Below are 101436 nucleotides of genomic sequence, written 5' to 3' on the forward strand. Positions count from 1 at the left end.
TTAGCACTGGAGAAGCTGGTAGGTTCCCAGACTGAGAGACAAGATTCTCATCTTGAGCAGCTAAAGCTTTGGCCTTGTAGCTACAAACAGTAAGAGGGAGTAGTTTCCTGGGTTTCACTGAACAACAATAAGTGGATGACTCTTCCCCTGCACCATTAAATGGGCTAAAAAATTGAACACTTCTGCTATTTTTAATGTAGACTAATCAGACAAAACCAACTGTGAGATGAAGGAAGCTCTTTGCAAGGCTGTATTGAAAAACAATTGTTCCAGATTTAGTTAGGTTAAACTCCCCACTAAAAATAAATCTAATTACAACAGTCAATGATATAATTAAAACAAAAGTTGCTATTAGATTCTAGAGCCCTAACCTTTATACAACACAATTTTACTTTATGGAAACAAAAAGTGCTCTAAGAATTATAATGATAAATGTTTTGTTTTTAATGCTTGTCCACTGGCAGTTGGAAAACTCTGCATTTGGGCCAGATCCTGACTGCTTGCTGTTTATCAAGTCACTCAGTTCAATTGCTCAGTTGTGTCCAACTCTTTGCAACGCCAAGGAGTGCAGCACACCAGGCTTCCCTGTCCATCACCAACTCCTAGAGCTTGCTCAAACTCATGTCCATCAAGTCAGTGATGCCATTCAACCATCTCATCCTCTGTCATCTCTTCTCCTGCCCTCAATCTTTCCCAGCATCAGGGTCTTTTCCAGTGAGTCAGTTCTTCGCATCATATGGCCAAAGTATTGCAGCTTCAGCTTCAACATCAGTCCTTCCAATGAATATTCAGGACTGATTTCTTTTAGGATTGACTGGTTTGATTTCCTTGCAGTCCAAGGGACTCTCTCAAGAGTCTTCTCCAACACCACAGTGCAAAAGTATAAATTCTTTGGCACTCTCCCTTCTTTATGGTCCAACTCTCACATCCATACATATGATGTATGTATACATGTGATGTATGATGTATGTATGGAAAAACCATAGCTTCAACTAGACAGACCTTTGTCAGCAAAGTAATATCTCTTGCTTTTTAATATGCTATCTAGGTTTATCATAGCTTTTCTTCCAAGGAGCAAGTGTCTTTTAATTTCAGGCCTGCAGTCACCATCTGCAGTGATTTTGGCGCCCAAGAAAGTAAAATCTGTCACTGTTTCCATTGTTTCCCCATCTATTTGCCATGAAATGATGGGACCGGATGCCAAGGTCTTTGTTTTTTGAGTGTTAAGTTTTAAGCCAGCTTTTTCACTTTCCCTTTCATCAAGGGGCTCTTTAGTCCTGTTCGCTTTCTGCCTTAAGAGTGGTGTCATTCTTTTCCATTAGCATATCTGAGGTTATTGATATTGCTACCCTCAATAGCTTACTGTTTATGAAATAACACAAATGAGACCATTTTTAAGAATTATTGTTCATGCTCCAATGGCATGAAAAATGGCACAGCTGAGGACAGTCCAGGCAGTTGTAGCAGGGACCTTATGGCCTTGTATGGTTTGATCTATCTACTTCTTGGCCCTTTACAGAAAATGTTGGAAGGGTGAGAATTCTGGTGAGAATCACTGAATGTCACAGACCAGTGACGTGTCCAGGCATATATTCGGCTCTACGTGAGTACTTAATCCAGTTGTCAGTCCGGTGAATCCTAGGGACTTGCTAAGGTCACAAAGAGCTGGACTCAAGCAACTTAGCACACACTGGGCAAAAAGAGTGGACTCCTTTAAAAGCTGCTTGAAAAGTGAAAGTATTAGTTGCTCAGTCATGTCCGACTCTTTGGGATCCCATTGGCTGTAGCTCCTCTGTCCATGGAATTTTCCAGGCAAGAATACTGGAGTGGGTTGCCATTCCCTTCTCCAGGGGATCTTCCTCACCCAGGGACTGAACTGAGATCTCCAGCACTGCAGGCAGATTCTTTACCATCTGAGTCACCAGGTCTGTTGTCCAAAAGCAGCTTAACCATGTTCAAAGTTGTCAATGGTAGTAAGAGATCTAGATTTGCCTAGAACTGGGAACGCCCTAGCCATATTGTTTTTTCAATGATTTGAATAATCAAAATAAGTTCTAGATGATTATGTTATTAACACAATCTAATTGCTCTCCTATTACACGGATCATTGGAATTTTCACTTTGTAACACTAGCTGGAGATCTTCCTGATCCATCAGTTGAGAATCCAGATGATCAGACCCATTTTTTCATTTCATTTCTCCTGTGTTTTCTATGTATCAAGTGTGGCACAGGGTGCCAGGAACCACAGGGAGCTCAAGCTGTTTCATCTCATTTTACTGGTTAGACAATCGCTCCTCCCCTCCATATCCCTGACTTTGCCATAAGAAGGACTGGCAAAGCACTGGCCATAACAGCAAGGGACTTGGCTGAATGCAGAATTTCACTGCTTGGTTTTTAGAGACAGATGTGAAGTCACCATCACACAGTGACAGGTATCAACAGGGTTATGTGCATCGGCTCCAGTGGCAAGTTCTGATGTCAAGGTCACTGATCCCCTTCAAAGGAGTCTCAGGGGAAGGAAATGGCAACAACCAGCTCTGGGGGTGAAATAAGACACTTGGGTTTGTGTTTGACTCTCAAAATGATGTTTAATGAAGAAGTCAAGGACACATACCAGGTGAGTGAGCTCTGGTAGTAGGTATTTTTCTTCATGTTGCTTGTGGTTCTCAGAAATGAAAGTAAACACAGAGTGAAATCCTTGGGTATGAGACCCATTCTGCCACCGTTCTGTGACTAGATCAGTGATAAACGAGCAGCAGAATAAAGATTAGACAAGAGGAAAAGGAGGATTCTGGCAGGAATGAGACCAGAGGCTCCTTCTGTGTCTGTCAGAGTATTTTTCTGAACCCTCCAAATCACACTCTCACAGAGGGTGCATGTAGCTGATATTTTCATACTCTGTGGATTCATTTCACAACCAGAATGATACATTTTAGTAACTTTTGCTAGAAGTTAGGATATTTAACATTTCACAAGCCCCAGAATATTACAAAGTATTTTGATTCCTTTACCTCTGTCAAGACACAAGAAGCCAGATTTGTATTTTAGGTGCTGACAGAACTATTTGTATAAAAATTTCAAGTGATTTAGCAGTCATACAGATTATAATGCAATACCAGTTTCATATCCTCATGTACCTCTTTGCAAATGTAAGACAAAGCTGTTTTATAATCGTTTAATAACTTGTGCAACAACTGTGGTTTTGGTGTATCGCCAAGGTAGGAGTCTTTTAAATTATAAAGGATTTTGTGTGCTTGAAATCCTAGGAAAAGAAAGAAAGAATCAAGTTTAAATATGATGTATTAACTCATATATTAAGAAATACAGAAATCTTACGAGTATAAAGATATACCCATTATGAGAATCTTGCAGGTACAAACCAAATATATTTAATCCAATCTATTTTATGGGCAGTTAAATAAATATTAGGAGACAAATCTCTGAAACTCTACCTAAAGAGTAAAGAAATAGGGATGGGAATCTGAGCAGGAGAAATCTTGTTTGCTAGGAGGATGCTACTGGCACACTCCTACACATTCTACAATGCACAGGACAGCCCCCCACAACAAAGAATTATGTGAAATTACAAAAATTAATTAGACAAGCCTTAGAAGAAACTGTTGTTTTTTATATAAATTCTTGTCTAGGAATTAGAAGAACATGTCGGTAGTGCCAAGTTTGAGAAACCCTGCTCTAGGGCAGAACTCAAACTGGAGACTAGTCCTCAGCTAACGAAGGCAACAGAGACGAAGACCAAGAAAAAGAGTGAGGCCTCTGTTCTTCCAACTCAGCCACCAAGTATCTCTTCCTGTTTCGTGGGATGAGATTATTTTATTCCACACTCGAGGAGTATTTTTCTACAAATTATAGGAGCAAATATGGAGTTCCATGTTGGTTGTCTTCTATGGAACAACAGGCCTCGGTATTGTAAACCACAAAATAAAGTGACTTCCACGATAGATTCTGGAGTAGACAATTTTTAAAATCTCTGGTAGAAAAAACTCTGTGGGTTAGTATGTAGGTCTCAAAGGTTAGTGTCTATCCGAGTCACTGAAGTGTTTAAAAAACTGATGTCCATGCCTCACCCCAAGCTCTACTGAAAGGAAACCTAAGCGAATTCCTGCAGAATGTACTAAGGAATTTAGGGAAGCAGCGCTCCACTTGTCAAGGAATTCAACTTCAAAAACATGGGAAACCTTTCTCCTCCCACTGTATTCCTGAAAGCTAGTCCAGAAGGCTGAACAGCCATCCAAAGAGCTATAAAATCTGAGCAATGATCATATTGACTCCTTCTCTGGAGTGCTTACTAATCAAAAGTACTGTTGCTACTGCTAAGTCACTTCAGTCATGTCCGACTCTGTGCGACCCCATAGACGGCAGCCCACCAGGCTCCCCCGTCCCTGGGATTCTCCAGGCAAGAACACTGGAGTGGGTTGCCATTTCCTTCTCCAATGCATGAAACTGAAAAGTGAAAGTGAAGTCACTCAGTCGTGTCTGACCCTCAGTGACCCCATGGACTGCAGCCCTCCAGGCTCCTCCGTCCATGGGATTTTCCAGGCAAGAGTACTGGAGTGGGTTGCCATTACACAAGAGTCCAAACGTCCAAATTACGTTCCCTTAACCATCTGAGTTCGATAATTCTTGCATCTTTTCAAGGATTTCTGAAATGTTCCTTTCTGCAAAAGCAGAGGATGTTCCATACCCCTTAAATTTCCAAGAGCTTTGAGTAACTACAGCAGAGTACGGACCCACAGGTCTTCTGGGAAGCCATATGCTTGGTCAAGCTGACAAGGATAAAGGTACATGGGTCCCAGCTTGGCCATTGTCATCCTGTGACAAGCGTGTCCTAATTTCCTCATCTTTAAAATGGAGCTGACAATGCCAGATCTAATAATGCTAAGAAGGCTGACTAACAATAGAAAACACCAGGACAGAAAATAATGGGATGGGAGAGCCCCACTGCTCTACAAATGCAGCCATCCCGGGCCGGGGATGTGAGCTAACATTTATTTAGTTCCTTCTAAAGACCAACGGTAGACATGGATACAAGGTATATTAAATGCAGAAATCCATCAATTCCATACAATTAATTCATTTCCCTGCTGGACTCCCTAAATACATTTGTTCTATAAATATGCCTTAAAAATACTCACATTTTCACTCATGGTAGTGGCTTTGGATGCAGAACTACTCTTCCTGTTTGTGGAATATAAAAAAGAACATTTACTACATTATTGCTTCCAATTCTAAAATACATATCCTCTTTCAGTTAATATTACCTCCATATATTTTTCTCAACAGGAAGAATATGTATCTTAGCCAGGTATAAAAAGCCCAGAACTCCTAACTGAATTTCTTATATTTATAGATGATATTCACAGAGAAAAGCATGCAACAATATATCAGTATGTGTGAAGCCCTGTGAATCTACTTGTAGCCTCAGGCTAGATACTAACAAAGTTTTCAGAATATGCAAACCAGAGACTTACTAACTTTTAACTCACCAACTCATCAAGATATAACATTTTGAAAGCTTGATCATTACAACCTCAAATTTCATTTTTTCCATGGGAAAAAAGTTTTACACAGTGACTATTATTTCAGTTATCTGTTACGGGATGCATTATATTCCCACCAAATACTCATAGGTTCAAGTCCCAATTCCCCCCAGTACCTCAGAATGTGACTGTACTTGGAGACACAGTCTTTAATAATGTAATTACATTAACTAAACTAATTAGAGTGGGCTCTAATCCAATATGTCTGATATCTCTATAAGAAGAGGAAATTTAGACATAAACACGGATGGAGGGAAGACCATGTGAAGACAGGGAGAGCACCATCTTTAAGTCAAGGAAAGAGGTCTGGGCTTCTAGATCCCAGAACTATGAGAAAATAAATTTCTATTGTTTAAGCCACCAGTCTATGGCACTTTTAAGGCAGCTCTAGCAAGCTAATGAAACATCCAATTCATTATCCAATACATTTTGAGGGAGATGGGTTTGACAAATAGACATGTCTAGGAATAAAGATATCTTCTCCCAAATTACTGTCTGGGTTAATAGACACACACTGTGATTGGATGAAAGATAATAACCTCCCTCACCACAGTGTGGTCAGCCTTTCTCCATATATAAGACGATGCCTCTCCTCCGTTCATAACCCTCCCTACAATTACTTTCCATCTTAATAAAAGCAGGAATCTTCACAATTGCCTGGGGTTTGTGACTATATCATCCGGCTACTCTGCTTTCTCAAGGTCACCCCTGAACTAACTATTGCTAACTCAGACCTCACCCTGGACTTGTCCTGGGATGTTATGGGGCTCAGAGACTAGCATTGAGGAGTAAGTCTAGGAACAGAAAATCAGTGGCATTTGAAGCCATGGTGGCTGAGGAGAGAAGAAGGCCCATACGCTCCAGGTTGGGTCTGCCATTTCCATGCATACAAGGAGGACAGTGACAAACCAACCGGTTGCATGTAAACTGGAGACTGTGGTGACCTCATACAGATCTCACACACCAGTGGCTCTTAAATTTCTAACTCTAGTTAAGAAGAGTGAAAGTCCTAATCGCTCAGTTGTGTCTGATTCTTTGCCACCCCATGGACTCCAGGCTCCTCTGTCCATGGAATTCTCCACATAATACTGGAGTGGGTTTCTGCTCTCTTCTTGAGGGGATCTGACTCAGGGATCAAACCTGGGTGTTCTGTATTGCAGGCAGATTCTTTATCATCTGAGCCACCAGGGAAGCCCGGTTAACTCCAGTTAAGAAGCTTCCTTAACCCCAGATTCATGTGCTCAGTTACTCACTAATTATCTCTACTTGGAAGTGTAATAAACATCTCAAATATTAAAATTGCAAAGCACTCCTGAGGTGTCCACCTACCCTCAACCCCACTCTCCAACATGCTCCTCCCAAAACCTTTCACACTTTAGTAAACCTTTCACACTTCATCCTTTCCAGAGGCTTGAAGCCATGTCTGATTTCTTTCTTCTTCTCACAGCCCACATCCAATCAGCAAATTGTTCAAAACAGATTCAGAATACCAACACCGACTGACTACAGCCTTGTCTAACTAATGAACCTATGAGCCATGCCATGTAGGGCCACCCAAGACGGACAGGTCATGGTGGAGAGTTCTGACAAAACGTGGTCCACTGGAGAAGGGAATGGGAAACCACTTCAGTATTCTTGCCTTAAAAACCCCATGAACAGTATGAAAAGGCAAAATGATAGGAAACTGAAAGATGAACTCTTCAGGTCAGTAGGTGCCCAATATGCTACAGGAGAACAGGGGAGAAATAACTCCAGAAAGAATGAAGAGACGGAGCCAAAGCAAAAACAATACCCAGTTGTAGATGTGAATGGTGATAGAAGTAAAGTTTGATGCTATAACAAACAATATTGCATAGGAACCTGGAATGTTAGGTCCGTGAATCAAGGTTCATTGGAAGTGGTCAAACAGATGACAAGAGTGAACATTGACATTTTAGGAATCAGCGAACTAAAATGGACTGGAATGGGTGGATTTAACTCAGATGACCATTATATCTACTACTGTGGGCAGGAATCCCTTAGAAAAAATGGAGTAGCCATCATAGTCAACAAAAGAGTAGGAAATGCAGTACTTGAATGTAATCCCAAAAACGACAGAATGATCACTGCTCGTTTCCAAGGCAAACCATTCAATATCACAGTAATCCAAGTCTACGCCCCAACCAGTAAAGCTGAATAAGCTGAAGTTGAATGGTTCTATGAAGACCTATAAGACCTTCTAGAACTAACACCCAAAAAAGATGTCCTTTTCATTATAGGGGACTGGAATGCAAAAGTAGGAGGTCAAGAGATGCATGGAGTAACAGGCAAATTTGGCCTTGGAATACAAAATGAAGCAGGGCAAAGGCTAACAGTATTTTGCCAAGAGGATGCACTGGTCATAGCAAACACCCTCTTCCAACAACACAAGAGAAGACTCTACACATGGACATCACCAGATGATCAATACCGAAATCAGATTGATTATATTCTTTGCAGCCAAAGATGGAGAAGCTCTATACAGTCAGCAAAAACAAGACCGGGAGCTGACTGTGGCTCAGATTATGAACTCCTTACTGCTAAATTCAGACTTAAATTGAAGAAAGTAGAGAAAACCACTAGACCATTCAGGTATGATCTAAATCAAATCCCTTATGATTATACAGTGGAAATGAGAAATATATTTAAGGCACTAGAGCTAATAGACAGAGTGCCTGCAGAAATATGGACGTAGGTTTGTGACATTGTACAGGAAGCAGTGATCAAGACCATCCCCAAGAAAAAGAAATGCAAAAAAGGCAAAATGATTGTCTGAGAAGGCCTTACAAATAGCTGAGAAAAGAAGAGAAGCGAAAAGCAAAGGAGAAAAGGAAAGATATACTCATTTGAATGCAGAGTTCCAAAGAATAGCAAGGAGAGATAAGAAAGCCTTCCTCAGTGATCAATGCAAAGAAGGAGAGGAAAACAACAGAATGGGAAAGACTAGAGATCTCTTCAAGAAAAATAGAGATACCAAGGGAAAATTTCATGCAAAGATGGGCACAATAAAGGACAGAAATGGTATGAACCTAACAGAAGCAGGAGATATTAAGAAGCGGTGGCAACAATACACAGAAGAACTATACAAAAAAGGTTTTCATGACCCAGATAACCACGATGGTGTGATCACCCACCTAGGGCCTGGAATGAGACATCCTGGAATGAGAAGTCAAGTGGGCCTTAGGAAGCTTCACTGCAAACAAAGCCAGTGGAGGTGATGGAATTCCAGTTGAGCTATTTCAAATCCTAAGAGATGATGCTGTGAAAGTGCTGCATTCAATATGTCAGCAAATTAGGAAAACTCAGCAGTGGCCACAGGACTGGAAAAGGTCAGTTTTCATTCCAGTCCCAAAGAAAGGCAATGCCAAAGAATGTTCAAACTATCGCACAATTGAACTCATCTCACATGCTGGTAAAGTAATGCTCAAAATTCTCCAAGCCAGGCTTCAACAGTACGTGAACTGTGAACTTCCTGTTGTTCAAGCTGGATTTAGAAAAGGCAGAGGAACCAGAGATCAAATTGCCGAATCCGCTGGATCATGGAAAAAGCAATAGAGTTCCAGAAAAACATCTATTTTTGCTTTATTGACTATGCCAAAGCCTTTGACTGTGGATCACAACAAACTGTGGAAAATTCTGAAAGAGATGGGAATACCAGACCACCTGACCTGCCCCCTGAGAAATCTGTATACAAGACAAGAAGCAACAGTTAGAACTGGACATGGAACAACAGCCTGGTTCCAAATTGGGAAAGGAGTATGTCAAAACTGTATATTGTCATCCTGTTTATTTAACTTATATTCAGAGTGAAGTGAAAGTGAAGTCGCTCAGTTGTGTCCAACTCTTTGCGACCCCATGGACTATAGCCCACCAGGCTCCTCCGTCCATGGGATTCTCCAGGCAAGAATACCGGAGAGGGTTGCCATTTCCTTCTCCAGAATGTATATTCAGAGTACATCATGTGAAATGCTGGTCTGGATGAAGCACAAGCTATAATCAAGACTGCCGGGAGAATTATCACTAACCTCAGATGTGCAGATGACACCACTCTTATGACAGAAAGTAAAGAAGAACTAAACAGCCTCTTGATGAAAGTGAAAGAGGAGAGTGAAAAAGCTGGCTTAAGACTCAACATTCAGAAAATGAAGACCATGACATCTGGTCCCATCACTTCATGGCAAATAGATGGGGAAACAGTGGAAACAGTGGCTGACTTTATTTTGGGGGGTCCCCAAATCACTGCAGATGGTAACTGCAGCCATGAAATTAAAAGATGCTTGCTGCTTGGAAGAAAAGCCAGGACCAACCTCATAGCATATTAAAAAGCAGAGACATTACTTTGCCAACAAAGGTCTGTACAGTCAAAGCTATGGTTTTTCCAGAAGTCATGTATGGATGTGAGAGCTGTACCATAAAGCTGAGCACCAAAGAATTGATGATTTTGAACTATGGTATTGGAGAAGACTCTTGAGAGTCCCTTGGACTGCAAGGAGATACAAACAGTCCATCCTAAAGGAAATCAGTCTTGAATATTCATTGGAAGAACTAATGCTGAAGCTGAAACTCCAATACTTTGGCCACCTGATGGGAAGAACTGACTCATTGGGAAAGACCCTGATGCTGGGAAAGATTGAAGGCAGGAGAAGGGGATGACAGAGGATGAGATGGTTGGATGGCATCACCAACTTGATGGACATGAGTTTGAGTAAGCTCTTGGAGTTGGTGATGGACAGGGAAGCCTGGCGCACTGCAATCCATGGCGTCGCAAAGAGTCAGACATTACTGAGTTACCGAACTGACTGACCATCACTTCTTGACCTTGTCGATGCCATCATTTTGGGAGTGTCCTTAATCTGCTCTTGTCTAGATTATTTAGTAATTAACTAACTGGCCTCTCTGCTTCCTCCACGCTTTGTCACCTTTACAGTTTATTCTCAACAGAGCAGCTAGTGTGAGTTTTAAGAATTAAGTATGAAGATGCTACCTCTCTGCTCAAGGTTCTCCAGTGATGTCCCATCTTACTCAGAGCCAAAGCCAAACTTCTGCCGGGAAGAGCTGGCGTGTAATCTGTAATCTGCCCCCACTACACTAATGTGCTCACGCATGCTTCCTCGAGTTGTTCTCACTCTGTTCCAACCACACTGATCCCCTTATTGTTCCTCAGGTACGCCAGGCATGCCCAGCCTTTCCCCTTGATCTCTCCTTTCTGCTTGAACACGCGTCTGTCTCATGGTTATCTGCCTGGCTCCCTCCCTCCTTCAGACCTTTCTCAGATGTCCCCTCATCAGCGAGGCCCTCCCTAACCACCTATTTACAAGGACAATCTCCACTCCTCCCCTCCGCATTCTCTGTTCTCTTGCCTGCTTTATTTTTCTCCATTATACTTATCACAGTCTGACATACTGCTGAGCTCATATACTTATTTACTTTCCGCCTTCCTCTACTAGAATGTAAGCTCCATGGGACAGAGGGGTTTTTTGGTCTAGTTTTTTCACTGCTGTGTTACCAGTCCCTAGGACAAGACTGGACACATAATTGGTATCCAATTAAATGTAAAATTGACTACTAGAGAAAATTTTACTTGAACATTTTAAATTTAGAGAAACATAGAGAAAAAAGGTTTTTCACGTAGTACTGTGCAAATGCCTAAGAAGTCAAATTAGTGACTCTATTTCTTCTCTGGTGGCTCAGACAGTAAAGAATCCGCCTGCAGCGTGGGAGGCCTGGGTTTGATTCCTGGGTTGGGAAGATCACCTGAAGAAGGGAATGGCAACCCACTCCAGTATTATTGCCTGGAGAATCCCAGGGACAGAGAAACCTGGCAGGCTACAGTCCATGCAGTTGCAGAGAGTCAGACACGACTGAGTGACTAAGCACAGTGCATTTCTCTTCTAGATAATTAAACATCATTGACAAGTAGGCATGAGGTGGGATGTGTTTCTTGATGAATCCAAGTCACTGCCCAAAGAATTAAACCCTCACAAATAACCCAACTTCCCACTTTTGACTTTAAACAGATGATTAACAAAAAAGCAGTTGATATGGGGGAAAGTATGCATTAAGAAAGTATACTTACTGGAAAGATGTTTCTTCTACAAAAGAATAAGTAAATATCATTAATATAAGAATTAATAGGGTATGATACAGATTCATATAAAAATGAGTTTGGAATTAATTACTTGTTTTCAATTTTGACTCTCACTTGCTGACATTTATACCTTCTAAATGGAGGGTTGGCAAACTTTCTGTAAAGGCCACAAGGTAAATATTTTAGGCTCTGTGGGTAAAGAGGTAAAACCAAGGATATTAAGTAGGTACTAATATAACAAAAGAGAAACAAATTTCCAAAAATTTGTATCAATGAACTAAGAAATCATAATAAAACGGAATCACTTTGCTGTACACCTGAAACTAATGTAATATTGTCAATCGACTGTACTCCAATATAAGATGAAAAGTAAAAAAAAAAAAGCACATGCATTTTTTTTTGCCAAGCACTTACAGATTTTTTTCAAGTAACTTTCAATAAACCCACTGAAATAAAAAAATAATAATCAAAATCTAGTAATACAGGTCTGCTAATTAGAAGCATGGAATTCTTTTGGGGGGATATTTTTCTTAATTGGTGTTCAACAGTAGTGCCCTGTTATCAGATAGATTGCAAACTTTATTTGCAAAAAGTATTCTTAGCTTGTGGTCCATAGAAAAATCAAGTGGCAGACCAGATCTGGTCCATGAGTCACAGTTTGCCAACCCCTTCTGATATGCAAGTTCAAGAAAACAACTCTCCTAGAGAGGTTTTCTGCTAGATGAACATGAGAGTAACATTCCTAGCTATTGAATTAATAATATTCATATAAAATCTTCAAGTAATTCATTATTTTAAGAAAAACTGTTTACTAAATTTTTAATAAAAACACTCGGACAGACATTTTTTGCAGGTAGAGATAAGAGATGACAAGAATTTTAAAGAGCAATCTAATCTGTCTGTACTTCCATGGACGACCAGCAGGGGGACTCAGCCGGATTACATTACACTGGACTGGATTGAAACACAGTACAAAAGAACAGCTATTTATTAACTCACAGAGCAGTTATTTTTAATAACAGGCAATATCCTTGAAACCACACTCATGAAAACATTTTACAATACATATTTATAGTATCATTAGAAACTCCCTTTAAATTTATTTTGGTATAAAAAAAAGTTTAAACTTAATTTCCAAAAGTAGTGTTCACCACAAAATGGCTAGGAGTAAAGAAATGCATTAAGAGAATAAAGCACTTAAAAATCTCATCCATTTACCTCAAACTTACTGTATGACCAAATAGGAGCTCCAAGAGACCTAAATCCGAAGAAATCAAAACCTCAGAAGCAACTATAATACTATAGCTTTCTAGTTTTTACTGAACAATTCTCTTCTAAATACATTTGTACTAACTGTGACATTTAACATTCCATTGTTCTACACTGATAAAACATTTCACAGATTTATTCCAGTGAAATGTTTATCATAAAACTAGAAATTAATTTACATCTTAAGAAGCACAATTCCTAACTTAAAAGGATCTTAAATACATGTACATGTGCTATAAATACCCACCCACGTTGCATCTCTGGGTATTGCTGCACTATGCCACTCCAGGGTGCCTCACGTATTCTGTGGTGTTTCCTGAAATGTTGCGGTGAGACAGCTCTGTCTTTTCCTCCCTATGTTTGCCACAATGCTTCATGACTCACCTGAGTGTCATCTTGAACATTTCCTACTGCAGGAAAGTTAACCAAAAATATTCTCCAGAGTTTGTTAGAGCCTCTTAGGAGAAACAGTGTCTTGGAAGAAAACTCAATATCCGCAGAAGTTTTCTAGCAAAGTGAAATTTACTTACTTGAAAAGTAGCCTTTCCTCTGAGCATAGCACACGCCAAGCCCACAGACAGAAATCACCAAGGCCACAATGACTACAGCTGCTATGATGCCACTTATGTTGAGATCATCTGGAATGCAAAAGAATCCATTCATGAACTCGTGTCACAAAGATGGACAGATGTAGTCATTCAGTTGCAAAAGCTCAAAAAGCTCCCCTTTGTAGACACACCATAAACAACAGATGGTTTCATGCTCTTTAAGTCTGGTCAACTAACTCACTTACAGGACACGGTTCAAAATTGGCTGGAAATATTAACAGAGCTAAGTTTTATAAGAATCTGTTATATTTGAAAAAGTTCTATGATCCAGAAATAAAATACAAATATATGGCATTCTCTGGCATGCATTTGGAGACACAATAATCCATATGATTAAATATCAGGTTACAAGTGAACTTTAAAGTTCAGTGAGTTCAAGTATTCTCAATACTACCCACCTTATGCCTCACTACATAGAAAATGTAGTAACACGTATGAAAATAGTGTGTTCTTTCTTTTCAAAAAAAAAGCTGCGATAAAAGGAAGGTATCATTATTCGGGCCGAAAGGAAAGCAGCCACGTGCTCAGTGTGAAGTAGGATCTTGTGGAGCTGTACAGTGAAGCAGCCTGGGAGTAACCAGCAAACCTACGATTCACTTTCTTCTACACTTTACAAAGCACTGATTCAGAATAGTCAACAGATCTGGTTTTGGTGACAAGTTCTTGGTGAGAATTCAAGAAGAAAATTGGAAATGAGACTTCATGAATTATGAATTTCCATAGGTGTGAATTCCAAACCAAGACTGTGAAACATCTAGGATCAAGGGATGAACCTTAAACAAAGTAATTCTAACTTTTGAGTCAGCTTATACCAGAAAGTGTAGGTAATGTGGAAATCATGTTCAAATTAAAGTGATGCTTCTAGGACTGCAAGGAGAGCCAACCAGTCCATCCTAAAGGAAATCAGTCCTGAATATTCATCAGAAAGATGATGCTGAAGCTGAAACTCCAAATTGTGGCTACCTGATGCGAAGAAGTGACTCACTGGAAAAGATCCTGATGCTGGGAAAGATTGAAGGCAGGAGGAGAAGGGGATGACAGAGGATGAGATGGTTGGACCAACTCGATGGACATGAGTTTGAGTAAGTTCTGGGAGTTGGTGATGGACAGGGAAGCCTGGCATGCTGCAGTCCATGGGGTCGCAAAGAGAACCGAACTGAACTGAACTGGGAAAACATAAAATTCTAAATTTTATGTATTTATTTACTGCATGCTAGGAAAAAACCAACTAGTATGTCAAAACTATGACTTCATAGATAGTATTTCTTAAGATGAGGCTAAATTGATATTAAATATGAGCATTAAAAGAAAAAGGATGAATTTTTCTAATAACTCTAAAGCAGCATTGAGAGGGATATTTTCTGATAATTTAAGCAAATGCTCACGTCTAACTATAAACATTTAGCTTGTGAGTCAGTTAGGTGGATAGTATGTATACCTGAATTTCAAAAAGAGCTGGAATTCAAACTTGTGGAAATTAGAGTATAGTACTGAATAGCTTTACTTTAGGATATCCTGAAGTCTAATAAGAATGTTTTCTTTAAAAAAAAAATGATGCTAAGAGTTAACCGTACACAAACAGTATGACTTACTGCCTACACATCTGCATACCTCAAAAAGCACTGAATAAATGAACTTCTGACCCCACAAAGCTGAAGACAACTTCCTGAATCAGGGGGAGCCCTCAGTACTCTGCTTTAGGGTGCAGCCCTCCGGAGTGACCTTTAACCCTCTGGGTGCTATCTCCAGTTCATCCCTATTACACAACCATTTTCAAACAAATGACTTTCATACAAGAAAGAATTAAAATATTTTATTACAAGTAAGACTGATAAAAACTATCAGGGTCATTCTGAAATTCATGCAATCTGAAAAGATTCTTGAATCCGAATTTTATTGGACTCTAAGAAACTTATTTTATGTAATTTATATGAATTATGTTTTACAGCAAACTAGATCCATAACTATATTCAACATGTCTTGGGAGTTCCCGGCTGGCCTAGTGGTTAGGATTTGCGCTTTCATTGCTGTGTCCCAGGTTCAGTCTCTGGTTGGGGAACTGAGATCCTGTAAGCCACAAAACACAGTCAAAAGACCCCAAAAAATAACAAAAAAGAGTCTTTTTAGCCTGCAATAAGTATAAACATAGTATTTAGGGGGACTGAAAAAATTAACAATTAAAATAGCCAATACTTAACAGAGCTCATAATTCACCAATGCCATCCTAACACTTTTGAATATTATTTTAATCTTCATACCAACCTTATGAGGACAGTATTTCACTATTTCCATTTTGGGGAGACTGAGGCACAGAGGTTAATTAACTTATTCAAGAGCATGCAGTTCATAAGTGGCAAAGCTGGAATTCAGATCCCTACTCCCAGTCCTTGACCCTGAGCACTTAACAACACTCTTGAGCTTTTGTTTGAAAGCGGATTGCTCAGCTGAGCATATTATTTCAATAATTATTCCAAAATCTGTAAAATACAATGATAAATATCCTTGGCTTGTTTGGAAGGTGGATTAAAACAGCATCTTTGCTTTTTTGTAACATTATGTCAAGCTGATTTTAAACATTCCCTCTGGTTTATCCTTCACATGACATAGCCTTTACCTATCTCTCGCTCCCTCCACTCTTAAATAACTGTGCATTCTAACTGCAAACTCTTTGTTCGTCCCAATATTTCATGCTTACCTACTTGCATTCGTTTCCCAGGACACCTGCGATGTCCAACAGAATTACGGGCTTCGCAGGAATATTCTCCACTGTCCATTTTTGAAACAGTATTAAATTGCTATTCGTGGAAGAAAAAAATATATCTTTAAGCAATAACTCTATCAGTAGACTCCTAAAAGAACCTCATGTAATATATGTGCCTAGAAACAGTGAGAGTTTTGACCTCTTTGAGGCCTTTTCCTCTCTCTTCTCTACCCACTGTCCACATCCCTCTTCTTTCTGCATCTTTCAGCATGGTGGGATAGAAAGCTTTCTCTTGTGCATTCTCACTTTATGGAATCGTCAGTCCCAAGGACCAGGCTCCTTTAAAGATAGTCACCATGAACTCAAAGCCAAGGTTTATGTGTAAATAATAAGTTAGACTGAAACCAAAAATGATCTTCCAGCACATGATAACTGGGGATTCAAAGGAAGCCGCTGTCATCCATATGCTGGAGGCTGTTTTGCTCATTTCTCAGAAAATAACACATCTTGGCTCTACCCTGGTGCACCCCTTTGACATCACAGATATTTCAAGGGTTGGGGCTGAGGAAAGCGAATCTATATCATTTCAGACTCGCCTTGGGGCTTTTCATCACCTGCTTTGAGAAGAAATAAATTTGCCAAGTAAATATAGCCAAGTGTGAAAGCAGATTTTCTGCCCAGTTTCTCAGTGTAAAATCACTCGGACCTGCTGACTTAAGGCTGCTGACTCAGAAAGGGCCAGGGCGTCCTTCCTTATTGAGCAATCACACCCACTGACATGCTGATCCTTCAGTCACTTTACCGATATGCTTTATTAGTCACCAGAAGATCTAGGTTTTAAATGTTACTGTACACTTGCAGATTGAAGGGAGGAAAAGAAACATTATACTCTCTTAAAATTCATTAAAATTTTTATTACCATGCCTTCAAAACTTTCTCACAATGATTGTGGCAGTGATCCTGCACTGCTAAAAATGCAGCATTTTTAAACTGACACATTACTTTGAATGAAAAAAAAAGTTTCAGATTTAATGATCTTCTTTTACTCCCACCTCGACCCTAAAAAGTCAGAGATGAGACAGTAAAATACCTTTATTTGTAAATGTCATTAACTTGAAAGAGCTTTTTTTAAAAATAGGTTTCCATCAATATTCCTTAGAAAAGCTTTTTGATCCATCAATCTGGACTAAAGCTAAAGTATTAGATATTCAAGTCACAGAGTTTTTGATGAGCTAGTCATGGCAGAGTTTAACGACAGACATCCTAGCACATGCTGGCAACAGACACTGTTCTCACATGGCTGGCACCGAGGTCAGGACATCCCCAAGTTTGATTTTTTTAAAAAGTTTTTATTATAGTACAGGTGATTTACAATGTTGTGCTAGTCTCTAGTGTTCAATTATACATACATATAAATCTCTACCCTTTTTCAGAATCTTTTCCCTTATAGTTGATTACAAGATGTTGAATCCAGTTCCCTGTGCTATACATTAGGACCTTGTTGTTTATCTATTTGATGTATAGTAGCTTTGTATCTGCTGATCCCAAACTCCTAATTTATCCTTCCCTTTCCCCTTAGGTAACCATAAGGTCCCTTTCTATCTCTGTGAGTCTGTTTCTGTTATAAGTTCATTTGTATCGTGTTTTAGATTCCACATATAAATGATGTCATACAATATTTGTCTTTATTTCACTTAGTATGATAATCTCTAGGTCCATCCATGTTGTTGCAAATGGCATTATTTCACACACACGTATATGTACACACATCACATGTACTTTATCCATTCATCTGTTGATGGACATTTTGGTTGCTTCTACATTTTGATTACTGTAAACAGTGCTTTATAAACACTGAGGTGCATGTATCTTTTCAAATTAGCTTTCTCGGGAAAACTATATGCCCCATGACACTGCTGGGTCATATGGTAGCTCTATTTTTAGTTTGTTAAGGAATCTCCATACTGTTTTCCATAGTGAATGAACCAGTTTACATTTCCGCCAATGGTGTAGGAGAATTCCCTTTCCCAAGAGAGTTTTCATGCATTTAGTGTAAATGCATATAGTATAAATATGAGACTGCACGTGGTACCTTTCCAGGCCTGATCCATCATCATGACCATCTCAGTCATGCCTCAGGCCCTTGGTGCCAAGCTCCGTGTGCCCAGCTCCCCAGTCCTCTGTTTTGTCTTCTAGTCCCCTATGGCGGTGTTTCCCATCACTTCTCTGTGTGAGTGGCTCCATCCTTCCTGCTCCCCTTGCCTCTCTCTACTTAACAAGCAATGGTATCAGCCCTCTACTCACATTATTTTAGTTCTAATAATTTCTTTTTCCCAAATGCAAGACAGTCATTAGGCCAATGTTTAAAATGACCTTACCAGAGTTCCAGATTTTGGATTCATTGTGTATGAGCTGTTGGTGATTTGGGAGCCAAGTTTTGGATTCTCTGACAAAGGAACACCGTTCTTAAACCATGTATATTCAGGAGCTGGGTTGCCTTCTTTGTCCTGACATCGCAGCTCTACCACAGTTCCACGCAGAGCAGAATTGGGCACTTCACATGATGGAACTGCCGGAGCCACTGAAGGTTGGACATCAAATGGCATTGGTTATTTACAAGCTGAAGAAGTATATTAACAGCCCAGTAAAGATGGACTTATTGGACATCTGTGATAGAGACTGGCTATTATTCAAGAGACCCACTTCCTTTCTTCACTAGCACACAGCCAGGCCACACTTGCCAGACCCCTTGCAGCCAGATGGGGTCACATGCATGAGTTCTAGCCAATGGAATACATGCTATTCCCAGCCTTGACCTAGAAAAACTTCCTGTATGATTCTCCATTCCTTCCTTCTAAAATGGAGCAGGACCCTATGGTCCTTGCCCCTGCCCCCATCCCCGCCCCCCATGTCCTTTGCCTGCCTTTTTTTTTGTAATTGAAGGAGAATTGCTCTACAATATTGGTTTGATTTTTGCCATGCATCAACACTGGGGCTTCCCTGGTGGCGCTAGTGGTGAAGAACTTGTCTGCCAATGCAGCAGAAGTTAGAGACACTGGTTCGATCCCTGAGTTGGGAAGATCCCCTGGAGGAGGACAAGGCAATCCACTCCAGTATTCTTGCCTGGGGAATCCCCTGGACAGAGGAGCTTGGTGGGCTACAGTCCATAGGGTTACAAAGAATTGGACATGACTGAAGTGACTTAGCACGCATGCATACATCAACATGAAATAGCCATAGGTATATATATGTCCCCTCCCTCTAGGTTGTTACAGAGCCCCAGTTTGAGTTACCTGAATCATACACTCTGCCTGCCTTTTGTCTGTGGAAAAAATTTAGTCAAAGAGTAAGTTTAACCAGAGAAGTGAGAAAATGGAGAAACAAAGGAAAACAGTCAAAAGAGACCAAATAACAACAATTTAGTCATTAAGCATAGTCGAGGACCTTCATTCCTTCTGAAGGGCTATAGATAATATTCTGAGCCATAGCCTGTCTTATTGATACTGAAATCCCAGATGGAGAAGCTAACTCATGATGCCCAGACTGTAGCTGCCACAATTCTGAGAATTGGCCTCAAAGAAATGGAAACAAACTACCCTGGAACTGAAGATTGTACCTAAAACTATCAAGATGGTGTGGATCAGACTACCAATGACCAATCTCAAGATGACTGTCAGAGCTGACTGTGCTGTTTCTGCATGTAACACCCTCCTCTGTATATAAAAGCTCTTACCCCTTGATTGCTGGGGGGTGAGGGCAGTTGGGGTCTGGACAGGGCTGCCCCCTGCCCCTGTCCCCAGCATTGCCAATACCCAAAATAAAGCACACTTTTCTTTCCACCAGGGCTTCCCTTGTGACTCAGCTGGTAAAGAATCCACCTGCAATGTGGGAGACCTGGGTTCAATCCCTGGGTTGGGAAGATGCCCTGGAGAAGGGAAAGGCTACCCATTCCAGTATTCTGGCCTGGAGAAATCCATAGACTGTATAGTCCATGGGGTCACAAAGAGTCAGACAAGACTGAACGACTTTCACTTCACGTCACTTCCTTTCCAGCAACCTGGCCTCTTGAATGGCTTTTGAGGGGCAAGCAGTGGGACCTGGGTTTGGTAATACTCCTACCCCTCCCACTACCAGCTAGGTGTCATGACCCATGGTGACCTCAGAAAGCTATGTATTGAAGATGTTAGTCTTGCATTAGCTTGGATCTCTATTGATTTGGAATCTCCCTGCAATGTGGGAGACCTGGGTTCCATCCCTGACTTTGGGAAGATCCCCTGGAGAAGGGAATGGCAACCCACACCAACCCAACCCACATTCTTGCTTGAAGAATTCCATGGACAGAGGAGCTTGACAGGATATAGTCCATGGAGACGCAAAGACTATTATTATCTATTATTTATCTATTATCTATCTATCTATATTACCTATTATCTGTCTATTATCTATTACAACTATTATCTCTGTCCCCAACCGTTTAGACTTGACTTACATGAGGGAAGAAACTTCTATCATGTAAGCCACTCACTGAGAGTTCAAGGTTTACCTGTTACAATAGGAAGCACAACATTAGCTACTACAACAATTATTCTTTTTTAGATAAACAATCTCTACTTTCCCTCTCACCAATGGTTTTAATGTATTATTATCAACTATATTCAAAGTCAAAGCTGAGAATATTTTCAGGACCAGTATTCAAACAAAAATCCTTTTCAGGCCAAGAAAGAAAATACCTGTGTTAGTGTTATTCTAGGGTTCTATCCTATTCCTGGATTTACGGAAAGTCTGGTTTAAAGTCAAGTCAAATTTGTAAAGTAAACCAGACGTTTCTTAAATCCAGGAAAACCCAGAGCTGTCTGTGTAGGCAGAATTCAACACGGTCCCCCAAGTTCCCAGGCCCTGGTGTTTATACACTTTCTCTCAGTTATTCAACCAAACACAAATGTAGGTCCTACTCTGAAGGGGTCTTAGAGTTGTAATTAAGGTTTCAAATCTGTCTTTAAGGGAAGGGAGATTGCATAGATGGTTCTGCCCTAAGCACATGACCTCTTGATTTTTTAAATTAGTTTTTATTGGGGCACAGTTGCTTTATAATGTTGTGTCAGTTTCTACTGTTCAGCAAAGTGAGTCAGCTATCAGTTCAGTTCAGTCGCTCAGTCATGCCCGACTCTTTGCGACCCCATGGACTGCAGCACCCCATGCTTCCCTGCCCTTCACTACCTCAGAGAGTTGCTCAAACTCATGTCCATTGAGTGACTGATGCCATCCAACCATCTCATCCTCTGTAGCCTCCTTCTCCTCCTGCCCTCAATTTGCCAAACATCAGGCTCTTTTCCAATGGGTCAGTTCTTAAATCAGCTATGTATATATACATATATCCCCTATTTTTCAGATTTCCTTCCCTTTAGGTCATCACAGAGCACTGAGCAGAGTTCCCTGAGCTACGCAGTAGGTTCTCATTCATTATTTTCAATTTCTTTCTTTTTCACTTGTGCTTTGCAGCATGTGGGATCTTAGTTCCCCAATCAGGGATGGAACCGTTGCTCCCTGTGGTGAAGTGCAGCGTCTTAACCACTAGACCACCAGGGACCAGTCCCACATGATCTCTTTGAAAAAGCAGTTTTCTCTGGTTAGTCCCAGAAGGGAAATCAGACATTCAAACACAAGAAGGAGTCCATGCTTTTGTTAGGTTGTAGATGGACAGGCCAAGGAACATGGCGGCTGTAGAACTGAGTGTGGCCCCAGCTGACAGCCGGCATGGAATGGGGACTTCAGTTCTACAACTATGTGTTCACCAACCAGGTGGTTTAGTGACTCTGCAGTGTCCGACTCTTTGTGACCCCACACTGTAGCCTGTCAGGCTCCTCTGTCCATGGGATTTTCCATACAAGAATACTGGAGTGGGTTGCCATTTCCTTCACCAGGGGATCTTCCCCACCCAGGGATTGAACCTGGGTCTCCTGCATTGCGGCGGATTCTTTACCAACTGAACTACCAGGGAAGCCCAATCATAAGGAAGTGAAATCTGCCAATGAGCATGAACGAGGTTGGCAGCAGAGTTTTATTCAGAACCTCCAGTCAAGAATTGAGCCCAGCTGACTCCTTGATTTCAGCCTTGTGATAGATACCCTGGGTAGACAACCCAGCCATGGTGCTAGGCTTCTGATCTACAGAACCTTGAGCTAATAAACAGGTGGGTTTTAAAAAATGTTTGTATTTACTTATTTGGCTGAGCTGAGTCTTAGTTGTAGCATGTGGGATCTTTAATCTTCATTACGGCATACAAACTCTTAATTGCGGCATGTGGCACCTAGTACCCTGACTAGGGCCCCCTGCATTGGGAGCGTGGAGTCTTAGTGACTGGAATACCAGGGAAGTCCCAGGTGGGTGGTATTTTAAACTGCTAAGTTTGTAATCATTTATTATGTAGCAACAGAAGACTAATACACCAGCTGAATCTCCTGCAAGATTTTCTGAATTAAATTTCTTCTGTAACAGTACATCATTAGTATTTTAGAAACAGCCTACATATAATAGAAAAAGGAAGAGAAGTTACTTTATTCTCTTTGCTTGACAGTTTATAGTGACATCTAAGAGAAGAATGGATCAGTTCCTCCACCGGTGATCATCATGGGCAGTTACTGTCTATCAGTGCATCTTAGAGTAACTAATTGTACTGGCTTTGCATTTAACCTTATCAGGATCCAAATATTGGTCCAGACACTAGTTGTGCAGCCCTGGAAAATCACTTAACATCTATATATTCATCCATAAAAAACAGGTTGTCCGTGGTAAAATTACACACTTGAAAGAGCCTAACACATACTAGCTGCACAATAAATGCTAATTTCTTTTCTTACCAGAATAACTTCTATACTTCCCCAGCCTATAGTTTCTAAAAAGTCTATTTTATTGAAGTATACTTGATTTACAATGTTGTGTTAATTTCTGCTGTGCAGCAAAGTGATTCAGATACATATACATATAATCACTGTTTTTCATATTCTTTTCCAATATGGTTTATCACAGAAGACTGAATATAGCTCCCTGAGCTATAGAGTAGGACCTTGTTCATTAGATATATGATAGTTTGCATTTGCTAACTCCAATACATTTTTGTTTTATTGGTTTTCTATCATCTCACTTGAGACTATTTATAAGAGAATCACTACATATGCTGAAAGTGACTGAAAAATAAACTCTTGAGGAAAATGCTTCTATGTACAGTGTAGGATCCCCTGGAGAGGGAAATGGCAAACTGCTCCAGTGTTCTTGCCTGAAAAATCCCATGGACAGAGGAGCCGGGTGGGCTACAGTCCATGGGGTGGCAAAGAGTCAGACACGACTGATCACGCATGCACACAGTGTAGGATCATTAAGATTTACCCCAGTCTTAACTGGAAAGAGACTTTGTCACAATGAAGTAGTAATAGTAAAATGTCAGCAGCCAGTGAGGTGAAGAGGCTGCTACCGGGAAGGTGGTGCTGGAAGCCCACCTTTATAACTTTACTCCCTGGAGCCCTGAGTTGCCTCACTGCTCTGGAGCTGGGTGAGGGGATGAGAGCGGGAACAGTAACCACACACACACAAGCACATCACCTAATACTTCTAGAGTGACCGTATCCTCTTCCAGGTTTTGACCTTGTTCCGATGGGGCACTAACTTCACAACGATATTTCCCGGCATCATTTCTTGTAACATTTTTGATCCGTATGCTGAAATCTATCATCTCAGCTCGATCCTTAAAATCACCTTTTAGAAAAAGAAGACAATGATGTTAATAATGAGGCAATAACTTTCTATACACTACCTTCTTCTAATCACTTTGTTCAGTAATCACTGCATTTATTTTCCTATTAATAAACTCAATTTAAAACCTTAAAAATTGTTTATGAGTGCTGCTATTTCTAATTTCTTTTCTTTTTTTTTTTTTTAGAATCTTATACTGTTACAAAAGAACACTCAGTTCTAACCACTGGATTATTTTGAACTAAATCCCAGCATCATTGCATTGTATCTATCATTATCAACACTTTAAAAGCTCACTACATATAAAACAAGAAGATCAGGGAGTATAAAGAAATGTGCAACAAAAAGTTTTATACAGAAAACACTGGATAAAGGTGGTCATATTTACCTTCCCCTAAGTGCCAACCAGGAGTTGGTGACGGACAGGGAGGCCTGGCATGCTGCAATTCATGGGGTCGCAAAGAGTCGGACATGACTGAGCGACTGATCTGATCTGAAGTGCCAACCCCCTAAGCTTCTCAGTGATGACCTAGCTTTCTGGATCACCCGGAAATAGGGTAAAGTTATTACTAAAATTGAGCAGCGACCCTCCATCCTAACCCCACACCATCTTTTCTTCCATTCTGTCAAGAATTTAATCTACCAGACTAGCAAAAACAACTGTTATCTTACATCCTCTAGGAGTGAGATGAAAAATGAGCAGTCCAGAGCCTCCATGGAGTTCACCCACTTCTATTCTGTCCTCTGTTTTTGCTGTTCTGTTTTGGGTCTTGGTTTCTCCTGGTTTCACATCACACTTGGAGAAAGCAATGGCAGCCCACTCCAGTACTCTTGCCTGGAAAATCCCATGGACAGAGGAGCCTGGTAGGCTACAGTCCATGGGGTCCCAAAGAGTCAGACACGACTGAGTGACTTCACTTTCACTCTGCTGGTTTCACATCACACTTACAGAAACACATTCTCAGTCACTAGCCACGTCCTGTTCTCGTTGGTGAATCAAAGGGTCTGGGGTATGTGGCGCTCTCTTTCTCTCACCTCATTGAGTCTCCAACTTCTTACCTTGAAGAGCCTGTTGATAGTAGACAAAGGAAACACCGCGCCCCAATTTCTTCCACTCCAATCTGGAGGAAACGGTCTTCTTTGGGTATTTACAGGCTAAAATAGCCTCTAGAAACAACAACAAAAAATATTTGTTTTCTAACTGTTCCTCTGAGATTATATTTTACTTAATAGATTTTAAACAGCCTTATTATTTTATCCACTCATTAATTCATTTATTCATAAATTTCCTCATCAGGTACCAAGCTGGCTTAATTTAAAGATGAAGGGAAAGCTCTGAAATTCTTTAGCAAAATAATTTTGTGTCACTACGCTACTTTTGCTAGTTCTTGAGCCTCAGTTCCCATCTGTAAAATAAGACAGTACCTCATAGAGTTGTTGAGTCTTCATATACAAATGGGCTTCCCTGGTGGCTCACACAGTAAAGAATCCTCCTGCAATGCAGGAGGCCTGGGTTAGATCCCTGAGTTTCAGAAGATTCCCCAGAGAAGGGAAAGGCTACCCACTCCAGTATTCCTGCCTAGACAATTCCATGGACAGAGGAGTCTCACGGGCTACAGTTCACCGGGTCGCAAAGAGTCAGACAACTGAGCAACATGTTTTCACTAATACAATAACAGATGCAAAGCACACAGGCCTGGACGTAGTAAGTCCTTTACAGAAAGGGCTATGATTAATTAACTCTTTCTCTCCCATCTTGGTCTTCAAAGAGTTTAGAGCCCAGGAGAAGAGGCAAATAAGATGATGGAGTTCCGGTGATGAGTGCCAGGATAGAGGTCAGTAGTAGATGCTTCACACCTACTGCCTGAGAAAGGCACATATGGCCCAGCCCAGGTCACGGTATGGAGCTTCAGATGGCCCCTCAGCACGCTACCTTCTCACCCAGCACCCTTTGATAGTCTTCTCTGTGAGTACACGAATACCAACCCAACATGGTCTCCAAATAAATCGTTGACTCCTACCCTTCACCTCAATCCAGAAAAAATATAAAAAGACTTAATCCAGGCCTCAGGTCTAACCGCCTCAATGTAGCTCCCCAGGGTCACATTACCACAGGGAATTTGCTGCACTTACGTCATAAAGGAATTCCAGGAACTACCCAAGGCGCCCTCTCTTTTAACTGTCCGAACAAGACGACAGGGAGGAAAAAACCAGTGCCCGCCTACCAACTGCTTCAAGTTGCCAAATGGAAACCTCTAGTCCTGTGCATTTTTAAAGGATGTTTCAACCAGGCTCTCCAGAGTGTCAACTTCATAATTCTTTTTGTTTTTTTTTAATTTTTATTTTACATTGGGATATAGCTTACCATATTGTGTTAGTTTCAGGCACACACAAAGCGATTCAGTTACACATGTATATGTATCTATTCTTTTTCAGATTCTTTTCCCATATAGGTTATTACAAAGTATTAAGCAGCATTCTCCTCAATTTCTTATTTCTGAAACTTTTTTCCTTCACAGTATATTATAGTTTGACCTAAAAAACACTATATTTAACTAGAAGAGAAACTATACTAAAAAATCCTTTCTATATCTCTGATACCATTAAAAATTATTTCAAGATGTTAAATGATATGATAGATTAAAAAAGCATACTTGTATTTACATGACATATTCTATTAAAAATATACAAATAGATATGAACAAAAAACCTACATGAATATGTATGAAAATATTAACCCAGCAATGATTTTTATGTGACAGAAGTATGATTTTTCTGTTACATGTAGTTTCTACATTTTTTCTTGTTCCACACACATTGCTAGAAATATAGAAATAGAATAACAGGTCATGGCAAATAAAAAGTAGGACAGAGAAAAGAAAGAGGAGGAAACAATCTGAAAGATGTTTTTAAGGATGTCTAAAGTTTTAAAAGCAGGTTTTATATCACAAACAGACATCATTTTAGAGACATGTTTACAACCACGCTACACAGACGAATGTGTGCCGAGGGACTTGTCTGAGGAAACACAGCTCTGTTCTGTTGATTAAGGAGAATGGGCGGTGGCCTTCCGGAGTCTTGAGTTTTAGATAGGTTTCCTTCCCGTATTTTGTTGAGTTTCCAACAATTAAACACACACCCACATTCATTTTTAGCACACACTCCTAGGTCTTAGGAATACGTTTATACTCAAATAATCACATTGTTTCACGTATCTAACTGGACACACACACACCCCTTTTGGTGAATTCTTCCTGATTTCTATATTCATTACTCTATGAAAAACCTCTATAGAAATTATGTTAAATAGTGTAACCAAGTTTTCTTAAGTGCAGTGACTCTATTCCAGCTTCAATCACATTGACCATATAAAATATGGAGAAATGGAATTTGTCCAAAGTATACTGAGTACTTGCTTCCCAGGTGGCTCAGTGATAAAGAATCCGCCTGCCAATGCAGGAGATGCAGGTTTGATGCCTGGTTTGGGAAGATCCTCTGGAGAAGGAAAAGGCAACCCATTCCAGTATTCTTGCTGGGAAATTCCATGGACAAAAGGTGGGCTACAGTCCACGGGGTCGCAAAAGAGTCAGACAGGACTTAGCAACTAAGGAACAACAATATTGAGTACTTACTGTGTGTCTGCCATTGTTCTTGAGCTATAGCAGTGAAATCAAAGATCCCTGCCCTTTGGGATCTTACAATTTGCAGGGGGTCAGACACACAACAAACATCACAAAGTGAGTTATACAGTACATGAAGAGGTCATTAGTGCTACGTAAATAGGGTAGATCAAAGTCCGGGGAGTTTGGGAATGCTGGGGGAAGGGAATGTAATTTTTAAATAAATACAGTAGTAAGAGCTTGCCTCATTTAGAAGGTGATATTTGACCAAAGACTTAAAAGAGGGAATTTGGATTTTTCAACTCCCTAGAATTTGAATTTCACCTTGTGGTTCTTCGGGAGTGTTACAAGCATGGAAACACTTTGACCTCCAAAGCTGTGAGAAACAGTACATCTGCTAGAAGCATGGGGCCAACATCTGAGGATAAAGAACTCAATGGACTTAGAAGCTATAGTTTTTCCTGAAGTCATGTATGGATGTGAGACTGGACCATAAAGAAAGCTGAGCGTCGAAGAATTGATGCTTTTGAACTGTGGTGCTGGAGATGACTCTTGAAAGTTCCTTGGACTGCAAGGAGATCAAACCAGTCAATCCTAAAGGAAATCAGTCCTGAATATTCATTGGAAGGACTGATGCTGAAGCTCCAATACTTTGACCACCTGATGTGAAGAGCTGACTCACTAAAAAAGACTCTGATGTTGGGAAAGATTGAAGGCAGGAGGAGAAAGGGACGACAGAGGATGAGATGGTTGGATGGCATCACCGACTTGATGGACAGGAGTCTGAGCAAGTTCCAGGAGCTGGTGTGGACAGGGAGGCCTGGTGTGCTGCAGTCCATGGGGTCTCAAAGAATCGGACACGACTGAGTGACTGAACTGACCTGAGCTAGACTTAGAAGCTAACTACTACAAACTTTCTTCTCTCTTTTCAGCCAAAATTCAACTCACGACCAGCATGCTCTTCTTTCTGTATATAGCCCTTGGGCTCATTATGCCATATTATGTGCTCAGTTGCTTGGTCGTGTCCAGCTCTTTGCAACTCCATGGACTGTAGCCCACCAGGCAACTCTGTCCATAGCATTTTCCAGGCAAGAATGCTGGAGTGCCTTGCCATCTCCTACTCTAGGGGATCTTCCCCACCCAGAGATCAAACCCACATCTCTTATGTCTTCTGCATTGGCAGATGGAGGCTTTACAACTAGCGCCACATGGGAAACCCAAGATGTCATAATATAGTAGTTTAAGGCATAGGCTTTGGAATCAGACCTTTGCCATAAACTAGATGTGTTGCTACTGGGCAAATTATTTAACTTTTTATAAAAAGATATAGTTGTGTTCATATCTGTAAAATGAGAAGAGCAATATTATTCATCTTGCAAAGCTGTCATAGAGATTAAATGAGATAATATATTTACACATTTGGGTGCATATGGTCCATGCTCCATAAATGGTCATTATTCCTTTCATTCATGAGGTACTTCTCTTACTTACAGTTGTAAGCTTGCCCTGGCATGACAAAAATCCATACTTAACACCATCATATATTTGCTACCAAATTACTCAGATTTGAACTGAAGTGTTACCTGTGTTTGAGACAGCAAAGAAAATAATGTAGATATAAATCATACTTTTCCCAAACAAGGCATATTGAAATATAAAAATGCACCAAGTTTTTCTATTAAGATGATTATTACATTGCCAAAAATACCTGTGTTGGTTTGGATTGAGAAAAGGTAATTCTTTGTTTGGAAAAGGCATTCTTTTCAACATGTAGCAAAATAATCATTTTTAGGAATCACACAGAATCATTGTGAATATTCATTTTTCTAGTTGCTGTATTGTCGACTATTGTTTGATTTTCACTTCTATGCTCAAGTTAGAAATCATCAAAATCTTACATAATGCAAGAATAGAATTGGTACTACCAAAGTAATTCTGACAAATTGCCATAAATTACTTCTGTGGAGAAAAGCACGCTATTAAATTCTGACTTACAGTTGAACACTCTCTGCATAAGGCTGCTCATATATGAGCATTACATATATGTCTTTTAAGACATGCCTCAAAAGAGAGATCAGACATTTGAAACCAGTTTCTTAAATGTTTATCATGTAAAGAAGTATCACACTTAAGAAATAGTAATTTTTCAGGTTGCCCAGCATTATTAATGTGTTCTAGGTAAAAAGATCCTTCAGAAAAGTAGTAGAGGCTCAAAACTAAAGTAAATTTATAAAAACTCCTATAATTCTTTTTGGACAAGAAAGCTTGGCGTGCTACAGTCCATGGGGTCGCAAAGAGTCAAACACAACTGAGCGACTGAACAGCAATAATTGTTTTTGTTGTTGTTATTGGATCCTTAGGGGCTTCCCTGGTGACTCAGTGGCAAAGAATCCACCTGCCAATGCAAGAGATGTGGTGGATCCGATCTCTGGGTCAGGAAGATCCCCTGGAGAAGGAAACAGCAAACCCCTCCAGTATTCTTGCCTGGGGAATCCCACAGACAAAGGAGCTTGGCGAACTAATCCATGGGTCAAAAAGAGTCAGACATGACTGAAGTGACTGAGCATGTACACATTAGATCCTTAAAGTTTAAAAAAAAATTGTTATAAAATACACATAACTTAAAATTTACCTTCTTAATGATTTTTACTGTACAGTTCAATAGTGTTCAATATATTCACATTGATGTGTAAGCAATCTCCAGAACTCTTTTATCTTGTAAAATTGAAACTTTATATCTGTTAAATACCAACTCCTCCCTTATAAATATTTTAAGAAGCTAAAATAAATTTAAAAAATGATATCCTTAATAGGTTATATTAATGTTATCTTTTCATACTGTTCATGGCAAATAGATGGGGAAACAGTGGAAACAGTGGCTGACTATTTTTCTGGGCTCCAAAATCACTGCAGATGGTGACTGCAGCCATGAAATTAAAAGACGATTACTCCTTGGAAGGAAAGTTATGACCAACCTAGACAGCATATTGAAAAGCAGAGACGTTACTTTGTCAACAAAGCTCTGTCTAATCAAGGCTATGGTTTTTCCAGTGGTCATGTATGGATGTGAGAGTTGGACTGTGAAGAAAGCTGAGCACCAAAGAATTGATGCTTTTGAAATGTGGTGTTGGAGAAGACTCTTGAGAGTCCCTTGGACTGCAAGGAGATTCAACCAGTGCATCCTAAAGGAGATCAGTCCTGGGTGTTCATTGATAGGACTGATGAAGCTGAAACTCCAATACTTTGGCCACCTGATTCGAAGAACTACTCATTTGAAAAGACCCTGATGCTGGGAGGGATTGAGGGCAGGAGGAGAAGGGGCCGACAGAGGATGAGATGGTTGGATGGCATCACCAACTCAATGGACATGGGTTTGGGTGAACTCCGGGAGTTGGTGATGGACAGGGAGGCCTGGCGTGCTGCGGTTCATGGGGTTGCAAAGAGTCAGACACGACTGAGAGACTCAACTGAACTGAAGTTTAATTGCAGTGTTAATTTCCATTGACTAAATCTAGCTAACCTTGCAACTTTCCAAGATTTCCATCTCTTTTTTTGCAAATTAGATTTTTTTTGCTGCAAATACTTTATGTAATAAGAGACCTTCTTTGTACATCAAGCCTTTCATGGAATGTCCAAAATTTCCACCGAGGAGGTGGAGAAAGACTTCTCAAGGTAGAAAGAGCAGGGAGCAGCATTTCAGCAGAGGAGCTAGTGTGAAGTGAGTTTCTGACAAAGAAGACACGCATGTCATCCCCGTGAGTTCTTCAAACAATACAGCTCGTGAAAAGGAGCAAGGCACTCTACCTTGATACTCTATTGCTGTGACCACTTGATGATCTTTTGAGGCAGAGAATCCATAGGCCTTATGATCTGAAAGATGAAAACAAATAGGATAATTAAAATAGTGCAAAGTCCATCAAATGTCTGAATGGGATGCAGTATGAAGGAAAACTGGCCTAAAGTTTGGTGACGGTTTCCCACAATTCATAATACTTCAGTTTTAAAGTATCAAAATCTGAAAAACCTAGCACAGGGAGCTCAGCTTGGTGCTCTGTGATCACCTTGTGGAGTGGGAGGGAGGCTTAGGAGGGAGGGGATGTATAGTATACATATAGCTGATTCACATGTGGAACAGCAGAAACTAACACAACATTGTAAAGCAATTATCCTCCAATTAAAAATAAATTTAAAAAAAAAACAGGAAAAGCCAAGGCAAACTATGTATGTGTTTTCCATTTTCTACAATTCGGTTTAGCCCTGTAAACATTTCCCAAAGCAAAACTCATGAATCTTTTTGCATTCCTCCCCTGACCCCTGCTGTCCCCACAGACAACACACTCTTGCAAGTTCAATTCTTAAAAAAGTGTTTGTGTCCTTAATTCAACCTAATATGTGATCTAGCACTGTCAAAGATATCATTGTTCCCTGTGAATAAAAGCTAACTATTTTTACTGCCCTATGTAAGGCTATAGTTTTCTGAGCTTAACCCCGACTATACCTAAATATAAAGTCCTTTAACATATTTTTGCCTATGAAATGTATAAATAATATAAAATGCTTGTAAACTTTGTATATAAAATTCTGATGAAAAATGCAAACAGAATATATTCGATTTCCTCCTAAACACTGCAATGACTTTTCCAGGACTGGTCCGTAAGTTGAAATGACTGATGGATTATGAAGTCTGATAAGTGATGTGACGATGATGATAATGGTGATGACATCATCATCATCATCATCCCTGTAAACTTACAGAGAAGTTTTCATTTTAAAAGGTGTTTTCATAAATTCTTTTACTTGATAAAATTCAATAGTGGAAGTGATTTAGCGTGGTACGCATGATCCAGGCTTAAATAACAAAGTAGCTGAGCCAGGAGCTAAAAACTTTCTAATTCAATCTCTGATATGCTCATTTTGTATTATTTCACTTCACAGATGTCATTCTATGGCCCAGTTTCATGACCACGTTGAAAAATAATTTCAATCACTTTCTATTAGTATGCAATTCTGAAATTTAAATGCTACAAGGACAAGATTATTTATCTGTTGTATTCTCTGATGTAGTCCAAATACCTAGAACAATGCCTGGAATAAAGCAAAGCACAGTAAATATTTATTGAACAAATGAATGAGACAACTTCTTATTGTTTACTAATGAGAAGAATCAAGTAAATGAAGTTAGAGCAAAATTAATACTAATGAAGGGTTCCAGAAAACAAGTTACTCTTTTGCGAAGGTGTCAAAAATATTCTATAGACTGATGTTAATTATTTTAATGCAAAGCATTCTTGCTGGTCATCATGGGTAAACAATTGAGGCAAAGCAGGCCAACTGCTGTCTACCCAAAAATTGTACATGAAATAATCTAGGATGAAATTAAATTTATCATCAAGTCTAAGGAAGGTTATTTCTTGACGACTTATTTCTATAATATCCTAGAAATGCTAGTTCTCTGCTCATTCTACCATCTGTTTTCTGTCTTCATATAATTTACTTACACTATTTTTGCCAAGTAAAAAATGACTCCTCTGTTGCCATATTCAATGGACACTTAATGGTTTTTACCTTACTTGATCTCTCCAGGCCATCTGATTCTTTTGACTTCCTTGAATTCTGTAATTCACTCCTAGTCTTCCTTCTGTCTCCCCATGGGGTCTTCTTTCTCTTTGTTCTGCCCATCCATCCATGCATTTATCCATTCATCAATTTATCCATCCATTCATCCAGAAACTGCTTTCCTGACTCAGCTAACTCCTTTCTACACAATCTTTCATACTCTTGATTTTAAAATTTATTTTTTATACTCTTATTGACTGAACTACCATTTATTTGCTGAAAAATCTGTACCTCTGGCTATAATCTCTCTACTGAGATTAAATTCAAAAAGTCCTCTTTCTCTTGGGTATCTATGTCTCCCATTTCCTACAGGCACCAAAAACTCATGGCAAAACAGAACTTTGCCTGCCCTCAAAAACTTTGCTTTATTCCTATGAAATCTCAATGCAGTGAAAGGTACCACACTCCACATGGTTACTGTGCCAGAAAATTGAGCACTGCCCATGAGGTATCCACCCTCTCATTCAATTACTCACCAGTTTTCAACTGCAGACTGAGAACTGCATGGCATTCAGGACAATATTTTGATATATTTGCCCTTTCCCTTCTTAGTCCTTCCCCACCTTCATGCTGTCAAGTGTTATTTGCCTCAGGGAGGGGATGTGGGTAGCCAAAACCAGAGACAGAAAACCAGGGTATTCCTGCCTTTCCATATTTAGAAACGCTGACCATGAGGAAAATGGAAACGACTCACAGCTTAGGCAAACATTTGAGAGAAACCATCATGAATAAAATATATCTTCTCCCTGGACTTGGGGTACAGAGGAGGAAGTGAGTTGGAGGACACAGGCCTTAGTGAGCTCTTGAGAAAGAACAATAACTAACATTTATGAAGCACTTGGGCTTCCCAGGTGGCGAAGTGGTAAAGAATCTGCCTGCCAATGCAGGAGACAAAGGAGACTCAGGTTTGATCCCTAGGTCGTAGGAAATGGGGAGTAGGATATGGCAACCCGCTCCAGTATTCTTGCCTGGAGAATTCCATCAGCAGAGGAGCCTGGTGGGCTGCCATCCAGGGGTCACAAAGGGGCGGACATGACTGAGCACACGCATAGTAGTGTGGGGCACTTGGATGTTAGGCACCGTTCCCAGGGCTTTACGAGTATTAACTTACTTAACTCACACAACAATTATTTATGGTAGGGTGCCATCTTTATACACATTTTTCAGGTGAGAAACTGAGGCACCGAGTAGGTGAGAGACTTGGGCACAGTTATATAAGTAGTAAGTGGTAGAGCTGGGATTTGAACCTATCTCAATGATACCCAAAGTCCACATTACTTATTACTCTTCCACACTGGGCCCCAAAGCACATTTCCCCCCAAGCTGAACTATGAGGAAGGGTTGCAGATTAATAAAGATGCCTGTTGGACAATTCCACCAATCTAATGAAGATGGGATAGGTTAAAAATTGGTGCTTAATTTCAAAGCAAGGATTGGCTCAGAAGAATAACACGAAGGTGGAAGCTAAGGGGCTATGACTAGAGGGGGAGGATATCATGGTAATTTCAGAGGGACGACTCTAGACAAGAGCTGCTCAAAGCTCAAGTACTGACATTTGAGATTGGATCATTCTTTGTTGTGGAAAAGTATCCTCTGCAGTATCAGTGGCTTCTACCTACCAGATTTCAGGAGTATCCCTACTCTCCCACCTCAAGTTCTGACAACCAAAAATGTTTCTAGACATTGCCAAATGTCCCCTGCAGATGGAATGGGCAAGTCATACTGGGTTGAGAACCACAGCTCTAGACTTACAGCTAAGGCTGGTTTGATGACCCAGGAATAGACTTAAGGGGGGGCAAGAAACCATGAGTTCAAGGGTTTTGAAAGTTCCTGTGAGATCAGAATTTCTTAACTATGAAATAATTTATTACACTTCTAGGAAGGAGAGAATAATTTTTCACATGGCATGGCATCTTTGAATCATTCATCTATTGTAGATTGACATGTAAATGAATCTTCTGCTGTGCTAGCTTTTATCCTTCCTGAAGAATACGTGCTATACTGGATAATTTATTTTTTTCCTTTTTGTCTCTTCTCTTGGAAGCCTGAACAGCAAATCTAATTGTGAAATTAAAAATCTCAAAAATCTACAAATCTCAAATGTCTAGTTCTACTTAACTGTTCAACATTGTTAAACTATTCAGGTTCTACATATCCCTGAAATGTAAACATTTTCACTAAGGAAACTGGCAAATTTATGTGAAGAATGCAGGCCTGAACTGCTCCTTTTTATTGATACTTGAGAAAATTTATCCGCATAAACCAGTTAACCCATCTGGCTCAGTCTTAGGGAGGGATTGAGACCACCAAAGAATAATTTCAAAATTACTCCTTTTCTTGTGTATTTCAAAAACCATAAATGGGTCTAAGAACTCTTTTAAAACACTCTATTTCCCCTTTTCCACATACTTCTGTCACATACCAGTATATGTCCTGCAGTCCTCCGACCCTCTCCCCACCCCTCACATCTTTCTTTTCCAGCTTCTCCTCTCCTTCCTCAATTTTATTTTGCAGAGTCCAAAGGGAGGGTTTGGAAAATTTCAGGGCGCAGAGGAAGGGGAGAGTAAGCTGGCCAAGCCAGTATCCTCTTAAATGAGCTGGAGGAAAGACAGGGCCTCATGGGTCCTTGTGAATTACACCTACGCTTAAATGACATGATGGCTGAATGTTTTTGGCAGTTGATTCTGATTCTAAACCATCTTCTGTGAAACTTTTGAAATATACTTTGAAAAAGTTTCTTTTCCCCTTTAGTAATGTGTAAATTAGCACCTTCAGAGAAGGTCCAGTTATGACTGGCATTTCTCATGATTTTTGAACTGTTTTAGTACACCTCTTAGACAAAACAATGAAGATTCATATTCCCTAGAAACCAGTTGAAAGGGCAATGTTGGCAAAATAGGAAAAGGTAATCTTTGTTCCCTTCACATCATGTCTCTGAGCTTTTCAACCACCACACTGCCTACTGAGAATGTTTATTTTCTTTAGGAGTCTTGGATCTTCTTTCATTTGAGGCAAATATTAGCCTAATCTGAGACTGGGAGATCTAGGACTGGGCTCAATTATCTTACCGCTTTCTCCCAGTTTTCTACTTGCTAAAACCTCCTTTGAGAATTATTTCTTCAATTTTCAAAACTTGCTTTTAAAGTTCTATGAAAAAGAACAGCTGTTAACGTCAATAATTTTAATTCTCTCATAACTTTTCTATGTATATATCTGAATAGGAGAAAAAAATGTCCCAAGAAAGAAAAATGAAGGAGTGGTTGCACTGGAAAAGCTATGAATGCAAAAAAATTATAAAGAGGTTTAGGTCTATGATATTAATGAAGATAGTATTTCTTGGTAGCTGAATATTTCTTTCTATAATTTGAAGGATCTTCTTCTTGCTCCAATTCTATTTACTTCAAGGTTTGCCTTTCATTAAGCAAAAATATTTTTTAAAGTATGGTCACTTATGTTGAGCTTACACAGAAAGTTCTAAATTTTGAAAAGATAATTTCCAGTCTAAGTCCTCAAATTCAGTTTTATTTCCCTAACTTACACACAATAACTCTATGGATGAAAACAAAATGTTCTGTATAAACATTTCACTGGAAGATTTTAGGAATAGGCTCTGTTGGCTGCTTTCTTGAACTGATTTTTTTTTTCCTTCACTTATCGTGAGTAAGTTAAGTATAAAAATAAACAAAAAACTGTCATGTAGGTCCACTGGTTGAGGTCAACAATTGTTTTAAACTTAGCTACAAAACATCTCTCACAGTTATGGATGTGTTCCAGAGCTGCTGGCCGAAGTTCATAAAGTAAAGTTAAGCGATGATTGTTTCCATAACTGCTAAACTCCAAGTCAAGTAATTCCTTTCAGTCAAATAAAATATTTTTGTTTCTTTTCTCCACCCCTGACTGTAAGAATGAAAGTTCTTATACTGTCTATCACCCACCTAGAATAGTTTAGCTTGACTAAGAATAAATATGTATTTACACCACCACAATTTAAAAGTTTACTATAAAAATGTTATTTCAATTAACACTTTTCAGTGGAGGGACTCAGCCCATACATACACATGTTTCTATTACTGCTCAACTGAAACTATCACAGCATTGTCAATCTGCTATACCCCAATAGAAAATGTTTTTGGTACTAAAAATAAATAAATAAAAAAATTTAAAGAGACACAGACGTAAATAATAGGCTTTTGGACTCTGTGGGAGAAGGCAAGGGTGGGATGATTTGAAGAACAGCATTGAAACATGTATATTATCATATATGAAATAGATCGCCAATCCAGGTTCAATGCATGAGACAGGGTGCTCAGGGCTGGTGCACTGGGATGACCCTGAGGGATGGGATGGGGAGGGAGGTGGGAGGGAGGGTCATGATGGGGAACACATGTACACCTGTGGCTGATTCATGTCAATGTATGGCAAAAACCATCATGGTATTATAAAGTAATTAGCCTCCAATTAAAATTTTTTTTAAAGTGACATAGGAAAAAAAAATTAAAAATTTTTTAAATTACTACTTTTCATTAAAAACATGATTGGGAAAAACTGACATATTACAGAGGCTTTGTTTCTTTTAAAAGTACATTACAGAGAATACCATGCATAGAACCAAGTAATAAATATTGTGGGTGTAAGTTATTTTCAAAAATAAAAATTAATAGTCATATGGCTTTGAAAATCACTTATATACAATTATTAGAGTGAAAAAAAATTTTTTTTTCATTTTGTGACCATGCCATGAGGCACACAGGATCTTGGTTCCCTGACCAGGGATCAGACCCACATCCCACTGCAGGGGAAGCTTAGAGTCTTCACCACTGGACTGCCAGGGAAGTCCCTAGAGCAACAAATGTGAGATCCACAGGGCTAGCAGCAATAATAATACCATCCAATATTTATTACAGATAAATATTTATATGGACAGAAAGTAACCTGAGGTAGAAATAAGGATATATTAGACAATATACTCATCTCTCTCACCGTCTGTCATTCAACCATAACAGGTCACAGAAGGGGAGGGAGAGAAGAGAGCGGGAGGAGGGAGAAGGAAAAGGGAAACAGACACACACACGAACATGTCCTTCTAGTCTCCAACCGTTCCGGCCCTTCCTCTTAATGAGACATTGGCATCCTATTTTCCAAGAAAGAGAAACTACACCAAAATGCAAGGAGAAATAAAGTGATGTTTCTGACTTGGGAGTTACTGGGTGGCTGAAGTCCTGGTGAGTTAATGATGATCTAAAGAATTCCAGGGTGATTTTGACAATGAATAAATTTTCCCCTTAAGAACCTAGCATCTAACAAAGATGTGACTCCATTATGTGAATATCTTTCTTTGACAGATGTGACAACTGAGAGAGGTTAAGGACCTTGCTCAAGGTCATGACACTAGAAAGCAGGGAAGCTGAGATGTGCGCCTATTTACAGCCAGTTTTGTCTGAGTCCACAGGCCTCCTCCCACCCCACCCTTCACCCCCCATCCTCACATCAGTGCAAGGCACTGGGAGAGATCAGTATCAAACATGATATAGTCAGACACGCTGCAGACAATTTCACACGCATTATCAATATTTAGGGTTGTAAAAACATTATTCAGAGAATATATAACAAATTTCCATTTTAACAGAGAAAGTATTAATTGGCAAATGTTTATGATGAGTGAATGAATTTTAACAAACTCTGCTTATCTGTTATATACTGCACAAAAGTTTTATGCCTCCTCCCCTTTTCCAATTTTTTAATCATTTGAGTAAAAGAACGAGATGACACCACCCTTATGGCAGAAAGTGAAGAAGAACTAAACAGCTTCTTGATGAAAGTGAAGGAAGAGAGTGAAAAAGTTCGCTTAAAGCTCAACATTCAGAAAACTAAGATCATGGCATCCGGTCCCATCACTTCATGGCAAATAGATGAGAAAACAGTAGAAAGAGTGGCTGACTTTATTTTTCTGGGCTCTAAAATCACTGCAGATGGTGATTGCAGCCATGAAATTAAAAGATACTTACTCCTTAGAAGGAAAGTTATGACCAACCTAGATAGCAAATTAAAAAGCAGAGACATTACTTTGCCAACAAAGGTCTGTCTAGTCAAGGCTATGGTTTTTCCAGTGGTCATGTATGGATGTGAGAGTTGGACTATAAAGAAAGCTGAGCACTGAAGAATTAATGCTTTTGAACTGTGGTGTTGGAAAAGACTCTTGAGAGTTGCTTGGACTGCAAGAAGATTCAACCAGTCCATCCTAAAGATCAGTCCTGGGTGTTCACTAGAAGGACTGATGATGAAGCTGAAACTCCAGTACTTTGGCCACCTGATGCGGAGAGCTGACTCATTTGAAAAGACCCTGATGCTGTGAAAGACTGAGGGCAGGAGGAGAAGGGGCTGACAGAGGATGAGATGGTTGGATGGCATCACTGACTTGATGGACATGGGTTTGGGTGAACTCCGGGAGTTAGTGATGGACACGGAGGCCTGGCATGCTTTGGTTCATGGAGTTGCAAAGAGTCGGACACGATTGAGTGACTGAACTGAAAAGAAGGAGAATTGGTGTCTTGGAACTGAGTATCAGTTGTTTTCATAATATTATACACATTAGTAAATTTAGGGAAACTTTCACAGCATTCAGTGACCCAAACAACCGGACAATTAAATTTTTTCATGTGATATCCACAATGAAGCAAATAAATTAACTTCTTACAATAAAATAAGTTCTTGGAAATTTCAAAGTCTTCAAATGCTTAATAGTGATCAACAGCATTGGAAAGCCATCAGTGGGTGAATTTCTCACCAGATACTCCACACTAGGACATGAAAGAAGTCCTTCAACCATTCTGAGATTTTTCTTTGATATTCCTAAAGTGACGACCTCAGCCAAACACAATTCATTAACCAGTGGCACTGATTATACATTTTAGATAGATAACAGCAGTCCACTCAAATCCAGTAGACCCTCAAGATAAGATGAAGAACTGCTGTCTTCCAATATTGATGTTAATAAGAATCACATACTCAAAGCAAGGCATAAATATCAACCATTCAATGTTTTAATTGGTTCTCCCTAAGATTAAGGTGCCAGGAAGTAATGGTCCTAACACTATGTGAGTGCAAAATAAGAAATCATTACTAAAGATGTCACAGGCACAAGGAATAAAGGTCAGGATAATAAAATGGGAGATAGTTCAGTTCAGTTGCTCAGTCGTGTCCAACTCTTTGTGACCCCATGGACTGAAGCACGCCAGGCTTCTTTATCACCAATTCTTGGAGCTTAACTCAAACTCATGGCCATAGAGTCAGTGATGCCATCCAACCATCTCATCCTCTGTCATCCCTTCTCCTCCTGCCTTCAATCCTTCCCAGCACCAGGTTCTTTTCCAATGAGTCAGTTCTTCACATCAGGTGGCCAAAGTATTGGAGTTTCAGCATCAGTCCTTCCAATGAATATTCAAGACTGATTTCCTCTAGGATTGATTGGTTGGATCTCCTTGCAGTCCAAGGGACTCTCAAGAGTCTTCTCCAACACTACAGTTCAAAAGCATCAATTCTTTGGTGCTTAGCTTTGTTTATAGTCCAACTCTCACATCCACACATGACTCTTGGAAAAACCATAGCTTTGACTAGACGGACCTTTGTTGGCAAAATAATGTCTCTGCTTTTAAATATGCCTGAAATTAAAAGATACTTGCTCCTTGGAAGAAAAACTATGACAATTCTAGACAGTGTATTAAAAAGCAGAGACATCATTAAGCTTCAATATAGTTTTTTAAGATTAAAAGTTCAATACTGCCACCAGCATTTGATAGTTACATTTTTCAGAAGCAATGAACACACTAATTCTCAAATAAATAACTTTTGAGAAGAGGCAATATAAATCATTTCCCCAGAATTTTGATCAGCTCTGTTCAAAGAGCTAAAACCAAGTTTCTGGATCTGGATTTTGAACTCTGGTTCTGAATCTCTACAGTGTGCGAACCTGTATAGAAAGTTCCAACAGCTGACAATACAGATTACTCAGTGACTGTCTGGGTCAGGGGACAATGAAATGGTCATTCTAGAGTCATGTGATGTTTATCGGTCCACTTAAGTGATGCATGTGAGAAGATAGCTCTCTACCATCTACTAAGCTCTCTATCCCCTATTCTATACAGATGTTTGTTTTAAACTTTCTTTATACTTTAAGAGTTTTATCTCTCTACCTTACTGAGTGAATTTCAAAAATCACTAACAATAGTGTAAAACAAAAAGTTCATTTTTTGAAAGCATGAACATACAGCTATGAGTATAAATTGTTTTACAAAATATGTTCAGTTATGTCCAACTATTTGTAACCCCATGGACCATAGCCCACCAGGCCCCTCCGTCCATGGAATTCTCCAGGCAAGAATACTGGAATGGGTTGCCATTTCTTTCTCCAGGGGATTTTCCCAACCCAGGGATCAAACCCAGGTCTCCCACCTTGTAGGCAGGCTCTTTAGAATCTGAGCCACCAGGGAAGCCGTGTTTTACAGAGACTAGCATTGAAAGTATCAAAAAGATCTCTAACATCACCCATTTGTTAAAAGTATAATCAGCAAATGAAGTTATCTTTGCATTTCTCAAAAGAAGCTAGAGCACCGCTGATGTTTTTTATCTTTTTCTGAATTAGAAGACTTATAAAAATATAATGAAGAGATACACAACAGGAGACAGGCCGACCATGAGTTTAATACCGTTTAAGCTTTGGAATCCTCCCTTGCCTGGACACCTCCTAAGGCCCTGGACGTGGACAGGACCCAGGAATTTGTGTGCATTTTGTAAAATTTCCAAGGAAAATGCTGTTTTTTGGTAAAATTTTTCTTCATGAGAACTCTAAATAATTCATTCTTGAACACAATTATGGACGGCTCCTTATTAATGAATTTATTTATTTTTCTTTCTAATTTGACCACCCATGGTAGAGAAGGTGGGGCTTTCCGGGTGGTGCTAGTGGTAAAGAACCCACCTACAAGGGCAGGAGAAGTGAGAGATGTGGGTTCGATCCCTGGGTCAGAAAGATCCCCTGGAGGAGGGCATGGCAACCCACTCCAGTATTCTTGCCTAGAGAATCCCATGGACAGAGGAACCTGGTGGGCAACAGTCCATAGGGTGGCAAAGAGTCGGACACTACTGAAGCAACTTAGCACACACACAATACAGACAATGGTCTCCAGAGTCCACTTTCTGATAGCTCAACCTTTAAAATACTAAGATTCTATGTGACCAATTAAATTGTAATTTCTTTCTCAAATTTTAATTCTTAAAATATGAGAGTGGTATCGATTTTATTTTTCAACTCTCCTGATGGATGATTCATAAAAGTTTTAGCCCTTACACTTCACACATGTGTTATTAATTAAATTCTATTACCATAAATGCTTCCAGGAGAGATTTGAAAACTAAGGGAAAACTTCCCAGTTTATTGTTGCTTCATGTTTCCTTTGATTAATCTTCAGGAAGCCAAAGGAACAAGAACCACTTATTTTGAAGTGCAGAACTGGGAAACAATGGCTTGGCATTGCTTAACTGTCATATCTTACTACTGTCAGGCAAGACTGCTTTGGGTTAGCTACTGTGATTTCTAGGGTACTCAAGTCCAAGATAAAGTCAGTTCTCTGACTCATTCTTTTATTTCAAAACCGATCCTACACATCTGTGAGCTAACAGCAAAACATACTTTTTAGGGCCCGTCAAACAGGCCAAGTGAAAGAAGTGATTTAAAGAACATCTGTGTTATGGGCTGAATGTTTGTTTCTCCCCACAATTAAATGTTGAAATCCTAACCCCTAATGTGATGGTATTAAGAGGTAGGGTGTGGGGGAGGTGATTAGGTCATGAGGATGGAACTCTCATGAATAGGATTAGTGTCCTCATAAAAAGGGACCCCAGAGAGCACCCTCACGCTCTCCACTATGTGCATATACAAGGAGTTTGCAGTCTCCACTATTCAAAACACCACCAAAGTGAAAACAAACCAAATGTCCATCAACTGATGAATGGATAAACAAAATGAGGTTTCTCAATACAATGGCATATTATTTGACAATGTAAAAGAATGCCATACCGATAACATGCTAAAATATGGATAAACTTTGAAAATATTATGATAAGTGAAAGAAGTCAGTCACAAAGATCACATATTATATGATTCCATTTTTATGAAATAGGCAAATCCAGTGACAGAAAACAGCATGTAGTGGCCAGGGGCTGGGGAAGGTGGAAATGGAGAGTGACTGTTTAGCTATGAGGTTCTTTTGGAGATAATGGAGCTATTTTGGAATTGGATAGTGGTGACAGTTGCACATATCTGTGACTATGCTAAAAAAAAAACCCATTGAATTATCTACTTTAAAAGGGTGAATTGTATGATATGTGCATTATATCTCAATAAAGCTGTTTAAAAAAAAACAAAACAAAAGAAGAATTTGGCAGTCTGCAACCAGGGAACAGGCTCTCACAGATGCCACGTCTTCCAGCACATTGATCTTGGACTTCTAGCCAAGAACTGTGAGACATGAATGTTTGTGGCTATCCAGTCTGTGGTATTTTAGGGACAGCAGCTCAACATAACCAAGACAATCTGCATACATTTGAGTCAGCGGGGCCTACACAGCTGCACCCTGGAATGGTCAGAAAATGAGTATGTCCTATTAGAAATCCAATTTTTGATATTTATTCAGATCAAGTATTAAAAAGGTAAACAAAGGTATTTGTGTCCAAATATGGTATGTAAAAGTCTATCTGCCATAACATATTTCAGATGAAATGACTTTGACATCCTATGCAGCATGAGGAAGACTGAGTCTGTGGCAGAATCAGCCAAATATATATTTTTAACTATATAAAGTCAGCCTTGGGGGCTTCTCAGGTGGCACAGTAGGAAAGAATCTGTCTGCCAGGGCTGGAGACGCAGGAGACATGGGCTCGATTCCTGGGTTGGGAAGAGTCCCTGAAGAAGGAAATGGCAACCTGCTCCAGTATTCTTGACTGGGAAGACAGAGGCACCTGCCAGGCTGCAGGCCATGGGGTTTCAAAGAGTTGGACATGATTGAGCAACTGAGCAGGCACGCACGCAGAGTCAGTCTTAGCATTTCAAGTTTTTGATGAGGAAGTATTAGAACTGACTTCGCACCTCTGAGTATAAACAGCTGAAGAGTATTGTACTGCCAACAATGCCACCTTCCACAGATTGGCTTTTTGACTGAATATTATCTACAATCAAACAGAAAGCAATATTAAAGTCCAGATGGATGAGCAAAGGGTAGTCTGAGCGACTGAACTGAACTGAACTGAAGTCTTTGTGCCAGATGCAAACAGAATCATTTTTTGTCTTCAGGAAGTCAGAACTGGCAGAAAGGAAATGAGGTTTAGCTAGGCTTAAAACCACCAGGCTATGAATGACTAGTCACATGGCCTTGGGAAAGCTACAGCCTTGACCTTATAAACCTTAGTTCCCATTTAGGTAAAATGAAAATAATAATGCCTTCCTTATTGGTTGCAAAGATTAAATTAAACCAAGTATCTGACCGCTTAGCCTTGAACATGGCCCAGGGTCCATTCTCTACAAACATTTGTTTTTCCTCTCCCTCTCCTCACTCCACATTGTTTTTTATCCCAAGTGGTGATGCAAATTCAGTGTTTCACAAATGATTCCATAGTAATCATATATTAGGATGGACTGTAAGAATAGAAAATGAATCCTTATGGTTATTAGTTTTTCTTCCTTTTCATTTACTTATTTATTTTGGACGTGCTGTGCAGCTTGTGGGATCTCAGTCCCCCAACTGGGGATTGAACCCAGGCCACAGCAGTCAAAGTGCCGAATCCTAACCACTAGACCACCAGGAAACGCCCACTTTTCTTCCTTTTAAAATGACCAGCTTGACTTCATTACAGTGGCTGCTTAGAGAAGGAAGCCCGAAGATTCAGTTCTTGCTTTGACACTTTTGGGACAGGTACAGCCTCTGTGAACAGTGTTTTGTCATTTGTAAAACATGATTTTTGATGACGCCTTCCCTACCTACCTTCATCTGACACAGTTCACCATACCCTTCTCCCTTGTATCATTTCCAGTCCAAGACAACACACCTGTCTGGTTTTCCTTCTCATGGGTCTTACCCTGGGACATTTTCTCTTCTCTGTCTATACTTCCTTCCTTAATGATGTGATCCAAACTCATGGCATTAAATGCTCCCAGATGTTAACTCCCAAACACGTATCTCTGGTTTAGGTGTCTCTGATGAACTCTGGACTCAAATCTAAACGCCTATTCAATCTTGAAGCTCTAACAGACATTTCAAACACTATGTACAAGTCTCATCTTTTTTTCTAAATCGGCTCCACCTTCCCTACCTCAAATGATATTCTGGTTATTGTGGCCAAAAATCTCGCAGCTCTACTTAATGGTCCCACTGCCCAAAGTCCATACCATATCCAATTTGTCAGCTAACCTACAAGCTCTAGCTTCAAAATGCATCCAGAAACTGGCCCTTCTCACTACTTCCATTGTACCATGTGGTATGAGCACCACTGTCTCTTGCCTGGATCACTGCAGTAGACTCCTGACCAACCTTCTACTCTGTCCGACCCCCTGTAGAATTTAATCTCAACACGTCCATTAAGATGATGCTTTAAAATGCTAAATCAGATTGGGGCACCCTAGATTAGTTCATTTCACCAGATAAAGGTAAAAGTCCTATACAATTTGGCCTCATTGCCTTTCAGACTTTCCTTAACACTTTCCTAAACATTTGCTCTAGGGACAAAGGCCTCCTTCTTCATCCTAAAACAGGCCAGGCTCTGACTATTTTCTCTGCCTGAAAGCCTCTTCCTTCAGATGCCTACTAAGTGTCTCACTTCTTCAAGTTTATTCTCAAGATACCTCCCTGATGAGGTCTACTCTGATGACCCTAATAATATCACAACCTCACCTTCACCTGACCTGTTCCTTTCCAAACTCCCAATTCCTTTATCTTGTTTTGATTTCTTTTTTTTTCCATTTCAGCTGTCATTCTAACATGGCATATAATGTGTTTATGTATTGAGGGGAAGGGGCTTCCCAGATGACACCAGTGGTAAAGAACCTGCTGGCCAATGCAGGGACACATGACAGATGTGAGTTCGATCCCTGGGTCGGGAAGATCACTTGGAGGAGGACATGGAAACCCACTCCAGTATTCTTGCCTGGAAAATCCCATGGACAGAGGGAGCCTGGTGGGCTGCAGTCTGTAAGGTCATAAAACGTCGGACACAACTGAAGTGACTTAGCACAGCACACACATTGAGGACAGGGGCCTTTATGTCTTTATCAATATGCTAAGAGACAACAATAATGCTTGGTGTATAGTAGATACTCAATAAATATTTGCCAAATGAAGAAAGGAAGTTAACTTTGGGGGAAATGAAAATGGAATATAAAGAGCTATGCTTAATTTCTTAAATTAAGGAAGAGATGCACAAGACTAAACAATGAAAAAATTTGAAGCTACCAATTTGAAAATAAAACTCTTAGTTTATTACAACATCACTGTGGGGAGTCAATTTTAATATAATATAGCAACAAAAAGGGGCTTCCCTAGTGTCTCAGATGGTAAAGAATCCACCAGCAATGCAGGAGACCTGGGTTCAATCCCTGGGTTGGGAAGATCCCCTGGAGAAGGGCATGGCAACCAACTCCAGTATTCTTGCCTGGAGAATCCCCATGGACAGAGGAGCCTGGCGGGCTACAGTTCATGGGGTCACACAGAGTCAGACATGACTGAGCAACTAAGCACAGCACAGCAGCAACAAAAAATTAAACATATGAATATATTTGATGCTAAAGATGATAGAAATCAACTCCTAAAATATCTGAGTAGTTACTTTAAATGTGATTTTAAATTCCATAAATCACCATTCTTGTAAACATATCTCTGTCACTTAAAAGTAAAAATAAATTTAATAAAAAATTCTAATGTTAATAATTACATAGATAAATTTTATTTTTAAAACAAAATTGTTTGCTTTTTAAAAGTTTTTATGCACAATTTAAAACAGCACTGTGATGGTTAATTTTGTGTCAACTTGGCTAGGCCACAATGCACAGATATGTGGTCAAACATTATTCTGGATGTTTTCATGACAGTGTTTTGGATGAGATTAACATTCAAGTAGGTAGAATTTGAGTAAAGCAGATTCCCCTCCATAGTGTGGGTGGGCCTCAACTAATCAGTAGAAGTTCAGAATAGAACAAAAGACTGCCCTTCCCCAAGCAAGAGGGAATTCTTCCTACAGACAGCCTTGGAACTTAAACTGCAGCACTGGCTCTTCCTGGGTCTCCAGCTTGCTGGACCACTGTGCAGATTTTGGATTTGCTTGCCTTCTTCATCACATGAGCCAGTTCCTTAAAATAAATCAATCTACCTATTTATCTGGGCTTTCCTAGGTGGTACTAGTGGTAAAGAAGCTACCTGCCAATGCAGGAAACATAAGAGGTGTGGATTTGATCCCTGGGTTGGGAAGATCCCCTAGAGGAGAACATGGCAACCCACTCCAGTACTCTTGCCTGGATAATCCCATGGACAGAGGAGCCTGGCGGGCTATGGTACATAGGATTGCAAAGAGTCAGACACAACTGAAGTGACTTAGCACAGCACAGCACACCTATCTACACACACACACACACACACACACACACACACACACATATCCCATTGACTCTGCTTCTCTGGAGAATTCTGACTAATACAAGCATCATAATGAGTTATAGTAATAAGTTAATTTTGAAGTGTTTAATACAACTCTTCTTTGTTCCTTTTGGAGATTCGGCAACACACTGTAATTTTTAAAAATGTTCTGTAATCAACTATTTTCTGAGAAAGCTGATCTAGAACAACCTTACAAAATCAATCACTGTCTTTTAAGTCTTAACAAATACGCTTCAAGAACATGTTTTTTAATCTTCCTTATCATTTTCACATAGTCTTCACTTGGAAGGGAAGTGTGGGCTCTAAAATTCTCCATTAAGATTCTTTGCAATATTCAAGGTCCCTCTTAAATCTTATCACCTCCAGGAAGTTCTTCAGTGGAAGCTCTGAATAACATCTTGACTACCCATGGAGCTTTCCTTTTGAATCTACTTTGATAAAATTAAATAGCATTTAAAGATTTGCCACATTTGGTGGGTTTTGTGACACCATTTCCTCTTGATTCTTTTTTCTGATTTCCTTTTCTGTCATCTATCCCTCAGATTGGCCACTGACATTTAGCATTTCAAAGAAGGATGAAATTTCCACAATCATAAAGATTTGACAAACACTGGGTAAGCACGTTAAACACAGTTATCTACTGTAGAATTTTTTCAGAGCTTGTAGTACGCTAAGGAATCAAAGGAGGAAGCTCTAAAGAAAGCTAAGAATGATCAGACTGTGTTTTCAGAATCTAACTCTTGTAGGAGTCAGGCAGATGAATCATGAACTTGTTCACATCTGTATTCATTCTTAGCTATTTTCCAAGAACTATGACTTAGAGGAGAACAAGACAAAAAGTCCAAGAAAAAAATATGTAGACGATTGAGAGTGAAGTGAAGTGAAGTCGCTCAGTTGTGTCCAGCTCTTTGTGACCCCCTGGACTGTAGCCTACCACACTCCTCCATCCATGGGATTTTCCAGGCAAGAGTAATGGAGTGGGTTGCCATTTCCTTCTCCAGGGGATCTTCCTGACCCAAGGATCGAACCCAGGTCTCCCGCATTGTACACAGATGCTTTACCATCTGAGCCACCAGGGAAGTCTTTTAGAAGATTGAGAAGAGGTAATCAAAGAAGAGAAACCAGGAAAGAATGTCGTCATGGAAATCAAGGATGGGCAGACTCGCAAGCAGGGAGTATCAACAGTGTCTTGATGTCCTGCTGCTAAGTTGCTTCAGTCGTGTCCGACTCTGTGCGACCCCATAGACGGCAGCCCACCGGGCTCCCCCATCCCTGGGATTCTCCAGGCAAGAACACTGGAGTGGGTTGCCATTTCCTTCTCCAATGCATGAAAGTGAAAAGTGAAAGTGAAGTCACTCAGTCGTGTCAGACTCTTTGCAACCCCATGGACTGCAGCCTACCAGGCTCCTCCGTCCATGGGATTTTCCAGGCAAGAGTACTGGAGTGGGGTGCCGTGTGGTCACGCAGAGTCAGACACGACTGAAGCGACTTAGCAGCAGCAGCAGTAGCAGCAAGACTGAGTGACTGAACTGAACTGAACTGAACTGAACTGAAGTCATGAATTTAGGAACTAATAAGTTTCAGGTGATATAATGCTAGTGATTGCAATGGCGTGGAAAGGGGCAGTTTGATGTGGGTTGAATGGTCAGTAAAAAATGGAGAAAATAAATATAGAGCACCAATTCACAGCGTTTGGCTACAGAATCATGGCATATTTTTTTCCCTCTCCAAACTGTGGAGCCTTAACTGTACAAGCCTGTGATAAAAGAGCTAACAATGACCTTAAGTTGAAGATACATGAGATAGGGAATAATTGCTTAAGAAAAAGACTCAGGGAGCCTAGAAGAGCATAATGACCACAGGTAAGGAACTGGCTTTTAACAAGAGACTCTTCTTCCTTTGATTCAGGAGGGAAACAGCTAAGAATGAATACAGATACAGTTGTGGACAAGTTCACAACTCATCTGCCTGACTCCTACAAGAGTTATAGATTCTGAAAACAAATCTGATCAATACTTAGCTTCCTTCAGAGCTTCCCCTTTGCCTTCAGGAGGAATTCCTAGTTCCTTCAAGTGGCCTTCCAACGCTAGTTCCTGTCTTTCAGTCTCCCCCTCAACCACTACTACCATACCCTATATTCAAGTCACCCACCATAGGGATCCCATTCACACAGGTTCTTTCCACTCCAAATGCCTTTGCAGTCTCCATTCTCTTTGCTGAAAATGCCAGCTCTTCAACACTCCCCTGAGAAATGGTGAATGTCTCTGTTTAAGTCAACTCCCCGCTGAAATATCAGGAAAGGAAAAGCCTTCTCCACCCCTTCTGTCCTTCTATACATACTCATCCATCCACCCGACAGAGCATTTTTCACAAGCCCATATTTGCTTATTTTTACAAACCATCTTTTACATATCTGATTCTTTCATTGGGTAGTGTTGGTACATGGTGATATTAGGAACTGTCCAACACATTTGTACCTATAGTGTGGTTAACACACAAAAAGTGAAAGTGAAGTCGCTCAGTCGTGTCCGACTCTTTTCGACCCCATGGGCTGTAGCCTACCAGGCTCCTCTGTCCAAGGAATTTTCCAGGCAATAGTCCTGGAGTGGATTGCCATTTCTTTCTCCAACACAAAAGGAGGTAATTAAATGTCTGTTTAAACAAGACTGAACATGTTTTGTCTTCAAATCAGATGTACAAATTCTTTTACTGTATTTTATATGTACTATAAATATATATCTAATGTAAAATATATTTTAAATATACTATAAACTATATATATTTTTAAGTAGCACAATACCTGACATACTAGACCAATGAATGTGAAAGTCTCTCTGTCATGTCCGACTCTGTGTGACCCCATGGACTGTATAGTCCATAGAATTCTCCAGGCCAGAATATTGGAGTGGGCAGCCTTTCCTTTCTCCAGGGGATCTTCCCAACCCAGGGATTGAACCCAGGTCTCCTGCATTGCAGGTGGATTCTTTACCAGCTGAGCCACAAGGGAAGCCCAAGAGTACTGGAGTAGGTAGCCTATCCCTTCTCCCATGGATCTTCCCGACCTAGGAATCGAACCGGGGTCTCCAGCATTGCAGGCAACTGAGCGATCAGGGAAGCCTTCCAATAGGGAAGACTAGTCAAATTAAAGTATTAAGCTTTAGTTATATTTTAATATTTCTTTGATAATATTAAAAATCTATAGCCTCTTTGTACAAAAAGCTAAAAGTAATACTGATACTTGTTATTCAGTCGCTAAGTCGTGTCTGACTCTTTGAGACCCCACGGACTGTAGTGCACCACGCACGCTTCCCTGTCCTTCACCATCTCTCGGAGTTTGCTCAAACTCATGTCCATTGAGTCAGTGATGCCATCCAACCATCTTATCCTCTGTCGCCCCCTTCTCCTCCATAACTCTAAACTAGCAATACCTTCACTACATATAAAAGAAAAAAAAAACTAGCATATGGTAGTGAAATATGCATACATGCATATGTGGTTTTTCTGTAGTACAGTCTGTAAAGTCATTATTTTTAACATTTTTCTCCTATTTAACTTTTTTTTCATATCAGCTAAAAATGGACCTCAGAAAGGGAAAAGTTGGTTCTCTAGAAATAGAATATGTTATAAATTTCCTATCTTCAACTGCCACACACTGAAGAATTTAGGGCAAATATGAAATTCATGTAATTTAAATTTATATATTTTAATTAATTGATCCTCAGCACTATCAGAATCTCTTTGCATAATAAATCTTTGATGCCTTTTTTTATTATCCTGCATTGGCAGATGGATTCTTTACCACTGCACCACCTGGAAAGCCCTTTTTTTTAATGATCCTGAAACAAAATTTATAGATAATATAACACTATATATATTCATGTGTATGAATATATATACAGAATTTGGAAAATTAAATGTAGTATTTCTTTAATATTGCTACTGCTGTTAAGTTGCTTCAGTCGTGTCCGACTCTGTTCGACCCCATAGATGCAGCCCACCAGGCTCCCCCATCCCTGGGATTCTCCAGGCAAGAACACTGGAGTAGGTTGCCATTTCCTTCTCCAATGCAGGAAAGTGAAAAGTGAAAGTGAAGTTGCTCAGTCGTGTCCAACTCTTAGCGACCCCATGGACTGCAGCCTACCAGGCTCCTCCATCCATGGGATTTTCCAGGCAGGAGTACTAGAGTGGGTTGCCATTGCCTTCTCCATCTTTAATATTAAGAAGAAATAAAAGGGAAACAACTTATAGTAACATAATATAGGTTTCTATTTATAAATGCTTATCAGTTCAGTTCAGTTCAGTCACTCAGTCGTGTCCGACTCTTTGCGATCCCATGAACTGCAGCATGCCAGGCCTCCCTGTCCATCACCAACTCCCAGAGTTCATCCAAACTCATGTCCATCGAGTCGGTGATGCCATCCAACCATCTCACCCTCTGTCGCTCCCTTCTCCTCCTGCCCCAAATCCCTCCCAGCATCAGAGTCTTTTCCAATGAGTCAACTCTTCGCATGAGGTGGCCAAAGTATTGGAGTTTCAGCTTTAGCATCAGTCCTTTCGATGAACACCCAGGACTGATCTCCTTTGAAATGGACTGGTTGGATCTCCTTGCAGTCCAAGGGACTCTCAAGAGTCTTCTCCAACACCACAGTTCAAAAGCATCAATTCTTCAGCACTCAGCTTTCTTCACAGTCCAACTTTCATATCCATACGTGACCACTGGAAAAACCATAGCCTTGACTAGACGGACCTTTGTTGGCAAAGTAATGTCTCTGCTTTTGAATATGCTATCTAGGTTGGTCATAACTTTCCTTCCAAGGAGTAACCGTCTTTTAATTTCATGGCTGCAATCACCATCTGCAGTGATTTTGGAGCCCCCCAAAATAAAGTCTGACACTGTTTCCACTGTTTCCCCATCTATTTCCCCATCTATTTCCCATGAAGTGATGGGACCAAATGCCATGATCTTAGTTTTCTTAATGTTGAGTTTTAAGCCAACTTTTTCACTCTCCTCTTTCACTTTCATCAAGAGGCTTTTTTGTTCCTCTTCACTTTCTGCCATAAGGGTGGTGTCATCTGCAAATCTGAGGTTATTGATATTTCTCCCAGCAATCTTGATTCCAGCTTGTGCTTCTTCCAGCCCAGCATTTCTCATGATGTACTCTGCGTATAAGTTAAATAAGCAGGGTGACAATATACAGCCTTGACGAACTCCTTTTCCTATTTGGAACCAGTCTGTTGTTCCATGTCCAGTTCTAACTGTTGCTTCCTGACCTGCATATAGGTTTCTCAAGAGGCAGGTCAGGTGATCTGGTATTCTCATCTCTTTCAGAATTGTCCACAGTTTATTGTGATCCACACAGTCAAAGGCTTTGGCATAGTCAATAAAGCAGAAACAGATGTTTTTCTGGAACTCTCTTGCTTTTTCCATGATCCAGCGGATGTTGGCCAATTTTTCTCTGGTTCCTTTGCCTTTTCTAAAACAATCTTGAACATCTGGAAGTTCATGGTTCACATATTGCTGAAGCCTGGCTTGGAGAATTTTGAGCATTACTTTACTAGTGTGTGAGATGAGTGCAACTGTGTGGTAGTTTGAGCATTCTTTGGCATTGCCTTTCTTTGGGATAGGAATGAAAACTGACCTTTTCCAGTCCTGTGGCCACTGCTGAGTTTCCCAAATTTGTTGGCATATTGAGTGCAGCACTTTCACAGCATCGTCTTCCAGGATTTGAAAGAGCTCAACTGGAATTCCATCACACTAGCTTTGTTCGTAGTGAGGCTTCCTAAGACCCACTTGACTTCACATTCCAGGATGTCTGACTCTAGGTCAGTGATCACACCATCATGATTATCTTGGTCATGAAGATCTTTTTTGTACAGTTCTTCTGTGTGTTCTTGCCACCTGTTCTTAATATCTTCTGCTTCTGTTAGGTCCATACCCTTTCTGTCCTTCATCGCGCCCATCTTTGCATGAAATGTTCTCTTGGTATCTCTAATTTTCTTGAAGAGATCTCTAGTCTTTCCCATTCTGTTGTTTTCCTCTATTTCTTTGCATTGATCACTGAGAAGGCTTTCTTATCTCTTCTTGCTATTCTTTGGAACTTTGCATTCAGATGCTTATATCTTTCCTTTTCTCCTTTGCTTTTCACTTCTCTTCTTTTCACAGCTATTTGTAAGGCCTCCCCAGACAGCCATTTTGCTTTTTTGCATTTCTTTTCCATGGGGATGGTCTTGATCCCTGTCTCCTGTACAGTGTCACGAACCTCCGTCCATAGTTCATCAGGCACTCTATCTATCAGATCTAGTCCCTTAAATCTATTTCTCACTTCCACTGTATAATAATAAGGCATTTGATTTACGTCATACCTGAATGGTCTAGTGGTTTTCCCTACTTTCTTCCATTTAAGTTTGAATTTGGTAATCAGGAGTGCATGATCTGAGCCACAGTCAGCTCCCGGTCTTTTTTGCTGACTGTATAGAGCTTCTCCATCTTTGGCTGCAAAGAATATAGTCAATCGGATTTCAGTGTTGACCATCTGGTGATGTCCATGTGTAGAGTCTTCTCTTGTGTTGTTGGAAGAGGGTGTTTGCTATGACCAGTGCGTTCTCTTGGCAAAACTCTATTAGCCTTTGCCCTGCTTCATTCTGTATTCCAAGCCCAAATTTGCCTGTTACTCCAGGTGTTTCTTGACTTCCTACTTTTGCATTCCATTCCAGTAAATGCTTATACATGGTACAACAGAAGACACACGGAAGAAGTCAGATATTAATCTACATTTATAATGTTAATAAGATTATTGACAATAGTCAACATATAGACAAATGGTAAAGAAACTGTGGTTTCTTTATATATATAAAATATGTGTAGAATATAATTCTATGTATATTATAGAATATTGTTGTTTTGTCACTAAGTCATGTCCGACTCTTAAGCAATGTCTGACTCTTTTGCAACCCCATGGACTGTAGCCCACCAGGCTCCTCTGTCCATGGATTTTACAGGCAAGAATACTGGAGTGATTCCTTGTACCGGAGATCTTCTCAATCCAGGAACTGAACCCAAGTTTCCAAGAATGGCAGGCAGATTCTTCACTACTGAATCACCTGGAAGCCCACTACAGAATATTATCCAGTCATTAAAAAGAGTGAAATTTTGCCATCTGCAACAACATGAATGGATATTATGCTATGTGAAATAAATCAGACAGAGAAAGACAAATACCATACAATCTCTCTTGTATGTAGAATATTTTAAAAATTCTTAAAAAAAATTTTAAAGCTCATAAATGGGACCTCTGTATGGTTCAGTGGTTAAGACTCTGTGCTAAGTTTGATCCCTGGTCAGGGAACTAAGATCTCACATGCTATTTGGTCTGGAAAAAAAAAAAAAAAAAAACTCATAAAAAAGAATAATAAGGTTAAATTGGATTTAAGAGAAGTAAGAAAACCAGAAATCATTCCAAATGGTACAGAAGAGTAAAGAACAGGGTTACTGTAGACTTTACAATAAAAACTTGTATATTTAGATATACAATAAGGTTGCACAATAACAAAAAAACTGTGTTCGTAGGGTAAACAAATTTTACACATATATGAACGTGCAACAAGATCTGAGAAAGTCATGGAGAATGAAAGGTGAGAGACACAGGGAAGTTCTTTATTTTGCAATGTGGTCTGGACTTCCTGGTGGTTCAGATGCCTGCAACGAGGGAGACCCGGGTTGGATCCCTGGGTTGGGAAGATTTCCTGGAGAAGAAAATGGCAACCCACTCCAGTATTCTTGCCTGGAAAATCCCATGGGTGCAAGAGCCTGTGGCAGGCTACAGTCCTTGGGGTCACAAAGAGTCGAGACTGAGAGACTTCACTTTCTTTCTCTTTCTGGCACACCGATGTTCATCAGCCTGGCTTCTGCCCTACAAACCTGCAGCACTCACCCATCACCAGGGCAGTCAAATAGCTCCCACAGGACTCCATGACGCCCCCGAGGCAGGAACCCTCCTTCTGATCGTAGTTCCCAACTGAATTCCTTGAACACACTCTGAGCTAACAAATCCGGAAGCTTTGTTTAATAAACTGAGGGTGTTCCCCACTTATAAAGCTGATGTAACAAAACTACAAAGTTAATTTTTCAAGAGTGAAACTTATGATCAATATTATAATCCACTGGTGGCACCTGTTCTCGTAACAAAATTGCAAATTGGGTACTGCAGAGGATAGAGGATTATTCAAGACCTATTTTATACAGTTTGGAGGCTTTTCAATTATGTTACTTTCTATCTTACCTCTTTCAACTTTGAATTACTCACTGCTCCTAATCAAAGCCCAATATAATTCTTCCTACTCACACTATGCTGTATTTCAAAGGATAACGTTTTCAGCTAAGAAATTTTAACTAACTTTGATGAACTTAACTGGAATAATTAATGTCTCTTAAGTCTCCTTATCTCTCAATAATGGTACCTAGAACTATTTTTATTCTTTGTCAGGCATGTACTATCACACTCTTAGATGATCTTAAAGATCTCTGATCTAAATATTCATTGAAAATCTTCAAAAAGGTAAACACAGTATAAAATCATTACCCAGTTTTCCCCACCTTCAAAGATATAATGCAGAGACTCATATTAATTAAACTATAAGCGCCTGAATCCTAATTAGGAACCCTGGACTCAACATTCTAAAAAAGTCCCAAATACTTTCTGACTGATCCTGTTCCCATGGAAACTAAAGTTGGGAAGCAGCTTTTAAAAGACAAAAGAAATTGCAAAAACGGTACCAAAGAAATGAGCTAAAAGACTTATTCTGTATTTCAAAATAAAGGAAGAAACACCCTTGCTATCAGATAGCACTTAGCAATTTTAAAAAAGAATACATATAAAAATTTAAGAAATGCATAATATATAAGAAAATTTATTTTTGTTTAAAACAACATTAATGCTTTTCTTTTAATATTAACTTTCAGAAAAAGGGCTAGAAAATTAGGACTTTTTCCATTTTCCTTTTAATGATCTGTGATGTTGTTAGGTTGACTAAATTCGATAATAAATCCCTGATGATATTGAATGTGCTCATTTTTGGATATTTTTCCCATTTACTTAAATAGGATTTTCAAATCATGAAATGCTTATTGCAGGCTTATGGGTTACCCTTCAGGTTAATACTGCTCTGAATTCAATTTGAGTTGTGAACGTGAAAGGCATTTATATATGTTGAGACAGCCACACTGCAAATATTACTAAATGTCAAGAAGTATTTTAATAACACATTAAGATATTTAAATCATGAACCAGTCTAAATAGAATATTCAAATTATTTTCTTATTATGATAGGAGTTAGTCATCTTTGCACTGTGCCTGCGTGCTGATTCTAAATCTGTGAGTAACAAGACTGAAGCTCCCTGTCTCCTATCCTCCTGCATCCAATCTCCTCAGCCTTCTCCTTGTCTCGATACTTTGTCTCCCACCAAAAGAAAAAAAAAAAGAGAGAGATTTGGAGTCAGCAGTTTTAACTTCTTGTCTTACCTCTGCGTATATCCCTAAAGACATCCTAAGCTTCTGCTTCTCATGTATGAAACTGTGATAAAAATAGTTTCTAGCTACCACACAGGGATGTTAACATGAGAATTAAATACTATAATTCCTCTGAAAGCATTCTTTTTTTTTTTTCAATCCTAGAGTTCCATTCAAATGCTAATTTTTTTTTTTTTTCCCACTCTTTAATCCCCCAGATTACCCATTACTTCATTCTGATCTTTCCCCTTCATCCTTGGCCTCCAGATAACAGCTCACTTGGCAAAATTCCCTCCGGCGTCCAGGACACTGTTCTGTTGGTTGTCTGTTATTTCCTCGGGGATTTTTTCTTCATTGTCTCTGCTCCTTTATATTCTTTAACTGAGCGCATTCTCCAGAGGTCACTCCTATGACCCCTACTAACTGACCTCCATGTTTCCTCCCAGAATGAATTTACGTTTCTATTTTTATTTACCACTTGAATAAAGGGGATAGGTACAGAGGAGTGACATGTCTCACCCTCTTTCCATTAGCCTAACAGACGTTTTTAGTTGACTATTTTGTTGCCTCCTGAAGTATAAAAAGAAATCATTTCTATTCCATTTAAATATTACAGTTTCTCCGGTTCTTCACATTTACAAGTATTGTTTTGGTGTCTTTGATGTCCCCTATATTTGATCTACCACTAAGACTTACCAATTTCTATTTTATTGTTTTTCATTATAGTTTTTTGCAGATTCTTTTGATGTCTTTATTGAATTGTTACAATATGATTTATGATTTTATGTTTTTGGTTTTTTGGCCACAAGGCCTATGGGATCTTGGCTCCCAGACCAGGGATTGAACCTGCAGTCACTGCACTGGAAGGCGAAGTCTTAACCACTGGAGCACAAGTCTCTGAATTTCAAGTCTCTGAATTTCTGTTTTAAATGTCTTCTGGATTTAACTCTCTTTAAACAATGTTTTGACAGCTGCCACTTTAATCTTGGCTTCTATTACCTAATACCTGGGCTAAAGTTACCTCTTTCCTCCTCTTTATTCCATAGGTAAAGGGTTAAAATGATTGTTTACTTCAAATATCATTTTTTGGTGTATTGCTTCACTCATCAAAACTGGCATCAGCTCCCTGTTTCCTACTGAATCAAATAGAGACTTTAAACAGAGTACACAGGAAGATATGAGCTCCATGAACACCAAGCCACTTTGGGCACCCCGTCTTACTCCTTTTAAAACAAATGTGACTGTGTGGATCACAATAAACTGTGGAAAATTCTGAAAGAGATGGGAATACCAGACCACCTGACCTGCCTCTTGAGAAACCTGTATGCAGGTCAGGAAGCAACAGTTAGAACTGGACATGGAACGACAGACTGGTTCCAAATAGGAAAAGGAGTACGTCAAGGCTGTACATTGTCACCCTGCTTATTTAACTTCTATGCAGAGTACATCATGAGAAACGCTGGGCTGGAGGAAGCACAAGCTGGAATCAAGATTGCCAGGAGAAATCTATCAATAACCTCAGATATGCAGATGACACCACCCTTATGGCAGAAAGTGAAGAAAAACTAAAGAGCCTCTTGATGAAAGTGAAAGAAGAGAGTGAAAAAGTTGGCTTAAAGCACAACATTAAGAAAACTAAGATCATGGCATCTGGTTCCATCACTTCATGGCAAATAGATGGGGAAACAGTGGAAACAGTAGCTGACTTTATTTTTCTGGGCTCCAAAGTCACTGCAGATGGTGATTGCAGCCATGAAATTAAAAGATGCTCACTCCTTGGAAGCAAAGTTATGACCAACCTAGACAGAAAATTAAAAAGCAGAGACATCACTTTGTCAACAAAGGTCCATCTAGTCAAGGCTATGGTTTTTCCAATAGTCATGTCTGGATGTGAGAGTTGGATTACAAAGAAAGCTGAATGCTGCAGAATTAATGCTTTTGAACTGTGGTGTTGGAGAAGACTCTTGAGAGTCCCTTGGACTGCAAGGAGATCCAACTAGTCCATCCTAAAGGAGATCAGTCCTGGGTGTTCATTGGAAGGACTGATGCTGAAGCTGAAACTCCAATACTTTGGCCACCTGATGTGAAGAAATGACTCATCGGAAAAGACCCTGATGCTGGGAGGGTTGGGGGCAGAAGGAGAAGGGGACGACAGAGGATGAGATGGCTGGATGGTATCACGGACTCGATGGACATGAGTTTGGGTGAACTCCAGGAGTTGGTGATGGACAGGGAGGCCTGGTGTGCTGTGATTCATGGGGTTGCAAAGAGTTGGACACGACTGAGTGACTGAACTGAACTGTGTTCTAACCAATAAAAACTCTGATAGAGGCAGTTTAGAATAAAAACATGTTCACAACTCCACACAAAATAACTTTATCATCACAGGCTATATATGGTACATTTCCCCTTATTTAAAAATATAAAATGTTAAATTATAAGGAACATTGCGCTTAGACTCTTAGTCATGTCCGACTCTTTGTGACCCCATGGACTATAGCCCGCGAGGCTCCTCTGTCCATGGGATTTCCCAGGCAAGAATATTGGAGTGGGTTGCCATTTCCTCCTCCAGGAGATCTTCCTGACCCAGGGATCATAAAGAACCTTATCATCATTAAATCAAACTGTCTTCCTCTTTTTAGAAATAAGGAAAATAGCCATATCATTACTCAGCACAGAACAGCACAATCTTAGTTCCTTGGATCCCAAGCTCCATTTTATTCACATCATACTTTTTGCTTCTTGTGAATAAATTTGAAATTTATGGTTCAAAACATAAGGAAGTTCTTTGAACCATTCAGTGGAGATATTTCATATGGATATTTAATCTATAGATTCAACAATGTGTCACTGTCAGATAGATATTAGAAATATGCTTTATAAAGTTAATTTAAAAATGAAGGTGATTCTGTCCGTCATACCAGTCAGTATGAAAGAACATGCTCTGGAGTAACCCCAGCAGGGAAAAAGTAACCAATACTCTTTCAGGTAAAAGGTGGGAATCCATTGTCCTCTGAAAAGAAACATTTCTATTCAGCACACTCCCTGGTGAGGTAACTTAGCTTTATTTTTTTAAAAAGTACCTCCGTATCCCATTTCTAAAATTATTGTCCTTTTATTTTCTAATAATTTTAAAATTCATTTCCTCCACCATTCTAACCCATGTAAAGCAAAAGGCTAGTTGGGACTGGTCTCATCCTTCCTCAGCAGATTTTGGTGTCTCACTGTTAAAGATAAATAGTTTAATGTGTAAAATGGGACTGGTAGCTCAGCCAGTAAAGAATCTGCCTGCAATTCAGGAGACCACGGGTTTGATCCCTGGGTCAGGAAGATCCCCTGGAGAAGGTAACAGCAGCCCACTCCAGTATTCTTGCTTGGAGAATTCCATGGACAGAGGAGCCTGGCTGGTTACAGTCCGTAGGGTCGCAAGAGTGGAGAGAGACTTAGCAACTAAACCAAAGAGATACAACGTGCTTGTTCAAATAATGAGGACTCTAAATATAAACTTTATTGGAAGGTTGAGATGCAATCTTGCTCCAAAACTAAGAAATAATGAAATGGAAGTTGAAGTGAAACTCTATCCTCTATTAACTTCTATAGTCTCTTGCTCATGAATTCACAGCGTTTGGGAGCAAGTATTAAAAATAGCTTCTGACATAAATGACTGCATTGCTAGTATGCATAAGCTGCTGACAGAGGTTCTAGGTGGCTTCCAACTGCCTCTATTTCTTCTGTTTTTCCCCCCAACAACCAGTCTTCTCTAGAGAATCATCAGAGCTTTGGAGTCTTCAGGGTTCAAGGAATACGGGAAATTAAATCATGCAAAACTCATTTGGAATTTGACATGAAGTTATTAGGGCTTCCCAGGTGGTGCTAGTGGTGCAGAATCTGCCTGCCAGTGCAGGAGACATAAGAGATGTAGGTTCAGTCCCTCAATCAGGAAGATCCCCTGAAGGAGGGCACGGCAACCCACTCCAATATTCTCATTTTGGAGAATCCCATGAACAGAGGAGCCTGGTGGGCTACAGTCTACAGGTTCGCCAAAGTCAGACACAATTGAAGCGATGTAGCTTCAATTAATGACGTGGGTTTGAACATTAGTCAAATATATTAGACAGTTTGAGCAGTTTTGAAATGTGTTTGAGTTGATGTCAATTGCTGGATATGCCCTTACCCTGTAAGAAGGCTGCACGTATTCTCTTCTGTTGTTTGTAAGAGCCAGATGCTTGATGAGAAAGACCTAACTGAATCAGCCTCCATGAAATATATGCAAGAGAAAAAAAATCTAAATATTTAGGAATTTAATCAACTCTCACCTTTTCTTGCCATTGGTCTATGGATGTGACATGCACTCACCTAATGGGTACTTTTACATTTTAGGGAATAAAATATTAAAGTCCCTTTCAAAAGAAATGAACTGGAAGGTCTGGGCTACATCATGAAGAAAAACATGGCTGTTATGCAATGAATTTACTCACAGACTTTATTGTGTAACCAGGAGTTCCAGTCAGTGACATGGTATTTGCTTGTTTGTTTGTAAGCATTTCACACTAGTAGTGTGAAAAAGATAAATTATATTTAAAAGGGGGCTATTTAAAGAGAATGTTGGTTTCTTATACTGACTACCCTGGCCAAAAGGTACAGTGTAAGAGAACAGATGTTTCAGATATCTAAGTATACTCACTTTGGTCTTTTTATTTTCTCTTTAAAGCTGGAGGCTTTAAGGAAGATTGTACAAGAAAGCCCAGAGGGGTAAAGGAAAATATTAGAATTTCCATGTATTTTTCACATTCCTTTTTTTTGTTTTTATGGGTTTAAGTAGTTTTTTATTGTCAAAAATTTCCAAATAGACACAAAAGTGGAGAGAACAGAACAATAAGCCCCATATCTCATTATTTGGTTTTAAAAAACTGTTATAAAGACTTTGCCACATTGACATGTATTGCTTTTTTGTTGGTGAGAAATTTTCAAGCAAATCACACACATTAAATTATTTTCTTTATTATTTAAGTAAGTTCAGTTCAGTCACTCAGTCGTGTCCGACTCCTTGCGACCCCATGAATCACAGCACGCCAGGCCTCCCAGTCCATCACCAACTCCCGGAGTTCACTCAAACTCATGTCCATCGAGTTGGTGATGCCATCCAGCCATCTCATCCTCTGTCGTCCCCTTCTCCTCCTGCTCCCAACCCTCCCAGCATCAGGGTCTTTTCCAATGAGTCAACTCTTCGCATGAGGTGGCCAAAGTATTGGAGTTTCAGTTTCAGCATCAGCTCTTCCAATGAATACTCAGGACTGATCTCCTTTAGGATGGACTGGTTGGATCTCCTTGCAGTCCAAGGGACTCTCAAGAGTCTTCTCCAACACCACAGTTCAAAAGCATCAATTCTTCAGCACTCAGCTTTCTTCACAGTCCAACTCTCGCATCCCTACATGACCACTGGAAAAACCATACCCTTGACTAGACGGACCTTTGTTGGCAAAGTAATATCTCTGCTTTTTAATATGCTATCTAGGTTGGTCATAACTTTCCTTCCAAGGAGTAAGCGTCTTTAAGTAAGTATCAACTCAAATTGAAGACATATGTCTACAACATCATTAGAACAGCCGACAAAATTTAAAATAATTCCTTTTATTGTTGTTCACTCACTCAGTCACATCCTGCTGTTTGCAACCCCGTGATATCCAATCCTAACCAATTTCCTCGATGTCTCATTTGAATCAGAATCCAAACCATGTCTCAGCATTATATTGGCTTTGTAGGCTTTTTGTCTTGTTTCATTTTTATGTTGTTTTAATCTTGTTTGTTTTAAAGACCTAACCTACTCTGTCTTCCATTTAATTTTTTTTTTTTTCCTTTCATGCCATTGACTTGTTGCAGAAACCTGGTCAGTTATTCTGTAGAAAAACCCAGTTTCTGGGTTGACTGCAGCCATGAAATTAAAAGACGCTTACTCCTTGGAAGGAAAGTTATGACCAACCTAGACAGAATATTCAAAAGCAGAGACATTACTTTGCCAACAAAGTTTCGTCTAGTCAAGGCTATGGTTTTTCCTGTGGTCATGTATGGATGTGAGAGTTGGACTGTGAAGAAGGCTGAGCGCTGAAGAATTGATGCTTTTGAACTGTGGTGTTGGAGAAGACTCTTGAGAGTCCCTTGGAGTGCAAGGAGATCCAACCAGTCCATTCTGAAGGAGATCAGTCCTGGGATTTCTTTGGAAGGAATGATGCTAAAGCTGAAACTCCAGTACTTTGGCCACCTCATGCGAAGAGTTGACTCATTGGAAAAGATTCTGATGCTGGGAGGGATTGGAGGCAGAAGGAGAAGGCGATGACAGAGGATGAGATGGCTGGATGGCATCTCCGACTCGATGGATGTGAGTCTCAGTGAACTCCGGGAGTTGATGATGGACAGGGAGGCCTGGCGTGCTGCGATTCATGGGGTCGCAAAGAGTCGGACACGACTGAGCGACTGATCTGATCTCTGGGGTCATTTATACTATGCATCTACTCACCTTCAAGAAGTCAGTTTGCCTAGAGGGTTGATTGAAGGGAAGGTCATTTTTGTTTTGTTTTTGAAGGATGGTCAAAAATATTACGGGCTTAGCAGTAAAGAATCTCTATGCAGTGCAGGAAACACAGGTTGGGAAGATCCCCTGGAGGAGTACATGGCAAGTCACTCCAGTATTCTTGTCTGGAGAATCCCATGGACAGAGAAACCTGGTGGGCTACAGTCCATGGGGTCGCAGAGTTGGACATGGTTGAAGTAATTTAGCACAAATGCCCGCCAGAATACTACATTGCTTCCTAACACTATATCCTTCCTATGGTATCACTGAACCTTTGGTTATCCCACTTTTAATGAGGGTAAGATTAACTAGTGATTTCAGGTGATGAACAGACTGTTCCTTCTATTGTAAACTTTCCCATCAACCATTTTTCTAATGTTTTTACTCATTAATAATCATATCCTAAACCAATTACAAGTTGTAAGATAATGATAATTAGATTCTATTTTTTCTCTTATCTTTGCACATTTATTAGCTTGAATTCTATAAAGAAGACCCTTTCCTTGTTCAGGCTATGTGGTTAGATAGGTAAACATAAAGGAAATCAGCACAGCGCCTTACTACTGACTGCCAACTATCAGAGTAAGAAGCAACTGACAGTTAAGATGGTGATCAGAGTGGTAACTGTGTGTTTTTTTAATTTATTATTTTACTTTCTCTTTTTGGTATCTGTTTAATTAATATATTTAAAAAATATGTCCAACATCTTTAAGTCAACTGCATTCAATATTTTAAAAAATATTTTGACTCTCAAATTGCTTCTAATTTGGCCAAAGGGAGCCTTTTTATGTTGATTCCTGTGTCTTATAGACACATCTTCAGTAGCTTTGGGAGTTCTAACTTGGTTTTTGGTGCAACAAAATGTCCCATCTTATATATGCGCAACTCTAAACACAGTCAGATGTTCCTCCAAAAATCCCTACTCACTGCCAGTGTGTAATGGCATTTAGCAATCAGTCTTTCTGTGATCATTTTTATAGAGTTGTAGGATAGATTTTCTAATGTTTTTACCCATTAATAATCATACCCTAAACCAATTACAAGTTGTAAGATAATGATAATTAGATTCTATTTTTTCTCTTATCTTTGCACATTTATTAAGATAGATTATATTATTATTCCCAACTACTCATTCCCTTCCCACTTATTATCACATGATTTCTAGGGCATTCTGGCAGGCAGAATATACTCCCCTACCCCAGTCCACAGTCTGGCCATGTGATGTGCTTTAACTAATGCACATCCACCACGTTAAGTAGAAGCTTTCAGAGATTTTACGTGATTTAGCTCTGCCTCCTGACTTTGCAGAGACATTACTTTGCCAACAATTTCCGTATAGTTAAACCTATAGTTTTTCCAGTAGCCATGTATGTATGTGAGAGTTAGACCATGAAGAAGGCTGAGCGCTGAAGAACTGATGCTTTTGAACTGTGGTGTTGGAGAAGACTCTTGAGAGTCCCTTGGACAGCTAGGTGATCAAACCAGTCAACCCTAAAAGAAATCAGTCATGAATATTCATTAGAAGGATTGAAGCTGAAGCTCCAATACTCTGGCCTCCTGATGTGAACAGCCAATTCATTAGAAAAGACCCTGATGCTGGGAAAGATTGAAGGCGGGAGAAGGGGATGACAGAGGATGAGATGGTTGGATGGCATCACCGACTCAATGGACGTTGAGTCTGAACAAATTCCGGGAGATAGTGAAGGACAGGGAAGCCTGGTGTGCTGCAGTCTATGGAGTCACAGAGAGTCAGACACAACTGAGCAACTGAAACACCACCACCTGCTTTGCCCTTGGCCACAAGGACTGTCTCTCCCAAACGGGGCCAGCTCCTTCAGCCCGAGGCCTGGAATGAGGAGACGTACAGAGCAGAGATCCAGCAGCTGACCTGGAGCCACCAAAATCGAATGCCAGCAAAAATGATGCATACGGTTGCAAACTACTGAGATTTGGAGATTACTTATTACTTCATAAGAGCTGACTGATAACAGCTGTGATTTCATTTAGGCCTTTTTAGTGGACAGACACAAGAAATGTGTTGCTCTATTTTTGTATTTTTATTTTTTTTAATTCAAGTATAGTTGATTTATAATGTTGTTAGTTTAATGTGTACAGCAATGTGATTTACTTATATACATACATATCTATATTCTTTTTCAAATTCTTGCTCCTGAAAAGAGCATGATGAGTTCATAGTGCTATTTTCAGTTCAAATATAACATTATAGGGCTTTTCTCAGCATTAAAAATATTATATACCCGATAGTATATTTTCCCACACTGAAAATCTTGATCTCTCTGTATTCATAAACCACTGATTTGAATTGGTTTGTAATACAAAGTAGTTTCAAAAGAGCAAAACCACTATCTGAAATTACTTTAGGTTACAAAAGTATTTGTAGTTTTATTCATCCTTAAAGTACATCCTACTATTCGGTGTAATATTAAGTGCTAAGCTCAAACTGGAGTAATTCTTTCCTCTGTGTGGTTACCTCTCTGATTTGACACACGGTAGGTTCATCTCTTTCCATCCTTTTTCAATTTTCAGAGACGGATGCTTTAATGAATTTTGTCTTTTAAATATAATCTTAAAGTTTTCAAAATCAAATCTGTGTAATAATTTATTAAGGGAAATCCATCCTATTCCTGTCCCTTCCACCCACTTTGAAAAGTTTTCATTTAACTTCCCAGTATTTCTTTCTTACGAAAAAGGTAGCCTGTGCAACCATACAGTTCTGCACCTTGCTTTTTTCACTCACTATGTCCATATATGAAGCTCACCCTCATTCCTATTTGTGACTGCATTGCAAACCATTTTGTTATTTATTCAGCTAATCCCCTATTAATGGGGATTTGATTATTTTCTATCTTTTTAATAATAAATAATTTCTGATATTTATTTGGCCACCTCTTTTTGATGGGTATCTGATTTTCAATTTTTTATAATAAATAGTTTTGAAATAAATAATACCATGCATGAATCATGTCCTGTTACGTACAGCTCTGGAACTGGTTCCCCGTAGGGGGGCTGATGAGTCAAAGGGTAGATATGTAATTCTTCTGTATGTTGCTGAACTCCAGTTCAGAGCAGACACATCACTGCACAGCCCATCGGGACTGTGTGAAATGCCTGTTTCCACTCAGCCTGAATAACAGAGTATGCAGATGAGTTACATGTTTTAATTCTTGCTAATCCGAGGCAGGAGATGCTGTCTTTTTGGTGGTTTATTTACATTTCAAGTTATGTTGAACAGAGCTTCACACTTCGCAGTTTTTTGTTTGTTTCGCTGAGAAGCTTGGAGAATCTGAGGTCCTCAACCAGGGACTGAACCCAGACCCTCGGCATCGAAAGCTCAGAGTCCCACCCGCTAGACCACCAGGGAATTCCCCAGAACTTCTCGCTTGAAGAACCATTTGAATTGTTCTTCTGGGAACTCTCTGGGGCTTGCCGGTGCACGCTAGCGCGTGCATGTGTAAATGTGTGTGTGCACCCACAGCCATTTTTCTATTCTGTTCTTTTTATTTTTATTTCCATTTTTAGGGCCTCTTTGTTATATCAGTGACAATACTCTTTGGTTGAGGCTTAAATTGCAAACATCTTTTGCCAATTAAATATTTAACCTTTGATTTGTGTATAGTATTTTTTCATGCAAACACTCTTTGGATATACAGTCCAGTCCATAGAAGAATGTACCATGTTTCGTTTTGTTTTGTTGGGGGGTAATGGTATTATTTCGGAGAAGGCAATGGCACCCAACTCCGTACTCTTGCCTGGAAAATCCCATGGACTGAGGAGCCTGGTGGGCTGCAGTCCATGGGGTCGCTAAGAGTCGGACCCGACTGAGCGACTTCACTTTACTTTTCACTTTTATGCATTGGAGAAGGAAATGGCAACCCACTCCAGTGTTCTTGCCTAGAGAATCCCAGGGACGGGGGAGCCTGGTGGGCTGCCGTCTATGGGGTCGCACAGAGTCAGACACGACTGAAGTGACTTAGCAGCAATGGTCTTATTTACTTATCTACGTACATTTAAATCTCTGAATCATTTGGACTTTACCTCCATGTACACTATCAGGATCAGATCCAATTTCCCTTAAATCGCTGCACAACTGTTATTACAATATTTATTAAGAATTCTCGATAGTTTGAGATGCTACCATTTTATATGTAGATAAACAGATGGATGGATGGATGCAGACATAGAAAAATGTCAGTATAGATAGATAGAGCTCTTTTTATCCCTGCTACTGTTACTGCTGCTCAATTGCGTCCGATTCTGTTGGGACCCCATGGATTGCAGTCTGCCAAGCTTCCCATGGGGTTTTTCCCAGCAAGAACACTGGCATGGGTTGCCATTTCCTCCTCCAGGGGATATTCCCAACCCAGAGACTGAACTGGCATCTCTTGCGTCTCCTGCATTGGCAGGCAGATTCTTTACCACCATGCCACCTGGGAAGCCCATCTTCATCCCTAACTTTTCTAAATCTATAAATGAACTTAGGCCACTTTCTAGACTTCATATTCTGTTCCATCCGTTTGTCAGCCTCTTCATGTACCGGTTCCACAGTGTTTTAATATAGAGGTGTCATCAAATTCTATAATATAAGGCTACCACCACCTCATTTCCACCCAAAGGCATGAGCATTTATTTATTTTTCATCATCTCATCTAATATTTATTTTATGTACATTTTATAATTAATGTAAAATATTGATACAAAAACACACATATATAATTTACAAACAAAAACTTAACGTTGGGACATATTCTCTTAAAAAAAAAAAAAGTAGAATACAGAATCAAAAAAAAAGATTGAGGATCACTGATCCAAACAGTGATTTTTGAACATCGCAGCATCCTCAGACAGCTTTTGGTGGAGGGCGGGGGAGCAGCACAACAGAGCTGAGATTCTTGGGATATATCTAATCCTGGCCTTTGCCTGATGCTGAACTATGTGATAATACCCCTGGACTAAGATGATGAGTCACCTGGATTCTGAGGAAGTTTTTTCAGTGCTACTGAGCAGACCCCACAAGAAGATGTTATGGTTACTGAACAAGAATGCCCAGGGAAACCATCTTTGGTTTAGAGATAAAGATCACTTTATCAGGCCCTGTCCTCTCATCTCTCTTCAGAAACATTTGGGACCTCTCTGGTGGTCCAGTGGCTAAGACTCTGAGCTCTCAATGCAGGGGGCCCAGGTTCGATCCCTGGTTGAGGAACTAGATCCCACAGGCCACAGTAAGAGTTCTTGTGCTGCAACGAGAAGACCCTACATGCCCCAACTATCTGGCACAAATAAATAAATAAAAACACTAACAAATAAAATAACATTAAGTGCTTGTCTCTTTGGGGACACGAACTGCTATGATACCAACTGAGTGGCAAAGGGATAGGACCATGAGGGGAAAGTCTGGAATCCCTTGCTCCAGAGAATTCTTTTAAAACTCTCTAACATCCTATGTTGTGTTTTATCTAAGGAGGTACTGTTTGATTCATGAGTTTATAATCAATGCTTATCAATTCAAGAGAAGCTTATGTGTTATTATGATACAAGGAGGCATCAGGTAATCAGCACCTGTTTAAGGCAGACCTATCCCTATACTTCCCAGTAACTCTAGGTAGGTCACAGTTAATAAGGAAGGAGAGAGTTTGAGGAGCAATAAAATTACGCATTCATTTGCCAAGTGTTGTTCAGTTGCCAAGTCCTGTCTGACTCTGCGACCCCATGGACTGCAGCACTCCAGGCTTCCCTATCCTTCACCATCTCCTGGAGTTTGCACAAGTTCATGTCCATTGAGTCAGTGATGCCATCCAACCGTTTCATCTCTGGTTCCTCTGCCTTTTCTGAATGCACTCATTAAGGACTATGAATTTTACATGTCTCCTGGGATTTTCATTACTAAAAAAATTTGTAGTTTTATGAAGCTGAGGCAAATACACAAACTCCAGGTTACTTAATTTCTTTTAACCAGTTATTACTGTGTGCTAGCCACTATGCTGGGTTCCAGGGACACAAAGATGTGTTGTCTCTGCCCTCAGCAAACTCACAGTCCAGAGATGCAGGTGTAAAATGGTAAGAGTACAGCCCAACAAGTGCTGTAGAGAAGCAGCTACATGGCAAGAGCACCAGGATTATAATGAGCAGGAGACTCTGGCTCTGAAGAATGGATGGGCTGGAAAGGCTTAAAAGAAGAGGTCAGGGATTTTGGAGTTAGACCTTTAGAAGGCAATTGCGTTTGGCAACATGGAGAACATTTGGACAAGGACAACAATGGTAGCAAAGATGTGCCTTGGAAAGGAGGAACATTCAGTTCAGTTCAGTTCAGTAGCTCAGACATGTCCGACTCTTCATGACCCCATGAATTGCAGCACGCCAGGCCTCCCTGTCACCCAAACTCATGTCCATCGAGTCAGTGATGCCTTCCAGCCATCTCATCCTCTGTCGTCCCCTTCTCCTCCTGCCCCCAATCCCTCCCAGCATCAGAGTCTTTTCCAATGAGTCAACTCTTCGCATGAGGTGGCCAAAGTATTGGAGTTTCAGCTTTAGCATCAGTCCTTCCAGAGAACATCCAGGATTGATCTCCTTTAGAATAGACTGGTTGGATCTCCTTGCAGTCCAAGGGACTCTCAAGAGTCTTCTCCAACACCACAGTTCAAAAGCGTCAATTCTTTGGCACTCAGACTTCTTCACAGTCCAACTCTCACATCCATACATGACCAATGGAAAAACCATAGCCTTGACTAGACGGACCTTTGTTGGCAAAGTAATATCTCTGCTTTTGAATATGCTATCTAGGTTGATCATAACTTTCCTTCCAAGGAGTAAGCGTCTTTTAATTTCATGGCTGCAATCACCATCTGCAGTGATTTTGGAGCCCCCCAAAATAAAGTCTGACACTGTTTCCACTGTTTCTCCATCTAAGTCTCACAACATTGTATCTAGGTAAAATGGCACAGAGGTTCACTCCCTTACACACACTTACAGGTACAGCTGGGACACAAACACAAAAGAACCTGACTTCTTCTGGCACCAAAAGCATTATATGGGGTCAAAGTACAAAGATCCCACAACCCCAATCAGTTTACATAAAACTTTTATCATATTTTTATGGAATAGCTCACTGTGCTTAGATTATTGGATTAAATAATAGAATAATTCAGTTCAGTTCAGTTCATTTGCTCAGTCATGTCGGACTCTTTGCAACCCCATGGACTACAGCATGCCAGGCCTCCCTGTCCATCACCAACTCCCAGAGTTTATCCAAACTCAGGTCCATTGAGTCGGTAATGCCATCCAACCATCTCATCCTCTGTCGTCCCCTTCTCCTCCCACCTTCAATCTTTCCCAGCATCAGGGTCTTTACCAGTGACCAGTAATTATTGGATTAAACAGATCAGTGTTTATTTACACCTGAGTCACCGTTTATTTCATGGTGTGCATTCTACTTCTGATTAAAATCCATCTCTATTTTAAAATGCCTCTAGAGCGTTTTTTTTAAAACATAAACACAATTCTCTCTTTTCAAATTTAGCACTTTTCCAGTAGTTCAACATGTTCCAATTTTATTTGTGGTCATTACTTCTTTGGTCTCTTTTAAAAATAGCAGCGGCTCACACTTGTCTGTAAATCTTAGCTGGAGCTGGTGTCTCCGCCCTGTCTGGGTGTCAGCCCTTACTCTCTTCTTCTATGGATTTTTTCATTGGGTCTCCTTGGAATTCCTCTCTTTCTAGTTTTGATCACTTGTTTGGGAGTTTATTTCCCTCTGTTGTGTTATATCACTTGGTTTCACTACTTATATTTTAGTGATTTTAACTAGAAGATCGTCCCTACTGCATCTTGGCATAAGGTGTTTTTTTTTTTGTTTTTTTTTTTTGTTACAAAAAAGTATTTTTCTGTATGTTTTTTAAAAATTAATTTATATTGGAGTATAGTTGCTTTACAATGGTGCTATGTTAGTTTCTGCTATACAGCAAAATTAATCAGCCACACATATACATATTCCCCCTCCCTTTTGGACTTCCTACCCGTTCAGGTCACCACCGACCATTGAAGAGAGTTCCCTGTGGTATACAGTAGATTCTCATCAGTTCTACTATTGAACTATTTCACAGTACAGTTTCGATAGTGTATATGTGTCAATACTAATCTTCCAATTCCTCCCACATGCTCACCAACCGGCCCTCTCTTCTCTGGCCAGCAATTGAGTGAAAGTTGCTCAGTAGTGTCTGACTCTTTCATCCCCATGGACTGCATAGTCCATGGAATTCTCCAGGCCAGAATACTGGAGTGGGTAGCCTTTCCCTTCTCCAGGGGATCTTCCCAACCCAGGCATCAAACTCAGGTCTCCCAATTTGCAGACGGATTGTTTACCAGCTGGATCACAAGGGAAGCCCAAGAATACTGGAGTGGGTAGCCTATCCCTTCTCCAGCAGATCTTCCCAAGCCAGGAATCAAACTGAGGTCTCCTGCATTGCAGGCGGATTCTTAACCAACTGAGCTATCGGGTTTTTAAAAGGTCTCTTCAATATGTTATCACGATTCCCATTTGGCGACCTAGCTTTGGGTTGTGGTTTCGTGCTATGTCACTTCAGTCATGTCCAACTCTTCGTGACCGCATGGACTGTAGCCTGTCAGACTCCTCTATTCATGGGACTCTCCAGACAAGAATACTGGAGTGAGTTGCCGTGTCCTCCTCCAGGGGATTGTCTCAACCCAGGGATTGAACCTGGGTCTCCTGCACTGCAGCAGGAGAGTTCTTTACCACTGGTGCCACCTTGGAAGCCTGGGTTGTGGCTTTAGTTACTAGTAAAAATAGAATTTTGTAGGAAAGCACAGAATACTATACATAATATGATATGGTTTGTTGGAACATGCAGAACATTAAGCATAGTAAAATTTGATTTTTATTTTTAAAGAAATGCTACAAGTACGCTCATATATGCTGGAACTATATTTCCCCTCATAGTCTTTCTGGAATCACTTGCAACAAACTTATGAGTGGGCTACATAGCTGATGAGGAAGTAGAGAAAAGAGAACTCTTGCACACTATTGTTAAGAATGGACATTGGTACAGTCACTGTGAAAAACAGCATGGAGGTTCCCTAAAAAATTAAATACAAGCTATCCTGTAACCCAACAATTCCACTTCAGGGTATGTATCTGAAGAAACAAAAACACGAATTCGAAAAGATACATGTACACCAATGTTCACAGCAGCACTATTTACAACAGCCAAGATACAGAAGCAACCCACATGCCTATTAACAGATGAATGGATAAAGACGTGGAATGTGTACACACATGATGGAATACTACTAAGCCACAAAAAGAGAAGGAAATGTCATCATTTGCAACCACGGGGTGGACTTGGAGGGTATTATGATTAGTGAAATAAACAGAGAAAGACAATTACTGTAGGATATCACATATATGCTATCTAAAAAAATAAAGCAAACTCGTGAGTATAACAAAAAACAGACAATCTCACAGGTATAGACTACAAACACCAGAGGAGAGAGGTGGTTACTAAAGGAGGGAGTGACAGAAAGGGACAGATGGAGTAGGAGATTAAGAGGTACAAACTCCTGAGTGTAAAATAAACAAGCCACAAGGGTATATTGCACAGCACAGGGAATACAGCCAATACGGTATAATAACTATAAATGGTGTGTAACTGCTAAAAACTGTGACTGTTGTACACCTGAAACTTATATAATATTGTACATCAACTACACCTCAACTAAAATATCAAATAAAGAAAGTGGGAATGGAATAGAAGTCAGAAGGACTGGAAAATACACTTATTTGTCATTTGACAACTTTTCTGTGATATCTGAATTCATCACATACATAAATTTTGTCAAACATGTAAGTAAGTGCATTTAACAGTGCTCTGCTTTCGGCTCTGGTTATGTACATCATAAAGCAGAGAGCGAGTTTTTACAGTGTGAGGAAAGCTAAAACTGAAGACAGCCAAAGACTATTTTAACAAGATGTAAGCCAGCAAGCTGGAAACACTTTGCATAAAGGAGAGAGACCAGCTAGGCTTCTTCACTCTGTATAAATACAAAGACAAATCGGTCCCAAACCGTCCTTGTGAGATATTTTAAAAACTAAAACAAAACAGATTTTCCAGAGAAACAAAATCCTGATGCCAAAGACATATGAGAGTCAGAGAAAGAAGACTGTTCAGTTAAGGACTAAAACTCATGTCTATTATACTCGCGAGGATTCTTGCTCAGGACGTTTTGAGTCCAGACAGTGGACAGCTAAGAGAGTAGCTATTTCTTTAATCATGGAATCGTTCAAGAGCACTTTATTTACTCCCGTATAGTCCACTCTTGCATGTTTCCCCACTTCCAGTTTCTTGAAGGAAATATTTGACATTTTTCTCCACAAAGTTTCTTTCCCATTGGGCTATTAATAATGTTAACAAAAGCAGAAGGAGAACCTCTGAAGATTTAGAGAAAGCAGCTGGACAGGCATAAATGACCCCTGTTTACTTAAAGTGAAGTGTTTACCTCTATTCAGCAGTTTTAGGGAATTTCCAGGAGTTAAAGTATGCTTTAAATCAGGACTCTTCAAATTCTATCCCTTAGAACATTATAGAGTCTGCAGGAGCTGTTCAATACTGTTTCCTAAAAATGTTATTTAAATCATTATTTTTTAATTGACACATGGTTGACTTATAATGTTGTGTTAGTTTCGGTTATATAACAAAGTGAACGTATCTACATCTATTCTTTTTCAGATTCTTTTCCATTATAGGTTATTACAAGATACTGAATATAGTTCCCTGTGTTATATGGTGGGTCCTTGTTTATTTTATATATAGTAGTGTGTATCTATTAATTCCAAACTCCTAATTTATCCCTCCCCATCCTTCCCTTTTAGTAACAGTAAGTTTGTTTTCTATGTCTGTGAGTCTATTTCTGTTTTGTAAATTTAGGATTCCACATACAACTGATATTATATGATATTTATCTTTCTCTATCTGACTTCATTTAGTATAATAATCCCTAGATCCATTCATGTTGCTGCAAATGTCATAATTTCATTCTTTTTACGGCTCAGTAATATTTCATTGTATGTATGTACCATCTCATCTTTGTCCGTTTGTCTGTCAATGGACGTTTTGGTTGCTTCCATGTCTTGGCCCTTGTAAACAATGCTGCAGTGAACAAACGGGGCACATGTTTCTTTTCAAATTAGAGTTTGTCTTTTCCTGATCTATGCCCAATAGTGGGATTGCTGGTAGTTCTATATTTTTTTAAGGAACCTCCGTCCTGTTCTCCACAGTGACTCCACCAAATTATATTCCCACCAGCAATGGAGGAGGGTTCCACTTCAGGGAGTAGCTCTTGACCTACTTCATAGGTTCAGGATACTGTTTTGCTTCTCTGCTCATAAAACATAGGAAAATTCAAACTGCAGAACATTTCCGATCTACTTACCGGTTTGAAGATTCTGAGTAGGGTTTTGTGGTTCGGTCAGCAGTCATTCATTTGAACACACACATCCTCCCTCTCTCTCTCTCCGTCTCTCTCTCTCTCTCTGTCTCCCTCTCTGTCTCTCATGCACATACTCACACTCTTAGTAATACAGAAAGCCACTCTTCTTCCCATCACATCTAATCAAATCACCCTTCTAAGGGTGGTAACTTGGGGAAACTCTAAAAATACTTTAAAAAAATCCTATTGGGAGACAAACTCAGGCAGTGGAAAAGAGAACAACATTGAAAGAAGAGACATATTACTGGTAACCCAAGGAGCTATGTTTTATGTTTATACATTAGAAACTGAACATAAAGTTGGAAACACCTGCAATATACATGATTTTTTTTAAATCCCTTAAAAACCAAAGAGCAGTTTTCTTCAAATCCCTGATTCAATTGAATAAACTACATTTCAAATAATCAAACCATTTTCTGTGGGTACCTGTACATAGTTGATGATATATGATTGTGTTTGTATATATTTCAGTAAATGATGTAAAAGACATACTTAGGGCCTTTGTTGATGGCTCAGTGATGAATTCACCTGCCAAGGCAGGAGACATGGGTTCGATCCCTCATCAGAGATGATGCCGTATGTGGCAGGGCAACTAAGCCTCTGCACCACAAGTACTGATGCTGTGCTCTAGAGCCGGGAGGCACAACTACAGCAGTCCAGTCACCCTAGAGCCCGTGCTCCGCAACAAGAAAACTCTCATAGCCATGGCAATGAGAAGTTTTACGCACCGCAACTCGAGAAAAGTCCAAGCAGCAACAAAGACTCAGCACAACCAATTATATAAATAAATACTTTTTTTAAAAAGACATACTTAGCAAGTAATTGTCGACCACTCCAACTGCATCCAACTGTCTCCCCACTTCAACTCCCCACCTACCCTATTCTGCCCGTTCTTCACCCTCCACCCACTGTGTTCTCTTTCTGAAATGCAAATCAGACTGACATTCAGTGTTCAAAAGCCTTCGCTGGCTTCTCCTTGCTATAAATTCAAATCCTAAATATGTGCATCCACCTCCACCTGCTGCCTCGCACCTCGCTGCTGTGCACACTCTGTCCCTACAGAACTTCTTTTATTCTTTCACCCTCTTTCTTCTCACTCTGCCCCAAGGACAGCTGTGCATTCCGTTGGCTCTATTGGTCTCTTCCATCTTCTTTACCCAGTATGCCCCTTCATAGATATAGAGATGAATGTATGTTTTGTAATAAAACTTTAAAAAGTATTCCATTTTTTTTACATTTTAAAGTTTTTATCTAGCTATTTTATTCTATTTTTCAGCCATGATGTGCAGCTTGGGGCATCTTAATTCCCTGACCAAGGATCAAAGCTTTGCCCCCTGCAATGACAGCACAGAGTCTTAACCACTGAACCACCAGGGAAGTCCTTAAAATAAATTCTTAAAATAATGAAAGTTAATGAAACTTACTGGTTCATTCAAAGCTGTTTAAACTAGTACAATGCTTATGAAACAGCGTAGTTTTTGTCTATGACTCTCAAAAATGTCAGAAATCCATTATGAGGGATAATACGAATGCTTAACTTTAGTTCAGTTCAGTTGCTCAGTCATGTCCGACTCTTTGCAACCCCGTGAACCACAGCATGCCAAGCCTCTCTGTCCAACACCAACTCCCAAAGTTCACCCAAACCCATGTCCATCAAGTCAGTGATGCCATCCAACCATCTCATCCTCTGTTGTCCCCTTCTCCTCCTGCCCTCAATCCCTCCCAGCATCAGGGGCTTTTCAAATGAGTCAGCTCTTCACATCAGGTGGCCAAAGGATTGGAGTTCAGCTTCAACATCAGTTCTTCCAATGAACATCCAGGACTGATCTCCTTTAGGATGGACTGGTTGGATCTCCTTGCACTCCAAGGGACTCTTAAGAGTCCTCTCCAACACCACAGTTCAAAAGCATCAATTCTTCTGCACTCAGTTTTCTTCACAGTCCAACTCTCACATCCATACATGACCAATGGAAAAACCATAGCCTTGACTAGACAGATCTTTGTGGACAAAGTAATGTCTCTGCTTTTTAATTTGCTGTCTAGGTTGGTCATAAATTTCCTTGCAGATTCATGGCTGCAATCACCATCTGCAGTGATTTTGGAGCCCAGAAAAATAAAGTCAGCCACTGTTTCCACTGTTTCCCCATCTATTTGCCACGAAGTGATGGGACTGGATGCCATGATCTTCGTTTTCTAAATGTTGAGCTTTAAGCCAACTTTTTCACTCTCCTCTTTCACTTTCATCAAGAGGCTCTTTCTGCCATAAGGGTGGTGTCATCTGCATATCTGAGGTTATTGATAGATTTCTCCCAGCAATCTTGATTCCAGCTTGTGCTTCCTCCAGCCCAGCATTTCTCATGATGTACTCTGCATATAAGTTAAATAAGCAGGGTGACAATATACAACCTTGATGTACTCCTTTTCCTCTTTGGAACCAGTCTGTTGCTCCATGTCCAGTTCTAACTGTTGCTTCCTGACCTGCATACAGGTTTCTCAAGAGGCAGGTCAGGTGGTCTGCTTAACTTAATGGCTCCCCAAATTTAACAATAATAACGGTACCTGTTTTTTAAATGCATTACACGGGTGGACACGTTTCTTTCTCCCTCATCCTCTATGAGGTTATTGGTACTGTTATTGGAATTATCACTATTACAGCTGACGCATAAAAGTCAAATCAACTTGTACAAGGTCAAAGAGCTAGTAAATGAACAGAGTTCAGCATTAGAGTACACACTGTTTACCAGTACACTATGCCGTTTGAAATACAACCCCCAAAATGCAAATATATAAGCAGCAATATAATTTAAAGGGGATTTCCTGATAGCTCAGTTGGTAAAGAATCTGCCTGCAATGCAGGAGACCCCAGTTCAATTTCTAGGTTGGGAAGATTCCCTGGAGAAGGGATAGACTACCCATTCCAGTATTCTTGGAGTTCCCTTGTGGCTAAGCTGGTAAAGAATCTGTCTGCAATGTAGGATGCCTGGGTTAGATCCCTGGGTTGGGAAGATCCCCTGGAGAGGGGAAAGGGTACCCACTCCAGTATTCTGCCCTGGAGAATTCCATGAACTGTATAGTCCATGGGGTTGCAAAGAGTCGCAAAGAGTACATGCTCTTTACCAGTACACTATGCCATCTGAAATACAACCCCCAAAATGGAAATATATAAGCAGCAATATAATTGAAAAGGAAGAGTTATGGTTGCTCCATAGGTTCTAGAATGTTCTTGGCCACAGCACTGATTTCACAATCCTGATTTTGGTTGGTGTGGTAGACAGAATAATGGTCCCCCAAAAGGCGTCCACAGCCTAACTCCAGGAACCTATAAATATGTTACTTTACATGGTAAATAGGAAATAAGGTTGTAGATGGAATTAAAGTCACTAACTAGCTGCCCTTGAGATGAGTAGATTATTCTAGATTTCCCAGGAGGGCCTGATGCAATTTTAAGGGTCCTTTTAAGTGGAAGGGGCTTCCCAGGTGGCACAGTGGTAACGAAACTGCCTGCCAATGCGGGAGATGCAAGAGACTTGGGTTCGATCCCTGGGTTGGGAAGATCCTCTGGAGTAGGAAATGGCAACCTGTTTCAGCATTCTTGCCTGGAAAAGTCCATGGACAGAGGAGCCTGGTGGGCTACAGTCCAGGAGGCCACAAACTTAGTGACTGAGAATGCACACACATAAATGGAAGAAGGAGGAAGAAGACAGAGAACCAGAGATATGGCAGCCTGGCATTGCTGGTTTGCATCTGGAGGAATGGGGCCATGGCTTGCCTCTAGAAGCTAGAAAAGACACAGAAACAGGTTCTCTCTAGAAACTCTCGAAGGAACACTGCCTCTCCGTACCTTGATTTTAGCCCAGGGAGACTTATTTCATACTTCTGACCTCTAGAACTTTAAGATAAAAGGTTTATGTTGTATTAAATGTATGATAATTTATTACTGTGGCAATAAGAGAGTTCTGACCTCAGTAACAACTTCCAAGAAAGTAGTGCCCAGTTTTAAGTTTTCTCTTTTTGCCAGAGAAAGCACTTCACCCAAATTCTGATTCCTCTTTTCCACCCACCCCCTCATCTTCTTCAAAACATCAGTCTGGCAATACAGGTACTCTGGAGTATTGGCTCAGCGGTGCTGTCACTACATTGCTACGAGATGTAAAGAAATGTTATTTTAAACAATGGCTTTTACAGATTTCTACTGGTGTGACTTAAACACAGCATCTCTTGCCTCTGTGGTCTAATACATCTTTTCTACCAAAGAGACCCACTGGAGGAAGCTGGTGTGATAGAAACCATGGGCAGAGCAAATGTATGTACATTCATATGGGCTTCTCCCCTTGAGCTGTTCCTGAAAGGGAAAGTGAAGGTCACTCAGTTGTGGCAACTCTTTGCCACCCCGTGGACCTCTCCAGGCTATAATACTGGAGTGGGTACCCTTCCCCTTCTCCAGGGGATCTTCCCGACCCAGGGATCGAACCCAGGTCTCCCGTACTGCAGGCGGATTCTTTACCAGCTGAGCCACAAGGGAACCCCAAGAATCCTGGAGTGGGTAGCTTATCCCTTCTCCAGTGGATCTTCTGGACCGAGGAACTGAACTGGGGTCTCCTGCATTGCAGGCGGATTCTTTACCAACTGAGCTATGAGGGAAGCCCTGGGGAGGGATAAATGAGTGTCCTCCGCCATAGGGAACTCAATGTTCTCTTTATGCTGACATTTTTGCTTTTGACTTCTCCCTTTCTAATGTCATGTTTGTTACAGTACTGAAATGGTTATCAGGTCTACCAGCAAGCCCAATATGGCCTTTGCATTCATCTTGACTATGCCAAGATGGAACAAGTTCTCCTCGGCAAACTGATTATGATATTTTGTTCTTAGCAATGTTGACAGAGGGCAGAATTTTCCTGGCACTGGTTTCCTGGAGTGCTGTTTTGGGTCAGTTCCATCATAAAAACAGAATCTTATAATTTTGCAGAAGATACAAACCTCTCTCTCCCTCCACTGTCCTTATCAGTTGGTAAGAGATTAGAGACTCAGACCAAGTTGCCTGGCTTGGGTTCCAGTCTAGATCTGGGGACCAGCTGCTACTAGCTGTGTAGAGTCAAGAACAGCACACTGCTCTCATTCAAATTCAACTCCTTGTCTTAAATGTCACCTCAGAGAACTCTGACATCTCACCTCCTTGGAATAAATTAGAGCTTAATGATTTATAATGCAATCATTAATTCTATCCATATATTTCTTCCACTTACTCCACATCCCTTCCCATTTAATTGATGTATATTTATACATACCATTAACCAAGCACTTTGCTCAGCACTGGACATATAGTGGTGATCAAACATCAAGACATGTCTTCCCTCATGGAGCTTTCATTTTAGTGGGAAAGAAAAATATAATTCAACTAAACGTGCAAATAAATGTCCATTTATCAACAGGTATGCTGAAATCAGAATTTAAATAACAGCAATGACAACAAAAAGCAATTCTCCTGACTACCAAAAAAGAAACAAAGAATATTGACAGATAGATGTAAAATGAAAGAATGGGAATGAGCATGATATTATACAGAATAGGATTGAGATAAAAGAGTGGCACAGTCATATATGGGATGAATATTAAGAAATTGAATATATAAATACAGCATAAGGAATCTACTATCTTTTCTTGAATGAAGGGGCAAAAAAGGGCCAAGTACTTGAAAAAATGAAAGGAGTGATGGCCAGTTATCTATGGAACAAATTCTCTGATATTCTCAGAACAAATCTCAGTTCCACCTCTTTCCAGCCTAAGTAAGTGAGCTTAGACAAGTAACTTAGCTTTTCTGAGCCTTAGGGACCCTTTCTATAAGTTGAAGATATGTTCTATCTCACGCATTTGTTGAGAACTTAAAAAGAGAATATACAAGGAAATCCTAGGAACAGTGTGATACTGTTCCTTCAGTACAGATTTAGCCTTCCGTACAGTTTTGGGGGCCTTCCCTGGTGGCTCAGGGGTAAAGAAGCCGCCTGCCAATTCAGGAGTCATGGGTTCTATCCCTGGGTCAAGAAGATCCCCTGGAGAAGGAAATGGCAATCAGCTCCAGTATCCTTGCCTGGGAAATCCCATGGACAGAGGAGCCTGGTGGACCACAGTCCATGGGGTGGAAAAGAGTTGGACAAAACTTATCAACTGAACAGCAACAATATTTTTTGACTCTGGACATGAAACCTGAGTGGATAAATCACAAATAGAATAGTGGAGTGAAACAGTCTCAAAGAACAAAAAAGTAGTGACTGAACAACAACAATAGCTTTTGAATCTGGATGTGACACCTGAGTCAATAAATCACAAATAGGATAGTGGAGTGAAACTTAGTCTCAACGAGCATTCTTATTTTTTTCAACACCCTAAAAGCAATGAATGTACACAGTGCCAGACCTCGGTGTCTAATGTTTTCTCCAATCCAGGAACCAGGGATCCCTGGAGCAATGGCTAATTCTGGAACTGAAGCAGAAAATATACAGGATCACCTGGAGCATTCCGTGGTACTAGAAAGTAAGAAAGTGCTAAAAACAAACAAAAACACATACATACACAGTGATGAGGGGATGTCAAAGGGATATAGGAACCAATTTAAAGAACTCTCAATGGCCAAAGTTGGACAGTTTAGATTGTAAAAAAATAAATAAATAAAATACTACTGGACTATACCAGGTTCGATGCATGAGACAGGGTGTTCAGGGCTGGTGCACTGGGATGACTCAGAGGGATGGGATGGGGAGACAGGTGGGAGGGGGGTTCAGGATGGGGAATACATGTATATCCATGGCTGATTCATGACCATGTATGGCAAAACCACTATAATATTGTAAAGTAATTAGCCTCCAATTAAAATAAATTAATTAAAAAAAATTACTGGACTATAATCCAAAGTGCAAAATAAATATTGATAAGCCTATACTGATGTAAAAATGAATGGATGAATGAATGGAGGAAGGGGGAGAGACACATCTCTCAAGCAGAATTCCAAATAATTTATGGAGCTACTCTACTCTCAAGGAGGTAGAATATAACTCTTCTTCCTTAGGTGTGGGGTGCACATAATGACTTCCTTACAAAAAATACAGTAAGGAAGTGGGGGGAGGGGAAGTTAACCGATATGTATTACATCAGCCAGGTGATAAAGGGTAACTCCAACAGTGATAAGTCATGTTCACAGGATGTACTCTTGATATGATGTGATGCAAATCATACTTTATCTTGGATATCTTCCTCCCACAACCCATAAACCCAGTTTAGTCATAAGAAAAGTATCAGAGAAACACCAGTTGAGGGACATCCTACAGAATATTTCGCCAATACTCCTAAACGTGTTAAGGTAACAAAAAAACACAAGGGAAGTCTGAGAAACTGCCACAGCTAAGAGGAGCCTAAGAACAGGACCACTAACTGTACTGTGGTGTCCTCAATGGGCTCCTGTGACAGAAAGGGACACTAGGGAAGAATGAAGAAAGTCTGAATAAAGTGTGGACTTCGGTTCGTAATAACGTATCAATACTAATTCTGTAACTGTGTGACTGATTCTGTAACACTAATCTAAAATATTAATAACAGGGGGAAGTGGGTGCCATATCTAGGGGAATTCCCTATACCACCTTTGCAATTTTTCTTTAAGTCTAAACTATTGTAAAATTTTAAAACAAAAGAAAACATTCTTGCAATACCAGGCCTTTGACATCCCAGGAACAATACAAAAAAGATCCCTGCACACTTTCAGATTAATCCCCATAGGAGTCAGGATTAGACAGGCCAATGTGTTAGCTTTACTCAAAGCTTGTAAAAGAGCTTATTTTGCTTATTCATCTAAGCCTGTGTTTGCCTCTGGGTTATTTCTTGACTCCAATTTCAAATTTAGGGTGTACTGTTTCTATTTTGATTACTGTATAGGAATACCAGAGTAAAACCATTTTCTCTGTTTTTAATTACTGATCATTCTAGAGTCAATCCTTTGACTTGAAATTTAAGATTGTCAGTGAAATATATAATTATCCTAGTGGTTTTGTTACAATTCCTCCAGCCTGTCTCTTTGTTGCTTTTTGGCATTAGTGATTTTTCTCTCTGTGTGCTCAACATGACACCAATTGATATTTCAAAATCGCATAATGGTTTTATTGTGAAGCCTTGACTTTCTGATTTGATTTTCTATATATAAGTCAGGCACGTCCCTTCACTGAGACAACTTGCACCTTCTTCCCCAATAAGGGACAAAAACTCACATCAGGTTGAGCTGAGCAACTTAGGCAATGAGGGTGTGAGATTAAAGTCATTATATTATGTTATTAAACACTCATCCTGCAGGTTATTTTAAGTATTCTATTACCAGAACTTGAATAGCAACAATAATAATCCATCCCATTAAAAATAAATAAAAGGACACGAAAAAGAAAAGCCAAAAAAGGAAAAACCAAAGAAAACGGAAAACTTCGTTGCCTAAGTGCTTAAGATCTATTGCAATTTCCTCCATTTTTCTAAAAAGTTAACGGGAGGAAAACAAAATAATAGGAGATATTAACAGGATTTTAAATCTTATGAGCCCAGGATCCATAACAATCCTGTTTAGAACCATCCTGTGAAATTGGCTTTGGGACGTCCCCCAGCCACTCGATCATCCAGCTTCTCTAACTTTCTAACAACCATCCCGTTGGAAGTCCCCTGAGGACACAACAGCTGACCGGGGCGCTCAGACCAGACTTCTCTAACCGAATGTAGATGTGCAGGTGGAGAGGATAAAAGTAATTCTAGTTCAGCAGCCAGGAATTTCCCCCCACCCCGCGCCCCCAAAGTGCACTGCATATTACCGCCAAAAATGGGACCTTCAGACGCCAAGAAAACTCTAACACTGCCCCCAGCTCTGGTACTTAGAGTGTGGCCGGCCCCTGCCTCCGAGTGATGATGCCATCTTGGGATCTTAGCATCTCCTAAGGAGTTAGTGAGTTCTGCATTCTGGTCACGTCCCTGTGTCTAAAAACTTAACCCAACTTTTCCAGAATATGAGAACCTGCTGGTGTGGACCCTTAATTTTTTCTAACTAGTTCAAATCAGATATTATTTAGAATAAACCGAAAACCTCCGAACTCCCCCCTACCCCCGCCCCAACAGGCATCCAAAATTGTGGGCTCCCTGGGTATGAAATCAGATGCCCGGGGGAGGACCTTTCCGTTCCAGGTCCCGGGGACAGTCCTCCGCCAGGACCAGGTCTAGGGGCTGAAGACTGGGGGAAGCTGGTCTCAGCAGGACTGGGTGGGAGGGTAGAGGTACCCCAGCAACTTACAGTCCAGGGCGACCACCAGGTAGCGCAGCAGGAGAAGCAGGAGGTGGTGGCGGCTCCTCCTTGCCATCTTCGTGGGGGTCGGGAGCTGGCGCCTCCTCGGAAGCTGAGGGTCCCGGCGGCGGGAGCGCGGGAGGCCGGCCGCGGGGTGGTGGTGGCGGTCACCGGACTCCTCAGGGCGGGAGGGGAGAGCGGCGCGCAGCGGAGCGGAGGGGCGGACTCTGATGGGATGTCAGTTTCCCCCTTCCAGGGGCGCCCGCTCCGCGCGCAGCCCACAGGCGGGTCTGGTGTAGCCCGGGGCCTGCGGGGGTCTGGGCAGTTCTATTTTGGAGGGGGCGTGGGGGGAGGCAGGGAGGCGGAGGCAGCCGGACGAGATGCCGGCTGGCTCCTAATGAGGGGGCCGGAGGAGGCAGGCGAGGAGCGGAAGGGAAGCCCTGGCGGGGCGTCCCCCGCCCCCGTGCCACCGGGATTGATCGGCTTTGTGTCGGGTCCCGGCGCGGGGCTGCCAGCTGTCCCCGGGGCGCGGAGCCCGGGCGCGGGAGGCGCTGGCCGCGGGCGCGGGGGTGGGGCGCGGCGGAGGTTGCGAGGGGAGGTGCTCCGCCCGCCGCGCTCAGACTCCTCGCTCACCCTCCTTGGCACCAAACTTCTTTGGAGGGGGTGCGGTTTCAGCCTAGGGGTGGGGATTTGGGGGAAATTTCTGGCCAACCCTCGAAGCTGAGCGGGGAGGTGCTCCGGCTATATGGGGTTCGCCGGCTCCGCCTTGGAGGCGAAGGCGGGGGCGATGCGGGGAGGGGAGGGGAGGGGAGGGGAGGGGAGGGGAGGGGAGGGGAGGGGAGGGGAGGGGAGGGGCGGGGCGGGGCGGGGGGGGGGCGGGGGGGGGGGCGAAAAAAAAATCAATCAAGAAGAGCTGGCAGGCAGGACTGAGATTTTAGTAATCGTCTTGGCCGCGTCTCAGTGGAAGCTTTGTGCTTCTTGGAGGCTGAGGGTGTGTTTTGTGTTCTTTGCCTTTGCCGTGTCAGAGTTAGAAGTTCATCTAACGGTGTGAAATATTTATCATGTTTCTTTGCAGTTATATAACTGCCGCCTGTGGAGTTTTCCACATGTTAAAACTCTACAGCTGCCCTTTGTCAGGTTTATTTTTGGTCTACAGTGCTTTTTAAAAGGGAAACCCATTATGCATGCTCCGTTGCGTGTTTTTAAATTGACCTGCACTTGTAGTGTTCAGGGTACAAGGGCTAAACAGGCAAATTTTCTATTTCCTCTCAGGGACCAGAAATGTCCGATGCGTTCAACAATATTGACAGGTCAGTATTCCCAAGAGAAGAAATTGTTACACGTGTGGGTTTTTGTTTTTGTTTTTGTTTTAACGTAGAATAACGAATCAAGTTCTGTATAGAAGACAGTTGATTTAGTGGTGTGCACACGAAGAATCGAGTTAGCTCAGGGACAAAGGCAACCAGAGTTGAGATATGCAGAGCTGTGAGGAATGAGGCGTCTCTGCTGTTTCCTCGGTGACGGTGATGGAAGCTTAATGCCCATGGCGGGAGAGGGGCAGAGGACCCAGAAAGGAAAGTCAAAGTGGCAAAAATGTGAGAGCCATACTCCAGTCAAGCAGAGAAAGGACACAGCAACAGGCTCATGCACGTTTTTCTGGGCAGTAACAAAAAAGATGAGATGTTTTACAAGAAAAGTTGTTGGCACCCTCTTTTCTCATTCTTGCCACAACTGTCTCTTTTGCCCCTCCCTAAAGATACACACACACAAAAAGGAATCCTTTTTTTAAAAGAAACTTTGTCACCTCCTATGTGAATAATTGATTCACTATGTTATCTGTCATCCAGTCAAGTAAAAGTCACTCACTTGTGTCCGACTCTCTGTCACCCTGTGTACTGTATGGTGGCAGGATCCTCTGTCCAAGGGATTCTCCAGGCATGACTATTGGAGTGGGTTGCTGTGCCCTCCTCCAAGGGATCCTCTCAGAGGGAATCTTCCTGACCCAGGAATGGAATCAAGGTCTCCTGCATTGCAGGCAGATTCTTTACCATCTGAGCCACCAGGGAAGCCCCAGTCACCCCCAGTCAAGACATTTATCAGATAGCTACATTGATGCTGGAGGACAGTGAACAAGATCAAGTCTTTGGTGCTAATGAGCTCACAGTCTTAAGGAAAGAAAGTCCCAAGACTAGAAAGTGAGTCCCATCTGAGAAGACCTCTAATACCACATCGTGTGTCCCCTGGGAGAAAAGAGTAACAGTTTCTTATTGAGTGCTTTCTCAGCAGTGGAGTCTGAATAGTGCAATATCTAATCCTCCAACAACTCTGTAAGAGAGAAAATAGTATCATTCCCACTTTACAGATGAGAAGACCAGGCAAAGAGATGCTAAACAGCTTGTTCAAGATCAAGGATAAGGAGATGTTCTACACTGGGGATGCCTGTAGGGTATATAATAACCATTGCACATCCTTTTATATATGCTTTATTAGGCATAGAAAGTTGGGGCAAATTTTGAAAGGGAGGAAGGAAGGGAAGGACATTCTAGGCAAAGAGAAGGATCAAAAGCTGAGCAAGCTAAATATTATGACTTGTTTAGGAAAAGCAAGTTTATACAGTGTTAGAGTAGAACATGTGGAATGGGGGCAGGGGAGTTGGCAGAAAAGTCGAAAAGACCACTGGAGTATGTGTCATTCAATGTCACACTATAGACTCTAGATCTTGTTATTGTTGTTCAGTCGCTAAGCCGTGTTGACTCTATCCTGTGGATAAAGAGCTTTTTGAAAGCACTATGATAGGATATAAAATAATCCATATTTTAAAACTGTGCTGTCCAATATGGTAGCCTCTAGATTCACATGGCTATATAAATTTGAATTCCGTTAAATTTAAAATCCAGTTCTCCAGTCACACTTGCCACATTTGAAGTTCTCAATAGTCAAAGCTATGGTTTTTCCAGTAGTCTTGTATGGATGTGAGAGTTGGGCCATAAAGAAGACTAAGTGCTGAAGAACTGATGCTTTTGAGCTGTGATGTTGGAGAAGACTCTTGAGAGCCCCTTGGACTGCAAGGAGATTGAACCAGTCAATCCTAAAGGAAATCAAACCCTTAAATATTCATTGGAAGGACTGATGCTGAAGCTCCCATACCTGTCCACCTGACGCAAACAGTTGACTCATTGGATAAGACCCTAATGTTGGGAAAGATTGAAGGCAGGAGAAGAAGGGAGCAACAGAGAATGAGATGGTTGAATGACATCACCAACTCAATGGCCATGAATTTGAGCCAACTCTGGGAGACAGTGAAGGACAGGGAAGCCTGCGTGCTACAGTCCATGAGGTCTGAGCGACTGTCGGACAAGACTGAGCGACTGAACAACAACAATAGCCACCTGGGGGTAGGGTGTACCCTCCTTGATAATGCAGATACAGAGCATGCCCATTACTGCAGAAAGTTCTATAAGACTTAGGTGTCTTAGAATGATGAGCCAGGATATATAAGCCTTTTTGCTGGGAAAAAACAGCAGGAACATCAGTAGGAACAGTTCGACAGTAGCCGAACATCAAAAGGAAAGGGTGCTGCTAAGCACAAAAACAGACATCTCAAGTTAATGATTTTACTGCTTTTCTATGTACAGGATGATTAAGAGCCAGAGTTCATTGAAATCATTCCTTTGATACACATCCTAACTATCTGAGGCCTGTATCCTGTTTTTCTCCACCCTGAATTCCCCTCAGGGTGCACCACGGGGGGAGGCTGCAGTGACTGATGGCTTGATGCAGGCAATATTCTTTGTTTACTGAAATGGCAGGCAACATTTCTTTGTCCACAGTCCAAACCTCTAGAATATACAGTCACAAAAAATGAACCCAAACTCTGGACTCTGGGTGATTGTGATGCGTCAGTGTAGGTTCATCTGTTGTAGCAAATGTGTCATTCTGGTGGAGACACCGATTAAGGCGGAAGCTGTGATGCACTGGGGGCAGGGGGAGATGTGGAAAATCTCTGTACCTTCTGCTTAACTTTGTTTTGAATCTAAAATCTGAAAAGTAGGGCTTCCCTGGTGGCTCAGAGGTAAAGAATCTGCCTGCCAGTGCAGGAGACATGGGTTCAGTTCCTGGGTTTGGAAGATCCCCTGGAGAAAGAAAGGCTACCTACTCCAATATTCTTGCCTGGAGAATCCCATGGACAGAGGAACCTAGTGGGCTACAGTCCGTGGGGTCACAAAGAGTCAGACACGACTGAGTGACATTCACTTCACTTGGTGGCTCAGTGGTAAAGAATCTGCCTGCCAGGACAGGAGACACAGGTTCGATCTCTGGAAAGATCTCACATGCCTCGGAGCAACTAAGCCTGTGCACCACGACTTCGGACTCTGTGCCCTAGATCCCAGGAGTCACAACTACTGAGCCCTCGTGCTACAACTACTGAGGCCAGCACGCCCTAGAGCAGGAGTTCTGCAAGAAGAGAAGCAGCTGCAAGGAGAAGCCCGTGCACCACAGCTAGCCTTCACTTGTGGCACCTACAGAAAAGCCGGCACAGCAATGAAGATCCGGTACAGCCAAAAATAAGCAAATTTTTAAAAAATAAAGTCTAGTAACAAAATTACAACAAACAAAAGAACACAAGAAAGAGCGATCAGAAATGTAGGAGAGGAGCTCAGAGAGAATCAGGAGGTGGAGGTATTTACCATCTTCAGTGCTAAAAAGACGACTGACAATTGTTTCCTACTTAAGTAATTTCATTTCGGTTCAGTTCAGTGGCTCAGTTGTGTCCGACTCTTTGCAACTCCATGGACTGCAGCATGCCAGGCCTGCTTTAGTAATTAGGAGGGCATCACCCACATAGACTATAGAGAAAGCAAGGCCACCCTGTTGAAAAAGTTTAAAGACATTTACTTTACTTAAAAATTAAGTACAATAATTTTTGTACTTAATAATTCCTTAATTATTAAGTACAATAAAATTAGTATACACAATACAAATGCAATATTGCATATTAGTACATACAATAAAAATGAGTCCTGAAATGATCGCAAACATCAGCAGCACACAGGCCACCCCCAGACAGTTCCCAGAAGAAAAATTCAAATGGTTCTTCAAATGTGAAGCTCTTGAAAATTCCCTGGCTGTCCAGGGGTTAGGATTCCTCACTTTCACTGCCAAAAGCCCAGATTTGATCCTTGGTCAGGGAACTAAGATTTTATCAGCTGTGTGGTGAAGACCTTCCCCGCCCCAAACTCAGCAGCAGGATGGTGAAAGGAATAGTAATAATAGTAACAGTTATACTGCTTCATTCCTGGGTGGTTGGGAGTGTGTTTCATTATTGTTCTGCTTGTGAGAATCCTTACGCCCGGGAGCACTAGGCTACTTGTAGGGAGGAATGGGAGGGTTCGCCATGGGCATCCCTCCAAGCGATCTGTTCTCCGTGGTTGTGTGTGGCCTCCCTGCCCCCTCCCATGGGTCCGAGTCACTTTCACTCTGATACTATAAGCATTTTGTCAGGTAAAAATGGGGATTTGGTGTTTCAACAAGTCTGACCATTTTTCCTCCTTTCTACCCACTCGAATTCTGAATTCCAGGTGATGCTGAGGATGTGGCAAGGCGCATTTCCTAAAACAAGCAATGCAGAGAAGGGCTGAGTTTAAATTGAGTGACTTCTCACAACTTCTCAGATTTGGTGTTTCTGTGCAGAGTGGGTTATTTTCCCTCATGGGTGTGGAGAAGGTGCTGGAAAGTGGCCCACACTCTGCAATTTAGAGAAAAGAAGTGGCGGGGGGGTGGGGTGGAAAGACTTCCATTTCCAGAACCACATGAATTCCTAAGAGTCTCTCATATACATTTTAAATGTGTATGGATAGAATTCAAGGTCTTTAATGGGATCCTTATTACTTATCCCTCATCATTATCCCTCAGATCTTTTTTCTGGAATAAACCTGATTTCAGCATTGCATTAAGATATGCCCACAAAAATACTCAGATATTTTTGAGCTGGTTGAGCTGGTGTTCAAACCACAGCTCTTTCCAGTCAAATGAACCTTCTCAGAGAAGCCCAGTGTCCCCAGCACATAGCCTTCATGAATCTCCCAAAGTGACATATTTCTTCATATACATTATAATAATACAGCCTCAAAACTTTCTTCTAAGACAAAAACCCTCACTAATCTCACCTGGTTTGAATTACTAAAAGCAGGACAGTCTTTCAGTCTCTTTGCCCACATGATTTAACAGCTCTAAGGTAGTTCTGCTGCTGCTGCTGCTGCTAAGTCACTTCAGTCGTGTCCGACTCTGTGAGACCCCCATAGACGGCAGCCCACCAGGCTCCCCCGTCCCTGGGATTCTCCAGGCAAGAACACTGGAGTGGGTTGCCATTTCCTTCTCCAATGCGTGAAAGTGAAGTCGCTCAGTCATCTCCGACCCTTAGCAACCAACTACAACTAATTGTAGTTGTCCTGGACAAGGGGCGCAGGGAGAAAATTAGACAGAGCATTTGTTGTTGTTTAATCATTCAGTCGTATCTGACTCTTTGCAACCCCACAGGCTGCAGCCCACCTGGCTCCTCCATCCATGGGATTTTCCAGGCAAGAGTACTGGAGTGGGGTGCCATTGCCTTCTCCGGAGGTAGTTCTACCTGACATTAAATGAAGTTCACCTGTGATCAGTAAATTAGTTATTAAGGCTTTCTATCCTTATTTGTTATTAATGCTTTCTTCCCTGGTGTCTCAGAAGGTAAAGAATCGGCCTGCCATGTAGGAGACCTGGGCTTGATCCCTGGGTCAGGAAGATCCCCTGGAGAAGGGAATAGCTACTCACTCCAGTATTCTTGCCTGGAGAATCTCATGGACAGAGGAGCCTGGAGGACTACCTTCCATAGGGGTGCAAAAGTGTTGGACATGACTAATCGAATTTTTCCTTTTTAATTAAAAAGCCTATTTAATATCAAATCAATTTTCTTTTAAATTAGATAATAGCAATTTCGTAGGGAATTAGGTAATGCAGGAGATATCATTTAACAAATATTTTCCAGGGTTAAACAAAGGAAGGACAGGCATCAGTTAGTCCTGGGGGCCCCACCATCTGGGATCTAATGCCTGATGGCCTGAGGTGGAGTTGATGTAGTAATAATATAAATAAAGTTTACAGTAAATGTAACGTCCTTGAATCATTCTGAAACTATCTCCCCTACCCACCACCCATGGGAAAATTATCTTCCATGAAACTGGTCCCTGGTGCCAAAAAGGTTGAGGACCGTTTAGTCTATAAGGATGGAGTCATAAAAACTAGAACTGGGGGAGAAATATAATTCCCAAATCCATCCCCTCCATTCCTCCTCCCTTCCTCATATCACAGTTAAGGATGATGAGACCCTGAGGAGTGATATAATTTACTCAAGATGACACAGCAAGAAAAGAGCCAGGCCTGGAATGAACCCTAGTTCTGTCTGTCCCCAGCAGCCCCCTAAACAGTGTAAATCTCTCCGCTTTGGCTGGAAATGAATTTACCTTTTTGTATATAACTTGACGTGTGTTATATCTGGGCTTCCCCAGGGGCTCAGTGGTAAAGTGGTAAAGACTTGCATGAGACTCAGGTTTCATCCTGGGCGGGGAAGCTCCACCCACTTGACTGCCCACTCTAGGATGCCAAAGAATGGATGCTTTTGAACTTTGGTGCTGGAAAAGACTCTTGAGAGTCTCTTGGACTGCAAGGAGATCCAGCCAGTCCATCCTAAAGAAAATCAGTCCTGAATATTCATTGGAAGAACTGAGGCTGAAGCTGAAGCTCCAACACTTTGGCCACCTGATACGAAGAACTGACTCATTGAGAAAGACCCTGATGCTGGGAAAGATTGAAGGCACGAGGAGAAGGGGATGACAGAGGATGAGATGGGTGGATGGCATCACCAACCTGATGGACATAAGTTTGAGCAAGCTCTGGGAGTTGGTGAAGGACAGGGAAACCTGGTGTGCTCAATCCATGGGATCTCAAAGGGTTGGACACAACTGAGCGACTGAACTGAACTGGGGAAGATCTGCAGCATAGGAAACAGCAACCTGTTTCAGTATTCTTGCCTGGGAAATCCCATGGACTGAGGAGCCTGACGGGCTGCAGCCCATGGGGTTGCAAAGAGTCAGACACGACTGAATGATTAAACAACAACAAATGCTCTGTCTAATTTTCTCCCTGCGCCCCTTGTCCAGGACAACTACAATTACAGTTAATGTGTATGTTTATGCTTAGTCATGTCCGACTCTTTGCAACCCATGGACTGTAGCCCGCCAGGCTCCTTTGTCCATGGAACTTTCCAGGCAAGAATACTAGAGTGTGTTGCCATTTCCTTCTCCAGGGGAGCTTCCTGACCCAGGATTGAACCTGTGTCTCTTATGTCTCTTGCATTGGCAGGCAGGTTCTTTACCACTAGCACCACCTGGGAAGCCTTTACATCTCTCTAGCTCAAACTTTTCTCTTGAACTTTGCTTCGGTTTTCCTTATTTTTAGAACATCTAGATGTACTACTCAGAATCAGCTAAAGTGATTGATTTTAAAATATTTAGATTAAAATCAAGCGTAAAATTGAGCTGGTCTTGTCACCTCTTCACCCAACTTTATTTTTCTCCAGTTAAAAAAAAAATTGTTTTTTTATTTTTTCTTTTTGGCTGTGCTTCAAAGCATGTGGGATCTTAGTTCCCTGACTCGGGTTCAAACCTACACCCCCTGTAGTGGTTGGGCGGAATCTCAAGCACTGGACTGCTGGGAAAGTCCCCGTTTTTCTCCGATTTTTAACCTTCCTCCTTCTCTCCCATCTTTTCTCTCTTTCAGTACCCAGCATGAAATAAGCATGAACTATAGGCCAATCACTATGCTGATGGCTTGAGACACACTTATGTGCAGTAACTGACAATATCTCATCTCGTGGATGTGTAGGTGGGGGAGAGTGGCACTCACCAGACAAAGCAAGGGTGCATACCAGGGAGGCTAATTAAGAGTTTGTCTATTTGGGAAGTCGGGAAAGGGACTCTGAAAGCTGAAGGAAGTGGGAGCAAACAGGTGGAAAGAATAGTTTATAAAAAGCGAATACCAAGTGCACAGACCTTGTGACGAGTCTGGAGAGTGAGAATTGGCAGCTGCGGCTGGAGCACAGAGGTTGACTGGGACAATAATGGAGCCGTGGAGTCCCCAGCTGAAAACTTTCAAGGACTCCCAGGAACTTTTAGAACAAAAGCAAAACACACCACACTGCCTTCATTCTCTTTTTCTCATCATGAGCCTTTGTATATGCTGTTCGCTCTTTGTACTTGGATCTTTTTCTTTCTTTGCACTTGGATCTCATTCTTTTTTCTTTAGTATTATCTAGCATTGATTGAATATTTGCCATATATTAGGCACCGTGTTAAGCTCTTTTCATATTACCTGTTTTAATCCTCATAATCATTTAAATGCAGGAGCCGTGGATTTGATCCCTGGGTGGGGAAGATCCCCTGGAGAAGAAAATGGAAACCACTCCAGTATTCTTGCCAGGAGAATCCCCATGGACAGAGGAGCTTGGTGGGCTACAGTCCATGGGGGTCACAAAGAGTTGGACACAGCTTAGTGACTAAACAACAACAATCATATAAATGAGAAAAATCTATTATTTCCATTTTATAGGTGAGGTTGTTGGGACAGAGAGATAGACCAACAATCCCAGAATCACAATAGCTGGTGGGGGTAAATTGAAGTTTGCAGCAACGCTGAGCTTTGTCTAGACTCAATGCGCCAAACCATAACGACCACTGCCGGCCCTTCACCTCCATCTCAGCTCATCACCTCCTGTTCATCCTTCTGTCTCTGCTAAACTTCAGATTCCTTAGGAACATTTCCTGCCCTTCCTGACTAGATCAAATCCTACTATTGAAAACTCTCTTCACCCCTTCCTCTCTGGTATCAGAGCTGGGATTTGAAACTCAATTGGTCACAGTCAGTCACCGATTGTAGGCCAGACTCCATGAACACAGGGTTTGTCTAATTTTTAATCTCATTATTATCATCTTTTTTCTTAACTAAGTGCTTGTCAGTTATTAGATGCTCAATAAATGTATGGCTGCTGGTTGGATATACTGAGCCATATAACTTTCATATATACTGAGTGCAAGTATAATTTTTTTTTTAACGTAACAGCTCAGTTCAGGCTGCTATAACAAAGCACCGGAGATTGGGTGGTTTATAAACAACAGAAATTCCTTTCTCAAGTTCTGGAGGATAGGAAGTCTGAGGTCAGGAAGCCAGCACAATCAGGTTCCACAACCAGCCCTCTTCTGGGCTGTAGGTAGAGAGTCAACTTCTCATCCTCTCTTGGAGGAAAGACAGCTAGCTCTTAGACTCTTCTGACAAACACACTAATCCCATTCATGAGGACTCTACCCTTATGACCTAATTATCTCCCTGAGGTCCTACCTCCAAGTACCATCACACTGAGATTACGGTTTCAAACTATAAATTTGGAGGGGACACAAACATTCAGTCTATAACACCTAACAATGTCTTTTGAAGTCAATAGTACTTCTAAGCTTCAATATCTCTACATACAATCTCACTGCAAAATGCTCTATTTTCACTATGATTCTACACGTGAAGGAACTGAGGGTCTGAATGAGGCCCAGTAAATTGCCCCAGGACAGCCATTGGTCAACGGCAGAACAAGACTTGATTCAGATGTGTCTGCCTCTAAAGCCTTCACTCTATAGCACTGCCACGTTTCCTCCACCCTTAAGACAGTCTTTCCAACGTCAGTCCTGAGGGCACTGTTGTGTTTACTGCAGGGATGTGATAACTGTTTCACAGATCCTAATTTTATGTACTTTTAGGTTGTGTTGACTTTTTAACATCATAAAGAATGCTGTGATGCATATTCTTATATATTTGTCTGATATTCCTACATGCATATTGTTATCCTCTTTTCTGATTATTTCCTTAGGATAGTTGGTGATAAAAAAAGTCAGAGGTTTTTATTCATATAGCCAAATTGGCAACAGTAGTATTTGAGGTTTGAGGGATGGGTTATATTACCTGCCTATTTGCCAAGAGGGTATGTTCTACCATTGTACCCACAAAGAAAAACATGATTTAAATATTCTTTGTATTTTCACGTGTTTATCCTGGAGTAAAAGACCCTGAACTGGGAAAGATTGAAGGCGGGAGGAGAAGGGAATGACAGAGGATGAGGTGGTTGGATGGCATCATTGACTCAATAGACATGAATCTGAGTAAACTCCGGGAGATAGTGAAGGACAAGGAAGCCCCGCGTGCTGCGGTCCATGGGGCTGCAAAGAGTTGGACACGACTTAGCGACTGAATAACAATCCTGGAGTTCAGGAAAAAAGATAAAATCTACTGTAGCCTTTTTTCTTTAGACCTGGTTCTCAAGGCTTATTTTAGAAGTAAAAAAATTTAGTTTGTATTCCCAACTTAAGTCAGATAAATAAGAGAACTTGCAGCAAACCCAGGCTTTCTATGATTTATTTGGTGTTTACTATGTATTCTCAACACGTTTTTCTCTAATATAACCGTATAAACCATTCATTTTTTAAAAATTCCTAATGCTGATGAAATTCTGTACCTGAAACAACTGTCTTGCCCACATCTCAACTGCATCTTTGATCTTTAAGATCTTTGGGAAGAAGTTAGAGAACATGACTAAACCTGTTACCGTGAAAATTAGATGGATAGACAAAAAAACAGGGCGATGCATTTTCACTCCCAAAGATTTAGGAATTCCGCTGTGTTCTTGGATCTGCCTCCTTTTAAGCAGGTGGATAGTTTTAGTCTTTCTAGAATGCTCTTTTTGGCCCTGATGAAAAGTAGCTGACTGGAAAAGAAGCAGAAGGTTAACATTTGTTTTCACAACTGATAACACTGGTAAGTGACCACGTTCTGTCCACCCCACAAGCCAAAATTTGTGTTTTTTTTGGAGAAGTCAAGAAAGGGCATGCTTCCTCATATGATAACCTTTAAAAACCCTCTCACTGTTTCACTGAATTTTAAAGTTCGACTTGTGCCTTATTGATGTGAGTGCTACTATTGGAACAGTTTTCAAAAAAAAAATTTCTTTTTCCTGGAAATGTGATAGTGTAATGAAGGCCAGGCTGTTGATTCCCTAAAGTGCTAGAAATCCCCGCAAGGAGGGACAGAAGTTCAAATATTTGTCTGCTGGCTTGGGGCCAGTGAACACAATGGCAGAGAACTTTGGTGAAAACCTTGAAAATGCCTGATGGAGGTGGATGCAGTTTAAGAAGCAGGATACAGGGGTTAGGTCCTATGGAGGAAATGGCCATCCTTGTCATTCCTTCCTAGGATAGGGGTTCAGCATCCTGGAGCAATGCAAATCTAAAGTGGAGACATATTGGCCATTCTAGAAACTACATTTTTCTCCTAGAGACACTTCCAGATGAGCCACCTAAAACTTCTGGAACTTTGGTTCCTTATATACAGAAAATTGGAGAAGGAAATGGCAACCCACTCCAGTATTCTTGCCTGGAGAAGTCCATGGACAGAAGAGCCTGGCAGGCTACAGTTTGCCTAAGGTCGCAAAGAGTCAGATATGACTGAGCAACTATCACTCACTCACTCATACAGAAAATGGGACTGACATATATAATTTTAAAGGCTTTTTCTACTATTAATATAGAACTAGTCTACTGTTTGAAGCTTCAGATTCAGAAACAGAGAATAAGCAAGTCTTCTAGTAACAATATCATACTTTATTGTTGCTGAAAAGTTGTCGCTATAATAAGCAACCTCTACTCAACTACTGCAAATTTTTTTCTTTCCCTTCCTGCTCCAACCACTGGACACACACACACACACACAGTCTCTCTCGCTCTCTCATAAACTGTTTAAAGCATATTTGATTTTATCCTAGTAAGTCATGGATGTTAGAATAGAAAGAGACACAGGAAAGGGACACTGGTGTTCCAGTGGCTAAGACTCCACACTCCCAATGCAGTGGTCCTGGGTTCGATCCCTGATCAAGGAACTAGGTCCTGCATGTTGCAACTAAAGATCCTGAATGCTAAATAATTAAACAACAGAAACACACAAAACCTTTTTTAAAAAAGGGGATATATGCAGATAAAAGAAAGATATGCCTTGATTATGGTATCTGAGTTGGGATGCCTAAGTAATAAAACAAAAACACACAAAACATTTTTTTAAAAAGGGATATATGTAGATTGAAGAAAGAGATGCCTTGATTGTGGTATCTGAGTTGGGGTTTATAAGACTATCTGTTTCTTTTCTTCTCTCTTCTAATCTTCCTCTTATCATTGCTTGTCTCTTTTCTATACTCCCCTCCTTTCTTTTTGCATTCAAAACTTCCAACATGTTGACTGAGATTCTTAATTAAGAAAAAGCTACTGGTATTTAGTCAAATCTCTCCACTGCAGTTTTCAATGAGGAGAGCTTTGACTTTTGGCCTAACTTGACCACAGTCTTTGTTAATAGTTTAGAATTAAAGAGATTTTTGCTTTCTGATGCCAGAAACTTTCTGGAAACACCAAAAAAAGAGTCTTGGCTGGTACTTGGCCCGGTTCTAACAGATCCATGCTTTTCCTTCCTCTCCTGCTAGTAAGAGAAAGAGTGACGGAAATAATAATGAAAGCTTTGTGGTCCGGAAATCTCTCCAGTTTTTTAACCTCAAAAGTTTTAGTCAAGTGAAACTTGCTTTTATTTAAGAAAATGTCATTATTTTTTAAAAATACACACACTGAAAAATTAGAAGTGAAATGTCAAAATATCTGTAATTTTATATTACAATGGTCAATAACATGATAATAGCTTTGTACAGGGACAGGCGGTTACTAGGTTTACTGTGGTGATCATTTCATAGTGTGCGGAAATGTTAGAACACTGCATGCGTGCTTGCATGCAAGTCACTCCAGTTGTTTCTGACTCTTTGTGACACTATGGACTATGGCCCACCAGGCTCCTCTGTCCATGGGATTTCCCAAGCAGGAATGCGAGAGCCGGTTGCCATTCCCTCCTCCAGAGGATCTTTCTGACCCAGGGATCAAATCTGCTTCCTTGCTTTGCAGGTGGTGGCTCAGATGGTAAAGCGTCTGCCTGCAATGCGGGAGACCTGGGTTCAATCCCTGGGTTGGGAAGATCCCCTAGAGAAGGAAATGGCAACCCACTCCAGTATTCGTGCCTGGAAAATCCCATGGGCCGAGGAGCCTGGTGGGCTACAGCCCATGGGGTCGCAAAGAGTCGGACGTGACTGAGCGACTTCTCTTCTTTTACCTCAAGCCGCTGAGGCAGCCCCAAATCACTGTATACTGTACCCGAAACTAACATGACATTATACACCAACTCCACTTCAATTTTAAAAGCGAATAAAAGAAAACAGTTTGTAAAAAAGAGGAAGAAGCAAAGTGTGGCTAATTGTTAATCTATGCAGTGGGGATATGATATTTGTTATATGATTTTTTTCTTGGTTGACATGTTTCACACATATTACACACAGTTTTCAAAACTTCATACACGTAACAGAAAGTGAGTGAAAATTTAACCTCATCTACATAAATAAAAAACCAAAGCCTTGAGTTAATTTGATCTCCTCTCCTCCTAGGGAAACTTGCTGGATCTTCAAGATAGTAACAGATAACATCTCTCTGCTATGTTACTGTCCGCACTTACTCAGTCGATCCACGAGAAGTAATCACTATCAAAACAGGTTTAACTTTACAGAGGTTTTGACTGCTAGTTGGAAGGCCAGTTCACTGGGCGAGAAAAACAGAAACTTCTCATTGTTTCCCTCTTTCTCTCTCCAACTAATTCTAACGCTCCTGCTGTTCTTTGCAGGGAGAAGAGCACAGGAAAGAAGGAGGCAAGGAGTGTGAGGACACTTCACCGGAATTCTCACTTGTGTAGGAGAAGTAAATAAAATAAACTTGCCTCAAAAAAGGCACAGCACACCCAACCTAAGCAAACTAAAAAGCTTTGGTTCAGCAAGTGAAAGTGACTCAGTCATGCCGACTCTTTGTGACCCTATGGACTATACTAGTCCACAGAATTCTCTAGGCCAGAATACTGGAGTGGGTATCCTTTCCTTCTCCAGGGGATCTTCCCAACCCAGGGATGGAAACCAGGTCTCCCGCATTGCGGGGAGATTCCTAACCAGCTGAGCCACAAGGGAAGCCCAAGAGTACTGGAGTGGGTAGCCTATCCCTTCTCCAGGAGATCTTCCCAACCCAAGAATTGAACTGGAGTCTCCTGCATTGCAGGTGGATTCTTTACCAACTGAGCTCTCAGGGAAGCCCCTTGTTCATCAAAGGAAATCGTAAATAAAACAAAAAGACAACCTACAGAATGGGAAAAAACATTTGCAAATGAAGTGACCAACAAGGGAGTCATTTCCAAAATATACAAAAAAATTCATGCAGCTCAACAACAATAAATATTTTAAATGATCCAATAAAAAAAATGTACAGAAGACCTAAACAGACATTTCTCCAGATGAGATCAGGTGTGTTCAGGGTGGTGTGGCTGAAGACAGACATTCCTTCAGAGAACACATACAAACGGCCAACAGGCATACAAAAAGATGTTCGACATCACTAATTATTACCGAGCGAGAAGTTTGGACCCTCCTGAGTACCAGTACTAGTACCTGTTGAAGTGCTTTGACACCCTCTAGGTATTAACCATTCTGAAGAAGTGAAGTAATAGTCGCTCAGTTGTGTCCAACTCTTTGCGACCGCTTTGTCTGTCCATGGAATTCTCCAGGCAAGAATACTGGAGTGGGTTGCCATTCCCTTCTCCAGGGGATCTTCCTGACTCAGGGATAGAACCCAGGTCTCCTGTACTGCAGACAGAGATTCTTTACCATCTGAACTACCAGGGAAGCCCATTAACTGCTCTAATCATCCCCAAGTGCTACAAGGCAAGTATAACAATTATTCCACCATACAGTTAATTGGAAGCATGAAGTGAAAATAAAGTTTAATAAACATCAAAAACTAAAAAGTAGATAGGAGAGATTTCAACACTGTCAGCTTGCTGTTGGAGTCCATGCTTCTCTTACAGGGAGTTTATCCTGGTAGCATCCACCATGCAGGGAAATTTTGGGTGGCCAGGACCCAGCTGTGTCATCTTGTTAGGACATATCACAGTTGATGGGAAGAGGCAGGCAAGAGTCATGACCAAGGAATGAGAAATAAGGCATCTTTTCAAAAGATCAGCCAGACTGGTCAGGAAGTATTTTAAAAATAGCTTTATTAAAATATAATTCACATGCCATACAATTCACCCATTTAAAGTATCAATTCAGTGTTATTTAACATATTTATAGGGATGTCCAATCATCATCACTTAATTTTAAAATATTTAGTCCTGTTTATAAGAAATCAGGGAAATCAGCCACCGTTCCCTGGTGGCTCAGATGGTAAAGAACCTTCCTTCAGTGTAGGAGACCCAGGTTCAATCCCAGGGTTGAGAAGATGCCCTGGAGAAGGGAAGGGATAACCCACTCCAGTATTCTGGCCTGGAGAATTCCATGGACAGAGGAGCCTGGTAGGCTACAGTCCAGGGGATTGCAAAGAGTCAGATACAACTGAGTGAATAATATAAAAGAAATCTATTACCCATTAGTTGTCACCTTCCACCCAA

The 101436-nt window shown here is 40.8% G+C and overlaps 1 protein-coding gene across 1 annotated transcript; it reads right to left on the reverse strand.

Annotated features, from left to right (window-relative positions):
• Nucleotides 1-2569: 2569 nt before the first annotated feature.
• On the reverse strand, nt 2570-85131 carry JAM2 (junctional adhesion molecule 2). The gene is made up of 10 exons (NM_001083736.1): nt 84811-85131; nt 31414-31479; nt 25049-25156; nt 23840-23992; nt 18622-18824; nt 16238-16337; nt 13465-13572; nt 11654-11669; nt 5155-5197; nt 2570-3263 (listed from the first exon to the last, which is right to left on the reverse strand). The coding sequence occupies exons 1-10, from the start codon at nt 84875-84877 to the stop codon at nt 3231-3233; spliced, it is 897 nt and encodes a 298-aa protein (NP_001077205.1). The 5' UTR covers nt 84878-85131; the 3' UTR covers nt 2570-3230.
• Nucleotides 85132-101436: the final 16305 nt, after the last annotated feature.

This window comes from Bos taurus, chromosome 1 (genome assembly GCF_002263795.3).
Source record: "Bos taurus isolate L1 Dominette 01449 registration number 42190680 breed Hereford chromosome 1, ARS-UCD2.0, whole genome shotgun sequence".
Lineage (NCBI taxonomy): Eukaryota > Metazoa > Chordata > Mammalia > Artiodactyla > Bovidae > Bos > Bos taurus.

What these genes read in the sequence shown, in the direction of transcription:
- JAM2 (NM_001083736.1), bottom strand. Translation starts at nt 84,877, where the DNA reads ATGGCAAGGAGGAGCCGCCACCACCTCCTGCTTCTCCTGCTGCGCTAC. An exon ending in CACAGCAATAGAGTATCAAG is followed by an intron (nt 25,157 to 31,413) that starts GTAGAGTGCCTT and finishes TGTTGTTTCTAG; the next exon opens with AGGCTATTTTAGCCTGTAAA. An exon ending in CTATCAACAGGCTCTTCAAG is followed by an intron (nt 23,993 to 25,048) that starts GTAAGAAGTTGG and finishes TTTTTCTAAAAG; the next exon opens with GTGATTTTAAGGATCGAGCT.